The sequence below is a fragment of the Carcharhinus amblyrhynchos genome, chromosome 15, assembly GCF_965287045.1.
Source record: "Carcharhinus amblyrhynchos chromosome 15, sCarAmb.v2.hapA, whole genome shotgun sequence".
Classification (NCBI taxonomy): Eukaryota; Metazoa; Chordata; class Chondrichthyes; order Carcharhiniformes; family Carcharhinidae; genus Carcharhinus; species Carcharhinus amblyrhynchos.
This window is the reverse complement of record NC_137338.1, coordinates 12,143,808-12,272,204: the sequence shown is the minus strand read 5'-3', so window position 1 is coordinate 12,272,204 and position 128,397 is coordinate 12,143,808. Positions and strand designations below refer to the sequence as shown.

Genomic DNA, 128,397 nt, shown 5'->3' with positions numbered 1-128,397 from the left:
ACTGTAGAACAGTCTGAAAGAAACCCATGCAGACATGGGGATAATGTGCAAACTCCACACAGACAGTCACCCAAGGCCAAAAGTGAACGTGGGCCCCTGGCACTGTGAGTCAGCAGTGTTAACCATTGTACCACCGTACTGCCCTAGTGCCACAATGCTGCTGCTTTTTCTGTATAACGCACAAGAGACAATATATTTCTCTGTATCCCAATACAAATCAACCTTAAATCAAAGATGTCACGGACATAAGGCAGAGGGGGTGTTAATGGTGCCATTAAGGGCTGAAGAGTGTTGATAATAGTGTAAAGGTAAGGTAGCGGGACATGTTAATAGAAATCAGTGCTCAGAGAGAGCAAAGCTGAACATGGGACAGGTGCCTGATTGAGGGAAGGGGAGCTGTACTGGGGCAAATCAAGGAAACCAAGAAACAAAAAGGGGGTCAAGATGCAGGAGAACGCTCACAATAAGTTGTTGAACTCAATGTTGAGTTCAGAACGCTGTAACCTGCCTCATTGACAGATGAGATGTTGTTCTTCCAATTTGCATTGGGCATCACTAGAGCATTGCAGCAGGCCAAGGACAGACACACCACTTGCCTGGCTGAGTGCAGATCCAAGAACACTCAAGAAATTCTACACCATCCAGGTCCGTTATCGAATGACATAAAAACCCATCTGGTTCACACTGGTTAGGACTGCTGCCTCACAATGCCAGGGACCTGGGTTCGATTCCAGGCTTGTATGGAGTTTGCACATTCCCTGCATGTCTATGTGCGTTTCCTCTGGGTGCTCCAGTTTCCTCCCACATGGACATGCTGGTTAGGTGGATTGGCCGTGCTAAATTGCCCCTTGGTATCAGGGGGACTAACTAGGATATATGCATGGGGTTATGGGAATTGGGCCTGGGTGGGATTGTGGTTGGTGCAGACTCAATGGGCCAAATGGCCTCCTTCTGCACTGTAGGATTCTATAAGTGACTTGAAGATGGACCTCCAGGTGGTGACGTTCCCAGGTATCAGCTGTTCTTGTCCTTCTAGATGGTAGTGGTTGTGAGTTTGTAAGGTCCTGCCTAAGGAACTTTAGTGAGTTCCTGCAGTGGCATCTTGTAGATGGCTGCCACAGTTCTTTGGTGGTGGAGGGATTGAATGTGTGTGGAAAGGGTAGCAATCAAGCAGGTTGCTTTCTCCTGGCTGGTGCTGAGCTTCTTGAGTGTTCCTGGAGTGTTGCACTTATTTGGACAAGTGGACAGTATTCCAATACACTCATGATTTGTGCCTTGTAAATGGTGGACAGGCTTTGGAGAGTCAGGAGGTGAGTTACTCACTGTAGGATTCCTAGCCTTTGACCTACTCTGGTAGCTATGCTATTTAGATGGCTAATCCAATTTTGTTTCTGATCAGTGGTAACCCCCAGAATATTGATAATTCAACGACGGCAAATCATTGAATGTCAAAGGACAATGGTTAGATTCCCTCTTGCTGAAGATGGTTACTGCCTGGCCTCTGTGTAGTGCAAATGTTTCTTGGCTACTTGTTAGTCAAAGCCTGAATGTTGCCTAGTCTTGTTGCATTTGGACATGAATTGCTTAAGTATCTGAGGAATCGCGAATGTTGCTGAACATTGTGCTACCAGCTTGAAAATCCCCAGTTCTGACTTTATGATGGAAGGGAGGTAACTGATGAAGCAACTGAAGATGGTTGGACCTAGGACACTCCCCTGAGGAACTCCTGCAGGGATGTCATGGAGCTGACCTCCAAACGTCACACCCACCTTCCTTTATGCCAGGTATGGCTGCTACCAACGGGGAGTTTTCTACCTGAATCCCATTGACTCCAGTTTTGCCAGGGCTTCTCAATGCCACACTTGGTCACATGATGCCTTGTTGTCAAGGGTTGTCACTCTCACCTCATCTCTGGTATTTAGCTCTTTTGTCCATCTTTGAACGAATGCTGGAATGAGGTTAGGAGCTGAACGGCCCTGGCCGAACCCAAATTGAGCATCCATGAGCAAGTGCTGCTTGATAGCACAGTCAATGACCCCTTCCATCACTTTACCGATGATCGAGAATAGGCTGATTGGGTGATAATTAGTTAGGCTGGGTTTGTCTTGCTTTTTTTTTCAGGACACACCTGAACAATTTTCCACATTGTTGGGTAGATGCCAATGTTGGAGCTGCACTGGAACAATTGGGCTAGGGGCACGGCAAGCTCTAGAGCACAAATCCTCAACGCTATTGCTGAAATATTGTCAGGGCCCAAAGCCTTTGCAGTCTCCATGCCTTCAGCCATTTCTTCATATCGGGTGGCGAGAGGACAAGATAGATCATCCACTCGGCAATTCTGGCTGAAGATTTTTGATCTGATTTGATTTATTATTGTCACATGTATTAACATTCAGTGAAAAGTATTGTTACTTGCGCACTACAAAGACAAAACATACCGTTCATAGAGAAGGAAACGAGAGAGTACAGAATGTACTATTACAGTCATAGCTAGGGTGTAGAGAAAGATCAACTTAATGTGAGGTAGGTCCATTCAAAGGTCTGACAGCAGCAGGGAAGAAGCTGTTCTTGAGTCGGTTGATATGTCACCTCAGATTTTTTTTGGACTTTTTAGAGACCTCAAGCAACTACAATGGGTCATGAAAATAGCCCAGTCCATCACACAAACCATCCGTTGACTCCCATCCGTTGCCTACGTCAACACTTTTTGCTGCCTCGGCAATGCAGCCAGCATCATTAAGGATCCTAGACACGCCGGACATTCTCTTCTCCATCTTCTTCCATCGGGAAAAAGGTACGAAAGTCTGAGGTCACATACCAACCGGCTCAAGAACAGCTCCTTCCCTGCTGCTGTCAGTCCTTTGAATGGACCTACCTCGCATCAAGTTGATCTTTCTCTACATCCCTGGCTATGACTGTGACACTACATTCTGCACTGCCTCCTCTCCTTCTCTATGAACGGTATGCTTTGTCTATCTAGCGTGGAAGAAACAATACATTTCACTGTACGCCGATACATGTGACAATAATAAATCAAAATCAAATCAAATCAATATCAAAGCATGTCAATGGAAAGTAGCAAGAGATTTCAGATCAGCCATGTGATGGGAAGATTGTTGAAGCCACTACTATCTCAATCCACAGTCTGCAGCATGAACTGCAGAAGTGAGTTGTGTCAAAGTAACTGGTGAAATGTAAAACACTGCCATCGCATATTACCACGTTTGCCGAGAAAGGTTTCGGATAACCGGGGGTTAACCAGCAGGGAGCCAGTTACTATTCAGATTCTGCAGACACATGCCATGCAGTGGAAAAGTGTGACCAAATCCTCTGCAGGGAAACAAAACTACCGAAGTGTTTTTGTTTCAGACTGTGGAATAAGGGAGAAGTCACGTGACTTGCAGTAAATCACAAACATGCCTGGTGGAGAGAAAGGAGGAAACTGTCTCTTCATTCAGTTTCCCTGGTTACCCACAGCAAAATGTTTCTTTTCTATTTCTTTTCCCTGCAGACATATTTCCCAAGCTGTAATAACCCGAGGCAACTCGATGGGGTAAATAATTAACTAAACGGTTTATTGATAAGAAAATCTATATGCACTAATTGTCCAACACAGCAAATTTTTTTAACTATTCATAGGACATGGGCATCACTGGCTGGCCAGCATTTATTGCCCATCCCTAGTTGCCCAAGGGCAGTTGAGAGTCAACCACATTGCTGTGGCTCTGGAGTCACATGTAGGCCAGACCAGGTAAGAACGGCAGATTTCCTTCCCTAAAAGGCATTACCGAACCAGGTGGATTCTTCCAACAATCGACAATGGTTTCATGGTTATCTTCACTCCAAATTTTTTTTATTGAACTCAAATTCCACCATCTGCCATGGAGGGTATTTGAACCCGGGTCCCCAAGACATTAGCTGAGTTTCTAGATTAATGGCCCAGCGATAATATCACTAGGCCATCACCTCCCCAACTAGTACAGGTCTAAGTAACTACACCCTGACTTTAACTGAAGGCCCGCTGATCTCAGGTGGGATTTTCCAGTTGCGAGGCAGGCATGGCTGGAAAATCCCACCCGCTGAGTGAAAATGAAAAATGTCAAAGCTAAAATATGGAAGGAGTGAGTTTATTTTTCTTTTAAGTTCTAAAAGCTAAAGTAAAGAACCAAAGTAATATATTCTGGGAGGGGTCACTTCTAAAGACACTGGCTGAGACAATAGAGAGATCATAGGGAAACAACGTATTTAAGGAGATACTGATCTCAGCCGTCAGTAGGAATACCTGGACAACTCAGAGCGGGCAATGCGAATGCAATCAGGCTTGAAAAGGCAACTCAGTTAACAGCAAAGGGAGAAATTAAAATAAAAACTACTGGATCTTTATACACTTTAAAATCATTTATTGGGACAGTTAACTCTGAACGTTGTTAATTAAGATTGTGTGTACCAGGTGAAGCCACTGTTGTATTTAAGGGGAATTTGATTTTATTTTTTCAAAATCTTAATAAATTTTTACATGACTATAAATTCACCACAAGTAATCAGGGATGTCATTTTTAATTTCAAAATATTTCCTCACATTATACAGAAGGCAAAAAAAAATCAAACGTGAGACATTTTTCTTTCAGGGATTTGAGAAATCTGCGTCCCACCATCCGTTGTGCCTGAACAAGGTGGTTGATTTAAAACCAAACCGCTGTCCCAAATTTTACGCCTTCTAAGTTCTACAATGTCTACATGAAATCATACCCTCCCACACAAAACAAAATAAATAACACAACTTATCAAATGAAGTTCTGAAATGACCCACTCTCTAATATAATGATCTGTTAAAAATAAAAGTTAAAGCGGGACTGAGTACAGTCACCACCGAGGTAGTGATCTAAGAAAGCATTGCCTGGGTGGAGAGGGAAAGAACATCACACCTATAGTCAGAGTGGTGTTGAACAGAGACACTTTGAGATCTAGGCATGGAGATAGCTCCTCCCCTGTATTCTTATCTGTGTTAACATATATGGAATCATAGAATTATACAATAGTGTAGGGGCCCATCGAGTCTGTACCGGCGCATGAGAAACACCTGACCTCCCACCGAGTCCCATTTATGAGTAGTTGGTCCATGGCCTTGAATGTTATGATGTGCCAAGTGCTCATCCAAGTATTTTTTAAAGGTTGTGAGGCAACCCTCCCAGGCAGTGCATTTCAGACCGTCCCCACCTTTTAGGTGCGTGTAAACCTTCTGCCCCTTACTTTTAACTTCCCACCCCCCCGTAACTGACCCTTCAACTACGGTGAACAGCTGCTCCCTATCTACCCTGTCCATGCTCCTTATAGCTTTGTAACAAGAACAAACCAAGCTACCCAACCGCTCTTCAGAAATTAAATATTCCATCCTGGGCAGCATCCTGGTGAATCTTCTCTGCAACCCCTCCAGTACAGTCACACCTTTCCTATAACATGGTGACCAGAACTGCACACAGTACTCCAGCTGTGGCCTCAACAAGTCTATACAACTCCCACATGACTTCCCTGCTTTTGTAACCTATGCTTTGAGTGATAAAGGCAAGTGTACCATGTGCCTTTTTCATCATCCTACTAACATGCCCTTCAGGAATCTATGGACAAACATGTCAAGATCCCTTTGTTTCTCAGAATTTCCTAGTGTCCTGTCATTCATTGAATACTTCCTTATCAAATTATTCCTTCCCAAGTGTATCGCCTCACATTTTTCAGGGTTAAGTTCCATCTGCCACTCATCTGTACATGGTTACAAGTGGCTAATAAAGACTTGCTGTTAACAAGACATTCACCATCCAAATCCACAACCCCTACCCTCTAATATAGAAGCTTAGAAACTAGAAGCAGGAGTTGGTCTTCTGACCCTTCGAACCTGCTCTGACATTCATTTTGATCACGGCTCATCATCAAATCCAATATCCTGATCTCGCCTTCCCCCCATATCCTTTGATCCCTTTAGCCCCAGAAACTATATCTAATTTGTTCTCGAAATCACGCAATGTTTTGGCCTCAACTACTTTCTGTGACAGTGAATTTCACATCTTCACCACTCTCTGGGTGAAGAAATTTCTCCTTCCCTCAGTCTTAAAAAGTTTACCCTTTATCCTCAAACTATGACCCCTAGTTCTGGACTCCCCCACTTTCGGGGACATTCTTTCTAATCTACTCTGACTAATCCTGTTAGAATTTTATAAGTTTGTATAAGATCCACTCTCACTCTTGGTTCCCATGCATCTGTTGTCCTTATCCTTCCAGATGGTAACGGTCAGGGGTTTTGAAGGTGCAGCTTTCTGCAGTGCATCTTGTAAAGATGTTCTGCTACTGCTGTGCATCAGAGATAGAACTTATTGGAGTTCTATGAGGATGTGTCGAGGGCGGTGGATAGAGGAGAGCCGGTGGATGTGGTCTTTCTGGATTTTCAGAAGGCGTTTGACAAGGTGCCTCACAAGAGGTTACTGCAGAAGGTCAGGGGGCATGGAGTTGGAGGTAGGGTGTTAGCGTGGATAGAGGATTGGTTGTCAAATAGGAGGCAGAGAGTGGGGGTCAAAGGGTGCTATTTGGATTGACGGTTGGTGACTAGTGGAGTGCCCCAGGGGTCGGTGCTGGGGCCTCAGCTATTCACCATTTATATAGATGATCTGGAGGAGGGAACCGAGTGTATGGTGTCGAAATTTGCTGATGACACCAAGATTGGTGGAATGGCAAATTGTGCGGAGGGTGTGGGGAGTCTGCAGAAGGATCTAGATAGGCTGGGCGAATGGGCCAGGAAATGGCAAATGGAATTTAATGTTGGCAAATGTGAGGTGGTCCACTTTGGTAGGAATAATGGTAGGAAGGACTATTACTTACATGGTGAAAAACTGCAGCAGGCGACGGTGCAGAGGGACCTCGGGGTCCTTGTGCATGAGTCGCAAAAACCCAGCCTGCAGGTGCAGCAGGTGGTCAGGAAGGCGAATGGGATGCTGGCCTTCATAGCGAGGGGGATTGAATATAAAAGTAGGGAGGTCTTGCTGCAGCTGTATAGGGCACTGGTGAGGTCGCAGCTGGAGTACTGTGTGCAGTTTTGGTCGCCGCACTTACGCAAGGATATTTTGGCCTTGGAGGGAGTGCAGAGGAGGTTTACTAGGCTGATTCCGGAGTTGAGGGGGTTGAACTATGAGGAGAGGCTGATTAAACTAGGCTTGTACTCATTAGAGTTTAGAAGAATGAGGGGAGATCTCATTGAGACATATAAGATGTTGAATGGGATGGATAGGATAGAGGTGGAGAGGCTCTTCCTGCTCAGAAAGGACAGTAGGACTAGGGGGCACAGCCTCAGGATAAAGGGGGGGCAGTTTAGAACGGAGTTGAGGAGGAACTTCTTCACTCAAAGGGTGGTGAATCTCTGGAATTCTCTGCCTGTTGAAGTGGTGGAGGCTGCCTCACTCAATATTTTTAAGACGCGGGTTGATAGGTTTTTGATAAGCAAGGGGATTAAGGGTTATGGGGAGAGGGCGGGAATGTGGAACTGAGCCACGACAGATCAGCCACGATCTTATTGAATGGCGGGGCAGGCTCGAGGGGCTAGATGGCCTACTCCTGCTCCTATTTCTTATGTTCTTATGTTCTTATGTAGAGGGAGTGAATGTTTAATGTGGTGGATGGGGTGCCAATTAAGCAGGCTGCTTTGTCCTTGATGGTGTTGAAGCTGTAATAGAGAGTATTCTATCATACTCTTGACTTGTTTCTTGTGGATGGCGCACAGGTTTTGGGGAGCTAGGAGGTGAGTTACTCTCCGCAGGATTCCTGCCTCTAACGTGTTCTTGTAGCCACAATATTTATATAGCTTGTTCAGTTTCTATTTAATGCTAATCCCCAAAGATGTGGATAGTGAAAGGTTTGGGGATGGTTACACTATTGAATGTCAAGGGGAGATGTCTAGACAATAAGACGTAGGAGCAAAAGTAGACCATTTAGCCCACTGATTCTGCTCTGCAATTCAACAAGATTATGACTATTAGATTCTCTCTTGTTGGGAATTGTCATTATCTAACACTTCCCTCATGTGAATATTATTTGTCATTTATCAATCTAAATTGAATATCACCCAGTCTTTTTTGCATAAGGGCATGAACTGCTTCAATATCAGATGAGTCATGAATGGTGCTGAATCTTGTACAACCATCTGCAAACATCCCCACTTCCAAGTAATGATACAAGGAAGGGCATTGACAAAGCAATTGAAGACGGTGAGGCCAAGTACTCTACCCTGAAGAACTCCTGTAGCAATGTCTCAAGGACTGAAATGTTTAACAACCAAAACCACCTTCCTTTGGATCAAATATGACTCCACTCAATAAAGAATTCTTTGCCCTGATCCCCATTGACTTCATTTTGCTGGGATTCCTTTTTATCACATTCAGTCAAAGCTGCCCAATATCACGGAAAGTCACTTTCAACTCATATCAGCACCCTTTTCTCATGCAGTATAAACGGTTGATCCCTTTGAAATTTGGTACTCTTGCATCTGTCGTGATGAGTGCAGGATGAAAAGCTTTGATAGCATGTCACTTTTTTCAGAAATATTGAAGATCTGGACTACTGACCAACTACTTTTTATTTTCTTATGATCATGGGGTAAGGGAATGAACAAAAACAAAGAACAGCACAGCACAGGAAACAGGCCCTTTGGCCCGACAAGCCCGCTCTGTCCATTTTAACATTCAGTGAGTGCCTTATTCACGTCTTTCATCAATCGTTGACATTTTTGTCTACTTCTAGCGGACTCCACAATAAAGGGGGTACAAACTTAGGGAATTATATGTGCGCCAGAATAAGGGAGATCCAATTCAGGGACAATTTATTGACACCAATCAGCCTGAAACGTACGTTTTTGGGATGTGGGAGGAAACCGGAGTACCCAGAGAAAACCCACGCAAGCACAGGGAGAATGTGCAAACTCCCACAGACATTGACCCAAGCCGGAGATCTGACCCAGGTCCCTGTAACTGCACAGCAGACAGTGATTGTCACTGAGCTGTTGTGTTGCCCATCAAATGGTCCAGTTTAAGCGTACACTAATGGACGTGAGGCACTAGGCAACACTCAAAGCAACATCCAACAGCAACCCGCGCACGACCCACCGCGTGTATGCCCCTTGTCCAATAAGGAGAGATTGATGAGACAAGGCCGTTATTCCCTGGAGTTTAGAAGAATGAGAGATGATCTAATTGAATCACATAATGGCCGAATTATCCAATCCTGTTTGCCCCACCAGTGGGAACAGAGAATTCGGCACTCAGCCAAAGCTCCACTCAACTCAGCGGGACTGGAGAACCACAGCCGCCAGTGAGGTCAGAGAATACTGACCGAAATCTTAAGAAGCTTGACAGGGTAAACACTGAGAAAGTGTTTCCCCGCTGGCTGGGAAAACTGGAACGTTTTGTTGGGGGGGGGAGTGGTGGCGTGGTGGGGCACAGTTGCAGAATAAGGGATTGGTCATTTAGGGCTGAGAGCATGAGAAATGATTGTGAATCTTGGGCATTCTCTATGACAGGGGATTGTGAATGCTCAGTCATTGATCAGGATAGATCGATAAATTTCCGGGCACCAAGGGTATTGAAGAATATGACAATAGTCTTGGAAGTGCACACTGAGAAGACCAACCATGAATGATGGAGGAGGATTAAGTGACCAAATGGCCTGCTCCAACCAATGCTTCTTACACCTAAATGCTTGACCTAAATGCTGTGCAGAGAGACCTGGGTGTCCTTGTGTTAGAATCACAAGGAGTTGGTTTACAGGTACAGCAGGTAATTAAGAAGGCAAATGGATTTTTGTCCTTCATTGCTAGAGGGATAAAATTTAACAGTGAGGTTATGTTGCAGTTGTATAAGGTGCTGGTGAGGCCACACCTGGAATACTGTGTACAGTTTTGGTCTCCTCACTTGAGAGAGGATATACTGGCACTGGAGGGGGTGCAGAGGAGATTCACTAGGTTGATTCCGGAGTTGAGAGAGTTGGCTTATGAGGAGAGACGAGTAGACTGGGGCTATACTCATTGGAATTCAGAAGAATGAGGGGAGATCTTATAGAAACATATAAGATTATGAAGGGAATAGATAAGATAGAAGCAGGGAAGTTGTTTCCATTGGCGGGTGAAACTAGAACTAGGAGGGCATGGTCTTAAAATAAGGGGAAGCAGATTTCAGACTGAGTTGAGCAGGAACTTCTTCACACAAAGGGTTGTGAATCTGTGGAATTCCCTGCCCAGTGGAGTGGTTGAGGCTACCTCATTGAATGTTTTTAAGGCAAGGATGGATAAATTTTTGAGCAATAAAGTAATTAAAGGTTACGGTGAATGGGCAGGTAAGTGGAGCTGAGTCCACAAAAATGTCAGCCATGATCTTATTGAATGGCGAGGGACCAGGTGGCCTACTCCTGTTCCTCGTTCTTATGTGCTTATTACATAATGTTAAAGTTTATTTATTAGTCACAAGTAAGGCTTATATTAACACTGCAGTGAAGTTACTGTGAAATTCCCCTAGTTGCTACAGTTCAGCGCCTGTTTGAGTCAATGCAGCTAACCAGCGTGTCTTTCAGAATGTGAGAGGAAACCGGAGCACCCGGAGGAAACCCACGCAGACACAAGGAGAATGTGCAAATTCCACATTCTCATCTTCTTAAGTTTTCAGACTTCAGAGAAAATACACCATGCTCATCAACATTTGGAATAATCTGGCAATGGCGACTTTTGAGATTTTGGTTGGAATTTTACCATCCCACCCACCACGGGAATTGGAGCGGGCGAGGGGCCGAAAATGGGAAGGTCCATTGACCTCAGGATTTTACAGTTTCCGGATGAGTGAGGCCCTAAAATTCCACCCTTTTGTTTTTTTAATGCTCTTCCTGAAACTTTGACTAGGATCTCAGAGCCAAACCCCCTTGCTTCCTATATCATTGCCTCCCACAGGGATCCACATTTTGAATCATACAATCATAGAATCGAATCATTGAATCTCTACAGTGCAGAAGGAGGCCATTCAGCCCTTCGAGGCTGAACCAACAACAATCCTGCCCAGAGCCTATCCCCGTAACCTCAAGTATTTATCCAGCTAATTCCCCAAAGCACTAAAGGGCAATTTAACATGGCCAATTCATCAAACCTGCACATTTTTGGAGTATGGGAAGAAACCGGAGCACCCGGAGGAAGCCCAGGCAGATGCAAGGAGAACGTGCAAACTCCACACGGACAGTGACCCGAAGCTGGAATTGAACCCAGGTCATTGGCAATGTGAGGCACAGTGCTAACCACTGTGCCACTGTGTCCCCGTCCATCCCATTTCTGGCTGTCCACCAGCACTCTCTCAATCTTTACCACCATGAATATGACACACCCTGTAAGACTCACCTAAGTAGGAATGCCTATTAATTCCCTTGACCATCGAAAGGTCTATGACCACTGCACTTTTATATTTGGCTATGTTCACCAGTGCAGTCATTTGTCTCGTGATGCTGTGGATCTGTCCTAAACACCAGTGGTCAGCGCATTCACCAATACCCAACACTGAGAAGCAGTTTGAAATCCAAGACTTCCTGCCTTCCACCCCACTGATAAAATTAGTATAATGCGGTTGAAGACTAGGCAGTCAGTGTGAAACCAGCGGTAAATCAAATCCTGTCCAGACAAGAAGGAGGAAAATTAGAAAGCTGGTTTAACATGATCTCAGGAAATTGAGTAACGCACAGAATGATCTATGCCTTGGCAACATCAATGGATTCATAAAGTACGAAACGCCCTGAAGCTTTACTCCCCCGTCAACATCAGCAACAATATAAAAGGAAGAGAAAGGAAGGCAACTTGCAGGACGGACTGGAAAGAACCTTTCCCAAAGAATCGACATTGAAGAGGGACAAAACAAGTGCTCCAGAAACCGTTCACTCCATCACCTAGGAATTCAAAACCCTGATTTAAGGTTGTATGTATTGCTTTTTATTCAAAGAACATTGGCATCAGTAGAAACGCGAGAATTTATTGCCCTTCCATAATTGCCCTTGAAGGTGGTTGTGAACCACCTTCTTGGATTGCTGCAGTCCATGTTGTTCATTGTTCGGGGCCTTGTGTCCCTCATTATTATAGGGGTGGATTGGCAAAAAAGTTCAGCTGTCAGGTTATTTTAATGAGAACAAGCTTATTAAATTCTCAAGAAGCTGCGGCAATAACTCCAGGCAATAATTTATATTCTAACGTGGATTATATGCTTCTTACACTCTGGTTGTTTTTTTCTCTATTCATTTATAGACTGTAGGGAACAAGCGGGGGAGTCTTTCGCTTCAGGAGTGGTGGTCTCAACTACCACTTGTGGATGCACGTGCCTCTGCCGCAGGTGGTTGTTTTATTTATTTATCAGTCACAAATAAGGCTGACAGTAATAACTGCAATGAAGCTACAGTGAAATTCTCCTAGTCGCTACAGTCTGGTGCCTGTTCCAGTCAATGCACCTTACCAGCATGCCTTTCAGAATGTGGGAGGAAACCGGGGCACCCGGAGGAAGCCCACGGAGAGAACATGCAAGTGCCACACGGACGGTGATCCAAGCCGGGAGTTGAACACGGGTCCCTGGCACTGTGAGGCAGCAAGACTAACCACTGTGCTGGTGTAAAGGGGGGGGGGAAGTGTCACAGTGGAGTGACTTCGCAGGAGAGAGAGAGCAAGTGAGCCACAGTTTATGCCTGACCAATGAACCTGCTTGAGAGAGCATTTGGGAGGCACCCAAACCTCTGTGTGCTAGACTCCAGTATTATGTTCTAGCTTTGTGACGAGAAGAGAGGGGGAGATGATTGGGTGACACAAAAGGCCAAATGTTATTTAGGAAGATATTGAATTAACCAGAGCTGTCAACATGCACGCATAACCAGTTACTGTGCTACGGAATGATATTGAGATGCCAGCGTTGTACTGGGGTGGGCACAGTAAGCGCTAGGTTAAAGTCCAACAGGTTTATTTGGGATCACGAGCTTTCAGAGCACTACTCCTTCAGCTGATGAAGGAGCAGTGCTCCAGAAGCTCGTGGTATTGTGAGACTTCTAACTTGGAGTTTATAATGTGTACTATCCCTAGTTGTTGTAATGGATACCATTGTTCTTTGTTACCGAGCCAGGTCCAGCAGGGTCATTTTTGGAAAACTAGCTGGCTAGTTTTGCCCATGGCTCATTGTGCTTTGTCTGTGCAAGCAACTCCTGGATGGATTTGATAAGGCTGTGTATCTCTTTGTCAGTCAATATCTCCTCTGCAGCCAATTTAAGTCCATGTGTTTTGAAACACAGAACTTTAAATTTGTCCATATTTCGGCCAGTTTTGTCCATATTCTACATATTCTATTAATGTCCATTAAAAGGTGGATTTACCTCATCTTACCAGACTAGTTTAAAGTTCATTTATTCTCATCATAAGTTGGTTTACATTAACACTGCAATGAAGTTACTATGATAATCCCCTTGTCGCCAACTTCCGGAGCTTGCTCGGGTACACTGAGGGAGAATTTAGCACGGCCAATGCATCTAACCAGCACGTCTTTCAGACTGTGGGTGAAAACCAGAGCACACAGAGGAAACCCATGTAGACACGGGAAGAATGTGCAGATTCTGCACAGACAGTGACCCAAGCCGGGAATTGAACCCAGGTCCCTGGTGCTGTGAGGCAGTAGTGGTAACCAAAACAAACAAAGACTGAAGGTTCAATTGGCATATGGAGCAAGCAATCACCAGTGGCACATCTCAAGTGGAGCTTAGCCAATGTTAAAATATTATATTGAGGAAATGCTTGAATAATAGAGTCCCTACAGTGCAAAAGAAGGCCATTCAGCCCATCAAGACTGCACTGATTCTTTGGAAGAGCTTCTTACCAAGGCTCACCCCCTCCACTCTGTCTTACTCCATGCATTTATCACAGTTAATCCCCCTAACCTACATTTATTTGGTCACTAAGGGGCAATTTAGCATGACCGATTAACCTAAAACTCACATCTTTGGAGTGTGGGGAGAAACCAGAGCACCCAGAGGAGACCCACGCAGGCACGAGGAGAATGTGCAGATTCCATACAGACATTAACCCAAGGCAGGAATCAAAACCAGGTCAAAGGCGCTGTGAGGCAGCAGTGCTAACCACTGTGCCACCGTGCCGCCCAAGCTAAACAAAAAGTAGGTCAAGATGACCCTTCACCCAAACAAGAGAGATGGTTGCTAGGAGATGTGTGTGCCTAAGAGCTGCAAACCACATAGGCAGAGGGTTACTGACGCTAGCTTTAACGAGATTGTACTCAGATAATGGGACTTCATACATTCCTGAGAGCAACAAACTGTTAGAAAATTTAAATAAAAGACATTAGTTTTGCACAGAGTTAGCATGTGTGTGGGAATAATGCCTGGAAGCAAAGTTATCTACCTGCAGGCAAGGCAACCAAGTAGTATAAAGATTGTGCATTCCCTTCCCAAACAGTAAAGCCTGCGACTCAGTTGGAGACCAATTACCCTGAACATAGCCTTTGAGGATCAAATTGAATGGTTTAAATATCCCACTGGAAACGAGGTATCGTAGTGGCTTGTCATTTAACTAAGGTATTAAAGTTTATTTACTTATTAGTCGCAAGGAAGTTTTACGTTAACACTGCAATGAAGCTACTGTGAAAGTTGCCACACTCCGGCGCCTGTTCGGGTCAATGCACCCTAACCAGCACGTCGTTCGGACGGTGGGAAGAAACCGCAGCACCCGGCGGAAACCCACACAGACACAGGAGAACGTGCAGACTCCACTCAGAGTGTGACCCCTGCCAGGAATCGAAGCCAGGTCCCTGGCGCTGTGAGGCAGCAGTGCTAACCACTGTGCCACAATGAGCAAGACAAATTATTGTTAGTCACCAAAAGCGAAAGCTTGGTTTTGAAATCTGCTAGTACGAGAATCAGGCAGTTGTTTTGATGCAGGATTATCAACTTTATAAATATTATTGCCATAGAAACTGTGTGAAAACCACTTTTTCACTTTCAGATGCCCCCTAATGACCCTATAAACTACAACAGGACTGAAGGAGCACCAATGGGATTAATTGCTGATATATTTTATACATGATCTAAAACACAATTGCTTGCACACAGAAATCTACAACAAAGTATAGTGTGTGTGTGTGTGTGTGTGTGTGTGTGTGTCAGTTTGTGTGTGTGTCTGTGTCTGTGCATGTGTGTGTGCGCGCGTGTGTGTACATGTGTCTGTGCATGCACATCGGTGTGTGTCTGTGCATGTGTGTTTGTGTGTGTGTCAGTTTGCGTGTGTGTCTGTGCGTGTGTGTGTACATGTGTCTGTGCACGCGCATCGGTGCGTGCGTGTGCGTGCGTGTGCGTGCGTGCGTGTGCGTGCGTGTGCGTGCGTGCTTCACAATCTGAGGGAAGAGCTCTGTACTGGAGAAGCTCTTTGACGTGGACACCTCTGGGGACATTGCAGTGAGAAGAATTCTGTGCTTAGAACAAAAAACAAAAAAAATTACAGCATAAGATCAGGCCCTTCCGCCCCTCCAAGCCTGCACTGACCATGCTGCCCGACTGAACTAAAACCCCCTATCCATCAAAGAACAAAGAAAATTAAATTATTTACACTCTTTCTATTCTAATCCAGTGGAATTAGTGAAGTGGTGAGCCAGAAAAAAATTAGCAGTCAATAAAAAATGTTGGGTGGAAGAGAACCCTAAAACTATAGACATAGTCTGGGATTTTTCAGACCCCTAACCTCCACCGCATGGGCAACAGCAGTGGGATCATCTGGTGCAACCAACATCAATGGCATCTTCTGCGACTTGCCTACCCTGCTGACAGGGAACCCACCACCTTGGCGAGACCAGAAGATTCCTTTGGTGAAAAGAGTTGGAAAACCCCACCCGAGAAACCAGAGGTTCTTTCAATGGGAAATATCTGACATCCATACTATAGGGCCAATTCATTCCTCAGGATAGACGTCAGCAGCACTTGGTATGAATTTAAGATGATTTCCTTTATTGAATAAAACTTAAAATTAATACTACAGAAGTAAAGAGAGAGAAAGATTGGGGACTTGCCCCACAGCGAGACCCTGTACTAATCTTGAATACTCACTAAACTCAAAAACAAAACTGAACACTGAACGCAAAAACACACACTGAAATTCAAAATATATGTTATTGGTAATCGGTGTTATTAAAATTGCCGGTACAAACTGTGCCCCTAACTTTCATAAACAATTGGCTGCTGTGTGACCATGAAAAACTTTGGGAAAAAGTCATTGCCGCTAACATTGTATTTTCAAAGAATGCAGTCAATTTCTAAGCTCATCCCAGGATTCTCAGTTGAGTTTAAAATGTGGCTAAGTGAGCTTTAGAACTCAACATGGTTAGTTACACAGGCAGAAATATCTTAAAATTAAGCCTTTTAACAGAAGCACACCACTCATACAATGGAAAGAGAGAGGCTTTCACAAGCCAACAGGCAAGTCAAACCTAGGCTGATATGATGATTGGTTCTGGGGAATCAACATTGCGTACAATAATTGGAAATTATGCTTTTTTTTCAGAGTGTTTGCTCTCCTGAAAATGGCCACCTTTGGTGATAAGTATGAGGAAAAGGTTCGTGTTTATATTAACACCATTGATGAGATGAGATCAATGGGGATAGATAAGGAGTTTTCTCTACCCACCATCGCAGTGATTGGGGACCAGAGCTCAGGGAAAAGCTCGGTGCTGGAGATGCTCTCTGATGTGACCCTCCCCAGAGGCAATGGTAAGAAGAATATTGGGATTATTTATCCATCTTATTTTATCTTCTGAAATTCTGAGGCTTTTAGAGATAGTGGGAGAAGGAGTCTTAATGTCACTGATACACGGACCATAATAGAATCCCTCCAGTGCAGAAGGAGGCCATTTGGCCCATTGAGCCTTCACCAACAACAATCCCACCCCAGCCCCATCCCCATAGCCCCATGTATTTACCCTGCTAATCCCCTTGACACTAAGGGGCAATTCAACATGGCCAATCAACCTAATCAGCAACCAAAAGAGAAAATACTGGAAAATCTCAGCAGGTCTGATAGCATCCATGAGGAGAGAAAAGCACTGACGTTTTGAGCCCAGATGACCCTTTGTCAAAGCTCACTCGCACATCTTCGGACTGTGGGAGGAAACCGGGGCACCCGGAGGAAACCCATGCAGACATGGGAAGAATGTGCAAACTCCACACAGGTAGTCATCCAAGGCTAGAATTGAAACCACATCCCTGGTACTGTGAGGCAGCAGTGCTAACCACTGTGCCAGTGGGTCATCCATGACAGTAATAGGGATCTTCAGCCAACATAGTAATATAAAGACAAAGAGAGAGTTTCACTTGGGAACTATGTATGGCACTGCTGCTTAAAAAGGCCATGATGTGGAAATGTCAGCGTTGGACTGAGGTAAACACAGTAAGAAGTCTCAAAATAGCAGGTTAAAGTCCAACATTTGATTTATTTGGTAGCACAAGCCACGAGCTTTTGGAGCGCTGCCCCTTTATCAAGTGAGTAGGAGTTCTGTTCGCAAACAGGACATATAAAGACACAAACTCAATTCACAAAATAATGGCTGGAATGCAAGTCTTTACAAGTAATCAAGTCTTAAAGGTACAGACAATGTAAGTGGAGAGAGGGTTAAGCACAGGTTAAAGAGATGTGTATTGTCCTGGCTGGAAACAATACACATCTTAAAGGTACATTGTCTGTACCTTTAAGACTTGATTACCTGTAAAGACTCACATTCCAACCATTATTTTGTAAATCGAGTTTGTGTTTTTATATGCCCTGTTTGTGAACAGAACTCCCACTCACCTGATGAAGGGGCAGCGCTCCAAAAGCTAGTAGCTTGTGCTACCATATAAACCTGCTGGACTTTAAACTGGTGTTTTGAGACTTCTTACTGTGCTTAAAAAAGCAGCAGGGACCTGGTTTCAATTCCAGCCTCGGGTGACTGCCTGTGTGGAGTTTGCACATTCTCCCCATGTCTGCGTGGGTTTCCTCTGGGTGCATTGGTTTCCCCCCACATTCCAAAGATGTACAGGTTAGGTGCATTGACCATCATAAACTTCCCCTCGGCATCCAAAGATGTGTGGATAAGGGAGATTAGCTGGGTTACAGGGACGGGGTCAGTCTGGGTAAAATACTCTGTCGGAGAGTTGGTGTGCACACAATGGGCCACATGGCTTCCATCTGCACTGTCGGGATTCCATGAACTTTCACGAAGTGTATGTTTCCAACTGTAATGTCCCAAATGTGATAGGGTTTGTGGGTTTTAAACAAAAAGATGTGGTTTGCACATGTAGATTCAAAATAACAACAATCGATTGATTGCAAGGGATGTTTTCTGCACTGTACAGATACCGCAATTATCAAAGTAAAGGAGGAGGTAGTAGAATGATTGGTTGCAATAAAAATAGATTAAAAGGAGGTACTTAAATGGGTGGGCTGGACTCAAAAGTAAAGAAGGTGCCCGGATAGAACACATCCTAGTCTGCTGAGAAAAAAAGTGTGGGAGGTGGAGGTTCAGGGAGAGGGGGGGGGGTGGTGATTACAAAAGCTCTGGTCGAATTTGTTCTCAGGTTTCACTCCTTTCTCAGAGTTACAAACACAATGTGCAGAGTGAACGAGGCAAACCCTTAATTTACCTCCCTGCTATCTCCATAAAACCGGGAGGCACAGTGGTACAATGGTTATCACTGCTGCCTCACAGCACCAGGGACCCAGGTTCAATTCTGGCCTCGGGTCACTGTCTGTGTGGAGTTTGCACATTCTCCCTGTGTCTGCGTGGGTTTCCTCCCAGTGCTCCGGTTTCCTCCCACAGTCCAGAGATGTGCAGGTTAGGTTGATTGGCCATGCTATATTGACCCTGGTGTCAGGGGGATTGGCAGGGGATTATGGGAATAGGGCCTAGATGGGATTGTGGTTGGTGCAGATTCAATGGGCTGAATGGCCTCCTTCTGCACTGTAGGGATTCTATAACCAATTGAAATTCAAATTGAATCCAATTCATGGTCTTCAGAAGAGAGCCATTCTAGATCCAAACTGACAAGGACAGGCGTTACACCTGATCTCAGTCCTCATCCAACACTTGATCTCACCCTTCAGAAACCTTTTCTTACATGGAAATGAGTGCCAGCCTCTATTATCAAAAGAGAAAATGCTGGAAAATCTCCGCAGGCATCTGTAAGGAGAGAAAAGAGCTGACGTTTCGAGTCCAGGTGACACTTTGTCAAAGCATCTATTATCCTTCATGAGAAATAATCTCACAGTTCACCATTTAACAGCCAGACATTTATCACCTTTTATTTTCTGTATCACTTCTGCTAACTCATTTCTCATGATGCTACTTGGCGAAAATCCTTTTTGATTTGATTTGATTTATTATTGTTGCTTCTATTAGTGTACAGTGAAAAGTATTGTTTCTTGTGTGCTGTACAGAGCATACCATACATAGAGAAGGAAAGGAGAGGGTGCGGAATATAGTGTTACAGTCATAGCTAGGGTGCAGAGAAAGATCAACTTAATGCAAGGTAAGTCCATTCAAAAGTCTGATAGCAACAGAGGAGAAGCTGTTCTTGAGTCGGTTGGTACATGACCTCAGACTTTTGTATTTTTTTCCGACAGAAGGAGATGGAAGAGAGAATGTCCGGGGTGCGCGGGGTCATTAATTATGCTGGCTGCTTTGCCAAGGCAGCGGGAAGTTTAGACTTTGATTTGATTTGATCTGATTTATCACTGTCACATGTATAGCATACAGTGAAAAGTATTGTTTCTTGCATGCTATAGAAAGCATACCATTCATGGAGCAGGAAACAAGAGAGGGCAGAATGCAGTCTTACAGTCATAGCTAGGGTGTAGAGAAAGATCAACTTAATGCAAGGTAGGTCCATTCAAAAGTTTGATGGGCAGCAGGGAAGAAGCTGTCCTGGTACAGGTTGGTATGTGTCAATGGGTTGCTACTTCTAAATTTTGAAGACTCCAGGCATGACTGACCTGTACTTGCCCTCTTATACATGCGAGACATGTGTCTGGTTGCTCTCCAATCACAGTGCATAGCAAACCAATGAACAATTTCCACTAATTTGTTTAATCTACATTTTCAGGCATTGTGACAAGATGCCCCCTTGAGTTGAAGCTGAAGAAGATTGGAGACAATAGACCTTGGAAAGGACAAATAAGTTATAGAGACTATGTCAAAACACTGGATGGTCTTTATGAAGTGGAAGACGAAATTCTGAAAGGTACAAGGGTATAGAAATAAATATTTGTTTGAATTAATTAGGGTCTTTTTGGATGGGCAAAGAAGTGTATCCTTATCCACGTTCCTCCTGTCCGTGGCATAAGGAAGCCAGGAGTTGCAGACATTTCCCATTAGGAGTCCTAGTCTTCCAAGGACTGGGTCAAGTTGGCAGCAATGGTTCAATGGTGCCACTCTTAGCTTTGAGTCAGAACGTTTTGTCTTCAAGTCACGATCCAGAGGGTTGGATACAAACATTTAGGGGTTGATGTTGAGGGAGAGCTGGGCTGCTGGTGGTGCTGTATTTTGGACGAGATGTTAAACAAAGTCCCCGCTTCCCCTCCCAGCTGGTCATAAAAGATCCCGTGGCATTATTTCAAAAAAGGGTCAGTGTCCTGGTCAATGTCTATCCTTCTGCCAACTCCACGACAGAAAGATTGACTGATTGTTATCACATTGCTCTTGTGGGACTTTGCTGTACTGCAAATTGACTGCCATATTTCCTATATTACAGTAGTGACGCCAATTCAGAAATACTTTACTGGTTTTCAAATATTTCTGACTGACCTAAGATCACAAAAGACAGAAATACTCGGCAGGATTCTCCCTGCCAACAGGATCTTCCAGTCTCACTGATGGCAACCCTCTGCCCTGGCAGCAGAGGGGCACAGGTAACCCAATGGATAACAGTACGACCTGAATATCCCACTACTGGCCAATGGCAAGCTGCCTTTGCCACCGCAATACACGCTATGGTGAAAGAGGGGAATCCCATCCACTGGTTCATTATTTTTTAAGGGAGAGAAATAAGAGATAAAGGTTGGTTTTAGAAATGAAGAGGTAGTTTCAGTTGTCAGAACGTGATGTTACCTGGTCAGTTTTACGAATTGAAGGGCATGAACTGATTAACAAAGCTGATACTGGCATGCCTTTTGTTACCTACAGCCCAGGATATCCTCACTGAAGACAGGAATATGAGTTCAGAAGTCATCAGCTTACAAGTTGAATCAAAAAATGCCCCTGACCTAACACTAATCGACTTGCCTGGAATTGTCAGGGTTCCTGTCGGGAACCAACCCCAAGATGTCAGAAGAATGGTAAAAATAAACCTATCGTGGGGCTCAGTTTTGAACTTCTTACATTGATTTGGAGAGTGGGGGGGCGGGGGTGGTGAGGAAATAGCCAGGAGCTCCCCTTTAAAGTGTAGAGTTTGCATGTTCTCCTCTGGGTTTCCTCCGGGTGCTCTAGTTTCCTCCCACAGTCCAAAGATGCACGGGTTAGGTTGATTGGCCATGCTAAATCGCCCCTTGGTGTTCAGGGGATTAGCAAGGTAAATATGTGGGGTTAAGGGAATAGGGCCTAGATGGGATTGTGGTTGGTGCAGACTCGATGGGCTGAATGGCCTCCTTCTGCACTGTAGGGATTTTATGATTCTATAACCAATTCAAATTCAAATTGAATTCAATTCATGGTCTTCAGAAAGGAGTCATTCTAGATCCAGGTTGATTGGCTTTGCTAAATTTCCCCTTAGTGTCAGGGTGATTAGAACTGTAAGTATGTGGGGTTACAGGGATGGGACCTGGGTATTGTCAGTGCAGGCTCAATGGACCAAATGGCCTTCTCCTGCACTGTAGGGATTCTATGATTCTAACCATAAGGGATCGGGCGTGTATGAGCAGGTATATACCTACCTTGCATCTGAGTGCCCAGTTTTGTAAGGAAAAGATTGATATTTGATACTAACTTTTGCTTTTTAACCTGTTTCAGTCTGAAGACTGGAAATGTTGGTTTCGGTTTCATTTCCTATGAAAGACAGAGAACAGACCAGGAACTGTAGCTGAGTTCAGCAGAGACAAAAATAGGTGTTGTTTGTCCGATGATTGCATCGACCTAGATAAGTCATCAGTCTGCGGGATCAGTGGCAGATAACCACAAGAAGTCTTAGCTGAAGTGATCAAGACGGTTGAGGGATAATTAAAATGTTAAACCCCTGCAACCACTCTCAGTCGAGTGATTTGATTAACAGCTCTGTCAAGTCAAAGCCCCGGAGAGATGTTATCAGCGATTCTGGGCAAAACAGCAGTTATGATGGTTGTGCATGGAGACATGTGGGTTCTTGTTCAGCCAGAGTTGGGAAAGATTTAAAAGGTGAACAATGACAAACAGGAATTAGGAAACATCCATTCTTACAAAGAATGATGCAATTCTGTCATCATTTTTAAAAAAATATCCATGAGACTAACTATGAAAGACCCATTATTATATGCATATATTTTATATATATGTTATAGGACACTTCTGTGAGTTGCTGCTCCCATGATGGGATCTTGCTAGTTGAGGCTGTGGGCCACATAATCTGTTAGAAGTCTCACAACACCAGGTTAAAGTCCAGCAGGTTAAAGGCCAGCAGGTTTATATGGTAGCACGAGCTTTCAGAGCGCTTGATGAATGACTCACCTGATGAAGGAGCAGTGCTCCGAAAGCTCATGCTACCAAATAAACCTGTTGGACTTCAACCTGGTGTTGTGAGACTTCTTACTGTGCCCACCCCAGTCCAACACTGGCATCTTCACGTCATTATCTAATCACAGCATTCGCTTTTTAATCCTGCCACTGCTCTCTGGCCCTGCTCTGTGCCACTCCATGCCAGTTGCCTCAACTTTACAAATTTCACCTGTGTCAGTTAACAATGTTTCTCTTGCAGACCAATGAACTTATCGAAAGTTATATTCGAAGAAAGGAGACTATTATTTTGGTTGTTTGCCCCTGCACCGCGGACATTGCGACCACTGAAGCATTGGCGATGGCGCAGGAGTTTGATCCTGCAGGAGAAAGAACATTGGGTAAATCACAACAATGTTCAGAGACACTGGGCGAAAGGAGAGTGTGAAATGTCTTAGACGTCAGAAATGTTTTGAGTATTATTGCAAGCCAAGACTAAGAAAAGGCCATTAAAGCCAATGTGCTTAATTGAATGCCCCCATTGCTTTTGTACTCGTTAGAGTTTAGAAGAATGAGGGGAGATCTCATTGAGACGTATAAGATGATGAATGGGATGGATAGGATAGAGGTGGAGAGACTCTTCCCGCTCAAAAAAGACAGTAGGACTAGGGGGCACAGCCTCAAGATAAAGGGGAGGCGGTTTAGAACGGAGTTGAGGAGGAACTTCTTCACTCAAAGGGTGGTGAATCTCTGGAATTCTCTGCCCGTTGAAGTGGTGGAGGCTGCCTCGCTAAATATTTTTAAGAAGCGGGTTGATGGGTTCTTGATAAGAGAGGGGATTAAGGGTTATGGGGAGAGGGCGGGAAAGTGGAACTGAGCCACAACAGATCAGCCATGATCTTATTGAATGGCGGGGCAGGCTCGAAGAGCTAGATGGCCTACTCCTGCTCCTATTTCTTATGTTCTTATGTTCTTATGACTCCACTGATTTAACTGGGAGTGACAAGTCTGAATCGACAATACAAGTGACAGGATACTAAGGGGTTGGATTTTGTCTGGGCCTGACTTTGGGTCGATTCGAGACCCATGCACGGTGCCTGTCCCAGCACACAAATCCAGCCTCAGGTCCTGTCAACACACAGGCAGTTCACACATTGAAGATGCCAAATGTCAGCCCATTGAGCTCACCCACAGCGAGCTGAATGTGGGTAATTCCTGAGTGGGAGGGTTGGTACAGGTAATGCCCATTGTCCCTTACCATATGCTGGCAACCACAGTGGCTGCAGAGAAACCCGGGTGGAGCAGGTATCAGCACTCATCAGCAAAAATGTGACAGCTACGTTCATCAGCATTGCAACCGCTTTATGCTGGAAAAATTGGGGCAGTGCGGTTTCTACCCTGGATGTGGCAAGTTCATGCCCTTCTGCATTCTCATTCTGACTAATTGCTTCCATACATCATTGGTTGGTCTTTAATACAATGCGGCAATAAAAAATAAATCCGCTGTGGAAAGCGATCCCCTCAATTGGTGAGAAATAAACCTGAAAACCTGAGCACGAATTCAGAAAAGTGAAATGTTAAGGATGATTCCACAAACTAGTTCCCTTGGTGGGGTGCATGGGATCCGAGTTTGGGTTGTCTTCTTTTTAGAATCTGCTTTGGGTTATTTGGAGTGATTTGTGGGATTTCCAGGTCAGCGTGTTTTAGAAGTTTATTTATTAGTGTCACAAGTAGGCTTACATGAACACAGCAATGAAGTTACTGTGAAAATCCCCTAGTCAACATGTGCCGGCGCCTGTTTGGTATACTGAGGGAAAATTTATCATGGCCAATGCCCCTAATGTCTAAAAATGGTTATTTTGGTGACACAATTCTATCTCTCCAATACAATTTCAGAAAGCACTTGTTTATTTGATGTCTGACGTATGGCACTTTTGTTTCATGGCTTGCTGGGGGTAGGGTAGATTCTGTAATATCCAAGCCATTAACCTCAACTGAGTCATTATTCATCTTAATGAGGTAGGAAGACATATGTCTTTGTAACCAGAGTTCCAGCAGAATTTCTGGCTGGGATTTTCTGGCTGCGCTTGCCCCAAGTTTGGAAAATCCTGCCTGGGGTCAATGGACATTTGTATGATCCATGTCTTGCCCACTACAATTCCCATGGTGGGCGGGACAGTAAAATTCTACCCTCTTCACTGGTGGCAGGGTAGTCTTATAGAAATGAAAATGTTCTGTCCAGTAGATCCCTTTGACATCTTCAGGTGTGCAATTCCAGAAAAGCATGCATGTCTGAACTATATATTCCACATTGAATCTTTCCAGAAACTAGTTACGGGCAATATCAGACATCAGGTGACTTGTGGCAGCCAACTTTAGTCTTTGAAAAGTCCTTTTTGAACAGTTCAGTATATATTTGGACAGCAAACATATATTTACACTCTTGCAAAAGTCACCTCACCCTGATAATATCATACACTTAAATCAAAGGGCCACATGCAATAAAAATGATTAGATATTGGAGAGGAAAGTGATCAGATCAAAAATCCATACCCATTCCTTAGGGTACTAAACTCTCCTTTTTATTCATTCATTCATTTATGGGATGGGGGCTTTGCTGACTAGGTCAATATTTATTGCCCGTGGCTAATTGCCCTTAATGTTTAATCTTCCAGGTGTTCTAACAAAACCAGACTTGATTGACAAAGGTACAGAAGAAGATATCATCAAAATCCTTGACAATAAAGTTGTTCCCCTGAAGAAAGGTTACATACTTGTCAAGTGCCGTGGGCAGAAGGAGCTGAATGCAAATACATCGATGACAGTTGCACTGGAGGAGGAAATCACATTTTTGAACAGCAATCCGCTTTATCGGTATCATTTTCCAATTAGGACAAATACAGCTTTTACTTCCTAATCAAGATGTATCTTGTTTTCACCACTATTCTACTGATGCTCTCAAAGATGCTGACCTTGCTGAGATGTGACTCTTCCATTACTACAGCCATGGAGTTCTTCACCCCATCAATTATTCCTCATAACTTAAGCTCAGGCAGGGATAGATGTTGGCCTGGAGCATCTCAGGGTTTCCTGAGTAGAATCAATTGGTGAATCTCATAGCCCTAAGACTACCTGTAGAATATTCCATTGATTTGAATGGGAGGACAGTGGGGTGGGTTCTGTTGTTGACTTGCAGTCTTGGTCATAACATAAAATTATTCATAAATGGCTACACGACAGGAGGAGGCCATTCAGCCTGGCAAGTCATGCTATATGTCTAATTTAGCAGTTCCACATACCTGCCCTGCCCCAGTAGTCCTGCAATTTCTTTGCTCTGTGGTAGTTACATCCAATTCCCATTTAAAAGCCAAGATTCAATCGCCATCAATAAAAGCAAATTACTGCGGATGCTGGAATCTGAAACCAAACGAGAAAATGCTGGAAAATCTCGGCAGGTCTGGCAGTATCTGTAAGGAGAGAAAAAAGCTGATGTTTTGAGTCCAAATGATCCTTTGTCAAAGTGCTTTCCCTTCCTGTTGGGGATCACTTAACATCTGTCATATCCACCCTTTTTCTGTTAAGAACATAAGAAATAGGAGCAGGAGTAGGCCATCTAGCCCTTCGAGCCTGCCCCGCCATTCAATAAGAATTAAGTTAAATCTCCCTCTATCTCTTTCTCAGAGGTATGAGGGTGCTGTTCTGCTTCTTATAAAATTCAAAAGATGTGTTTGCCAGGTTTCAATTGAATAAATGCAAAAAGAAGGTGCCACAAATGGGTGGAAATCTACTTGGTAACATCGCCAGTCATGTGTGAGCTCTGTGAGAAGGCACTCTCAAAAAATTGTCTGTCTTTTAACTCCCTAATTGAGCAATTAGAGGATTTTCCTTTGTTATAAGCAGAGTGTTTGCGAATTCTGAACACAAAAGTGTGGAACTTCATTCCCTGGAGGTTGGGAGAGGGGATTAGGAAGGGATGAGAGGAAGAAAGACTTCACACCCAATAATCGCCACAGGAGATCATGATTGATACTAATAGTGTTAGCTAACTACAGCTGTCTTCCTTTGGGTGACTAAAGATGTGCAGGTTAGATGAATTAGCCATGCTAAATTGCCCCTTAGTGCCAGCGGCTGGGGGGCTAACCAGGGTAAATGCATGATGCTATGGGGATAGGGTCTGGGTGGGATTGTGGTCAGTGCAGACTCGATGAGCCAAGTGGCCTCCTTCTGCACTGTAGGATTCTATGATTCTATGACTGGTGTTAATAGTTGACTTCAGTTAGTCAGTTAGCTGCAGCTGGTTTCCTTTGGGTGGATAAAAATTGCATGGTTCAGAGTTTTCCCACTGACACCAAGATAAATTGAGGAGGTATGGGTCAGGGGGCGTGGGGGTGGGTGGTGGGGCTGGTGGATTAGGGGTGCGATGTGAAATTGGGGTCAGTTGACAGGTGGGAAAGAGAAGATGAGGGAAGCCAAGACCCCCCTTGCAGGGCTGAGAGGATTCCTCCTGCTCCTTAACCCCGCTCCTTTGACTGAACATCCTGTAGGCCATTAAAAAGCCTTACAGCCCCAATAGCATCATAAGATGCCCCCCTGACACTGCTGGCAACTCAGCCATTTAATAATAGTGCCAGGGTGAAATGGTGGCCTGTGAGATTGAGCAAGGCAGGCACAGTAAATACCTTGGTAATTTTGTCTCCGTTCATGTTTTATTTTTACCTGAGTTGGGTAAAATGCCTCTAAAGTCTTAACTTATTGAACAATAACCACCTTTTTCCTGAATTTCTGCAAATTTAAACCATCTTGATGATGTAACATAAAACAATTTCACAAAATTTCTTGGTATGTAGTTTTGACCCCCGACCACAGTATAATAAACACTCTCTTCCATCTTCTTCCGCTGCGAAAAAGGTACAAAAGACTGAGGACATGTACCAATTGACTCAGAACAGTTTCTTCCCTTTGAATGGACCCACTTTGCATTAAGTTGACCTTTCTCTTACTATGAATATAACACTGCATTCTGCACTCTCTCCTTTCCTTCTCCCCTATGTACTCTACGAACAGCATGCTTTGTCTGTATTGCGCACAACAAATAATAATTTTCACTTTATCCCAACACGTGACAATAATAAATCAAATCAAAAATATGTGATTTCAAAACAACCCTAACCCTGAGTTCTCATTTCCATTACTGTCAGAGGAGATGTGTTAAGAACTACTAAACACTTACGTTCATTCTCCATTATGGCCCATGATACAATATCACTCACTGATTCCTGCCAGTTATCTACTATGGTCCAAAATGCAAACTGTCCGTCATGAATCTTGCCTCTGCTCCAGAACTAACTGCAGGATAAAAAGCAATATAAAACCTTGGTTAAGTGGCATTTGGAGTATTGCTTGCAGTTCTGGGCACCATATTACCAGAAGGACGTGGAAGATTTGGAGACAGTGCAAAGAAGGTTCACAAGGATGTTGCCTGATCTCAAGACCATTGGCTGAATAAGCTAGGATTGTTTTCACCGGATAGACAGAGGCTGAAAGGAGACCTAATAGAGGTCTACAAAATTATGAGAGGCATGGACAGGGTGGATAGTCAGAGGCTTTTTCCCAGGATGGAGATGTCAATCACAAGGCAGCACAGGTTCAAGGTGAGAGGAGAAAGGTTTAATAGAGATGTGCGGAGTGTGGGTGCCTGGAACGCACTGCCAGAGAACGTGGCAGAAGCAGACACATTAGCAACATTTCAGAGGCATTTGGATGGGTACATGATGGGGAGGAAATAGAGGGATATACTGAGAAAGGACAGAAAGTTTTTGAGTTTAGTCAGGGGATAATGATCAGCAGAGGCTTGGAGGTCTGAAGGGCCTGTTCCTCAAGACTTTTCTTCATTCTTTGTTCTGTTTATAATCTACAGCAAGTAAGGAACAAAGACAAGATAGGTAAGGAAATATATTCTGCAGGTTAGTGCAATGGGAAGGTTGATAGTTTGTTCTATTTTCTTCTTACATAACACTCATCTCTATCACTGTTTTAGGAGTAACAGAGAGCACTGTTTGGGGAGGAAAGGTCACCTGCTCGCCCTTTTAGTTCTGATTATTACCACTACAACAGCTTGCATTTTTATAGCGCCTTTGGGTGTGGTGAAAGGAGAGTTATTGGATCAAACTTGGTGGGGCCAGATAAGGAAGAAAAAGGAAAATCAGAGAGCAAAAGAAATGTTTTCAGAATGATATTGTTATATGCCTCCCTGTGTCTGTAGGTCCCTGCTGGAGAAAGGCATGGCATCCTTCAACCATCTGTCTGAAAAACTCACCAATGAGCTTATTCATCAGATCACGGTAAGTCACAATTACTTTGCGTGGTGAAAAAACATTCCATTGATAAAATAGGGTGGGTCCCCACAGGATACAGATTGTTTTTTGAGGGTTGAGAAATGTGGATCACATAATCATGAGCAGTGCTTGCTTTCATATTACAACTGTGTTGGAAATGGTAAATGCGATGGCATAAATAACGAAGAAGCTTTTATCTCGGGTGGGGGAATCCAGACGCAGGAGATTATTGCTGGAATTTTACTGCCTCGCCCACCCGGGGATCGTAAGCTCCCACCTGAGGGCAATGGGGAATTCTGTAAAACTGGTAAAACTTTTGCCATATGTCTTAAAATTAAAGCTAAGTGGCTAGTGGCTCCAAAAAAGCTGGTGGATAACTAGAACCTACTCCCTCATGAGACTGTTGAGGCAGGAACATTTAAAATGTTCATGGCTGAAGACAGGAGATTTAAGTTTATTTATTAGTGTCACAAGTTGGCTCACATTATCACTATAATGAAGATACTGTGAAAATTTTCTAGTCACCGCGCTCACTACCTATTCGGGTACGCTGAGGGAGAATTTAATGTGGCCAAGGCTGTGGGAAGAAACCGGAGCATCCGGAGGAAACCCACACAAACACGGGGACAACATGCAAACTCCACACAGACAGTGACCTAAGCCAGAAATTGGATCTGGGTCCCTGGCACAGCGAGGCAGCAGTGCTGACCACTGTGATGCCGCGTCAGATTTATGTTCTGTGTGGGTGCCAAGGGATATGGAGCAAATAAAAGCAGGTGAACTCTTTGAAGCATACCCCAGGAAGGGAATGTGCCCTTCAGGCATGGGGCCGAAGAGAAGCACAATCATCTCTCAGTAGATCAATGTGATCGACTGCACAAAAGATTTTGACCGGGCAGAGGCAGAAGGTTTTTAGTTTCGAGAGATGTCATGTGTCGGTGTAGACATGGTAGGCTGAAGGGCCTGCTCCTGTGCTGTATCGTTCTTTGATCTCTTTGTTCTTTGTGTAATTATCACCAGGCTCTATTACAAGCATTTCTGTGTACAACGTTATTCTAATTTGTTCTGCTTTGTACAGAACTGGCTGCCGGTCATGGAGGAAGCTCTTCGGGAGAAAATTATTGAAACCCAAGATAAGTTGGATGACCTAGGTGATGATGTTCCAAAGGATGGTCAGGCAAGGAAACTCTTCCTGAACGACGTAAGTTAAGACTTGTAGGTCTTTGGCTGGCCGAGGGGAACAAGGTCCCGGTGTTAATGCACTGTGCCTGGTGGAAACCTGATGGGGAGGCGGGAAGGGGGCAGACTGCAACAAATATAAGAAGTGGCTTACCCCCCTCTGCTATCTTTCTTTGTGTCCCAGTGTTAATTGGACAGCCTCCCCAAGTTGGCAGAGTGTTATTTAACCATGCCAACAATGACAACAAAGGCATCCAGACTCTCCCTTACCTTAATGGTTGATTCTTAATTGTCAGACCCACCACCTTTTCTCTCCTCTCGCCCGCATTTTGATAACGAGTAAAATTGTGTTGAAAGACGTTTTACTTTGACACAGCTATGATTTATTTTGCCAGTGCCTGTGAGATTAATCTTTAAGTTCTAGATACTCCTGGACTCTCCTGGGCAATCCTGGGAAGTGGGCGAACAGTGACTAACAAAGGCACGTGGTTTTTACATGGGTTCAGGAGGAGCGACTTAAGTACCAGTAATTTAGGTCCCATATGGACTTGATAATCTTAATTAGCAGGCCAATTTCCAATTTGGGCCAGGTATTGTAAAAAAAAATATATTATTAGCATGTCCTGGCACCTATTTCAAAAGCATGGTCTGCCAATGTGCTAGAAGTTAGGTCTTATTAGTTTGTTAAAGGGAAAATACTGTGCTGGAATCTGAAACAAAAACAGAAAACGCTGGAAAATCTCAATGCATCTGACCGCATCTGTGGAAAGAGAACAGAGCCAACGTTTTGAGTCTGGGTGACCCTTTGTCAAGCTGTAAGCCTGATGAATTCTGATTCCTGTCTATGTCTGGCCAGCATGAGTGAATAAAGACACCCATTGGTTAAGTATTAGTCGTTAAAACCTATGTTTGTATACTTGTTATAGTAGATCTATAGCGAACTAGAAGCATTTGATTTGTGATACAGTATAAGGGAGTCAGTCTCTGACAAAGAGTCATCCAGACTCAAAACGTTGGCTCTGTTCTCTCTCCACAGATGCCGTCAGATCTGCTGAGTTTCTTCAGCAATTTTCTATTTTTCTTTACCAGTTTGTATTGCCCAACTTAATCTGATACAGAGCCTATTGCATTTGATAATTTCAGAAAATTCTAAATTATTGTGAAGAGGTCACTAATTTGGTCATGGGAGATTATAGAAAGGACTATGACAATGATAAGAAGATCTGTGACTTTTCTCGGAAGGTGTTTTCAGAGTGGCACAACAAGCTGGAGTTAGAGAATGTAAGGCGTAAGTATTACTTGTATTTTTTATTTGCTTATTTCATTGTTATTTTTTCATTCTGTTCTTTCAAGAGAAGTGCTCAGCTTCTTTACTTGCAACCTATTCCGAGCCCTGTACTCTGGAGCAAGAACGTACTTTGGGAATGGTTGGTAAACTTGTAATGCAGGTGTCCCAGGTTCAATTCCCAAGTTAGCTGATCTCAGCATGGCAACTGGCCACTGCTTCTCCAGGGAAATGTTGGCATTTTACCTGGCTAACTTTTCATTCTTTAAACTAAGCAGAGGTAAGATCGGGCAACGCTTTCCATGTTCTTTACTGTTGATTTTGTTGACCTTAAAGTTCAACAAGTTTTACAGATCGGAATCCATTCAACTTTAGTGAGAAGGACAGTCACCAAATTCAAAGACCAATTCTTCTGCCCCAGTGCACTGAAAGATTAATAGTGTGTTGATACACTGCATACAGCACTGGTTTTATGCATCGGAGTGGCATTCTAGACTACTTCAGAGGGGACTTAAGAGTCAACCACTTTGCTGTAGCTCTAGAGTCACAAATAGGCTTGAGCAAATCAAGATGACAGATTTGAGGTTGATACGGTGTCACAGAGGTCATCACTGCTGCCTTGCAGCACCAGGGACCTGGGTTCGATTCCAGGTCTGGGTCAATGTCTGTGTGGAATTTGCACGTTCTCCCCATGTCTGCATTGTTTTCCTCTGGGTGCTCTGGTTTCTCCCCACTGCCCAAAGATGTGTGGGTTAGGTGGGTTGGCCATACTAAATTCACCCTCAGTGTACCCGAACAGGCGCCAGAACGAAGTGACTAGGGGATTTTCACGGTCACTTCACCGCAGTGTTAATGTAAGCCTATTTGTGATTAATGAATCAATAAATATATAAAACTGTGTGGAGTTTGCACATCCTCCCTGTGACTGTGTGAATTTCCTCCAGTTTTCTCCCACAGTCCAAAAGACATGCTGCTTCAGTACATTGGCCTTGCTAAATTGCCCCTTAGTGACTGGGCGGTTAGCAGGGTAAATACATGGGGGTTACCCGATAGTGCCGGGTATTGTTGTTGGTGCAGGCTCAATGGGCCGAAAGGCCTTCTTCTGCACTGTAGGGATTCTATGACTCTATGTTTCCATATGAAAGTTGCCCGTGAAGCAGATGGGTCTTTACAATAATCCAGTAGTTTCAGGATCTCCACTGCTGAGGCTAATGTTTCACTCCAGATTTGTTAATTTAGTTAATTGTGTTACTTATTATTTGTGCTTGTTTTCAGTTAACGAAGAAGCTCTCTCAAAGGTCAGGTTCCATGAAAAATACTCCCAAGGCAGAGAGTTGCCCGGATTCACAAAGTACCGAGTATTTGAGTCCGTCATTCGAGAACAGATTAAAAAGTTACTGTTGCCCTCTCTCCAAATGATGAAAGAACTTGCAGGTAAAGAAAGACACATGGCACACTCAATTTGCAGATTAAACAATAACCTTTTCATTGATTCATAGAATTCCTGCAATGCAGAACGAGGCCCATCGAGTCTGAACCAATTCTTTGACAGAATATCTTACCTAGGCTCACCTCTGCCCTATCCCCATAGCCCTACATATTTACCCCACTAATCCCCCCAAACTTACACATCTTGGGACACCAAGGGGCAATGTAGCATGGCCAATCTGCCTAACCTGCATATCTTTGGAGTGTGAGAGGAAAACGGAGCACCGGGCGGAAGCCCACACAGACATGGGGAGAATGTGCAAACTCCACAAACCTGAGGTTGGAATTGAACCCGGGTCCCTAGCACTGTGAGGCAGCTGTGCTAACCACTGTGCCACCCACAGCAAACATCAGTGACAGTTTTCATGAGAAAGTGAACTAATATTGACGCCCTGTAAATCCTGGGAATCTTATTTGAATCTCCACAATGATTTGTATTCATCAGATGCTTTTGATCTGATTTAAGTTCTGCCCATATTCCTTGTACAAATTTATTAAAAAGCTATGTTCCATTCCACTCTTGAGTTCTACCGTGTAATTTAACCTTTTACTGTCTATTTTGTTCCTTTCAGTTCCATCCATGAGGTTTTTTGTATTGATTTGAATTGGGAACTCAATGCCCTTCTTGCATGTTGCAAGGTTTCAGACAAAGAAAAAGAGAGAAGCAAACGTTTGCTGGAGGTCCCAGTAGTTCCAAGTAGTCTCTGCCTGTTCTGATATCGGAATAACTAAAAGAGAAAGACCAAAGCTCATCTAGTTCACTGTCTACCATCCTAGTATACACATGATAGAACAATAATGGAGTTGATAATTACCTATAGATATCAGACCCTGGAATGACTCAAGGAAGGTCACAGTCGTTGAGGAATTTTGAAACCGTACCCATCAGTTCATCCCTATTGAACCTAAGCCTCTTGACCCCAATTCCCAAATCCACAGTTGCCATACCGATCTCCCCAGCTCTTCCCCCGACTTCCAACCCCTGAGATCCTCCCCCGATTCCCAACCTCTGAGACCCTCCCCCGACATCCAACTGCTGAACTCCTCCCTCGATTCCCAACTCCCGAATTCCTGCCCCGATCCCTGACTCCCACCTCCTGAGTCCCGAGCCCAATCAATTCCCCAAGCCCTCCCAATTCCTGAGAGTCACCCAATTATTCAGAGCCTCCCATTCCTGAGCCCCACAACACTCAAGCCCCCCCTCCCCTCCCCCGCCTCACTAACCTGTCCTCTGCCACAATTCCTCCTCTTCAAACTCTGCAGTACTTACCTGACTCACGAGCATGTTATTTTTGCTGCATTGGTTAATTAGAAGCACAAAGTTAGCAACAACACCAAGAGGACCCAGACCCCAAGCCTTGACAATCACTCTAGCCAATGTTTCTCTCTCAACCTACACCACTAAAAGGAAAACAGATAATCTAGTCATTTATTTCTGCAGTTTGTGGGATCTTGCTGTGCAATAGTTGTCGACACACTCACAGTGTCCAAAAAGTGGCTGCTCATTAATTTGGGGCCTATGAGAAACGTGGTATATCCCCAAGTCCTATTTTACTTTTGATAAAATTTCTCACTTCCACTAATCATGCCAAGCCTGTCATGGTGGCACAGTGGTTAACGTTGCTGCCTCACAACGCCAGGGACACCGGTTCGATTCCTGGCTTGGGTCACTGTCTGTGTGGAGTTTGCACGTTCTCCCTGTGTCTGCGTGGGTTTCTTCCGGTTTTCTCCCACAGTCCGAAAGATGTGTTGGTTGGATGTATCGGCCGTGCTAAATTAGTGTCAGGGGGACTAACTAGGGTAAATGCATGGGGTTATGGGGATGGGGCCTGTGAGTAGGATTGTGGTTGCTGCAGACTCAGTGGGCTAAATCGTCTCCTTTTGCACTGTAGGATTCTATGAATATCTATTGAAAATTGTAAAAGTCTAACACAGTTTTCATTCATAATGCTTCTTTGATGTTTAATTCCAGTTGGAGTGCTGTTATAAATTTATTAATGTTCCCACAATGTGGTGTTCCTGACTCTCCAGAAAAGAGTTTATGTATAACCATGTTTTATAACAATAAGAATAATCGAGACATTTCTTGTGTTCTTTCCACAGATAAAGTCCAGAAAGTGTTTAACACGGTTGCACGCGAACATTTTAATACTTACCCCAATTTAGTGCGAGCAAGCAAGGTATGAATTTCAGGAAACGTTTTATTAAGGCCGAGCTTCTGGAACATAATTACGTGGAATATACAACACAGGGCGAGACACAGGGGTGGAACGGTGGCACAGTGGTTAACATTGCTGCCTCACACCTCCGGGGACTGGGATTCGATTCCCACCTTGGATCGCTGTCTGTGCGGAGTTTGCACGTTCTCCCCGTGTCTGTGTGGGTTTCCTCCCACAAAAAAAGGAAGGAAAGGTGCAATGGTTAGGGTGCATTGGCCATGCTTAAGTTCTCCCTCAGTGTACCTGAACAGGCACCAGAGCGTGGCGACTAGGGAGTTTTCATCGTAACTTCATTGCAGTGTTAATTTAAGCCTACATGTGACATTAATGAATGAACTTCTGTTTTACTTCACTTTTTTCAACCCAGACAACCCCGCCTGGCAATTCCACTCCACTAAAACCTGAATCCACCCTTTCTCACCTCACCCTATCAGCACAACCTTCCCTATCTGGCCTCAAATTGGATTGATCTGTACTATCAGCCTCAACGCTGTCTGTGTAATAGGTTCTACACTCTCACCACCCTCTAATTAAAAAGTTTTCTATTGAACTCCCTGTTTGATTTTTTGGTGACTATCTGATATTGATCACCTCTATTTTTTCTCTTCCCCACAATCACAATCTCTGCATTTACTCCATTAAAACCTTGCGTATATTTCTGCCCGGTGCGGTGGCACAGTGGTTAGCACTGTTGCCTCACAGTGGCAGGGACCCAGGTTCGATTCCCGGCTTAAGTCTCTGTCTGTGTGGAGTCTGCACGTTGTCCGTGTGGGTTTCCTCCCACTCTCCAAACACGTGCTGGTTGGGTAGATTGGCCATGCTAAATCGCCCCTTAATGTCAGGGGGATGAGCAGGGTAAACACATGGGGTTAAGGGGATAGGATCTGGATGGGATGGTTGTCAGTGAAGGGTTGAATGGCCTCATTCTGCACTGTAGGGGTTCAATGATTCTAAAATCTCTGCTAGGCCATCCTTTGACTTTTCTATTTTCTAAAGAAAAGAGACCCAACCTGTTCATCATTGCTTTAATCTCTGTATTTAACATAAAACTTTACAATCTGCCCTAATAATGTAGCTCCTTTAGTCTTTTTTCTGGGTTCCTCTTTGCAGTATCCCCTAGAAGAACACAATGTCCTTCCCGAGGTGCACCTGAGCACCATACTCCAGCTGCCAAAGACGGAAGTTGGCAGGGAACGAGGCCGAGAATTATTTTACATTCTCAGAAGTTTCTCAGACTCCTTTGTCCTTTGTTCACAGGAGTTGGTTGCTGATGTCCGCCAAAAACAAGAACAGGGCGCAGAACAAAATCTGAAGCTACATTTTAACATGGAGGATATGGTTTATGCGCCCGATGCGATGTACAGCTTCAAAGTGGGAGCGTTACAAGCAAGGTTTCAGAATGACCAGCAGAAGGACCTCAGTCCGTCACGGGATCTTTCTAACCATGCAATGGCTGCTCACTTACAAGCCTATTATCAGGTGGGCCTTTGAAAGCAGAATCACGTTTATTCATTATTACACGCTCCTGTTTTGTTGAGAGAGAACACTACACCGAGGGAGATGCCTTCTTTCCGAAATGGCTTTAAACTGGGGCCACGTGTCCTCTCAGGTCGCACTATTTTGCAGTGGAGTGGAGGAGAACTCCCTGCTGTCTTGGTCAACATTTATCCTTCAACTCACTTCACTGGTACAGATTGTTGTCCAGTATAAGCTGGGTCCTTGCTGTGAGCAAATTGGTTTCTTCTTTCAGTGACTGACAGGATATGACCCACACCCACATTGTGCCTCTGGGTGTCTCCCTCGGGCATTTCAGAGGGCAGGGAAGAGCCAGCCACAACACTGTGGCTCTGCAGTCTCATGTAGACCAGACCAAGTGCCTTTGGGCAGATTTTGTTTCCTCAAGCCCATTTGTGAACCAGCTGGGTCATTGCAACAATCCAGTAATGTAATTGTCACTTTTACTGACGCTAGTTTTTATTCCAAATGTATTTAATTGATTGAATTTAAATTCCCCAGTTTCCATGGTGGGATTTGAACTCACATCACTGGATCATTAGCCCAGCCCTGGGCCCGTAATAGAATCACTGTGCTGTGTTTCCAGTACAACAGTGACAAATTCATTGGCTATGGGAAGTCCTTTATATTCATTCGTGGGACATGGGCATCGCTGGTTGGGCCAGCATTTACTGCCCATCCTTAGTTGCCTGAGTGCAGTTGAGAGTCAACCACATTGCTGCGGCTCTGGAGTCACATGTAGGCCAGACCAAGTAAGGACTACAGATTTCTTTCCTTAAAGGGCGTCAATGAACCGGATGGGTTTTCTGACAATCGGCAATGGTTGCGTGGCCATTAGTAAGATTCTTAATTGAATCCAAATTCCACCATCTGCCGTGGCAGGATTCGAACCCAGGTCCCCAGGACATTATCCGAATTTCTGGATTAACAGTCCAGCGATAATACCACTAGGCCATCACCTCTGTGGGGGTCACGAAAGGCTCCAGGCTTCTTCTTGTTTCTTTTTGTCATTCCCCGTAATCGGAAAGCACTGTCGTTTAAACCGTGAGGCCCATCCGAGTGACATTAATTACTTATTTCCTTAGATTGCTATCGATCGATTGGTTCAAATGGTTCCCATGGTGACAAGGTATCATCTTCTGCAAGAGTTTGCCAACCAGGTGAAGCTGGAGATGGCTCAAACTTTCATGAATGAAGCAGGCACTAATGATCTGCTGGATGAGCATTCGGAAATAGCCAAGGAGCGTAAAAGACTCACTGATTTCCTGGTACAACTGAACAACGCGAGGGCTCTTCTGATGTCCAACGAAATCAATGGAGTGCAGTGATACAGTCTGCTTTGACATTTCCTTTCTCTTCACGGCTTTCCCCAATCCTCTTTCTTTCATGGTCTCACTGTTTCTGCACTGCGTTTCATTTCTACCTGCCCCTTCCAAACACTGCAGAGTGGTGCTGAATGGAAAGAAGTTTTTCTCTGAAGGTAGCGTGCGGAGACGTGTCTCCGGTGCTGCTTGTGATGCTCAGGGCAATAGTTTCTCCTGCAACACTCTGATTTCCTTTTTCAGCTCAATTCACCCGAAGTCAATCAAACCATGCCATGGAATTTCTTCGAGCACAAATTATAATCATCATAAATCCAGGTTCCATAAATGATAGAATCCCGACAGTGCAGAAGGAGGCCACTGAGCCCGCAACGACCACATCCCAACCAGGCCCTGTCCCCATAACCCCACGTATTTATCCCCCTGACATTGAGGAGAAATTTACCAGGGCCAATCAGTCTAGCCCACACATCTTTGGAGTGTGGGAGGAAACCAGAGCAGCCGGAGGAAACCCACGCAGACACGGGAAGAATGTGCAAACTCCACACACATGCAGTGGTCGGAATCGAACACGGGTCCCGGGCACTGGTGAGGCAGCATTGCCACCGTGCAGCACCAATTCTTTGCGCTTGTTTGAAAAGCAGTGCATTTAGAATCAGCCCTGCCCACAAGACTGGTCACATCCTTAGACCTAAGTAATCACATTTGTGTCTTTCCCACATCTGCATTCATTTTCAGGCCTTTGTGGAAACTTTTACAATTAAGCTGCTATTCTAGGCACCTGGAGGCTAATAGCATGTTTTCAAAGCTTTTCAATGTAACATCCTCTGACATTGTTTGAGAAACTAACCAAGAGTATGTTTTCCCAAGTCATTTCAATTATTTAATATCAGGATACTCAATAGTTGCTGCATATTTTTATATTAAATTGCAACAGGCTACCACTATGAACCATATCAGGGATTTTTTTAAAAGCCACTAAAATAGGTAATGATAATATGTTCTCAAATGTTGGTGATTGTGATGATTCATGAGAAGTTTTACATTCAGTGATACACCATACATCAGCCTTTTCTAAATGAGCACATTTTGGCCATAATCTCGACCTCAATTGATGTTACACTTAGGGTCAAAACTCCAGCCTCAAGCTCTCCGCATAGATTAGTGTCCTTAGTGGGATTCTCCAGTCCCGCCGGCAGCGCACCTCCACCCATGGATTTCCCATTGGCATGGAGTGACATCAATGGGACAGCGGCGGGACAGGATAACTCCGCCGCTAGTAAACAACGCGTTGCCTCCCACTGGTAGGAAACACACAACTGGGTAGGCTGGAGAATCTCGCTCTCCACTTCCAATTGCTGTCACGGAATTAATGCAGAAACCACTTGCATTATTTTACTGTGGTGACACGAGTAATTACATTGCCGTAGCTTTGCTACACACAAACTCAACTCCTGCGTATTAACACATTGAATTATTTTCTATCATATATCTACAGCTCAACAATGATGACACTTTGCTGATTGGAAAGTGCCTTGGAACATTCTAAGCTTATGAAAGATGCTATTCATCGATTGGGTTCGGGTTGCAGTTAAGGGTGCCAATATCTCACAAGTCTGGAAACAGTCAGGGTGGCTACAAGGCTTGGGGTCTTGCAGCAAGCATTTCTTGCTTCTTTTCTGCTTTGTAATTGGATGTAAATGTGAGAAGTGGATTTTACGATGGAGGAACTCGATAGATATGTTAAATGAGCATTAGTTGGATTTAACAAAACTGGATAAACTTACATTAGACGAACAATGTTGAATACATATAATTACAGTGAAATAAATGGTAAGCGCATCTTGCTTTCACGTTGTGTGTTTTATGAATTATTTTGAGTCATTGCATTCCGGATCATTGCAGAGCAGCATCGCACACTAGGACCAATATTCCTGCAGGAGCTGACTATCCCTCAATTGAGTTTGGCTCATCTTGTCACTTCCTCACGAGTCCAGAAATAGACGTGGTGGAAGGACAGGGGGTATCTACAGAGCTTGGGAGTCTCAAATTTGTTTTGGTGACACTCAAAAAAAAATTGCACATTTTACTGGCTAATGGAAACTGAAGAAGGAATAATCAAGTTTCTGATTTGGCCATCAGACTCCAGTTCTGGAGAAAAACCAGGAAAATGGGGGTAACAACTGATACTGGTCTCCAGTTCTAACCCAGTCCAGGCATTTTTAGGTTTTACTCTTTATTTCTTGCTCCTGAGATGCAAAGCTTGTGTTTTGGGAATTTCCAGTTCCACAACAGAAGAGCCACTGTCCTGTGTAAATCCAGAAATATTCTCACCCTGGCTACGCACCTTAAGAAGTCTCATAACACCAGGTTAAGGTCCAACAGGTTAACTTGAAATCACGAGCTTTCGGAGCACTGCTCCTTCATTCAGTGATGAAGGAACCTGATGAAAGAGCAGTGCTCCAAAAGCTCATGATTCGTAATAAACCTTTTGGGCTTTAACCTGGTGATGTGAGATTTCTTACTGTGCCCACCCCCAGTCCAATGCCGGCATCTCCACCTCATGACTGCGCACAGGAAATGAAAGGCTGTACACGATTCCACAAATCAAAAGGACTTAGATAACCGAGGACTGATAAAAAGCTTTCGCTTGAGATACTTTTAAAAAATCGATCTTGTGGGACATGGCCAGGAGGTCCCGAAGTACAATCCTGGAAATGTGCTGTAAGGAGAGGTGGCGGTGTAGTGTTATTGTCACTGGATTACTAATGCGGAGACCCCAAGTAAGATCTGGGGACACGGGTTCAAATCCACCAAGGCAGGTAGTGAAATTTAAATTCAGTTAAAGAAGCTGGAATTAAAAGTCTAATGATGACCATGAAACCATTGTCGATTGCAGTAAAAGACCATCTGGTTCACTGATGTCCTTTAGCGAAGGAAATCTGCTGTCCTTACCTGCTGTGGCCTACATTTGACACCAGATACACAGCAACGTGGTTGACTCTCAAATGCCCTCTGAAATGGGAGGGCAGTTAGAGATGGTCAATAAATGCTGGGGCGTGCCAGAGATGCCCATATCCCATAAATGTATTTAAAAAAAAATTGTCAGCTGGGATGCAAGAATTGGCCCAAAGTTAACAAGAGGGGAAGGATGAGGGGAGAAAGGAAGTCAATCCCATTCCTATGAGATACCTCACAACACCAGGTTAAAGTCCAACAGGTTTATTTGGAATCACGAGCTTTTGGAGCGCTGCCCCTTCATCGGATGAGTCGCTCTGAAAGCTCATGATTCCACATAAACCTGTTGGACTTTAACCTGGTTTTGTGAGACTTCCTACTGTGCCCACCTCAGTCCAATGCCAGCATCGTCACCTCATAGAAGCTATCTAGTCACCCCCTCAGCAGGGAATACATGGGAATTGGATTGAGGAGGAGATTAGTTGTGATTCTGATGGTTCCTCGTTCGACATTTCAAATGTACTTTGTTGGTTTTAAAACCATGTCACGCTGGCACAAAGGAAGCTATTCAATTGTTCAGCCTTTATCGTCCGATAATTCAGAGAGGGGAAAGCTGCTGGTGCTCAGGCACTTAAAGGAAACAGGGAAAATCCTGTTGATTTGACAGATCAAAAAAAAAGGCAGGCGCACCTTGAGAACTGATTATTTTATTGAACTATTATCAGAGGCTCACAACAGCAGAAAACATACAGTTAAAATAGGACCTCACTACCACAAGCGTGAAGCCCCATTAGTGCATCTGTCGGGTGTGATTGTAGTCTCGCTGAATAGACCAGCCAGATCTCTTAATAAAGCAGTGCACTTTGCAAGTAAAATTATTGTTCCAACAAACAGTAAGCAATTGCACAACTGACACATGATAAATAAAGAGTTTGTGCTCCAGTGCATCAGACCCAAATAACAAAACACTCACTCTACATAGTGATTTTTGTCTGGCTATTTATTTTGTAACTGATACCAGACAAAGAAAAACTATCAAATCTAAAACCAGTCTTAAATCCCTTCTTGCCGTCCACCTTGTACCAAGAACCAACACTGACGATATTGTGATACATATGAGTTATATTGTGATACATATGAGTTATGTGAAGAAATTACCAGGTTTCTCTTTAAAAGACAGTGGCCGGAATTCTCCGTCCATTCGCGTGGGCAGGATTTTCCCCTCCCGCTCCAGTGAACAGACATTTGGCTTGGTACCAAATTCTCCGACTTCTCTGCAGTGGGAGTGTGGCGTGAATGGCTGCTAAGTTCGAACCCCGTGTGTTTGAGTGTGGGGCAGTGGATAAAGGGTAAAGAATTATGGAAAGTAAACAGGTTAAGTACTTTACAGAGAGGAGGTAATTTTAGATGTCCATGCTGCTGAGGAATAGCCTTGTATCTATTAGAAATTTGGCCTCAATTTTTCAAGTATTGTGGGTGGTTGTGGTTCTTGCCTATCTGACTTTATAAATCTAACTTGCAGTACAACAAATTAAGGGGTAATCTAATTGAGGTGTTTAAGATGATCAAAGTGTATTGCTGAAAAAAGACCTTCTTGTTGAATCTTTTCATCTTGAACTCATCAGGAATACCAAACGTAAAGGGAACAACAATTGCTAGTATATGAGCAGAGGGTAATGATTTGTTGTAAGGTGGACTCTGATTGGTGGAGACGCTACAGTACAATGAACAAAGAACAAAAACAGCTCGGGAAACAGGCCCTTCGGCCCAACGAGCCCACGCCGCCATTTTAATATTACCAGTCCCCCCCCTCCAACCATGACCCTTATCTATTGTTTTTATGGCAATCCACATTGAGGGAAACTAATTTAGGGACAATTTATTACTTCCAATCAGCCTAATAGCACATCTTTGGAGTGTGGGAGAAAACCGGAGCACCTGGAGAAAACCCATGCAAGCACGGGGAGAATGCGCTAACTCCCACAGACACTGGCCCAAATCCATGTGTCTGCACCAGTTGACAGTGACAGAATTGTTCTGATGAGTGCAAAGCAAAAAGTTTTCACAAAAGATGACTGCCTTTTCTCAGCAATGCTCAAGTTCTGTACTCCCAAACGAATATGCTCAAAGGTAGAGAGAGAGAGAGAGACAATTTGCTCTGCTGGGCAAGCCCAAAACAAGGGAGGCCTGCAACTGCATTAATGCCAAATCATGTTAGGACACGCTTCTTCATTCAGAGTAGAGGAAATCTGAAACTTTACAGGCTGAGGTACAATTGATCATTTCAAATTGGAGATTGATAAGACTTCTTTTTTGCAGGGCAAGGATGCAGAACCAAGTGGTTAGATGAAGTTAAGAAAATGTTACGGTTGAATGGTCTTAGCATGTTTATATATTCAATTCACACTTACTTAACAGATGATTGAATACAAAGAAAGATGACAGGAATATTGGTTTCTCTGAGACATTTTTATCTCCATTGACTTCTGGATGGAGGTCAGCATCAGTAACTCCCCAAAATGTGTCAGTTTGCTGAATATGTACGAACGCTATCGAGAGACGTTTCGCTTCAACACATGGTCAGGATTTGCCGGGCTTTTCTCAACCTTTTCAGGCGACAGTTGAGAAACTTGCGCTTCTCAAAGACATCTTCCTCTTCCACCAGCAGTTCGTCCGTCTGCTCTTTGCCCTGCAACAGTTGCAGCATGTTGCGTTCCAGTTTGCTCGCGTACTCCTGCAAGAGGTAGAATCGCAGCACCATGGGAACCAGGTCGGCCAGTCGGTTCGAAGCAATCTGCAACAGAAAGATTCACCCACGGTCAGGCAGTCTTCTCTTTGGGATCCCGCAGGCCAGAGACTGAAAGTTTACACTGGATCAAACAGGCCATTTGGCCCGACCAATTTATGCTCTACTCAAACCTCCTCCCATCTTTTTTCATCTAATGGTGTTGGGGGTGTGATAAAATGACAAAGAACAAAGAAAAGTACAGCACAGGAACAGGCCCTTCAGCTTCTAAGCCCGTGTCAATCATGTTGCCCTAACTAAACCAAAGAAAAAACCTTCTGCCTTAACTTGGTCCGTATCCCTCTCTTCCCTCCTTATTCATGCATCCACTCAGATGCCTCTTAAATGTTGCTAATGTGCCAGCTTCCACCACCCCCTCTGGCAACACATTCCAGGCACTCAACACTCTCTGCGTGGAAAACTTCCCCTGCACATGTCCTTTAAGCTTTCTCCCCTCTCACCTTGAACCTGTGCCCCCCTTGTAACTGACACTTGGAAAAAGCACCTGACTCTCCACCCTGTCTATGTATCTTATAATCTTGTAGACCTCTATCGGGTCTCCCCTCAGCCTCCGTCTTTCCAGTGAAAACAATCCTAGTTTATTCACACTCTCCTCATAGCCAACACCCTCGAGGCCAGGCAACATCCCGGTGAACCTTCTTTGTACTCCCTCCAAAGCTTCCACATCCTTCTGGTAATATATTCGCATTGATAGAGAATTGACTAAATAAGAGGAAACAGAGAGGGGATAAATGAGTTATTTACAGGTTGGCTAAATGTAACCAGTGGAGTGCTGCAGAGATCAGTGCTGGGGCCTCAATTACTTGTGAACTGACTTGGATGAAGGGACCAACTGCTTTAGAGCCAGATTTGCTGACAATGCAAAGATAGATAGGAAAGTAAGGACTACTCTGTGCAGCGGAAGGCATTTGATACACAAAGTGCAGCCAAGAGCCCTTTGTAGGTGCCACACGAGACAAGGTAAACAGAATGATCAACTCTCCACACTGATCAGAATAAGATGAAAGATGGACAGGTCCAGCCCCATGGCAGCTCACCATGTAGTAGGTCTCCAAATGAATGGACATTGCGGTGATGTCGGTGTCCATGGAGATCAGCTGCTGGCTTTGATGCTCCTCTGGTACCTCGTACTCGCTCTGGATTTGATTCAGCTTGTTGCAGTAAATGATGTCCTGGCTGTAGACCATTTTCTCCATCTGAAAGAGAGTCTTCAGCATCTGTTCAGCTTCCACTTCCTGCTTCTGACGGATTTCATCAATCTTACTCTGCGGGCAGGGTGGGAGGGAGAGTTTTGATATTTTACAAGGACTGGAAACATAGAAGATAGGAGCAGAAGGAGGCCATTCTGCCCTTCGTGCCTGCTCCGCCATTTATGACAATCATGCTGATTGTCCAATCCAATAGCCTAACCCTGTTTTCTCCCCATAACCTTTGATTCCATTCGCCCCAAGTGCTACATCCAGCTGTCTCTTGAATACATTCAATGTTTTGGCATCGACTATTTCCTGTGGTAATGAATTCCATACGCTCACCACTCTTTGGGTGAAGAAATGTCTCCTCACCTCTGTCCTAAATGGTCTACCCTGATCCTCAGACTGTGACCCCTGGTTCTGGATTCTCCCATCATCGGGAACATCCTTCCTGCATCTACCCTGTCTAGTCCTGTTTGAATTTTATAAGTCTCTAAGAGATCCCCCCCACTGAACTCCAGCAAAAACAATCCTAGTCAGTCAATCTCTCCTCATCCATCTGTCCCGCCATCCCCCAGAATCAAGCTGATAAACCTGGTAAACTGGCCCGGTGGTTTGTGGTGGCTTCTCTCTTTCCCGGACGCTGCTCTCTGTCCCATCTCTTTAAATGTAATGTGTGCTTCCCTTTGCAAGCAACTCCACTCTCACACATCCTTCCCCCTCTCCTTGCCCCTGCAGTGCACAGAAACACGGGGTGGGGAATTCTAACCTTTTTCTCAGGTTCCAATTTTCCGATACCATGGCTGGAACTTCACCGTCCTGCCCGCCATCAGAGCGGGCGAGGGGCGGATTGTGGAAAAGTCCATTGGCCTCGGATGGGATCTTATGGTTCAGAAACAAGCCAGGCCATAAGATCCTGCCCCCATGTCCCAAACCAGAGCCCACCATTTTAGTTTGAGTATATTAACTGTCACTAATGGTCGCCTGAGACAAATGTAACCCTCATCCAGTTCCTGATCCGACTGAAAGTCCAATCCAAATCACTGGCCACGGCATAAACAGGAAGAAGGAAAGTGGTCTTGTCACGTACCTTGATGCTTTTTTGTAGGTTTGGCAACCCTGCAAAGTGCTGCAATGCCAAACCATTAAAGACTGCTTGGACTTGATCTGTAAGCAAAATAGGAAAGGGTTTATTAGAGGAGGGAGATTTGAACAACTTTCAGTTGTGAATGTTCCTTACTGATGCAGTTCTAACAAGCTGATTAAAGGGTGGGGAGGTAGCAATGGAAAGGAATCACTCAGCACAAAATCAAATACAACTGCTCCAACATGAACCCATCCAACACTTTGCTAAGATCATTGTTCTATAAGAATATTAAAGCGGGATGCCCATTTAAGATTAGGGCACAGATCAGTTAAATAGTCAACATCTTTTCCCAAAGGTAGGGGAGTCTAAAACTAGAGGGTATAGGTTTAAGTGAGAGGGGAGAGATACCAAAGGGTCCAGAGGGACATTTGTTTCACACAGAGGGTGGTGAGCGTCTGGAACAAGCTGTAGTAGTAGAGGCGGGTACAATTTTGTCTTTTAAAAATAATTTGGACAATTACATGGGTAAAATGGGTATAGAGGAGTATGGGCCAAACATGGACAATTGTGATTAGTTTAGTGGTTAAAAAAAAAGGTGGCATGGACAGGTTTGGCCAAAGGGCCTGTTTCCATGCTGTAAACCTTGATGACTCAAGGTAGATGGTGGTGGTGGTGGTGGGTGGGGGGGGAAGAAGCAGGGGAGAGGCTGGGGGGGTTCAGGTTCGAGGGTGTTACAGGGTAGGTGCTGAGAGGTTACTTCCCCGTGTGGGAGAGTCTAGGACCAGAGGATATAATCAAAGAGTCAGGGGTTGCCCAATTAAGACAGAGATGAGGAGGAACTTCTTCTTTCAGAGGGCAGTGAATCTGTGGAATTCTTTACAACAGAGAGCTGTAGAGGCTGGGTCATTAGGTTTTTCAAAAGATTATTAGTGTCACAAGAAGAATTACATCAACGCAGCAATGAATTTACTGTGAAAATCCCCTAGTTGCCACACTCCAGCGCCTGTTCGGGTACACTGAGGATGAACTTAGCATGGCCAATGCTCCTAACCAGCACATCTTGCAGACGGTCTCGGGTCACTGTCTGTACAGAGGCTGCACATTCTCCCCGTGTCTGCGTGGGTTTCCTCCGGGTGCTCTGGTTTCCTCCCTCAATTTGAAAAATGTGCTGGTTGGGTGGATTGGCCATGCTCAATTGTCCCTTAGTGTCAGGGGGGATTAGCAGGGCAAATGCATGGGACTATGGGGATAGAGCCTGGTCAGTGCAGGCTCAATGGGCTGAATGGCCTCCTTCTGCACTGTAGGGATTCTATGATGTTCTATTACACCAACACTGTTTATGGGGACCTTGCCCTGTGCAACTGGGTGTCATGTTCCCCACGGTTATGAGCAAGTCGTCGCTTAAAAGTTGTGGTTGCATGTCTGATAATTTTGACTTTAAGTGAAACAGCTTTAAGTGAATCTTGGTCTCCCATAGGAATCAATGTTAAAGTTGGAGTTAGGTCCCTACGGACATTTCTCACCCAGGGCAAAAATGGGCAGGTTAAAATACTGTGCCACACACATGCAACACTGTGCATTCCTAGCATTTAATAACTTGTAAGTTAAAATATTTCACCAAATATAACACGAAACGAAAATCAAATTATTTTTACACAGGGCACAGGACTTTCCGACTGATCTGGCTGCACTCTAGTGGCAGAGGTTGGTCAGTGCAGTTACTAGCTCCCGGCACTGACCACTGTCTGCCATCAGATGGAGGCCAGGACTTAGTGTGGAGTCTAGTGCCAGAATTTTACCACCTCGCCCACCGTGGAAATCACAGTGGAGTGGGCAATGGCGAGGCCCGTTGACATCAGGCTGGACTTTACGGTTTTGGGATGAGCGAGGTCACAAAATCCTGTCTTAGGAGCGAAGAGGACTCGGGTAAGGACACAGGGAAGGTGGGGAGGGTAAGGGTTGGCAAGGCCGGGGATCGGCAAGGCCGGAAGAGGGGCTGAGGGCAAGGGTGAAAGCATTGCGGGAAAATTCGTGTGAGCTGACAGGCCACAGAAAAGGAGGTTTGCAGCAAATGGGGTGAAAGCGAAACTATCATTAAACGGATATATTGATGTTATGTGAACAAAGTTAAAGAGAAGGAATGTAAAGGGAGCTGACGTTACATGAGGACTTTCTGTACTTTATAACAATGGCTGCAAGGCACGATGGCACAGTGATTAGCACTGCTGCCTCACAGCACCAAGGACCCGGATTCAATTCCCGGCTGTGTGTACGGAGTTTGCACGTTCTCCCTGTGTCTGCATGGGTTTCCTCCAGGTGGTCTGGTTTCCTCCCACCGACTGAATGACGTGCTGGTTAGGGTGCATTGATCCAAACAGGTACCAGAATTTCACAGTAGCTTCATTGTAGCATTAATGTAAGCCTTACCTGTGACTAATAAATAAACTTTATTGAAAAGATGTACTGCATGCATTGCGAAATGCTCTGGGATGTCCTGAGGTAACTGCACCATATAAATGCAAATCCCTTCCTTCACAGTGTAGTATCTGTCGTGTTATAGATGGAAGCTTGGATCGTACACATTACCGTACCGTACCTGCTACCACTTTCAGCATACACAGAGAGGGAGCCTCCATTTTCATGATCTGATTCTTGGCGAGCGACTCAAAAATTCTGTAATTGGTGAATCCTGGTAACTCTCTCCCACGGGACTTCTCTGTATACTCTGACACTTTGTCACTCATTATGTCCTTAACTGCAACAACGCCAAACAAAAAAAAAACACACTCATTGCCAGGCCCACATTTCAAAGTCCCGAGATTTATTTAAAGACCTTCTTTATTTAACCAGCTCATCGAATCAGCTACCAGTTTCTATTTACTGATCTTTGCCCCGATGGAAATGCGTGCCTCCCAGCCTCCTCTTGGGAAAGGTAACTCTGGATTCCAGGATTTTACAGCCCCTTCCACCTTGTGCGATATTGGCATCCCACCCAGTTGAATGGAGATTTAAATGGCTTGGCGCATCCACCTCCCCCCACCAGGGGGAAACACACAGCAGGGTGTTGGGGGACGGGGGGGGGGGTAAAATATCCCAGCCAAACAAATAGAGGCCTAATATTTTCAGATTCATCAACAGCCTAGCTGGTTCTAAACTCACGTCCTTGAACATAAAGATAATTCCAAAATCCTTCATGAATGGAAACAGAGGGGGGTTGAGTCTAGAAGGTTTAGAAATGTTAATTGAAACCTTGGTTGAAGAGATGGATTCAGACAGGTTTTAAAATCTGTAGAGATAACTGGAAGTTCGAGGGTGGGGGTGGGGGGGTGTGGAGTTCCAGAAACAATGGGTGGAACGTTCCCGTCCCACCCGCCAGGGGAATCATAGCGGGCGGGTCAGAAAATGTAGCTGGACCGTGCAAAAGTCCACTGACCTCAGGTGGGAACTTCTGGCCTTTGTGGGCCAAAAAAATCCCACCCAATGTTTCTCATTGAGGGGGTGGAGGGTGTTGGGGGGTGGCAAGGAAGCACTATGCATAAAATGTCAGAGTATTTCTGGCTTTGTCTAGTGCCGGCGCTCTGGTGTATGACTCAGGGAGTGGTGGGTTCAAACTCAACTGCTCTGGGAGGAGAATATCACCTTTGCTGACTCGCCAGTGCAGTGCTGAGGGAGTGCCGCACTGTCAGATATAACTCTATGCCAAGGCGCTGATTGCTGACTCAAGTGGAAGTCAAAGATCCCACATGAAGAAGAAGGTTCTTCAGATGTCCTGGTCCATAGTGGTCAGGTCAGGCCAACATCAAATTTGGTCAATCACTGCTAACTATAGGAACTTCCTGCGCATAAATTGGCTGCTGTGCTTTCCTACATAATAACAGTGACTGCACCTAGACTGTAACTCACTGGTGTGTTACACTTGTAACAGACCAGTTAGGAGTCTGTTACTGAGTTATACTGAGGGAGAACTCAGGGTTGGGAAGGTTGGCTAATGGGGAGAGACTGAGTAGACCGGGGCTATACTCAATGGAATTCAGAAGAATGAGGGGAGATGTTATAGGAACGTATAAGATTATGAAGAGAATAGATAAGACAGAAGCAGGGAAGTTATTTCCACTGGTGGGTGAAACTAGAACTAGGGGGTATGGCCTCAAAATAAGGGGGAGCAGATTTAGGACTGAGTTGATGAGGAACTTCTTCACACAAAGGGTTGTGAATCTGTGGAATTCCCTGCCTAGTGAAGCAGTTGAGGCTACCTCTTTGAATGTTTTTAAAGCGAGGATAGATAAATTTTTGATCAGTAAAGGGATTGAGGGTTATGGTGAGCGGGTGGTAAGTGGAGCTGAGTCCACGGAAATATCAGCCATGATCTTATTGAATGGCAGAGCAGGCTCGAGGGGCCAGATGGCCTACTCCTGCTCCTAGTTCTTATGAGAGTTTCTGAAGAAATCAAAAGATGCAGTATCAGTGCAAGTTCGCTGGTAAAGACATTCATGCACGTGGTGTAGCTTAATGCCCAATCGCAATGTTAACGGAGGCCTCTATCAGTGACAAGGTAGAATACTTACACTCTGTTTGATCTGCATCAAGAAGGTCATGCCACTTGCCAAAACTCTTTCGCACCACTGTGTATAATTTCATCTCATCCTCATAATCCCGTGAATATTCTCCAATTGTCAAGCTGAAGATGTCGTCAGTGTAAGCCCGAATTTTCTGCAATTCATTGGAAAGTTTCAGTTAGTCTTTTAACTGCAATTTGACCAACAAATCCATACCAGCATCTTTCCCTTCTTCACCACCTCCTTCACACAGTGGCACAGTGGTTAGCACTGCTGCCTCACAGCGCCAGGGACCCGGGTTCAATTCTCGCCTTGGGTCACGGTCTGGAGTTTGTACGTTCTCCCCATTCTGTGTGGGTTTCCTCCGAGTGCTCTGGTTTCCTCCCATAGTCCGAAAGACATGTAGGTGCATTGGCCGTGCTAAATTCTCTCTCAGTGTAATCGAACAGGAGCCAGAGTGTGGCGACTAGAGGATTTTCACAATAACTTCATTGCAGTGTTAATGTAAAACATTCTTGTGACACCAATAAATAAACTTAATGAAAAACAGGTTGATGTTAGATGTGTCTCTACTTAGTAAAATGCAGATTCCTAGCTCTGAAGATAGCATTTCAATGCATGCACCAAGCGTTAAGGTGTGTATTTCAAAGGGGAGATGGTGGCATTGTGGTAATATCATTGAACTAGTGATCCAGAGGTTCAGACTAATGTCCTCAGGTCAAGGATTCAAATCCTATCAAGGCATCCAGTGAAATCTGAAATAAAGTAACAAATCTTGAGTATATCACTAAACTCAGTGATAAAGCTACCAATTGTTGTAAAAGCCCATCTGGTATACTGATGCCCTTTATGGTAGGAAATCTGCCACCCTTACCTGGTCTCTCTTACATGTGACTCCAGACCAGCAACAATGTGGTTGACTCTCAAGTGCCCTCAGAAATTGCCCTCAGTTCAATTCAAGGGATGACAGAATACCTACAGTGCAGAAGGAGGTCATTTGGCCCAGTGAGTCTGCACCGATTCTCCAACAAGCATCTTACCCAGCCTTTATCCCTGTAACCTGATGTATTTACCCCACTAATCCCTCTAACCTACACATCTTGGGACACTAAAAGCCAATGTACCATGGCCAAACAATCCAACCTGCACATCTTTATGGGAGGAAACCAGAGCACCTGGAGGAAACCCACACAGACACGGGGAGAATGACACAGACAGTGACCCAAGCCAGGAATCGAGCTCGGGTCCTTGGCGCAGTGAAGCAACGGTGCTTATCACTGTGCCACTCAGGGATGTGCAACAAATGCTGGCCTTGCCAACAACATCTCATAGAAGAACAAAGAAAAAGAATTGTACACCTACATGGCAGTGCAATGGTTACGTTACTGGAAAAATAATCCAGACACTGCAAGTTCAACTCAACATACGGCAGCTCTGAGAATCGAATTCACTTCAGATGAAGCCATTTTGTATCACATTAAGCATTTTCCCTCTATAACTCTAAAAACTTACCTTTGTGCCATAATAAGAAATCTCACAACAGGTTTATTTGGTATCATGAGCTTTTGGAGCGCTGCTCTTTCATCCAGTGAGTGATCACATCCGTTTGCCGTTAGTGGGGACTATCTATGATCTTCTCTGGTGAGGACTTCACTGGCCTGGCCTGGACGACCTGGGCTCACCAATAAGATTTAAATTATCTTATAAATATTTAAATCAGCCATGTGCCCCTCCCGAGGCTGCTAACACTAACAAAAATAGCCTTCATCATCAGATGAAGGAACAGCGCTCCGAAAGCTCATGATTCCAAATAAACCTGTTGGACTTTAACCTTGTGTTGTCAGACGTCTTACTGTGCCCACTCCAGTCTAACACTGGCATCTCCACATCATTTGTGCCATACATGTGTGACATATGTGGGCGTCACGGTAGCACAGTGGTTAGCACTGCTGCTTCACAGCGCCAGGGTCCTGGGTTCGATTCCCGGCTCGGGTCACTGTCTGTGTGAAGTTTGCACGTTCTCCTCGTGTCTGTGTGGGTTTCCTCCAGTTTCCTCCCACAGTCCAAAAGATGTGCGGGTTAGGTTGATTGGCCATGCTAAGAAATTGCCCCTTAGTGTCCAGGGATGCGTAGGTTAGAGGGATTAGTGGGTATAGTAAGTTGGGATATGGGGGTAGGGCTTGGGTGGGATTGTGTTCGGTGCAGACTCGATGGGCCGAAGGGCCTCTTTCTGCACTGTCGGGTTCTATGATTGTTCTTAAAATTACCAGCATCTCCGACCCAACGCTAAAGAGATTTATTCCACTGACTGCTAGCGGCAAATTCCCTGAACAACGCTTAATAATTGCTCACTCAAGATGACATCCATCGATCCAAGATTTTCCCAATCCTTTTGTCGCAATGTGAAACCTTTTCTCAGAGAGAGACAGAGAGAGCCCTGAATGAATTCTCTCTTGCACTTACATCGATGAGGAAAGGAACTCTGTCATCATCATCCTCCGGCACACCTGATCCCAACATTTCCAGTTCTTTACTGGTTTCAGCAATCTTGCACCGAACCTCTTTTTCGATTGTTGGCAGGGTTTTCTTTAAAAAGGACAAAATATGCAGAATTCAAACTTTGTCAGCAAACCGCCACACCCCCACCCTACTCACCACCCGCCCCAACTGAATGTGAAATCGCTTTTACCGCTGATTTTAATTTTAAAAATTCATTTTGGTCTCTTCCCAACCTTTGCACTTCCCTTTGTTTTGGGAAAGAAATGGAGTGGGAATATTTTCCACCCCTGGTCGATTCGCATGGCGGGGTGGGAAATTTAAGCAGGAAGCTAAAAACGCGAATTGCGTCCCGCTTTGGGCCACTCGCAATCCTCCCAGCTCATTTTTGTTGGTGTTCGCAGCCTTGGGAGGGGCACGTGGCTGAATTAAATATTTATAAGAGAATTTAAGCATTACTAGTGAGCCCGGGTCATCCAGGCCAGTGGAAGTCCTCACCGGAGAAGATCTTAGATAGTCCCCACCAACGGTGACCAGATGTGATGGCCTCACCGGGGGGAACTGAATGCCATTGAAGGTGATCAGGGGGCAGGGGTGGGCAGCGCCAAGGAGACGGGGTGGCCGGTAGGAGTGGAGCTGGTGGTGGGGCCAGCAATCAGGGCTGGGAGTATTGGTCTGGGGTGGCAATCAGGAGTCAGCAATGTTTGGGGTGGAGAGAGTAGGAAGGCAGCCACTTCCATAGGGAGGAAAGCTACGTCTATGATGGTGGTGGTGGTTCGGGGTGGGGCGGGGCGAGGCGGGGTGGGGACAGGATCTCCCAATATACTGGGAGATCGGTGCGCATGCGCACTGGCACCCTGAGCTGTCCTCTGCCAGCCTCTCTGGCAGGATTAAGCTCCGCCTCTCCCCTCCTCTTCCCACACTCCTCCCCTCCACTGATATGACATTCCCAGCTGCCAAAAAAAATTGACAAGAGTGGTAAAATTGTGAGGGGTAGCTCTCTGAAAAAACATGGAATGAAACAGTTTTCATTCGCTATTGATACTTGGAATTTTTTTGGGAGGATCTGCAGCAGGTGGGGGGGGGGGGGAGGAGGGAATGGGGGGGCAGCTGGTGGTGTCGTCTCCCCGAGCTATAGAACTCTGTCATATTCCTGACATGGGAGCGGGCAAATACAAAGAGCAAAGAAAATTACAGCACAGGAACAGACCCTTCGGCCCTTGAAGCCTGCACAGAAACTCAGTTTGAAATGAGGGAAATATTGCACTGGCTTCTCCCTCAGTGCTACTTTGAAAACATATTTGATCTTCTCCCTCCTTCTTGACCTCCCTCGACCAAACGGACAAGTGCTTACACTTTTAGCCCTGGGGGATGATGGAACCCCTTTGCGATTCCAATTTGATTTCGCTCTGCACTTAGACTTCCTCCAACTCGATTTTAGAATCATAGCATCCTACAGTGCAGAAGGAGGCCATTCAGCCCATCGAGTCTGCACTGACCACAATCCCACCCAGGCCCTATCCCCGCAACCCCATGCATTACCTTAGCTACACCCCCTGACACCAAGGGATAATTTGGCATGGCCAATCCACCTAAGTCGCACATCTTTGGACTGTGGGATGAAACCCTGGTGCTGTGAGGCAGCAGTGCTAACCACTGTGCCATCATGCTGCCCACTTCCGTGGGCTATATATTTCAATGATCTAAGGTGAAAGCAAATGACATTCCTCATTATGCAGGAAACTCGTGTAACTTCCTTCTGCGAATAGTGTCATGGAATCTTATATAGCCAATTGTGTCAATCCTCAGTTGAACATCATATGGTGAGGTGATGGCCTAGTGGTATTATCTCTAGGCTACTAATCCAGAAACTGTATTAATGTTCTGGGAACCTGAGTTCAAATCCCGTCCCAGCATCTGATTAAATTTAAATTTTTTAAGAAGCGGGTTGATGGGTTCTTGATAAGAGAGGGGATTAAGGGTTATGGGGAGAGGGCGGGAAAGTGGAACTGAGCCACGACAGATCAGCCATGATCTTATTGAATGGCGGGGCAGGCTCGAAGGGCTAGATGGCCTACTCCTGCTCCTATTTCTTATGTTCTTATGTTCTTATGTTATCAATAAAAAATGTCTGGAATTAAGAATCTACTGATGACCATGAAACCATTGTTGGAAAAACCCATCTGGTTTATTAATATTCTTTAGAGAAGAAAATCTGCCATCTTTACCTGGTCTGGCCTACATGTGACAGCTATGGGGGTTTGACACTCAACTGCCCCCGGGCAACTAGGGATGGGCAAAAAACGCTGGCCAGCCAGCGATGCCCCAGGTCCCATGAATGAATAAAGAAAATTGTGATCATAGGGTGCTTCAGATAACGTGGCACTCTCTCATTAATCAATTAGTGTGATCACAATCTAAAGAGGGGCTTTAGCTCGGAGGAGAGACTACTAGCAACAGAGACAAGCTAACAAACAGAGGATTGGTGAGAGAGAGAGCAAAAAAACCGAAGAAGCTTTTTATCACATAAAATGAGAGAGAATAGGTTGAGGTTTTTTCTTCCTGAAGAAATGACTCAATAAATGTCTTTAAAATTATGAAAGGTTTAGATAGGGTAAGGTTTCTATGAATCCAGATCAGTACCAACCTGTCTGGTCCCCCTATACTGATGCTGTAGTTAAGAAAGCTCATCAATACCTCTACTTTTTCAGGATGCAAAGGAAATTTGGCCTGTCCACTACAACTTTCACCCAACTTCGACAGATACACCACAGAAAGCATTCTTTCCTGTTATATCACAGCTTGGTTTGACTCCTGCTCTGCCCAAGACCGCAAGACACTACAAAAGGTCATGAATGTAGCCCAGTCCATCACTCAAACCAGCCTCCCATCCATCGACTCTGTCTACACTTCCCGCTGCCTTGAAAAAGCAGTCAGCATAATTAAGGACCCCACGCACCCCGGACATTCTCTCCTCCACCTTCTTTCATCGGGAAAAAGTCTGAGAATATGTACCAAGCGACGCAAGAGAAGCTGTTCCCTGCTGCCATCAGACTTTTGAATGGACCTACATCATATTAAGTTGATCTTTCTCTACGCCTTAGCTATGACAGTAACACTACATTCTCCACTCTCTCCTTTCCTTTCCTATGTATAGCTTTGTCTGTATAGCACACAAAAAACAATATTTTTGATTGCATATTAATACAGGTGACAATAATAAACCAAATTAGTTCAATAGAGAAGATGCTTCCACTTATCCGGGTAATTCAAAGCTAGCATTATCAACACAAGCTTGTCATCCAACACTGTATCTGCCGCTAAACCAAGCTGGCCACCCATACCAGTCTCTACACATGAACTGGTCCCCGCATGCACAAAAATACAATGTTGGGATTCCGCCTGGTCCTGATATGTTCCTGTCATCCATGGTATAAATTCATCCAATCACCTCATTCCTCACATTATACTGTAATGGTAATTGTTTGCTCTCTATTTACAGTCCCACAAATGACAGGGTAACACAGTTAAAGCTTTTTTTTTGCTGATGTACTCTCTGCTTAACAGAACTCAACATCTGCACAACTGTTCCATTCTTTTTTTTCGAAACCCAGGGTGAAAATGTTGGAAAATCCAACATTTCCAGCATTTTTGTCTTGGTTGCCAGACCTGTTGAGATTTCCTAGTATTTTCTCTTTTGGTTGGCAGAGCTACTGAGATTTTCCAGCAATTTCTCTTCTGGGTTGCCAGATCTGCTGAGATTATCCAACATTTTTTCTGTTAGGTTGTCAGACCTGCTGAGATTTTCCAGCAATTTCTCTTTTGGGTTGCCAGATCTGCTGAGATTTTCCAGCATTTTTTTCTTTTGGGTTGCCAGACCTGCTGAGATTTTTCCAGCATTTTTTCTTTTGGGTTGCCAGATCTGCTGAGGTTTTCCAGCATTTTCCCTTTTGGTTGCCAGACCTGCTGAGATTTTCCAGCATTTTTTTCTTTTGGTTGCCAGACCTGCTGAGATTTTCCAGCATCTTCTCTTTTGGTTTCAGATTCCAGCATCCATAGTAATCTGCTTTTAATTTTTTCAAAGTCATTTCTCCAGAGGGAAAAAAAGATGGCAATCAATATTGTTATTTTCCCCTTTTTGAGAATTTTCTTCCACAAACAAAAATACTTGTAAATATGGGCATGTTTAGGCCATTACTTTCTCACTCAGAATGACATATTGGAGTGAAACACGAGAGTTATGCTTGCATAGCGCTAGCAACAACTGCAGTCCAAATCCAATAGGGAAATCAGGAGAGCCTTCTTTACTCATGGGAGTGATCAGAGAGTGGAACGCGCTATCACCTGGAGCTGCTGAGGTGAATAGCTTGGATACGTTTAAGGGGAAGTTGGATAAGCAGCATGGGTGGCACAGCGGTTAGCACTGCTGCCTCACAGGGACCTGGGTTCGATTCCCGGCTTGGGTCACTGCCTGTGCGGAGTTAGCACATTCTTCCTGTGTCTGTGCGGGTTTCCCCCGGGTGCTCCGGTTTCCTCCCACACTCCAAAGATGTGCGGCATAGGTGGATTGGCCATGCCCTTAGTGTCAGGAGATAGCAAGGTAAATATGTGGGGTTATGGGGAAGAGGGCCTGGTTGGGATTATGGTTGGTGCAGACTCGATAGACCAAATGTAGGGATTCTATTCTATAAAGCACGAGGGACAAAGGAATAAAAATGGTATTTTGATACGTTGGTGAAGAAATGTGGGACTAGGCGCCCATGGTGTATAAACACCAGTTAGGCCCAGTGATCCATTTCCGTGCAGTAAAGTTCTATGTATTTTGGACACAGACTGCTTCATCAGCGGTGGTGACTGAGGTGTAGTTAATAACACACGGTAAAGCGAAGAGAGTTACTGACCCGGATCTGATTGACAAGTTCCGTTGTCAGTCTGGCAGCCACGCACTGAACTGTTGCCACTTTTTCTTCCAAGAGGGTTCTGCATTACAGAATGAACAAAGCACAATGAACAAAGACATCACATTGAGGTTCTCACCGTGATGAGGAAGATCACCTGAGCTCGGACAGCATCAGGAAAAATAATCAGGCTGCTGGGAGCTCGAGCCCCAATGGAAATAGGGTTTACGAGGAGCAGCAGTTAAACTGGGTCCTGCCTCAGGGTCAGTGAGTTTGAAACTCCGTCCTGTCAACTCCACACTCACTCCAGAGTTAGAATCGTGGCTCTGAAATTCCTAGGTTGTATAAAGCACACGGCTTAAGATTTGTACCTTTTAAGTAGTCTGGTTTTAGAATCTTAGAATCCTAACAGAGCAGGATGAGGCCATTCAGCCCATCGGGTCCCAGCTCTCCCTCAGAGAATCCCACCCAGGCCCTATCACGCCCAATTCCCCCAAATCCAAACATCCCGCAACACTGGATCAAAATGATGAAGTAAACTGGGAGTAGGCTCCTGTGGTGTATAAACACCAGTTAGGCCAAATGGTTCATTTCTGTGCTGTAATCCAGCGTTGCTGGGTCAAAATCCTGGCATTCCCTCCCTAACAGCATGTGGGATAACCCATAGAATATGGGTGGCTGCGGTTCAAGAATCATAGAATTCCTACAGTGCAGCAGGAGACCACTCAGCCCATCAAAGACTGCACCAACAACAATCCCACCCAAGCCCAATCTCCTTAACCCCATGTATTTACTCTGCTAATCCCCCTGACACTATGGGCAATTTAATATGGCCAATCAACCTAACCCACACATCTTTGGACACTGGGAGAAAACTGGAGCACACAGGGGGAAACCCATGCATTCACGGGGAGTGTGTGTAAACTCCACACAGATAGTGATCCAAGGCCAGAATTGAACCTAAGTCCCTGGCGCTGGGAGACAGCAGTATTAACCACCACGCTGCCTGGAACAGAATTCCCAATTGGCTACAGGGCAGTTCTTTACGGTGTCAGCAACATGCAAATGTCAAAACTTAGGACAGACTGAAGTCATGTCAATGTTATGTGACTTCCATCTGCTCAATTATCCCCCAGAATAAACAGGCAAAGTGCATTTCACCAGGGCTATTCATTGTGGTTTATGGAGATTGATTATGGAGCGTTTTGGCTACATTCACCACAAACACTGCACTAAAGCTCTCTCACTGTTATGTTCAAAACCTTGCCCTCAATGTTTACATTCGGTCTTCATCAGGAGAATTACCGAGAATGAGTATTGCATGATGGAAATCCCACCAAGATAACCTGGAGGAAGGGGCCATGAGGGGGGCCAGATTGACAAGGCAGCACAAGAGCAGAGATGGACCATCTCAGAACCACCCATGCTGTGGAACTGGCTCGCTTAACATTCATCTCCTCAGCCCTTGGATGTGAAGAGTGACCATTGAGGTGAGGTCCCTGATAAAAATGACCAGCTTTATTTTGTTATCGATTGAAATTAACTGGCTTTGTGTAGCCTGACGCTGTCCAACAGTGGCTATTAGGCATCAAAAGTCTTTACAAAGTATTTGTGAGGGAAATTGGTGAACTTTGAACAAATATGTCAAGAGATATTTGTGCATTTTGTCAACTACGCAGCAGGAATCTAAATTTCCATGTCACAAGTATCTTACTGTAAATTTTAAACAAGGCCAAGGTTGAATGTAAGAAACAAAATGGCTGACTGGCATACAGCTTCTGGAATCTCCCGGGACTACAAAATGGCTGCCCCAGGTTATCATCAGGACTCACCAGATCAGGGGGACAGGGATTACTTTCCTATTTAATTATCCACCTCACCGGGTTTCTATCAGGCCTGGAGAAATAAAATTGGGCCCAACTGGGTTAATCAGGTTAAAACTGCCTTAAAACCTGACTTTCACACCCTACCATTTTCATTCACACACAAAATTCTAAGGCACAGAAACACAAAGTCAACAAAATAACAAATGTTATATTTAACCTTACCGGAAAAACTCATTCTGTTTGAAGAAAGCTTTCTCCCTTTCCAATGCCTCAGCCAAGGTCAGTTGTTCATTAATGTCTTGCTGTCCACGGCATTTCACAACCATGTAGCCTTTATTCAATGCAACAACCTCGTTCCTGATGATTTTAAGGATGCTTTCTTCTGTCCCCTTGTCAACCAGGTCTGGCTTTGTCAATATACCTGGTAAACAAAACGTCAATGATAAGGCTTCGGTGATGGACGAAAGAGTCACAGAATCATTGGGCCCATCTCCTCTGTCCAAATGTATTCACTGCACAGCTGCCATCTGGGATAATCTCACTCCCTGGAGCTCTCCCCACACTCATGTCACTCTTTTAGAGCTGGGAAATGGAATGCTCCTCACACTGGAGATCCAGCTTCCAACAAAACATTACTAGGCCAGGTACAATGTGAGTCACACTCAGAAGGACATGGGCAATAGGTAAATGGGAACACCATTACCCCTAGTCACACATCTTCTGGAAAAATATTGACTGTTGAGGTTTGGGGAAGGAACATGAGTGACTGAATTGCTCTTTAAAAAGAACCCACACTAACATGATGGACTTTCAGAGTTGAGATCCAAGCCACAACTCTGGTCGAATCTTCGATTTGGTTAAAAAAATCACTGATACATATAGGCTTCCCGACGAAGGGGAGTTACCACTGGAAGGTGAGGAAGTTGTTTCCAAGGAGGGAGTCAAACCTTCCCACCCCCTCTCCCTCTGGAAGCCCAGTCTGCCACCAAACATTGCAATGTCCTCAGCTGCACCCCTGGTGTATGTGTGCGCCTTCCGTTGCCATTGCAAAGCAGGTAACCCCCACGAACACTAGACCCAAATTGGTACATCCCAGAATGGTGCCTGCAACACGCACTCTGGCCCACTCCCCTTCAGGAGAGGCAGTGGCACAGTGGAAATTTCACTGGGTTAGTCATCCAGAGACCCAGGTGTAATGCTACAAGGACGTGGGTCCCAATCCCACCACGGCAGTTGCTGGAATTCAAATTCAATTAATAAAAAAAATTCTGGAACACAAGGGTAATACCCACAAACTAATAACCTTCCCCTTACCTGGTTTGGCCTCCACACAACTCATGACTCACAGCAACCGTGGTTGGCTCTTAACTGCCCTCTGCAATGGCCACCGAGCAAGCTACTCAGTTCAAGGGCAATTAGGAGTGGGCAACAATTGCAGGACTTGTCAGTGACACCCACATCCCATGAAAGAAAAAAGACTCTGGATTTTCATCATTGTATTCTTTATAAGCGAAGTAAAATCTGAAGTAATATTAATCGCAATATTCCGAGGAATGTAATATGACTGAATGTATGGGCAATGTACGAGCAGTTAGGGTTCTGGAAGCATGTTCCTTGCTGCCATTTTCTCAGCCATGAAGCAGAGTCGTCAGCCATCTTGTAAAGTCTGGAGCTGGGAGGGGAAGGTGTGGCGGGCAGTGGATGTTGTTGGACTGAGCTCAGTTGTTTGTCAAAGAAAATTAACATTAAAATCTTCATCAACTTTAATGTCTCCACATCAAAATAAATGATTTTCTTATTAAAAAAAACTGAACTTCTGGGGCCAGATTTTCAGCCTCTTCCCCCCAGTGGGACATTCCACTATCCCCAACTCCCCTCCCCCGCCACCCAGCCTCCAGAATTCCCTTCCTAAATTTCCCTGTTCCTCCTCCCTCAATTCAACTTTATTATCATTGTACAGTGCACAAGAACAACTACAATATAAAGTGAGCTTACAGCCTCCCAAGATACAAAGATTAGTCACTATCGATTAGTGCCAGTAGTCTTTCAGTGTATACATGCATACTGCACAATGCCTGCTGCCTGGGTTTATGTCAAAGGTCAGAATTCAGCTGGGTAACATCTATGGGGGAAGAAGGTCTTCCTGAACCTGGTCATACAGGCTCAGATATGTCTGTAGCGCCTCCCTCTTGGCAGGGGAGGCAAACAGTGTGTGGCTGGGATGGGTGGGATCTCCTGTAATGCTGAGAGACCTCCGCAGACAGCATTTCCGAGTGCCCCTCAAGACGCTCCTTAAAGCCTAACTCTCACCTCGCACTTGGTGACCTGTCCTGGCATCGCCTCACGTGGGCTCAATGTCAAAGTTCGCTCAATGACATGTTTTAGGCACTAGGCAAAGGTGGGCTGTTTTTGTATAATCAGAGCCAATCACGCTTGCGCATTTTTACAAGCGCCAAAAAGAAACGAGAAGCTTTCTTCCTACCTAATGTTCTCCCTCCTGACGGATCTGCTTCCTGAGCCATTTTCAAGGCCTCTGTGGTGGCGATGTCAACATTACATGGGATGACGACAAGGTTAATGGTTTTATCTTCCCTAATGTACATACTGATCAACTCCTTGATCTGAAGAAATGGGGAAGAAAATTGATTCATTAGTGAAAAATTCAGGTTTTCAAAAATGCCTTTCGTGCCCTCAGGATATTCCAAAATGGTTTCCAACAAATGAAGTAACTTTAAAATGTTGCAATGCAACAGCCAATCTATGCACAGAAAATGATTAAAAATGCTAAAGGAATGCTGGCCTTTATACCCCGTAGACCATAGTACCGTGGGTGGCACGGTGGCACAGTGGTTAGCACTGCTGTCTCACAGTATCAGGGGCCCGGGTTCAATTCCAGCTCGGGTCACCGTCTGCGAGGAGTTTGCACACTCTCCCCATGTCTGCTTGGGTTTCCTCAGGATGCTCCGGTTTCCTCCCACACTCCAAAGATGTGTGGATCAGGTGGATTGGACACGCTAAATTTACCCTAGTGTCGGGGGATTAGCAGGGTAAATATGTGGGGTTGTGGGAATAGAGCCTGGGTAGCATTGTGGTTGGTGCAGACACAATAGGCCAAATGGCCTCTTTCTGCACTGTACGGATGTCAATTGTATATTGATTGGTGATTGTTGGTTTGGGAAGGTGGAGAGCATTAACTTGCCCCAAAAAACCCTGTTGAGGCCACAGCTAGAGTACTGAGTGCCGTTTTGGTCACCGCATTATAGAATGGATGGGAATGCACTGGAGAGGGCGCAGAGGAGATTTACCAGGATGCTGCCTGGGATGGAAGGTCTGAGGAGAAATTGAATAGGCTGGGGCTGTTTTCCTTGGAGCAGTGAGGCTTGAGATGGAACTGATAGAGGTTTAGAGGATTATGAGGGGTATAGATAGGATGAATCATTTCCATTAACAGAGGGGTCAATAACCAGGGGGCAGAGATTTAAGGTAAGAGGTAAGCGGCTAAGAGGAGAGTTGAGGAGAAACTACTTCACTCAGGAGGGTGGTGGGAGTCTGGAAGAAACTCTCGTAACAATTAAGAAGTATTTAGATATTCAATTGAGCTGCGGTAGTCTCCAGGGATATGGGCCGTGCACTGGAAAATGAGATTAGTACAGTCAGATCTTTCTTCACCAGCATGGACATGATGGGCCAAATGGTCTCCTCTGCTGTAAACATCTCTCAATCTGTGAAAACACACCTAGACTGAAACAGTGGTGCTTGGCTCAGGAGCTGCTTGCTTGTACTCTGTGTCAGTAAGTATTTATAAAATGTATAAAGATTGGCTTCGGTTATATAGTTTTTATTCATTCGTGGGACATGGGCGTCGCTGACTGGACCCGCATTTCGTAGCGAGGGGGATTGAATATAAAAGTAGGGAGGTCTTGCTGCAGCTGTATAGGGCATTGGTGAGGCCGCAGCTGGAGTACTGTGTGCAGTTTTGGGCGCCGCACCTGCGCAAGGATATTTTGGCCCTGGAGGGAGTGCAGAGGAGGTTTACTAGGCTGATACCGGAGTTGAGGGGATTGAGCTATGAGGAGAGGCTGAATAAACTAGGCTTGTACTCGTTAGAGTTTAGAAGAATGAGGGGAGATCTCATTGAGACGTATAAGATGATGAATGGGATGGATAGGATAGAGGTGGAGAGACTCTTCCCGCTCAAAAAAGACAGTAGGACTAGGGGGCACAGCCTCAAGATAAAGGGGAGGCGGTTTAGAACGGAGTTGAGGAGGAACTTCTTCACTCAAAGGGTGGTGAATCTCTGGAATTCTCTGCCCGTTGAAGTGGTGGAGGCTGCCTCGCTAAATATTTTTAAGAAGCGGGTTGATGGGTTCTTGATAAGAGAGGGGATTAAGGGTTATGGGGAGAGGGCGGGAAAGTGGAACTGAGCCACGACAGATCAGCCATGATCTTATTGAATGGCGGGGCAGGCTCGAAGGGCTAGATGGCCTACTCCTGCTCCTATTTCTTATGTTCTTATGCATTTGTTGCCCATCCCTGAGGGCGTTTAAGAATCAACTACACTGCTGCGGCTCTGGAGTCATATGTAGGCCAGACCAGGAAACGACGGCAGATTTCCTTCCCTAAAGGACATTAGTGGACCTGGTGGGTGCTTCCAACAATTAGCAATTCCTTCATGGTTATCAGTAGATTCTTAATTCCAGATATTTTCTACTGAATTCAAATTTCACCATCTGCCGCGACAGGATTCGAATACGCAACAATAGCTGAGTTTCTGGATTATCAGTCCAGCGGTATTACACCACCAACTGGGTTGTAAAATAAGGGGTGGAAGTTGTTGGATTATTGACTCCTTTGAAAGGTGGCGTACGCTTGAGGAAGTAAAGGGCCAGTTCCTTGTATTATCTTCCTCAGCAATAGAGATCAAATAATTTGATTTTATTGAAAAGATGTTCATCAGGACGCTGGCGGATCATTCCTGCTTGTCTTCTAAATAATGGGATCTACTGTGTCTCCCTCAGACATCAGCTGGAGCCTAGGTTTAAAGACTTATCTGGAAGAGTGGGCCTCCAACAGTGCTGAAGGTGTGGCTGCTACCACTGTGAGGAGAGAGTAGAATTCAAATATTAACTTGATCTTCAGTTAAGAACCAGGAGTGTGCGAGCAAGGGCTGGATATCATAGAATCCCTACAGTCCAGAAGCAGGCCACTCAGCCCATCAGGTCTGCACTAACTCTCCGACAGAGTATTCTACCCAGGCCCATCCCCCTGCGCTGTCACCATAACCCTATGCATTTGCCTCACTAATCCGTCTAACCAACAGATCTTGAGACACGAAGGGGCAACTTAGCTCTGCCAGTCCACCTAAACTGCACCTTTGGAGTGTGGGAAGAAGCAGGAGGAAACCCACGCAGACACGGGGTGAATGTGCAACTCCACACAGACAGTCACCCGCTGCCAGATGCCTGGGTCCCTGGCGCTGTGAGGCAGCAGGGCTAACCACTGCACCACTCTGACCAAGCAGTGAGCAAGGGTTGGGTTTAAGGGAGCGGGTGAACAAGACAAACCAGTGAAAATAAATGCGTAAGGGAAAGAAATGGGAATGAGACAGCCAAGTGGAATAATGAGGTTGATGGACAGGTAAACCTAAAGCAAGAGGGAAAAGTTAGAGATGAGAGAGGAGGATCTAGAAGGTGGAACATTAAATGTGAAAAGCACACACACACATATACAGATGTGTATACACATAGACGCGTGCACACACACAGGCATACAACATGTGCACACATACACGCATGCATACATACACATACACACACAGGCGCATACACACAGGCGCATACACACATGCGCACATACACACACAGGCGCATACACACATGCGCACCTACACACACAGGCGCATACACACATGCGCACCTACACACACAGGCACATACACACATGCGCACCTACACACACAGGCGCATACACACATGCGCACCTACACACACAGGCGCATACACACATGCGCACCTACACACACAGGCGCATACACACATGCGCACCTACACACACAGGCGCATACACACACGCACACCTACACACACAGGCGCATACACACACGCGCACCTACACACACAGGCGCATACACACACGTACACACACACACAGGCGCAAACACACACGTACACACACACAGGCGCAAACACACACGTACACACACAGGCGCAAACACACACGTACACACACAGGCGCAAACACACACGTACACACACACAGGCGCAAACACACACGTACACACACACAGGCGCAAACACACACGTACACACACACAGGCGCAAACACACACGTACACACACACACAGGCGCAAACACACACATACACACACACAGGCGCACACACGTACACACACACATGTGTACGCCCACACATTATTTACTACTGTTTCCTAATTAAAATGTTCAGGTATTCAGCTGGATAAGGTGTTTGCTGTGATTGTTTTGCCACTCTGCTGCTGCTGGCATCTACGTTACCTGCTCGCCAATGTCCTGCGGCTGATTACCGACTGCCACTCTCGCTATTCCCGGTAGATCGATTAACGTTAGGTCGGGAGAAATGTCCGACTCCACTTCCAGACTGATCAGCTCTGAGCTGATTCCCAGGTCCTTCCCAGCCATGGTGTTCTGAGCTGGAAACCAGAGCAAACTCGGCATTAATCACATGGTGCAACATAGAACATAGAACATAGAACATAGAACATTACAGCGCAGAACAGGCCCTTCGGCCCACGATGTTGCGCCGACCAGTTACAAAAACAATGACCCACTAGCCTATACCAATCCCTTTTCGTCCATAAACCTATCCAGAGATCTCTTAAACGCCCCCAAACTAGACGCATCTACAACTGCAGCAGGCAGGGCATTCCAATCCCTCACCACCCGCTGGGTAAAGAACCTACCCCTGACATCCGTCCTGTAGCTACCCCCCCTTAATTTAAAGTCATGCCCCCTCGTGCTAGCTTTCTCCATCCGAGGAAAAAGGCTATCACTATCCACCCTATCTAAACCTCTAATCATCTTATATGTTTCAATAAGATCCCCTCTTAGCCGCCTTCTTCCCAACGAAAACAACCCTAGATCCCTCAGTCTCTCCTCATAGGACCTCCCCACCATACCAGGCAACATCCTAGTAAACCTCCTCTGCACCCTCTCCAACGCCTCCACATCCTTCTTGTAATGCGGGGACCAGAACTGCACACAGTACTCCAAGTGCGGCCGCACTAGAGTAGTGTACAGTTGCAACATTACACTGCGACTCCTAAATTCAATCCCCCTACCAATAAACGCCAAGACACCGTACGCCTTCTTGACAACCTTATCTACTTGATTCCCAACTTTCAGGGATCTATGTACACACACACCTAGATCCCTCTGTTCATCCACACTATTCAAAGTCCTCCCGTTAGCCCTATACTCGACACATCTGTTGCTCCTACCAAAGTGAATTACCTCACACTTCTCCGCATTAAATTCCATCCGCCACCTCTCGGCCCAGCTCTGCAACCTATCTAAGTCTCCCTGCAGACTATGACACCCTTCCTCACAATCTACCACACCTCCAACTTTGGTGTCATCAGCAAATTTACTAATCCACCCAACTATACCCTCATCCAGATCATTAATAAAAATTACAAACAACAGTGGCCCCAAAACAGATCCCTGAGGCACACCACTCGTAACTGCACTCCATGATGAATATTTACCATCCACCACCACCCTCTGTCTCCTATCTGATAGCCAATTCCTGATCCAACTTCCTAGATTACCCACAATCCCATACATCTGCATTTTCTGCAGAAGCCTACCATGGTGAACCTTATCGAACGCCTTACTAAAATCCATGTATACCACGTCAACTGCCTTACCCCCATCCACCTCTTTGGTCACCTTCTCAAAAAACTCAATAAGGTTAGTAAGGCACGACCTACCTGCTACAAAACCATGCTGACTATTTCTAATCAATTCATTACACTCCAAATAACTATAAATCCTATCCCTAATAATTTTTTCTAAAACCTTGCCCACAACAGAAGTAAGACTCACCGGTCTATAATTCCCGGCAAAGTCTCTGTTCCCCTTCTTAAACAATGGGACAACATTCGCTATCCTCCAATCCTCCGGGACTACACCAGAGACCAATGACGACCTGAAGATCTGAGCCAGAGGCTCTGCAATCACCTCTCTAGCCTCCCAGAGAATCCTAGGGTAGATCCCATCCGGACCAGGGGACTTATCTATTTTCAGCCCCTCAAGAATTTCCAGCACATCCTCTTTATCAACCGTAATACTGTCTATTTTACACCCCTGCAACCCAATGTCCTCCTCAGCTATATTCATGTCCCCCTGCGTGAACACCGAAGAGAAATATTGGTTCAATACTTCTCCAATCTCCTCCGGTTCCACACACAACTTCCCCCTGCTGTCTGTAACTGGCCCTAATCTTGCCCTGACCAACCTTCTGTTCTTGACATACTTATAGAACGCCTTAGGATTCTCCTTAATCCTATCAGCCAAAGTCTTCTCATGTCCTCTTTTAGCCCTTCTCAACTCACTCTTCAACTCCCTCCTAGCCAATCTAAAGCTTTCTAGTGCACTATCTGAGCCCTCCAATCTCATCCGAACATAAGCCTCCTTTTTCTTTTTAACCATCGACTCAACTCTTTTAGTGCACCACGGTTCCCTAGATCTACCAAATCCACCATGCCTGACAGGGACATACCTATCAAGGACTCGCAGTAGCTGCTCCTTGAAAAAATTCCACATTTCAGATGTTCCCAGTCCCTGTAATCCCCTAATCCAATCCATGCTTCCTAATTCACTCCTGATAGCCTCATAATCGCCCTTACCCCAGCTAAAATTGCTGACCCGAGGTTCACGCCTATCTCTTCCCATCACTAAGGTGAACGTAACCGAATTGTGGTCAAACTTCCGGATAGAAATCCACGGGGCATACAGGGATGAAATGATTCCTTCCCCCACCCCCATATCATCAATCCAGTCACCATCGGTTACCCTTCGCTGCCTGACACTGATCCAGACTCCTGTGCTGACCTCAATGTGGCAACTCAGTTCCATTCTCCTAGTCTTTACCTGTCTCTGCCTTTCCTGCAAACCTCAAAGTGTTTCATGGGGTTGAGGAGGAAGCAGAAGGGGGTGGTGGTGTGCGAGTTTGGGGCAGTCAGGTGGTTTGAATAGAGCTGACTCTTGAGAGAAGTGTCCTCCTGATTCAAAGTGTCAGCTCTATTCAAACCACCTGACTGCCCCAAACTCGCACACCACCACCCCCTTCTGCTTCCTCCTCAACCTCATGAAACACTTTGAGGTTTGCAGGAAAGGCAGAGGCAGGTAAAGACTAGGAGAATGGAACTGAGTTGCCACATTGAGGTCAGCGCAGGAGTCTGGATCAGCGTCAGGCGGCGGAGGGTAATCGATAGTCCATTGTGTCTGCACCAACTCTCCGGCAGAGTATCTTGCCGAGTCTCCCTACCCTATCCCCATAAGACAGCACATTTAGCGTGGCCAATCCACCTAACCTGCACATCTTCGGACTATGGGAGGAAACCAGAGCACCTAGAGGAAGCCCACAGGGAGAACTTGCAGACTCCACATAGACAGTGACCCAAGCAGGGAATCAAACCCAGGTCGCTGTACTGTGAGGCAGCAGTGCCAACCACTGTGCCATTGGAAGATGAAGAGAAAACCCAGGCACATTAATGAAAAGATCTGAAGTGCTTCAGACACTCAGGCTTGAAGGGCTGAATGGCCTCCTCCAACTTCTATTTTCTGTGTATTTCGATCAAAACCAAAAAGCGGTAAGCAGATAACACCATGTTTTGCGCAGAGGGAGCAAACCTTTGACAATTTCTTTCTCCACCTCAGATGGGTCTGACAGTTCTTTCAAGTAATTCTTGTAACTGATTTGTCCTTTCCATTTTGCTGCCGTTTTGTTTTTCTTCAGCTTCAGTTCGAGAGGACATCTTGTCACAATGCCTGTCAAAGAGAGAGAAGTGGTGACCTTCAAGCTTGCAATAAATCAGAAAGAGGACCACACATGGGGGTTGTTTCAAACCTGTGACTAAGTTAGGCGGCTCCTCCATTCTGCACTGAGACAGGATTGATACAAACCCAACTTTAAAGCTCCCACTGAAATGCCGACCATTTAATTTTACATTTACCTCCAGGAAAATAGAAACAAGAGTAGGCCATTCAGCCCCTCACAACTGTTCTATAGTTCAATTTAGATTAACGTGATCCATATCTTATGTCTACCTAGGATTGGCACATAGAACAGTACAGCACAGGAGCAGGCCCTTCGGCCTACAATATTGGGCCGAACATGATGCCAAATTAATCATAGACCTTACCTGACCAAACTCTCCCGATTGCAGTCTAGAATTTTCCAATGGACCTCAAGCCTCAACAGTTCTTAAATGGGGTGAGTTCCAAATTCCCATTGACTTTGTGTGAGGAGTTACTACCTGACATCACCCTAAGGCCAAGTGTTCATTTTAAGGATATGACCCATTGTACTGGACTCCCTCACTGGGAAATAACTTCTATCAACAACTTGTTTAATCATTTTTAAAATGTATTTGTGGGGGCATCGCTGGCTAATCCAGTATTTATTGTCCATCCCAAACTGCCCCTCAGGAACTGATGGTGGGCTGTTTGAACGACACACAGTACTGTTAGGATGTTCCAGGATTTTGACCCAACGACAGGGCAGGATCGACTGATTTCATTCCAAGTCAGTATGGTGTGTGACTTGGAGGGGAACCTGCATGAGATGCTGGTGTTCCCATGAATCTGCTACACTTCTCCTTCTAGGTGCTAAAGGTCACAGATTTGGAAGGTGCTGTCAAAGGAGCTTTTGTGAATTGCTGCGGTGCATCTTGTAGAGGGTGCACGCTGCTACCACTGTGTGTCAGTGGTGAATTGGTGAGTGTTTAACCTGGTGGAAGGAGATGGCCATCAAGTGGGCTTCTTTATCCTATGTGATGTGGACCTTCTTGAGTTGCACTCATCCAGGCAAGTTCCATCACACTCCTGACTTGTACCCTATGAAAGGTGGATAGACCTTGGGAGAGACATCTGGGTATAAATTGTTCCATTGCTAAGATGCAGCATGGGTTCATGAAGGAAAGGTCATGTTTGAATAATTTGGTGGAATTCTTTGAGAACATTACTTGTGCAGTGGACAGTGGGGAACCTGAGGATGTGGTGTATCTGGATTTCCAGAAGGCGTTTGACAAGGTGCCAAAGACTGCTACATAAAATAAAGATGCACAGTATTACGGATAATGTATGAGCATGGATAGAGGATTGGTCAACTAACAGAAAGCAAACAGCGGGGGGTAAATGGATATTTTCTGGTTGGCAGTGACCAGTGGTGTATCTCAAGCATCAGTGTTGGAACCACAATTATTTACAATTTACCTAGATGATTTGGAGTTGGGGACTAAATGTAGTGTGCCAAAATTCACAGATGACACTAAGATGAGTGGCAGAGCAAAGTGTACAGATGAGGCTGAAAGTCTGCAAAGGGATATAGATAGTTTAAGTGAGTGGGCAAGAGTCTGGCAGAGTCTGGTACAATATTGGTAAATGTGAGGTCATCCATTTTGGGAGAAATCACAGCAAAATGGACTATTATTTAAATGGAAAAAGTTGCAGCATGCTGCTGTGCAGAGGGACCTGGGTGACCTTGTGCAGGAATTTCAAGGAGTTGGTTTGCAGGTGCAGCAGGTAATTAAGAAGGCAAATGGAATTTTGTCCTTCACTGCTAGAGGGATGGAGTTTAAAAACAACAAGATTATGTTGCAGCTGTATAAGGTGCTGGTGAGGCCACACCTGGAGTACTGTGTACAGTTTTGGTCTCCTTACTTGAGAAAGGATATACTGGCACTGGAGGGGGTGCAGAGGAGATTCACTAGGTTGATTCCGGAGTTGAGAGGGTTGGATTATGAGGAGAGGCTGAGTAGACTGGGGCTATACTCAGTGGAATTCAGAAGAATGAGGCGAGATCTTATAGAAACAAAGGATTATAAAGGGAATAGATAAGATAGAAGCAGGGAAGTTGCTTCCACTGGCGGGTGAAACTAGAACTAGGGGGCATGGCCTCAAAATAAGGGGGACGAGATTTAGGACTGAGTTGAGGAGGAACTTCTTCACACAAAGGGTTGTGAATCTGTGGAATTCCCTGCCCAGTGAAACAGTTGAGGCTACCTCATTGAATGTTTTTAAGGCAAAGATAGATAAATTTTTGAACAGTAAAGGAATTAAGGATTATGATGAGTGGGTGGGTAAGTGGAGCTGAGCCCATGAAAAGATCAGCGATGATCTTATTGAGTGGCGGAGCAGGCTCGAGGGGCCAGATGGCCCACTCCTGCTTCTAGTTCTTACGTTCTTATGACTCAGGTGAATTACTCATTGCAGGATTCCCAGCCTCTGACCTGCTCTTGTAGTCACAGTATTTATATCCAGTTCAGTTTCTGGTCAACGGTAACCCTCAGGATGTTGTTCTTTTCACATTTCAATCATTTCACTTTTTAATGGTCTGTATTCAAGGGAAAACCAGCCTAGTTTATGAAGACTACCCTCATAATTGACCTCTTCTAAATTTAGATCCTGGTAAATCTGCACTGCACCTCCAGCTAATGCCAGTGCATTGCCCCCTGGAACTCAACAGGAAGCTGTCAATGGAATCTAACCAAAGCTGAAATTTCCGCCTATTGTGGTCCAGCCCTTCTGGTAGAGGGCTCCATCCCATTAACCATTTCAATTATTTTTGTACTTTTATATTGTGGTGTTTGAGAGCATTCCTTGGTGAACTTTTGAGGTCCTTTGAGGCAAGGCATTCAGAGATAGATAGATTATTGATAAGCAAGGGAGTGAAAGGTAAACAGGGAGGTTTGTGTGGGGCTGAAATTACAATCAAGTTCAGCCATAATCTTATTGAATAGCAAAGCAGGCTTGTTTGTGTGATGTGGGCATCACTAGCATTTATTGCCCAACTCTGTGGGCCTTTTCCTTGAGAAACAGGATTAAATCATGTAAGTTTCCAATATTTTAATAAATTCACCCTGCCCTCGACTTGAAGCCAGGCCCCAGAAGATATCCCTCCATCCCCATCCACTCCTTTTCAAAGGAACATCAGTTTCCTCCAATGCCTCATTCCTGATGCAAAGGATCAAATTCTGTACGCATTCATGGGGTTTAACAAATCTGGTGATTGCTGCATGAGACTGGACTTGTAATGATGGAAGCTAACTGACCGAGGTAACTCCAGTAAGGAAATAAGGGGACGGGGGTAGGAGAGTGGAGATAGAAAGAGACTTGGGTAGTTAATATTGGGAACTTTCTTACCGCTACCCCGAGGAAGAGCTACTCCAGACAATGCCTCAAGGACAGAGCTCTTCCCAGAGCTCTGGTCTCCAATTACAGCGATGGCCGGCAGAGATAGGTCCTGATCCACACCCAAGGCTCTCAGCGAGTCTATCAGATCAATACAGGGACGAACCTTCTCTTCATAGTGATTGTACAGTACTGCATCCATGGCCTGAAAAATCAAAAGCAAAGTTTACACTACAGTGATAGGTTTTGCATAATTGCCACATTACTTACTGGGCATTGCTGCAGTGTGATTATATTAAAATATAATCTCGAGGCCTGGATAAATGGTCTATAAGATCCTCAGTGGGAGTTTAAATATTTTAATAAGACCCTAATAAGAAATAGGAACAAGGAAAGGCCATTTGGCCCCTCAAGTCTGTTCCGCCATTCAACAGGATCATGGTGATCAGACATTCATCATGTCCACTTTCCTGTCCTTTCCCCACAACCCTTGATTCCTTTACTGATCAAAAATCTATCTACTTCAGCCTTAAATATATACAAGGATTCTGCCCTCACAGCTCTCTGTGGCAAGGACCTATAAGACAAAATACTAACATCATTAATGGAACTATGAAAACTCCTGCTTGTCATTAAAAACCCATCAGGCTCACTAACATCCTTTAGGGATTGGAATCTGCCAGTCTGAACCACTTAGAACTCCAGACCTAAGTGTGATGGACTCTTAATTGTCCTCTGAAATGGCCTAGCAAGACACTCAGTTGCCAAGAAGGGAGCTCACTGCCAGCTTCTCATGGACAGCGCTGTATTTGGCTTTTCCAATGATGCCCACATCTCATTAATACATTTTAAAAAATATTCTCTGGCAACATTGTTCCAAGCTGAATCTGGACATAGTCCAATCACCAAGCTAGGGATGGACAGGTTCTGATGGTAGAGTCATAGAGGTTTACAACATGGAAACAGGCCCTTTGACCCAACTTGTCCATGCTGCCCTTTTTTTTTAAAATCCCTAAACTCATCCCAATTGCCCTCATTTGGTCCATATCCCTCTATTCCCGTTTTACCTATGTAATTGTCTAAATGTTTTTTAAAAGTCAAAATTGTATCCGCCTCTACTACTACCTCTGGCAGCTTGTTCCAAGCACTGACCACCCTGGACATTTTGTACTTCTCCTCTCTCACCTTAAACTATGCCCTCTAGTTTTAGACTCCCCAACCTGACTATCTAGATGCTCTACGTCCCTCATTATTTTATAGACCTCCATAAGATCACCCCTCATCCTTCTACGCTCCAGAGAAAAAGGTCCCAGTCTATCCAACCTTTCCTTATAACTCAAGCCATCAATTAGTCAAGTCCCAAAGTTGCCAAACTAGGGATGGACATGTCCCAGTAGTACAGTTGCCAAGTTGGGAATGGGCATGGCCTGATGGTAGTGTTGCCAAGCTTCTGGGATGAATGTAGAGGCTCTACAAATTGAAAAATTAACATCCTGGATATTTTTGTGAGCAGTATCATCAGAAAGTTAAAATAGGTGTTTGTGTTATTTGTTGTAAAAATGCTAGAAATGGAAGGAAAAAAAAAGAACGAAGCTTTGGATTGGGTGAAGCTGTAATGTGATGAAAACTTTAGGATTATGTTTTGCAATATTGCTCCGTCAGCAGATTGGAGAAGAGGTGTCTTTAGGGAGTTGGATCAGGAACAAATGAAACACTAAAAAGATGAGCTCTGATCTAATGATGCTGCTTGTCAAGAACACTATAGGAAGACACTTCCGATAGTGATTTGGGGGTGTGAGGGGGAGGGGGGGATGTGGGTGGTGGGGGGGTTGTTGTGGTGGTGGTGGAAGGATGATTTTACCAGTTAAGAATAGATGGGTTGGAGGTCATGGAAGTTACTAAAAATGAAGCATGACTGGAACCTGGTATCAGCATGCCATCATCAGATCTAGCAAGGTGCAAGTCAGCAACTGGCTCACTAGGCAGGTGGATGGGGAATTAGCAGAGAATTTAACCTCAGTTACAGGAAAACGAGGGAGTTTGTAACTTTCCTTTGCATTTAATGCCACTGGCATCAGCTCCCCAGGACAACTACCCAGCGATAATCCTAAGCTTTGCCATCTCTAGCTCAGAGAGAACAGCATCTCCACCCCACCGTCTTCCACCTGCTGGCAGTGGTGTAGTGGTATTGTCACTGGACTAATAATCCAGAGACACAGGGTAACGCTCTGGGGACCTGTGTTCAAATCCCACCATAGCAGATGGTGACTTCTGAATTCAATGAAAACGTGGAATTGAAAGTCTAATGGTGGCCAGAAAACCATTGTGGATTGTTGAAAAAATCCATCTGGTTCACTAATGTCCTTTTGGGAAGGAAATCTGTGGTCCTATACATGATTCATTGTTTGCTGGAGCAAACGAGTGAAGGAGCAGAGAGAGAGCTAAGATTTTACCTGTTAAAAACCTGTTTAAAATAAGTTTAAAGCACTTTGTTCTTTGTAGAACTGTTTAAAGCATTTATTTATTGTATTTACTGCTTTAAGAATTCTGAGGGAGTGGTTAGCAGGCAGTTGTGGGACATCAGCTTTAAATCAGCGCCAGGTTTAAAAGGAGGCCTGGTGTAGACAGCGGGCAGCGTCTGAGCGGGAAGCAGAGTGAGCTACTAGGGCTTAATATCAAAAAGGGCTGGAAGGAAAAAAGGACAGGTGAGTTCGTTTGAAAAACAAAAAATAAAACAAAAAAAACAAAAAAACAAAAAAAATTTTTTCAAAACTACTACAGTGAATAATGGAGGGGCATGTGATGTGTGGTTTCTGTATGATGTGGGAACTGGTAGACCCCAGGGTTCATCCCAGTGACCATGTCTGCAGTAAGTGCAGGTTGCTGGAGGAGCTCCAGCTCAGGGTAAATGAGCTGGCCTCTGAGCTACAGACACTGAGGCTCATCAGGGGGAGAGAGGGTGCCATTGTCAATGGGGTGCAAGTGACATCCACCCCCCTTAGACTGGCTAACTCTAAGGGTCAGGGACAAGAGGGGGCTGCTGGGAGGAGGAAGGGGGGTGAGGAGCGGAGGCCTCAGCCTCTTAATCTGCATAACAGGTTTGAGGTTCTTGCTTCCAGGCTGGACGAGAACGAAGCAGGTGAGGTTGGTGAGCAAGCTGCACACGGTACAGTGATGCAGCAGGACATAGGCAAAGAGAAAGGGAAAAGGAACGTAGTAGTGATTGGGGATAGTGGGGTGAAGGGTATTGACACTGTCCTTTGTCACAATGACAAAGTGCACAGAAGGGTGTGTTGTCTGCCTGGTGCTCGCGTACGGGATGTCGCAGCTGGGCTGCAGAGGAACCTGGAGTGGGAGGGTGAGAATCCGGTCGTTGTGGTTCATGTGGGTGCCGGCGACGTAAGCAAAATGCAGACTGAGGATCTGGGGAGGGAGTATGAAAAGCTGGGAATGGAATTAAAAAGTAGAACCGACAAGGTGGTTATCTCTGGGCTACTGCCTGAACCGTGTGCAGATGGGCGTAGGGTTGATAAGATTAAGGAAGTGAATGGGTGGCTCAGGGATTGGTGTGGGAGGAATGGGTTTGAATTTATGGGGCATTGGCACCAGTATTGGGGTAGGTGGGACCTGTTCGGGCGGGATGGGGTTGGTCTGAACCGTGCTGGGACCAGAGTGCTGGCGAATCGAGTAAAGAGGACTGTAGACAGGGCTTTAAACTAATTAGGGCGGGGGGGAGGGTGCGAGGGTAGGTGACCTTACGAGGACTAAAGTTAAGGAGAGTGTACATGTAAGGGAAGAGGCCGAGGATGTCCCAATAATAGAGGGAGTAGGGGGTGTGGGTATAGTTGGTGGCGTTGCGGCAAATAGGGTCCAGGTGAAGGCTGGGGTGAAAGCACTTTATCTGAATGCACGAAGCATTCGGAATAAAGTGGATGAGCTGGTGGCGCAGATCGACACAAATGGATACGATCTGGTGGCCATTACAGAGACGTGGCTTCAGGGTGACAGGGACTGGGAACTGAATGTACAGGGCTATCAAGTGTTTAGGAAGGATAGGCAGGAGGGAAAAGCGGGGGGCGTAGCTCTGCTGATTAAGGATAGCATCACGGTGGTAGCAAGGGATGATATTGGAGCCAAGGAGCAGAGGGTGGAATCGTTGTGGGTGGAGATTAGGAACAGCAAAGGGAGGAAGACGCTGGTGGGTGTCGTCTATAGGCCCCCGAATAATGATCTGGAGATGGGGCGGGCTGTTAACGCGCAAATAAGTGCGGCGTGCAGGAATGGGACGGCCGTAGTTATGGGGGATTTCAATCTGCATATTGATTGGTCGACCCATGTTGGACGTGGGGGGCTCGAGGAAGAGTTCTTGGAATGCTGCCGGGATAGTTTCCTCGAACAGTGTGTGTTGGAGCCGACGAGGGAGCGAGCTATCTTGGATCTGGTGCTATGTAATGAAGCGGGTAGAATTAGGGACCTTGTGGTGAAGGATCCTCTTGGGGAGAGTGATCATTGTATGGTGGAGTTTCTGGTGCAGATGGAGGAGGAGAAAGTGGGTTCCCGGACACGCGTCCTTTGTTTGAACAGAGGGGAGTACGGTAGGATGAGAGAAGAATTGGCGAATGTGGACTGGGAGAGCACGTTGGAGGGAGGGTCTGTTGAGGAGCAGTGGAGGATTTTTAAGGAGATCTTTCTTGGTGCTCAACGGAAATTTATTCCGATGGTCAAAAAGGATAGTAGGAGGAGAGGTAATAAGCCGTGGATAACGAAGGAGGTGAAGGAAAGTGTTAAACTAAAAGCGGAGGAATTTAGAGTAGCTAAGAGTAGTGGGCGAGAAGAGGATTGGGAGAGGTTTAAATGTCAACAAAGATTGACAAAGAAGTTGATAAGGAAGGGTAGGAGAAACTATGAAGCTGGGCTAGCGCTTAATATAAAAAAGGATAGCAAGAGTTTTTATAAATGTATAAAAAGGAAGAGGCTGGCTAGGGTGAATGTTGGTCCTTTAAAGGATGAGAAAGGGGACCTAGTGGTAGGGGATGGGGATATGGCTAAGGTATTGAATAACTTTTTTGTTTCTGTCTTCACGGAGGAGGACGTGAATAATTTGCCAGGTGTTAGCGATGGAAAGGTGGTAGGACTGGAGGGTCTTAATTACATTACTGTTACTAGAAAGGCGGTGCTCGACAGACTGGAGGGGCTGATTGTGGACAAGTCCCCAGGACCGGATGGAATGCATCCAAGGGTTCTGAAAGAAATGGCGGAGGTGATAGTGGATGCCTTGGTGGTTATTTTCCAAACGTCGCTGGATTCCGGGGAAGTGCCGGATGATTGGAAAACGGCTAATGTTACGCCGTTGTTTAAGAAGGGTGCCAGGCAAAAGGCGGGGAATTATAGGCCGGTTAGTTTAACGTCTGTGGTAGGTAAAATGTTAGAATCTGTCATTAAGGAGGAAATTGCGAGGCATCTTGAAGGGAATTGCTTGATAGAGCAGACGCAGCACGGTTTCATTAAAGGGAAGTCGTGTCTGACAAATTTATTGGAGTTCTATGAGGATGTGTCTAGGGCGGTGGATAGAGGAGAGCCGGTAGATGTGGTCTTTCTAGATTTTCAGAAGGCGTTTGACAAAGTGCCTCACAAGAGGTTATTGCAGAAGGTCGAGGGACATGGAGTTGCGGGTAGGGTGTTAGCGTGGATAGAGGATTGGTTGTCAAATAGGAGGCAGAGAGTGGGGGTCAACGGGTGCTATTCGGATTGGCGGATGGTGACTAGTGGAGTGCCCCAGGGGTCGGTGCTGGGGCCTCAGCTTTTTACCATTTATATAGATGATCTGGAGGAGGGAACCGAGTGTATGGTGTCGAAATTTGCTGATGACACCAAGATTGGGGGAACGGCAAATTGTGCGGAGGGTGTGAGAGTCTGCAGAAGGATCTAGATAGGCTGGGCGAATGGGCCAGGAAATGGCAAATGGAATTTAATGTTGGCAAATGTGAGGTGGTCCACTTTGGTAGGAATAATGGTAGGAAGGACTATTACTTACGGGGCGAAAAACTGCAGCAGGCGACGGTGCAGAGGGACCTCGGGGTCCTTGTGCATGAGTCGCAAAAACCCAGCTTGCAGGTGCAGCAGGTGGTCAGGAAGGCAAATGGGATGCTGGCCTTCATAGCGAGGGGGATTGAATATAAAAGTAGGGAGGTCTTGCTGCAGCTGTATAGGGCATTGGTGAGGCCGCAACTGGAGTACTGTGTGCATTTTTGGGCGCCACACCTGCGCAAAGATATTTTGGCCTTGGAGGGAGTGCAGAGGAGGTTTACTAGGCTGATACCGGAGTTGAGGGGGTTGAGCTATGAGGAGAGGCTGAATAAACTGGGCTTGTACTCGTTAGAGTTTAGAAGAATGAGAGGAGATCTCACTGAGACGTATAAGATGATGAATGGGATGGATAGGATAGAGGTGGAAAGACTCTTCCCGCTCAAAAAAGACAACAGGATTAGGGGGCACAGCCTCAAGATAAAAGGGGAGCGGTTTAGAACGGAGTTGAGGAGGAACTTTTTCACTCAAAGGGTGGTGAATCTCTGGAATTCTCTGCCCGTTGAAGTGGTGGAGGCTGCCTCGCTAAATATTTTTAAGACGCGGGTTGATGGGTTTTTGATAGGAGAGGGGATTAAGGGTTATGGGGAGAGGGCGGGAAAGTGGAACTGAGCAGCGACAGATCAGCCATGATCTTATTGAATGGCGGGGCAGGCTCGAAGGGCTGGATGGCCTACTCCTGCTCCTATTTCTTATGTTCTTATGTTCTATTCCAAATCTATACACAGATAGCAATATAGTTGACTCTTAAATGCCCTGGGGAAGGGCAATAAATGCTGGCCCATCCAGCAATACCCACATCCCACCAATGAATAAAAATAAACATAATGTAGAAGTTCATATAGCTGTCCCTGTTCCCAGTGTCTGCTCACAGAATCCCTACAGTGCAGAAAGAAGCCATTCAGTTCCTTGAGTCTGCACTGACCACAATCCCACCCACAGCCTATTCCTGCAACCCCAAAGATCTACCCCGTTAATCCCCTGATGCTAGGACCAGTTTAGCTTGGCCAATCAACCTAACCCACACATCTTTGGGCTGGGAGAGGAAACTGGAGCACCTGGAGGAAACCCACGCAGACACGGGGAGAATGTACAAACGCCACACAAGCAGTGGCCCCAGCCGGGAATCGAACCCAGGTCCCTGGCGATGTGAGACAGCAGTGCTAACCACTGTGCCACCATGCCGCCCATGGGCAATAAATGCAGGCCCAACCAGCAACGCCCACATCCCACAATTAATGAAACCCAATGTAGTTGTTCCTACAGCTCATGCTCAGTGTGATTAGCCAGATGTGGACTTACTGCAGTGTGAGTCTCCATGTTGGTGTGTGGCTGAGAACGTGCACCCGTGGACGCAATAAAGTCCCCTCGGAAATCAGCCATTTCCTCTAACATCATTCAAGGCTCTTCGTCTACATACAAAGGGTCTGGTAAACAAATTGGCTATGAGTTATTTGTGGTGAGGTATCAATCTTGACAAGTACAATCTTACCAATAATTGGTGAAACACAATCAGCTTGCTTACGCCAGAAATATCTGTCATTGTGTCACCAGCTATCTGTGAGTTCCCTATCTCTCCACCTCCAAGCGAGGGGGACTCTGGTGGGCCACCCAACTTCAGGTACTCCTCTGCGCCTGTCAGCTGGACTGTTAGTGGCAGCCTGTCCTCTCCCTCGCCTGTGCTCTCTTCTACTACAAGGCACAAAATATAGCGATTGGGCATTGGCCAATCATGCTTGCTGTGATTTTGCACCCGAGTTTGCCAGGAGCGCAAATGGTGAGCCGGACACAAAATAGAGAAGTACTCAAAAAAAAAGCGAATCTTGTTTTCCAATTCTTCCCACCCCAAGCCGTTGACATAGCCAAAAAGGTCGAGTGCCTAATTTCCATGATTTGGCAAATAATGTCAGCCAGGTTTACAAGTGCTTTTTAAAAGGTGGGAATGATGGAAAGGGAACCTGCTGGGGGTAAAAGGAGGGGGGGGGGAGGTAGTGGAGAGAACGTGGCCAAGCAGTACCCTGGCACTGCCTCCTGGAACTGCTCCCTGGCACTGCCCGAAGGCACTACTGCAGCACAATGCCAGAGATAGCGCGGGGAAGGAGGGGGTGGTGGTGGTGGTGGAATCCACTGGGGAGCTTCTTTTGTGGGGTGGGTGCAGTTCACTTATCCAGGGTGGGGGGAGGATTCCTGTTTTAAAAAATTGAATGCTGCTCCTTCATCAGGTGAGTAGAGAGTTGGGTTCACAAACGGCATATATAGACACAGACTCAATTGCAAGGTGTGTCTATATAGGTCACGTTTGTGAACCCAACTCTCCACTCACCTGATGAAGAAGCAGTGCTCCGAAAGCTCGAGCTACCAAATAAATCTATTGAACTTTAACCTGGTGTTGCGAGACTTCTTAGTGTGCCCACCCCAGTCCAACACTGGCATCTCCACACCTCAAAAAATTGATGGATGGGACACCCCACCCCTTTAGAAACAACTCCATGATCTCGTCATCTCCTGTGTTGCTGTTTTTTTTTTCCAGCCTCGCCCCACCAGCGCGATGGCGTGGGCCACCCCACCCGCGTTCGTTTGGGTGTGTTTGAAAATGTGGCAGGAAAAGCCAGCAGTGCAGCCGAACGAGCCATCATAGAAATTTTCTTTTCTCACCCGAGTCAATGCTTTTGGGGGAAAAAGACAAAGAGAAAACTCCCAGGCTGCAGTGTACTGCACGAGGATCAGGGTGAGAGGCAGTGGTGGGTGAAAAAAGAGAGGGGTTAGGAAGTGTACTAGTTGTGAAGGAAGGGTGCAGCTGCAGAAACTTAATGGGCAAAAGAAGTGATGGAGTCACTTGAGAGAGAGTTATTGGGGGAGGGCTTGGGGTGTGAATGGAGGAAGGGGGCAGCACCACGATGGGCGAGAGAGGTGATACAGATAGGGAGATAACTGCACCACAAGCATAGATGACTCTGTAACTGTACTCATTTATTCCTGACCTGATTGCTCCTGAATTTGATCAAGATTGGGGAACAGCATCCACCATCAAGCATAGCATGGTTCTCCTCTTCTTTTTGACTGGAGGGAGGGGGGTGGGGGATTGGTGGTAGAGGGGCGGGGAGCATCCTGACTACACTTAGCAGTAAATCCAGGGAAACATCATTGATTCTGGATACTTCTGTCCTTGAACTTCACACAGCTATTTTGAACTCACTTTCTACAATGGCTTTTTAAGTAGTGAGCTTCAGCCAAGGCTCACTATGCAGCTCAGAAACACAGAGGTCAAAATTGAATGCCTTAGGCTGGAATGGGAGAATCCGACCCACGGACTTTACTTCTAGGTATTGGGGTACAAATTCTCTGTAACCAGCCCATCCCCAACCCACCTTTACATTACCATCAGCATCATAATCACCTAGTCGGAATTCCCACTCTGGCAAAACACGTTGTTAACAGGTTGGGGCAACACGGTGGCACAGTGGTTAGCACTGCTGCCTCACAGCACCAGGAACATGGGTTCGATTCCCGGCTTGGGTGACTGTGTGGAGTTTGCACATTCTCCCTGTTTCCTCCAGATGCTCCAGTCTCCTCCCACAGTCCAAAGACGTGCAGGTTAAATTGCCATGTTAAACTGCCCCTTAGGGTCCAGAAACGTGTGGCTCAGGGGATGAGTGGGTTAAATACATGGGGTTACGGGGCTAAGAGCTGGGTGGGATGCCCTCTGTCAGAGAGTCGGTGCAGACCCAATGGGGCAAAGCGCCCCTCCCTGCTCGGTAGAATTCTATGTTTACAGGAATTACCACTTGTTGTGCTGGACTAACTGGATCAGCAAAGCGATATTTATCACAGCAGGTGACAGCCATGACAACTGGTGCCATGGAGACATTCGCAAACAGCACGACTGGGACATGGGTAAGCTCTGGGCGGGTCCAGGAAGGGGATTTTAGCATTGTTTGCCAGAACAAGGTGGCAACAATTCCAAAGAGTCAGACCTTGCTATAAATAAGGTAAAAGAGAATTGCTGCAGCAATATGATTCAGATTATTTTTCTAATTTCCTGTGAAGTACATTTTACCCTGAGGAACCTGTTCCTTTGGTGCTTCAGCGCATCACAATTATAAGAACATAAGAAATAGAAGCAGGAGTAGGCCATCTGGCCCTTCGAGCCTGTCCCGCCATTCAATAAGATCATGGCTGATCTGTCGTGTCTCAGTTCCACATTCCCGCCCTCTCCCCATAACCCTTAATCCCCTTGCTTATCAAAAACCCATCAACCCACGTCTTAAATATATTTAGCGAGGCAGCCTCCACCACTTCAACAGGCAGAGAATTCCAGAGATTCACCACCCTTTGAGTGAAGAAGTTCCTCCTCAACTCCGTTCTAAACCGCCCCCCCTTTATCTTGAGGCTGTGCCCCCTAGTCCTACTGTCCTTTCTGAGTGGGAAGAGTCTCTCCACCTCTTCACACACACAGATTGCTCCATCCGCTAATTTACTGGAGCTGCGAAACTATTTAAAACCAAGTGTTTTTTTTAAGATGCAGTTCAATCTGTGACATTAGGTGCCAGGGGAACCCTATTTCTAATGGATGGGTTAATCACCGGATGTAGACATGATATGAATGCTTCGTTTGCCAGTTGGAGAGAGGGTGCCATTGCCAATGGGATGCAAGAGACATCCACCCCCCCTAGACTGGCTAACTCTAAGGGTCAGGAACAAGAGGGGGCTGCTGAGAGGAGGAAGGAGGGTGGGGGCCGGAGGAAAGAGGGTGGGGACCGGATGCCTCAGCCTCTCAATCTGCATAACAGGTTTGAGGTTCTTGCTTCCAGTGTGGACAAGAATGAGGGAGGTGAGGTTGGTGAGCAAACTGCACACAGTACAGTGATGCAGACGCAGGATATAGGCGAAGAGAAGGTGAAAAGGAACGTAGTCGTAATTGGGGACAGTGGGGTTAAGGGTATTGACAATGTCCTTTGTCACAATGACAAAGTGCACAGAAGGGTGTGTTGTCTGCCTGGTGCTCGGGTCTGGGATGTCGCATCTGGGCTGCAGAGGAACCTGGAGTGGGAGGGTGAGAATCCGGTCGTTGTGGTACATGTGGGTGCCAACGACGTAGGCAAAGTGCAAACTGAGGATCTGGGGAGGGAGTATGAAAAGCTGGGAATGGAATTAAAAAGTAGAACCGACAAGGTGGTTATCTCTGGACTACTGCCTGAACTGAGTGCAGACGGGCGTAAGGTTGATAAGATTAAGGAAGTGAATGGGTGGCTCAGGGATTGGTGTGGGAGGAATGGGTTTGAATTTATGGGGCATTGGCACCAGTATTGGGGTAGGTGGGACCTGTTCAGGTGGGATGAGGTTAGTCTGAACCGTGCTGGGACCAGAGTCCTGGCGAATCGTGTAAATAGGACTGTAGATAGGGCTTTAAACTAATTGGGGGGGAGGGGAGGGGGGCGAGGGTAGGTGACATTACGGGGTCTAAAGTTAAGGAGAGGGTACAAATAAGGGAAGAGGCCGAGGATGTCCCAATAATAAAGGGAGTAGGGGGCGTGAGTATGGTTGGTGGCGTTCTGGCAAATAGGGTCCAGGTGAAGGCTGGGATGAAGGCACTTTATCTAAATGCACGAAGCATTCGGAATAAAATGGATGAGCTGGTGGCGCAGATCAGCACAAATGGATATGATCTGGTGGCCATTACAGAGACGTGGCTGCAAGGTGATAGGGACTGGGAGCTGAATGTACAGGGGTATCAAGTGTTTAGGAAGGATAGGCGGGAGGAAAAAGGGGGGGGCGTAGCTCTGCTGATTAAGGATAGCATCAGGGTGGTAGCAAGGGATGATATAGGAACCAAAGAGGAGAAAGTGGAATTGTTGTGGGTGGAGATTAGGAACAGCAAAGGGAGGAAGATGCTGGTGGGTATCGTCTATAGGCTCCCGAATAATGATCTGGAGGTGGGGTGGGCTGTTAACGCGCAAATAAGTGTGGTGTGCAGGAATGGAACGGCGATAATTATGGGGGATTTCAATCTACATATTGATTGGCCAACCCATGTTGGACGCGGTGGGCTCGAGGAGGAGTTCTTGGAATGCTGCCGGGATAGTTTCCTTGAACAGTGTGTGTTGGAGCTGACGAGGGAGCGAGCTATCTTGGATCTGGTGTTATGTAACAAGGAGGGTAGAATTAGGGACTCTTGGGGAGAGTGATCATTGTATGGTGGAGTTTCTGGTGCGGATGGAGGAGAAGAAAGTGGGTTCCCGGACATGCGTCCTTTGTTTGAACAGAGGGGAGTACGGAAGGATGAGAGAAGAATTGGCGAATGTTGACTGGGGGAGCACGTTGGAAGGTAGCTCTGCTGAGGAGCAGTGGAGGATCTTTAAGGAGATCTTTCTTGGTGCTCAACAGAAATTTATTCCGATAGTTAAAAAGGACCGTAGGAGGAGAGGTAATAAGCCGTGGATAACGAAGGAGGTGAAGGAAAGTGTTAAATTAAAAGCGGAGGCGTTTAGAGTAGCCAAGAGTAGTGGGCGAGAAGAGGATTGGGAGAGGTTTAAAAGTCAACAAAGATTGACAAAGAAGTTGATAAAGAAGGGTAGGATAAACTATGAAGCTGGGCTAGCGCTTAATATAAAAAAGGATAGCAAGAGTTTTTATAAATATATAAAAAGGAAGAGGCTGGCTAGGGTTAACGTTGGACCCTTAGAGGATGAGAGGGGGGACTTAGTGGTAAGGGATGGGGAAATGGCTGAGGTCTTGAATAACTTTTTTGTTTCGGTCTTCACGGAGGAGGACGTGAATAATTTGCCAGGTGTTAGCGATGGAAAGATGGTAGGACAGGAGGGTCTCAATAACATTATTTTTACTAGAGAGGCGGTGCTCGACAGACTGGAGGGACTGATTGTGGACAAGTCCCCAGAACCGGATGGAATGCATCCAAGGGTTCTGAAAGAAATGACGGAGGTGATAGTGGATGCCTTGGTGGTTATTTTCCAAACGTCGCTGGATTCCGGGGAAGTGCCGGAAGATTGGAAAACGGCTAATGTTACGCCGTTCTTTAAGAAGTGTGCCAGGCAACAGGCAGGGAATTATAGGCCGGTTAGTTTAACGTCTGTTGTAGGTAAAATGTTAGAATCCGTCATCAAGGAGGAATTAGCGAGGCATCTTGAGGGGAATTGCTTGATAGAGCAGACGCAGCACGGTTTCGTTAAGGGGAAGTTGTGTCTGACAAATTTATTGAGTTCTATGAGGATGTGTCTAGGGCGGTGGATAGAGGAGAGCCGGTGGATGTGGTCTTTCTTGATTTTCAGAAGGCGTTTGACAAGATACCTCACAAGAGGTTATTGCAGAAGGTCAGGGGACATGGAGTTGGGGATGGGGTGTTAGCGTGGATAGAGGATTGGCTGTCAAATAGGAGGCAGAGAGTGGGGGTCAATGGGTGCTATTCGGATTGGTGGTTGGTGACTAGTGGAGTGCCCCAGGGGTCGGTGCTGGGGCCTCAGCTATTTACCATTTATATAGATGATCTGGAGGAGGGAACCGAGTGTATGGTGTCAAAATTTGCTGATGACACCAAGATTGGTGGAACGGCAAATTGCGCGGAGGGTGTGGAGAGTCTGCAGAAGGATCTAGATAGGCTGGGCGAATGGGCCAGGAACTGGCAAATGGAATTTAATGTTGGCAAGTGCGAGGTGGTCCACTTTGGTAGGAATAATGGTAGGAAGGACTATTACTTAAGTGGCGAAAAACTGCAGCAGGCGACGGTGCAGAGGGACCTCGGGGTCCTTGTGCATGAGTCGCAAAAACCCAGCCTGCAGGTGCAGCAGGTGGTCAGGAAGGCGAATGGGATGCTGGCCTTCATAGCGAGGGGGATTGAATATAAAAGTAGGGAGGTCTTGCTGCGGCTGTATAGGGCATTGGTGAGGCCGCAGCTGGAGTAGTGTGTGCAGTTTTGGTTGCCGCACTTACGCAAGGATATTTTGGCCTTGGAGGGAGTGCAGGGGAGGTTTACTAGGCTGATGCCGGAGTTGAGGGGGTTGAGCTATGAGGAGAGGCTGAATAAACTAGGCTTGTGCTCGTTAGAGTTTAGAAGAATGAGGGGAGATCTCATTGAGACGTATAAGATGATGAATGGGATGGATAGGATAGAGGTTATTATGGCAATAACAACCGGCAAACGAAGCATTCATATCATGTCTACATCTGGTGATTAACCCATCCATTAGAAATAGGGTTCCCCCGGCACCTCATGTCACAGATTGAACTGCATCTTAAAAAAAACACTTGGTTTTAAATAGTTTCGCAGCTCCAGTAAATTAGTAGACGGAGCAATCTGTGTGTGTGTGAAAACAATTACAGTTTCCGTGCCCGTTGGGCACTGCAGGGGCTGAGATGCCTTATAGACCCCGACAATTACATTTTGATTTGACTCGTCTTACGTTTCCTTTGTACTTTTTGTTTCTGTTCGGGCCGTTCCCCCTCCTTTTGGGGAGCCGCCCCCTTTTTCTTTGTCCGAACGTAATTTAAGTTTGTTTCCTTGGTTCTGCCCACCCAAAAGAACGAAAACAATTACAGTACCTCCCAATTTCCTATCAGAGAGAGAGAGAGAAAATAAAGATGCCCAAATACATTGAACTTCAGCAGAAAAGTGTGGGGGGGATTGCCAACAACATGGGAATATGCCACATGTAACCTGCTAATGGTTAACAATCCTAGTCTCATTGATTGTAATCACAACGCTGCTGATGACAATAATAAATCAAGTCAAATCAAATCAGTTATACTCACGGGTCTAAAGCGGCGAGGAGAGGGGTGGATTGCAGAGGATCTGTAATCTTGCTTTTCCTACCGGAGTCTTGAGATAGCTTCGGGCTTTGATGATTTTCCTTTGGATGCTGAGATTAGCAACAGGGGCGGAAGATCTGGTCTTCCAGGGAAATTTAGCAAGAACTCCGACCGCAGAAATTGACTTGTCGGTATTTGCGTAGCTCTGAAGACTGCACCAGTAATTCTCTCGTACGTTTCGATTTCTTTTCTCAGGAATCACATGACTTGTCGGTACAGTTTCGTTTCCTAGTATGTTCTGATTTTCCGACCCACATTTCTGCATTCAATTCAGCTTGATGGACAAATCATTATCTGGAAACGAATGTGAAACTAGCGTTAAATCAAACAACAATTAATAGAGCAATGAAATAATTATAGAATGTAATTTTTTTTTCAAAAAGCTTCAAAAGATGATGGTTTTTAATTCGACCACTAATAGTGATGGAATAATATATTGATAAGGGCTCGGGGAAGACTGGGACAGGGGTATCTACGGGATTACGCAGGTTAAAATCTAGTCTAGCATGTGGGTCACGATACAACTAACCGCCTCAAAAACGCCCAGCTACTCCCTGGCCCAACTATCAGCAAATCATATGAGTTCCCCCACCAACACAACCCTACTTTAAAGTTTATTTATTAGTGCTACAAGTAGGCTTATATTAACACTGCAATGAAGTTACAATGAAAATTCCTCCAGGGGCACACCTGCCCCCCTTCCCCCTCACCAAACTACCTCTAACCTGATTGCCCCGACCACTTGGCTAACCCCCGAATACCCCACTTTTTGTGATATATACCAACCATAGTAATTTTTTGTTAATATATTAACAATATCGCTGAGCATGAGGCAGTGATAAATTTCTGTTCAATTGTCAAATTCTTGTCTAGATGCAAGAATTACTTCAAGGCGTTTGATAAGGTCCCCCATGCAAGACTTCTTGAGAAGGTGAGAGGGCATGGGATCCAAGGGGCTTTGGCCTGGTGGATTCAGAACTGGCTCACCTGCAGAAGGCAGAGAGTGGTTGTGGATGGGTCTTTTTCTGCATGGAGGTCGGTCACCAGTGGAGTGCCCCAGGGATCTGTTCTAGGACCCTTGCTGTTTGTCATTTTCATAAATGACCTAGGTGAGGAAGTGGAGGGATGGGTTAGTAAGTTTGCCAATGACACAAAGGTCGGTGGTGTTGTGGATGGTCTGGGGGGATGTCAGAAGTTGCAGCAGGACATAAATAGGATGCAAGACTGGGCAGAGAAATGGCAGATGGACTTCAACGCGGATAAATGTGTAGTGGTCCATTTTGGCAGGACCAATGGGATGAATGAGTACACTACCAAGGGCAGGAGTCTTAGCAGTGTTGAAGAACAGAAGGATCTTGGGGTCCGGGTCCACAGGACTCTTAAATCGGCCTTGCAGGTGCAGGATGTGGTCAAGAAGGCGTATGGTGTACTGGCCTTCATTAATCGAGGGATTGAGTTTAGGAGTTGGGAGGTAATGCTGCAACTTTATAAGTCCCCTGTCAGGCCCCACTTGGAGTACTGTGCGCAGTTCTGGTCGCCTCACTATAGGAAGGACGTAGAAGCTATTGAAAGGGTGCAGAGGAGATTTACAAGGATGTTGCCTGGATTGGGAGGCATGCCTTATGAAGATAGGTTGAGGGAGCTGGGACTCTTCTCCCTGGAGAGGCGTAGGTTGAGAGGCGACCTGATAGAGTTTTATAAAATGTGGAGAGGAATAAATAGGGTGGATTCTCAGAGGCTATTTCCCCGGGTTGAAATGGTCGCTATGAGAGGACACAGATTTAAGGTGCAGGGATGCTAGTTTTTCACTCAGAGGGTGGTGAGTGATTGGAATCGGCTGCCGTCAGTGGTGGTGGAGGTGAACTCGCTGGGGTCTTTTAAAAGACTTCTGGATGAGTATATGGGATTTAATGGGATTGGGGGTTATAGATAGGTCTATGGATTGGTAGGTATTGATGTGATCGGCGCAACTTGTGGGCCGAAGGGCCTGTTTGTGCTGAGGTGTTCTATGTTCTATGCACAAAATTTGCATGTCACCATTCTGAAGGAAAACACCCGAATGATCTCCAAGTGCTCTGACCAGTTATCCATCCACCAACATCTACCAAAGTGCTGTTGTGGTGGCAAAGTGGTTAGCACTGCTGCGTCACAGTGCCAGGGACGCAGGTTCGATTCCCAGCTTGGGTCACTGTCTGTGCGGAGTCTGCATGTTACATAAAACCCTACAGTGCAGAAACAGGCCCTTCAGCCCATCGAGTCTGCACTGACCACAATCCTACCCTCCATATCCCTATACATTTTACCTGCTAATTCCTCTAACCTACACATCCCAGGACACTAAGGGGCAATTTTAGCACGGCCAATCAACCTAACCCACACATCTTTGGACTGTGGGAGGAAACCAGAGCACCCAGAGGAAACCCATGCAGACATGAGGAGAATGTGCAAACTCCACACAGACAGTGACCCAAGCCGGGAATCAAACCCAGGTCGATGGAGCGGTGAAACAGCAGTGCTAACCACTGTGCCACCGTACCGTGTTCTCCCTGTGTCTGCGTGGGTTTCCTCCGGGTGCTCTGGTTTCCGCCCCCAGTCCGAAAGATGTGCTGGTTAGGTGCATTGCCCATTCTAAATTCTCCCTCAATGTACCCTAGAGAGATGTAGAAGTAACAGAGTTGTTGTGATGGGAGACTTTAATTTCCCAAACATTGACTGGAATATCCCAAGGGTAAGGGGTTTGGATGGGGAGGAGTTCGTTAGGTGTCTTCAGGAGGGTTTCCTGACACAGTATGTGGATAAGCCTACGAGAGGAGAGGCTGTACTTGACCTGGTACTGGCTAATGAACCAGGACAGGTGTCGGATCTCTCAGTAGGAGAGCATCTTGGGGATGGAGATCATAATTCTATTTTCTTCACGATAGCATTGGAAAGAGATAGGATCAGGCAGGCTAGAAAGGTGTTTGTCTGGAGTAAGGGGAAATATGAAGACATCAGGCAGATAATTGGACAAATAAACTGGAAGGAGGCGTTCTTGGGGAAAAGTACCGAAGGAAGGTGGCGGATATTCAAGGAATGTTTGACTGAAGCTCTGCACGATAACGTTCCGATGAGACAAGGAGGTTTTGGTAGGGCGCGGGGACCATGGTGCACAAAGGTTGTGGTGAACCTGGTCAGGAAGAAAAGAAAGGTGTATAAAAGGTTCAGAGAGCTAGGAGATGTTAAGGATCTAGAGGAGTATAAGGCTTGTAGAAAGGAGCTTAAAAAGGAAATTAGGAGAGCCAGAAGGGGTCATGAGAAGGCTTGGCAGGTAAGATTAAGGAGAATCCCAAGGCGTTCTACAAATATGTGAGGAGTAAAAGGATGAGAAGAGAAGGGAAAGGACCTATAAAAGGTGAAGGGGGAAAAGTCTGTGTGGAACCGGAAGAAATGGCAGAGGTGCTTAATAAGTACTTTGCCTCAGTATTCACGGTGGAAAGTGATCTGGGAGGTTGTACTACAGGTTTGCGGCAGACTGAAAAGATTGAGTATGTGGGCGTTAAGGAAGAGGATGTGTCAGAATTTTTAAACTCTATCAAGATAGACAAGTCGCTGGGACCAGATGGGATGTACCCCAGGTTACTGTGGGAGGTGAGGGAAGTGATTGCAGTGCCCCTGGCAACGATCTTTGCATCGTCGATGGAGACGGAAAAGGTTCCGGAGGATTGGAGGATTGCGGATGTGGTTTCTATTTTCAAGAAAGGGAACAGGGATAGCCTGGGAAATTACCAACCAGTGAGTCTGACCTCAGTGGTTGGTAAGCTGATGGAGAGGCTTCTGAGGGACAAGATTTATGAGCATTTGGAGAAGTTTAGAATGATCAGAAATAGTCAACATGGTTTTGTCAAGGGCAGATCGTGCCTTACGAGCCTAGTTGAGTTCTTTGAGAATGTGACTGAACACATTGACGAAGGAAGAGCAGTAGACGTGGTTTACATGGACTTCAGCCAGGCGTTTGATAAGGTCCCCCATGCAAGACTTCTTGAGAAGGTGAGAGGGCATGGGATCCAGGGGGTTTGGCCTTGTGGATCCTGAACTGGCTTGCCTGCAGAAGGCAGAGAGTGGTTGTGGATGGGTCTTTTTCTGCATGGAGGTCAGTCACCAGTGGAGTGCCCCAGGGATCTGTTCTAGGACCCTTGCTGTTTGTCATTTTCATAAATGACCTGGATGAGGAAGTGGAGGGATGGGTTAGTAAGTTTGCAGATGATACGAAGGTTGGTGGTGTTGTGGATAGTCTGGGGGGATGTCAGAAGTTGCAGCGGAACATAGATAGGTTGCCAGACTGGGCGGAGAAGTGGCAGATGGACTTCAATGCAGGTAAATGTGTAGTGGTCCATTTTGGCAGGACCAATGGGATGAAGGAATACAATATCAAGGGTAGGAGTCTTAGCTGTGTTGAAGAGCAGAAGGATCTTGGGGTCCGGGTCCACAGGACTCTTAAATCGGCCTCGCAGGTGGAGGATGTGGTCAAGAAGGCGTATGGTGTACTGGCCTTCATTAATCGAGGGATTGAGTTTAGGAATCAGGAGGTAATGCTGCAACTTTATAGGACCCTTGTCAGACCCCACTTGGAGTACTGTGCGCAGTTCTGGTCGCCTCACTATAGGAAGGACGTGGAGGCTATTGAAAGGGTGCAGAGGAGATTTACAAGGATGTTGCCTGGATTGGGAGGCATGCCTTATGAAGATAGGTTGAGGGTTGGGTCACTGAGGGAGCTGGGACTCTTCTCCCTGGAGAGACGAAGGTTGAGAGGCGACCTGATAGAGGTTTATAAAATGTTGAGAGGAATAGATAGGGTGGATTCTCAGAAGCTATTTCCCCGGGCTGAAATGGTCGCTACGAGAGGACACAGATTTAAGGTGCAGGGAAGCAAGTACAGAGGAGATGTTAGGGGTAAGTTTTTCACTCAGAGGGTGGTGAGTGAATGGAATCGGCTGCCATCGGTGGTGGTAGAGGTGAACTCGCTGGGGTCTTTTAAAAGACTTCTGGATGAGTATATGGGATCTAATGGGATTGGCGGTTATAGATAGGTCTATGGATTGGTAGGTATAGATGTGATCGGCGCAACTTGTGGGCCGAAGGGCCTGTTTGTGCTGTAGTGTTCTATGTTCTACCCGAACAGGTGCCGGAGAGTGGCACTAGGGGATTTTCACAGTAACTTCACTGGGCGGCACGATGGCACAGTGGTTAGCACTGCTGCCTCACAGCGCTAGGGACCCGGGTTTGATTCCCGGCTTGGGTCGCTGTCTGTGAGGAGTCTGCACGTTCTCCTTGTGTCTGCGTGGGTTTCCTCCGGGCGCTCCAGTTTCCACCCCCAGTCCGAAAGACATGCTGGTTAGGTGCGTTGGCCATCCTAATTTCTCCCTCAGTGTACCCAAGCAAGCGCTGGAGTGTGGCGGCGAGGGGATTTTCACAGTAACTTCATTGCAACGTTAATGTAAGCCTACTTGTGACACTAATAAATAAATTGTCCTGTTTGTGTGAGATTAGTATTCGCCACAATACATTGGTGAACACACAGAAAAAAACTTCTTCACTGGTCCTAAAGGGTGCCCTGATAAGTGGAAAGGGTGACATAAAAGCAAAGGTTTTGGTTTACATCGACAGTAAGTTGCATTTTTTAAACGACAGTGCACCTTGTGCAGAATAGAAACTTATGCAAATCAGATTGGTAACATGTTAATGGGTGGAGACAAGTCCGTGACTTCACATGAGTTCTGTTAGATCGCTATTCTGTGGATCAAGCATCATTGGTACACAGGTATGTAGCTCACACTGAACTAGATTTTGTCAGGGATTTTCAGCTAGAAATGTTTCAGTGAATCTGTCAGATGTGTTGCATTTTTTTTCTTTCCTCTTTATGTGTTTTGCAGGATCAAGGAGACGTATCTTGCCAGTAGTGCCTGGGTTAAAGGGATGGTAGCGATGTAAGGGAGGCAGCAGGGAGAGATGCCAGGCGCTGGTGTTGGAGACTCAGTGAAGTTACTGATCTGGGAGATGTGTGTGTGAAACAGCGGTAGCTTTTCTCCCTGTCCCCGCCGCTCTCTCCTGTCAATCTCTGGCTCTGAAGCTGTTGCTTCTGCTCCCGCTGTGAAAGTCAAACTCACAGCAAACTCCAGTTCATTTCCCAAAGCCTTTTCACTGACACCGCCAGCTCGCTGCGACTGGGGGAGGGGGCTCACTCTCATTGCAAACCAGTCTGTCGCTCCCCTCCCGGGAACTCCCCCTCCCCCGCGTCCCCCGATCTCCCCCCTCCGCCACCCCGGATCTTGCGGCCCCCCGGGAACTCCCCTCTCCCCCCACCCTGTCTCGCTCTCCCCCCCGCCACCCTGTTTCTCTCTTTTCCACCCCCCCCGACCCTGTCTCTCTCTCTCTCTCCCCCACCCTGTCTCTCTCTCTCTCTCCCCCCTACCCTATCACTCTCTCTCTCACCCTGTCTCTCTCTTCCCCCACCCTGTCTCTCTCTCTCTCCCCCCCACCCTGTCTGTCTCTCTCTCTCTCTCTCTTCCCCATCCTCTCTTTCTCCCCCCCCGCCCCCCACCCTGCCTCCCAGAAATTTGGGCACAGGCTTCATGGTCAGTATAGACAGAGACACTTGGCCTCTTGTCCCTGCACCAAGACTTGGACAATCCTGATGTGGAGGCAGCACGGTGGCACAGTGGTTAGCACTGCTGCCTCACAGCGCCGGGGACCCGGGTTCGATTCCAACCTCAGATCACTATTTGTGCAGAGTCTGCACATTCTCCCTGTGTACATGTGGGTTTCCTCTAGGTGCCTTGGTTTCCTGCCACAGTCCAAAGGTGTGCAACTTAGGTGGATCGCCCATGATAAATTGCCCCTAATATCAGGGGAACTCGCTAGGTTCAATGCATGAGGGTATGGCCTGGGTGAAATTGTGGTCAGTCCTGACGTGATGGGCTGAATGGCCTCCTCATGCACTGCAGGATTCTAAAGCTTTGTGTTGAGTCTATGTTGTAAATGCTTTTAATGAAAGAGGACCTCCTGTGTTATCTGTAAGTCTAGACCCATAACCACCATGTCTAAACACAGAGCGAAGGCCTGGGCATCATGTGCCACTATCAGCCTGGAATGGTGCTCAATCCCAAGCAAGAATATTTATCATTGACCCTGGAGGAAGTCTCGCTGAGGGATTTAGTTACTCTCTGGTGAGAACTACAGTTCCATCTTCATGTAGTGGCACTATGACTGATTGCATTGTTCATTACTCGGAATTTCCAATATGACGCTGAAATTCTATCATCCCCAAGGAACTCCACAACCAGCCAACCAAGAAACAAACAGCATAACACGAAAAATACTTTAAAAATGTTAATTTGCGGAAATTGAAGTTTGGAATGTAGCCATCGGGTAAAGGTAGAATCTGAAATATTCTGAAAACACTTCTTGAAACCAAAATTCTAAAATTATTAGCTTAAAATATCTACTAATTGATTATTTAATGGCATTCCACAAATACAGTTTTTTCCCTTTGGCTTTGCAGCCTATCAAATTTTATTTATTTCAAAGTTTATTTATTCATGTTACAAGCAGGCTTACATTAACACTGCAACGAAGTTACAATGAAAATCTCCTAATCACCACACTCCGGTGCCTGGTTGGGTACACTGAGGGCAAATTTAGCATAGCCAATGCACCGAACCAGCATGTCTTTCGGACTGTGGGAAGAAACCTGAGCTCCAGGAGGAAACCCACGCAGACACGGGTGGGGAATGTGCAGACCCCCTCACAGGCAGTGACCCAAGCCGGGAATTGACCCCGGGTCCTCGGCACTGTGAGGTAGCAGTGCTAACTACCGGACCACCGTGTTGCCCTTGTTAAATTGCATCACTATTAAAACTGGTGAAGCTGATTTAACAGGGTGTAACTTGCATGGAGATTTGAACAGTGATGCAGGGGAGGAAAAGTTGGTATTTTCGCTGATTTCAATGATTGCCAGATCTAGTGGGTTCACATTGCAGCAGGTCTGAGGGAGTCCTGAGTGAGAGACTGCAACATCAAGATTCCACACTACTTTGCTGTCATATTTCCATCAATCCCTCACCCACCCTTCATCCACAAAACCAGGGTCATGATCTAAAATTATATAAGCCCAACCCATTAAGCCCTTACCTGTTCCTTGAAAAACATATATATTTGCAAAGGTTGTGAATGTATTCCAGTCCATCATGCAAACCAGCCTCCCAACCATTGATTCTGTCTACACTTCCCATTATCTCAGCAAAGCAGCCAGCATAATCAAGGACCCCACACACCCCGGACATTCTCTCTTCCACCTTCTTCCGTCGGAAAAAGATACAAAAGCCTGAGATCACGTTCCAACTGACTCAAGAACAGCTCCTGCCCTGCTGTCATCAGACTTTTGAATAGTCCTATCTCACATTAAGTTGATCTTTCTCTACACCCCAGCTATGCCTGTAACACTACACTCTGCACTCCCTTCTTTCCTTTTCCCCAATGTACTCTATGAAAGGTATGCTTTGTATATGGTGCAAGAAGGGTAGTACAGTGGCACAGTGGTTAGCACTGCTGCCTTGCAGCACCAGGAACCTGGGTTTGATTCCTGGCTTGGGTCACTTGTGGAATTTGCATGTTCTCCCTGTGTCTGCATGGGTTTCCTCCATGTGCTCCAGTTTACTCCCACAGTCTGTAAGACGTGCTGGTTAGGTGTATTGACCCGAACAGGCGCCAGAGCAACTAGGGGAATTTCAAAGTAATTTCATTGCAGTATTAATGTCAGCCTTACTTACGATTAATAAATAAACTATACTTTAATGTTAAAAGAAACAATACTTTTCACTGTATGCCAATACATGTGACAATAATAAATCAAATCAAATCAAAACTTGTGCCTTCTTCAGGCCTATCAATCCTTCCTTTTCCAATCTCCTTCCCAGGGACATTAGTGAGAAATAGGGTCCTTTTTGGATGGATAAGGGTGGCCTGGTGGCACTGTGGATAGCACTGCTGCCTCACAGTGCCAGGGACCTGGGTTCAATTCCAGCCTTGGTTCACTGTCTGTGCAGAGTTTGCACATTCTCCCCATGCCTGCATGGGTTTCCTCCAGTTTTCTCCCAAAATCCAAAGATGTGTGGTTAGGTGGATTGACCATGCTAAATTGCCCCTTAGTGTCAGGGGAACCAGCTAAAGTAAATGCGAGGGGTTATGGGGATAGGGCCTGTCTGGGATTGTGGTTGGTGCAGACTCAATGGACTGAATGGCCGCCTTCTGCACTGTAGGATTCTATGAATGAAGATGGGCCCAATGATCTTTCTCATTTGGAGGCGTCTATTTGAGACAATGGTTTCTACATTTGAGAGTGACAGAGAGGTGAGGTGCATTAACACTTGTGGGAAAGTCCCTTACAGCATGATAACAATGAGGAACTGAACGTTATTTAGTCTACTACACCCAGTAACATAATAGCCAATTATATCACACCTACTGCCACCCTCACTGCTGTTAGCTAACTCAGTTCAGGTCTTTTTTTCCAACGTGGTGATGTCCATCTCTGACCCTATGTCTTTCTTTAGCCCGTTTAAACAGCTGAATCCTATGTTCTTCTGGAAGATTGTGTGTTCAGGAACTAAACCAGGACCAACAAGGTAGTAGAATATGCATAATACTTGACCACCAGGCAAAAGGAGGTAGAGAGGTAGAAATGCTTAGAGAAGAAATTCCAGAGGCTTTGCAATGACACAAAGCAGTCAGATAGGAAATAGCGATGCTCAAATTATTTAGTTCCAACTCAGAAATGTTCCAGTGCTCATGTGATCTTTGTTGAAGGATTACCCTTGGGTTTATTTACAGACAATGGATGCCAGGTTTCACGATAGTTATGAGGAGAAGATCCGTCCTTGCATTGATCTCGTCGATTCGCTGAGGAAGTTGGGTGTAGACAAGGACCTGGCTCTTCCGGCCATCGCGGTGATTGGAGACCAGAGCTCCGGGAAAAGTTCTGTACTGGAGGCACTGTCTGGGGTGTCACTTCCCAGAGGGAGTGGTAAGATAGCAACTAACAACAACAACAACATGTACAGTGTCTGTAGTGTGGCAAATATGTCGAGGAATATTGTCAAAAGTAATTTGACACAGACTATCATTACAGAATATTAGAAATGAGCAAAATTTTAGTTTTCAAGGAGGCTCGGGTGGGATTTTCCCAGTCCTGACTACCCACCTCAAGTCAACTGAACTTTTGTTGATCCGTTAAATTTCTACGATGATTCCCACAGTGAGCAGGACTGGAAAATCTCACCTGTCATAAAGGGGGAACGAGAAGGAGACAGAGACACTTAGAGAAGGAATTCTGGATTTAGGGAACAACAGCTGAAGAGATGGTTGATGTGGTGAAGCAATAATTGGAAGCTCATCTTGGCATCAAACATGTTAAGTTTGTGAACAGTCAGTTGCCAGGGAGAGGGATAGTGCTGATGTCTCGGGGACACAGGGACCAATTACAGTGACTTCAGTGATCGTGTGGGGAAAGAAATTCTGCTTAATCAGTACTGGATGCTGGATAAACAATCATTGAACATAGAACATTACAGCACAGTACAGGCCCTTCAGCCCTCGACCTGTGAAACCAATCTAAAGCCTATCTAACCTACACTATTCCAATATCATCCATATGTTTATCCGATGACCATTTAAATACCCTTAATGTTGGCGAATCCACTACTGTTGCAGGCAGGGCATTCCACGCTCTTACTACTCTCTGAGTAAAGAACCTTTCTCTGACATCTGTCCTATATCTATCACCCCTCAATTTAAAGCTATGTCCGCTCGTGCTACCCATCTCCATCCAAGGAAAAAGGCTCTCACTGTCCACCCTGTCTAATCCTCTAATCACCTTATATGCCACCTCTTAACCTTCTTCTCTCTAACGAAAACAGCCTCAAGTCCCTCAGCCTTTCCTCACAAGACCTTCAAATCTGACAAGGAAGGAATTTTATTGGTATGTACTCATAATTCCTCCTTCAACCAACACCTCAAGTTGCACATTAACTTGTTTCCTCTTTCACCACAAGCCTTCTGGAATGTTGCAATGCAAGAATGAATTTTAATACAGCACCAGCCACAGGCTTCCAAGTAACTTGATTATATGTGAACCACCATGAGAGACTTCTGAGTGATGTAATAAATTGCTAATGTTCGTGTTCCAGACCAGGACCCCAAGATATATTATGAAGAAAGACTAATATTTTATTTTTGGCATAAGTGTGAGGATAGGACACTTCACTCAGAGCAAATTCACTGGCAAATTAGGGATGTTTTATTTAATAATCCAGCTTTAAATATAACTAATAAAGGAAGCAGCTTAAGCATCAAAGAGGAAAGTAGACAACTTCAATTTCTAGTTTATGACTTTAAATAAGCACCATTCAAGCACAGATGAATCCCACTTTTCAACAAATAGTTAGCAAACCCAGGCACACTTGCCTCTAGAGGGAGATAGAGTTCAAGAAGCCTACAAAATCTTTCTCACTTCAACAAGGCTTCAACTGCAACTTTAAATTCAGTTAGCAACCATCAGCGTACTTGCTATAATGAGTAGACAGGCTAAAAGCTGTCAGAGAGACTTTGTGGAGAGAGAGAGCAATCTGCAGACCTCTGCCTTCAAACCAATCCCAGAGCAGCACGATGGCACAGTGGTTAGCACAGCTGCCTCACAGCGCCAGGGACCTGGGTTAGATTTCTGGCTTAGGTCACTGTCTGTGTGGAATTTGCACGTTCTGCCTGTGTCTGCATGGGTTTCCTCCCACGGTCCAAGGATGTGTTTATTAGGTGATTAGCCATGCTAAATTGCCCTTTAGTCAGGAGGACTAGCTAGGGTAAATGCATGGGGTTATGTGGGATACAGCCTGGGTGAGATGGCCTCCTTCTGCATTGTAGGAATTCTATGATTCTGATTCTAAGCCAGAAATGGAAGCTGTTTTTTCACTAGCTCCTCTAATTTGCCACATCATCACTTGACCCTGCATACATCAACCCACATTCCATTCCTTTAATAGCCCCAGGAAAAATCTTCATCTGTAAATAAAGATCCATTAGCTCTATCCTCAGTATACACTACAGGGCCAAAATGACCAATTATCCTGCTTTTCCAGCATCTGAGCTGCATTCCTTCCAGACATACTTATAGGATAAAGCTGAATTTTAACCATTGTACAGAAACATTGAAAAAATCAATGTCTATAGCATTTGCCTGCTATCCTCCCGTGTCTCTCTCTAGATTTTATTCCTAGCCATTAGTTGGGGTACAATGAACTCTGGGACAGAGACAGTAGCTGGCCAGTTAGTCCCTGGAGCCCTGTTCTGCCATTCTGTTAAATTCCAATTAATCTACATCACAAACCCAGCTCCCTTCCTTGGTTTATTCTCATTTCGAAACCTCAGCTGTCTTTTTGGGGGAGAGAGGTTCAAATTTTCACCACACATTGTTGGACCAAGTACTTCCTGACAATCAAGCTCAAATTTTAAGTTTATGCCTTTTTTCCCAACTTGGGGAAATAGTTTTTTCTCTATCTACCTTATCAACTATCTTGATCATATTGAACAGGCCAGTTAGATCACCCTCAACCTTCTCCACAAAGATATTGGAAGACATTTCCAATCCTTCTCTTATCTCTCTGAGCAATGAGCTCACCTTTGCGTGGCCTTTCTGCACCACATCTACAAACATTCAATCCTTCCACCACCAATGCTCAGTAGCAGCAGTGTGTACTACCTACAAGATGCACTGCAGCAATTCACCAAAGATCCTTAGACAGCACCTTCCAAACCCATGACCCCATCCATCTAGAAGGACAGATCATGGGAACACCACCACCTGCAAGTTCCCCACTATCCTGACTTGGAAATATATCACCGTTCCTTCACAGTTGCTAGATCAAAATCCTGGAATTCCCTCCCTAATGGCATTGTGGGTCAACCCACAGCAGAACATGGACTGCAGCAATGCAAGAAGACAACTCACCTTCTCAAGGGCAACTAGGGACAGGCAATAAATGCTGGCCAGCCAGCAATGCCCATGTCCCACAAATGAATAAAACAAACCCAGAAACCTAGATGGGAGGTCTGCTCTGGGACATCAGAGGACCAGCACATTGACTGACCTCAATACCCTGTTCTATTGTGGATGCCATACCATTCATAGTCTGTAATTACCATCGCACTCAACCAATTGAGACTCAACAAATCTTCTTTCGCTCATTTAAGTGTGGTCTGTAATCTGATGCACTTACTCGGCAGTAATTGTAAATCACTTGAAACAATGTCATCCTTTTTAATATTCCACGGCAGGTATTGTTACCAGGTGTCCCCTTGAATTGAAGCTGAAGAAAGCCAAGGAGGCCAATGTTTGGAAGGGCAAACTCACGTATGGACTTTGGGAATCGGACCTTACCGATCCATCGGAAGTGGAGGGAGAAATTCGGAAAGGTACTGCTAGCTGTACTACACTGATCCCGTATTTGTGTGGCTTTTGCTTTCTTTCACACTTCATGTTGGAGAATAATGATGAAAGCCATTGGGATGGAATCTTTGCTAACATCAAGAAATAAGCATTGAACAGGCTCTCAATGATGAGAGTGAATGTGGTACGAACATACATGCCAGGAATATCTCCAATTTTATCTTCCAGTTATGCTCTGTTAAATAACCTCAACCAAGTGGTGTTTGGATGTCAAAACTGAGATTTGAAATCATCCAGGGTTCCCAGTCCTGATTGCTGGGCACTGCTCTTTAAAGCCCCAAGTAGGGACTATTTTGTGGCCTTGCCAGCATTTTACCCCCAGCAATATGACCCCCGCTATGTGTGGAGACTGCCAGCTGAATGGCAGCAGTCTTTCTGCAAAAGACCAGAGACTCTATGCTCCAATTATTATGCCATAAGCAAGGATGGCTGCAGTCATTGCCCAGACGATTACTTTAGAAGAGGTTTGCTCTCTGCTCCGAGAATCCTACAGGCTTCAGCCCTCACTGTTTTTCATTTACATCTACACCTCAGACAATGGCCGCATCTTCTCCAGAAAGTCTCACCAGTGTCGCCATTCTCAATGGGACTACAGAGGCTCCAAAGATGTCCTCTATCACCTTCCAAACCTGAGACCTCTATCACCTAGAAGATGCAAGTTCCCCTCAAAGTCACACACCGTCCTGACTTGGAACAATATCACCATTCCCTCACTGTCACTGGGTCAAAATCCTGGAAACATCTTTCCTTAAGGGGATGGTGGCACAGTAGTGTTGTCACTAGACTAGTGATCCAGAGACCCAGAGTAATGTTCTGGGAAGCCAGGTTCAAATCCCACCCAGAGATCTGGAGTTAAAAGTCAAATGATGACCAGGAAACCGTTCCTACACACATGAATATTTACCTCATGTCAAAGAACATCATCACATCATCTGGGCTCATTAGTCTTCATTGCAGTGAAAATAGCCCATCATTCTCTCTTTTTCTCCCTCCCTTAAGGGAAGCTCAGATTTGCCCATCATATTTTCATGCCACATGCTACATTGTCGCTGAGCAGACCTCACATGGGCAGAGTGACTTCCTTGTGTGTGGGAAATATCTCTGACTCTCTGCTTACATCTCTCCAGCCCAGAACATGATGGCGGGTGAAGGAGTCGGAATCAGTAATGAACTGATCAGTCTCCAGATTGAATCCAGCACTGTTCCTGACCTGACACTGATCGATCTACCAGGGATTGCCAGAGTTGCTGTTGGTAACCAGCCAGCAGACATTGGTGATCAGGTATGTAAGCATGGCTGTTAAAATAATAAATAACTCTTTTTATACGCAACATGTTTATGTCCTTTCTTTAACAATCACACCCTCATTGCAGTGTCTCTGTGTCAGCTATAGGAAAGGTCAGATGTCCATAGTGGGACAACTCCAGTGCTGCCCTGACTGGTGCCTGTCTTCTAACCTCTAGAAGCTTAAACTCCTCCAACATTCGGCTGCCAGTGTTCTAATTTACACCAAGTCATATTCACCAATCACTCTTTTCTCATTCAGCCACACTGGCTCCCAGCTTACCAATTTACTAAATTCCTACCACGATCCCACCTTTCCCAAGCTACATGACCTCCTGCAGCTCTTACCCTGAGCAGATCTCTGTATTTCTCCAACTCTGGTGTCTATATATCCTCCAGCTTTCATTGCCCCACTATTGGTGACTGTGCCTTCAGCTCCCAGGCTATGAGTTCTGGAATACCCTACCTAAACCTCTCTGCCTACCCACACCTCTCTCCACTTTTAGGATGCATCTTGAAACCTATCTTTTTGGGCAGTCTTTCGCCACCTGATCACATGTGCCTATTGGTGTCAAGAGTGTGATGGAATACCCTTCGCTTGTCTAGATGAGTGAAGCTGCAACTACACTCAAGAAGATTGACGCCATTCAGGATAAAGCAGTCTGTTTGATTGGCACCCCACCCATCACCTTCAGAATTCACTCCCTTCAACACTAATGCACAATGCCAGCCGTATATTTTGACAGCCCCTTCATAACCCGAAACCCCTATCACCCAGGACAAGGGCAGCAGAATGGGAACACCACACATTGTAAGTTCCCCTCCAGATCTCTCAACATTCTGAACTAGAAATATATTGCCATTCATTCACTGCCATTGGGTTAAGAGCCTGGAATTCCTTCCTAACAGCACTGTGGGTGTACCTACAGTGAGAAGTATTGTTTCTTGCAGGCTATACAGACAAAGCATACCATTCATAGAGAAGGAAAGGAGAGAGTGCAGGATGTCGTGTCACAGTGATAGCTAGGGCGTGGAGAAAGATCAATGCAAGGTGGATCCATTCAAAAGGGCAGGAGCTGTTTATAAGAACATAAGAACATAAGAAATAGGAGCAGGAGTAGGCCATCTAGCCCTTCGAGCCTGCCCCGCCATTCAATAAGATCATGGCTGATCTGTTGTGGCCCAGTTCCACTTTCCCGCCCTCTCCCCATAACCCTTAATCCCCTCTCTTATCAAGAACCCATCAACCCACTTCTTAAAAATATTTAGCGAGGCAGCCTCCACGTGTCCTCAGGCTTTTATATTCTTTTCCCAATGGAAGAAGGTGGAAGAGAGTTTGTCCGGAATGCATTGGGTTCTTGATTATGCTGACTGCTTTTCCGAGGCAGTGGGAAGTGAGACAGTGTCAATGGATGGGAGGCTGGTTTGCGTGATGGACTGAGCTTCATTCATCACCTTTTGCAGTTCAATGCGGTCTTGGGCAAAGCAGGAGCCATACAAAGCTGAGATACAACCGGAAAGAATGCTTCCTATGGTGCATCTGTAAAAGTTGGTGAGAGTCGTAGCAGACATACCAAATTTCCTTAGCCTCCTGAGAAAGTAGAGGCATTGGTATAATTTATTCAGTTTGTTGAATGTAAACCTTTTGATGTTCCATTTTTTTGAATGCAGGATAATTTACTGCTAGTCACAAGTTTCATGGAATACATATCCTGAACAACTGCCCTCCTCTTCCTGTGTCGTACATCTTTCACTAGTTTGACAAACAACTTCATGTTGTAGTTAGGTACCCACAATTAGTGACAGTCAAGTCCATCTTATATAAATAGTTGTTCATTTATTCTTCATCCAGTGATTACTCTTTATGAATTCTCTGACTCCTTCCTCTTTTTCCCCCTCACTGTGCCCCCCCCACCCCAAACGCATCCCAATTTTGTTTTGGTTACTTACAAACTGACTTTGCAGCTAATGGTTGGACGTTTTATTTCAGATTAAGCGGCTCATTAAATCATTTATTCAACGCCAAGAGACCATTAACCTCGTGGTTGTGCCGTGCAATGTTGACATCGCGACGACAGAAGCTCTGAAGATGGCCCAGGAAGTGGACCCCACTGGAGAGAGAACTCTGGGTAATTGAACTGAAAAATATCTTTTCTGACTATTTTTAAAAAATGCCATTCCATTTGCTCAACCCTAACAGCTAGAAGTGAATAGACTGTTGAACACAAAGCGAGTGAAAGGATATGGAGATATTGAGGGAAGGTGGAATTCGGATAAAATATCGACTATGATGATGTAGAATTAGCCTAAATGTCCATAGCCTAAATTGACCATATCTTGTGTTCGTGTATAGATGGGTATCACCGAGAATAAAATAGGTTCTTGCCAACAAATGAGACTTGAGAGTTACTCACAGTATGGCATAAAATGTATCCAGATAGGTAAGTCAAATGTTTTCTGTTGCAAACTATTATTTTTTTTTATCTTTATTGTGCATCATTTTGCTAGTAAAAGCTGTACAGCATCCAGTTGGGAACAGTGTGTACATTATATGAATGGAAGATTGCCCTCAATGGGAGGTATGTGGCGAGATTCTCCAGTCTCTCAGCCCCATGTTTGCCACCGGCAGGAGGTGGCGTGTTGTTTGCTGGCGGCAGGATTCTCTGGTGGCGCCACTGTCAATGGGAATTCCCACTGACGTCGCCCCTCACTGGTGAGAGCACCGCGGGGCAGGGATGTGCTGCTGGCGGGGCTGGAGAATCCCGCTGGCATGGACAGCCGGAGAATCCCAGCCGTGATCTTACAGCCTTAAAAACCATGTGCTGTGCCCTGGGAATGTTCATATGAAACTTCTGCAATAGGTAATTTAAGAAAGAAGCTGACCTCTTTGAATAGTGTTCTAAGCAACTTCACCTGTTTGTATGTAAATTTCACATAATACAGGTATGAAAGCATAATGGTGCCTGATATTGGATTAGTAGCACAGAGATTGTGAGTTTAAACCCCAGCCTGGAAAATTCTGGCATCGAAAGCACTAAAAATGAAATCATTTTTATCTACACCTTAGATGAGTAGAGGTTGCATACGTACGTGGGCTTATCTACTGGGATTTCAGGTGTAAAAGTGTAAAAGGTGTAAAAATTAAAAAGCAGGCAGCACAGTTTAGCCCTGCTGCCTCACAACACCAGGGGCCCGGGTTCAATTCCAGCCTCAGGCCACCGTCTGTGTGGAGTTCACACACTCTGCCCGTGTCTGCATGACTTTCCTCCGGCTGCTCCGGATTCCTCCCACAGTCCAAAGAGGTACGGGTTAAGTTAATGGGCCATACTAAATTGCCCCTTAGTGTCAGAGAATTAGCGGGGTAAATATGTGGGGTTATGGGAGTAGGGTCTGGGTGAGATTGTTGTCGGTGCAGACTCAATGGGCCATGGCCTCCTTCCGCACTGCAGGGATTCAATGATTCTATGAAAAGTCTGCGAGATCTGTGGGATTTTATATTTGGTTAGTTCTAACAGCTGGAAAATCCCCTTGGGCCTATTTCAAGGGAAGGCGCAATGAGTGCAGTTAATGGTCATATTAATTTTTTAAAAATTAAATAGATTTTCCTCAAATGAATGCTTGACGAGCATGAAGGTTGGTAACTGTTTGTGGAAAATCAAGATTGACCCAATGAGCTCGATACTGAATTTTTGCACATTTGCTCCTGTGAAACACCTTTGCAGGAAAAATAAAGTTGACACCCTCACTGGTCTGTAGGTGCACACAGCAGGGCAGGACAGAGGAGAACTGCAGATTTGAAAGCAAATAAGAAGATATTTGTCACACAGCGCAGTGGACAGTGGGGCGGCATGGTGCCACGGTGGTTAGCACTGCTGCCTCACAGCTCCAGGGATCCGGGTTCAATTCCTGGCTTGGGTCACTGTCTCCGTGGAGTTTGCACATTCTCCCCGTGCCCGTACAGGTTTCCTCCGGGTGCTCTGCTTTCCTTCCACAGTCTGAAAGACGTGTGAGTCAGGTACAATGGCCATGCTAAATCCGCCCCTTAGTGATTCGGGTTGTGTAGGTTAGTGGGGTGAATATGTGGAGTGACGAGGATAGGGCCTGGGTGTGATTGTAAGACTCAATGGGCCGAATGGCCTCCTTCTGCACTGTAGGTTTTTCTATGATTTTGTGACACTGTTATCTCGCCAACAAGGTGTGTTGAAATTGCAGGCATCTTAACCAAACCAGACCTGGTTGACAAAGGAACAGAAGGCAGTGTGGTAGATATCATTCAGAACCTAGTCGTGGAGCTGAAGAAAGGGTACATGATTGTCAAGTGCCGCGGGCAAAAGGAGATCAATGACAATCTGACGTTGACTGAAGCAATCGAGAACGAGAAAAGGTTTTTCGAAGACCATGAGGACTATAGGTAAAACCAAATACCATTTTTCAACATCTTGAGTTGAAGTTCCTCTCTGGCACAAAGTTGCATTTAAACATCAACACTGTGTTCACTGGTCTACACAGGCTGGCACTGCTGCCTCACAGCGCCAGGTTCAATTCCGGCCTCGGGTCACTGTCTGTGTGGAGTTTGTACATTCTCCCCGTGTCTGCGTGGGTTTCCTCCGGGGGGCTCTGATTTCCTCCCACAGTCCGAAGATGTGCAGGTTAAGTCGGTTGGCTATGATAAATTGACCCTCGTGACAAGGGGATTCACATGGTAAATGTGTGGGGTTACGGGAATAAGGCCTGAGTGGGATTGTGGTCGGTGCAGACTCAATGGGTCGAATGGCCTCCTTCTGTACTGTAGGGATTCTCTGTTCCCAATCTGGCAACGCCTGGATTTTAAAATTCTAATTCTTATTTTCAGATATCCCACCAGCCTTACCTTCCCCTATTTCTGTCACCTCCTCCAGTCCTCCCAAGATCTCTGTGCTTCTCCAAACCCATCCTCCTGATATTTCTTTCCTCTAACGTTGGCAGCTGTGCCTTCAGTCTCCGGCTTCATGAACTCTGGAATTCCCTCTCTAAACTTCTCCCCTTTGCCCCTTCTTAAGGCCTACCACTTTGACTAAATCTTTGGCCATAGGTTCTAATACTTCCCGATATGATCAATGTCAAAATTTATATTAGTTTAAGTTTATTTTTTTGATCAGATGTGGGTGTCACTGGCGAGGTCAACATTTGCTGCCCATCCCTAATTGCCTTTGAACTGAGTGGACTTGCTCGGCCATTTCAGAGAGCAGTTAAAAGTCAACCACATTGCAGTGGGTATGGAGTCACATGTGGGCCAGATTTGGATAAAGATGACAGATTTCCTTCCCTGAAGGACATTAGCAAACCAAATTGGTTTTGATAATCAATGGTCATCATAATGGTCACCATTACAGAGACTAGGGCCGGAATTGTCCATTCTCACATGCCCAGCTACCGCTGCCAGCAAGAACAGAGAGGACAGCACCTCGGCTGTCATAATGCAAGACCATAAGACATAGGCGCTGAAGTAGGCCATTCAGCCCATCAAGTTTGGTCCACCATTCAATGCGATCATGACAGATTTGAAATGATAATCCTCAACTCCACTTCTCTGCCTTAATTCTTAGAATCTTTGATTTTCTTACTGATCAAGAATCTGTCTATCTCAGTCTTGAGCATACTTAACAAAGTTAAAGTTTATTTATAAGTCACAAGTAGGCTTACATTAACAATGCAATGAAGTTACTGTCGTCACACTTTGGTGCCTGTTCGGATACACTGAGCGAGAATTTAGCAACTAACCAGCACATCTTTTGCACTGTGGGAGGAAATCGGAGCACCAGGAGGAAGCCAACACAGACACAGGGAGGATGTGTGGACTCTGCACAGACAGCAACCCAAGTTGGGAATTGAACTCAGGTCTCTGGCGCTGCAAGACAGCAATGCTAACCACTGAGCCATTGTGCTGACAACCAAACCTCCACAGCCCTCTGCAACATAGAATTCCACAGATTCATTACCCTGATTGATATGTAGCAGGGTAGTGGTAGTCATAGTACCAACCTCCAGAACCCTACTGTATACCTTCTTCTAGTCTGACTGTCAGTGGTTCACCCTGTCTCTCTTTTCTGGATAGGAAAGATTTAGAGGGATATGGGCGAAATGCAGGCAAATAGGGCTGGTTCAGTTGGCATGGACGAGTTGGGCCAAAGGAATTGTTTCTGGGCCGTATGTCTCTACGACTCAGTGTCACTCATGACCAGTTACATATCCATGTCCAGGATGTTCATAGAGAATACTTGCCATGTGACTAAGATGGTGTGCAATTTCTTTGCTCCCCAGGTCTCTTTTGGATGATAAGAAGGCCACCATTCCATGCTTGGCTGATAGACTCACAACTGAACTCGTTGAGCACATTCTAGTAAGTTTTTGCCAAATGCTTTATGGTTCAGCATGATTCACATTTCCAGAGGTTAAAATCAATCACTTTTAAAACCAATTTTTTGATTTTTTTTAAATCAATGAGATTTTGCACGTTCGTAGTTTTAGACAAAAATCATCTCCTTTCACTTTTTTTTTAAAAGAAATCCTTGCCTGATTTAGAAAAGGAAATTGGAGACAAAGTCTGTGCAACGTCCAAAGAATTGGAAATATATGGTGAAGGAGTTCCAGAAACAAGTCATGAGAAAGTAACTTTCATGATTCAGGTTGGTATCTCATACTCGACATAAGTAAAAAAAAAGCGTCAAACCTAACAACAAGACAAATATGACTCCGTTGGCTCTGGATCCTAAATTAGGCCAGAATTCTGACTTATTTTTAGTCATTTGTGGAACATGGGTGTCACTGGCTGGCCGGCATTTATTGCCCATCCCAAGTTGCCCTTGGAGGGCAGTTGAGAGTCAACCACATTGCTGTTGCTCTGGAGTCACATCTAGGCCAGACCAGGTAAGGACGGCAGATTTCCTTTCCTAAAGGACATTAGTGAATCAGATGGGTTTTTCTGACAATTGACAATGGTTTCATGGTCATTAGTAACGTAGAAACATAGAAGCTAGAAGCAGGAGGAGGCCATTTGACGCTTCTAGCATGCTTCACCAAATCATCGCGATCATAGATGATTGGCCAACTCAAAAGCCTAATCTGCTTTCTCCCCGTAACCTTTGGTCCCATTTGCCCCAACTGCTATATCCAGCCGCCACTTGAATACATTTCATGTTTTGGCATCAACTACTTCCTGTGGTAATGAATTCCACAGGCTCACCTCTCTTTGGGTGAAGAAATGTCTCCTCATCTCCATCCCAAATGGTCATAGATTCTTAATTCCAGATATTTTTTATTGAATTCAAATTCCACCATCTGCTGTGGTGGGTTTTGAATCTGGGTCCCCATAACATTAGCGATAATACCACTGGGCCATCGCCTCCCCATGACATGCTGTTCCTGGCATGCTATCTGGCACTCTTCACTGAACCAGGTTTACTCCCCTGGATTGGTGTTAATGGTAGAATGGGGGATAAGTCAGGGATATGCCTGACTTCCAATGTCTATCAACGCTACATCTGGGCCTTTTAATGACAGAAATGAAGGAACCCTTTCTCGAAGGAGTTTCTACTCTTGGCTTAACCCTGTCTTACATTGTGGGCTTTATGTGGAATGGATGAAGATTTTGTCTGATGGAATCACTGCTGATTTCAGTGTACTTTGCATCATGGGGAGGCAGTGGCCTACCCCACCCAGGACATTGGAGCTCCAAGACCCTTGCCTGATGGCCTAACCACCAATGCCACAATTGCTTCCCTCCCAAACCAACCGGCAATACCCTACCATCCTACCCCGAACACCTGGGACTTGGCGTTGGACCCCAACTCTCAGGTTGCCATTCTTAAAATTCTACCCTCAAGAGTTTTGGAGAATTCCAGATGCAGGATCTTTGTGTGGGGACTTCCAAGAGATCTCCCAGGCATTTTCCAGGGTAATTCCATGGTACAACCATATAGAGACTGGAAGATCCAACTAGGTCAAAGTTTCTTTACTATGTGTTGACATTACAACATTTAAAAATTAGCACCTTCTCCATCATATGTAGTAACTCAAATTAAAAAAAACTTGCTGGAAAAATGCAGCTGGTCAGGCAGCGTCTGTGGAGAGGGAAACAGTTTTAAGTCCAACGTGATTCTTCTGTGTAAACACGAGGTGCAATTTTGCGTTTGTGTTCATCATCAACGTGAATGGCGACATGGGTACAATATCTCGCCGGTGAGATCTTGCTTCCCAATTTTCCATGCCCCCCCCTCAACTCCCCACCAGTGATGTAATGAGGTTCCTGCCCCTAAAAGGCAAGAACCTCATTGCAATGCAATTTAGGGGAGCCACGGCCTATATCATCTGTGGTATTATGGCTGAACTAATAATCCAGAAACTCAGCAAACATTCTGGGGACCTGGATTCGAATCCCACCACAGCAGATGGTGGAATTTGAATTCAATAAAAAAAGTCTGAAATTACAAATCTACTGATGACCATTGTCGATTGTGGGGAAAACGCATCGAGTTCACTAATGTCCTTGAGGGAAGAAAACCTGCTATCCTTACCCGGTCTGGCCTACACGTGACTCCAGATCCGTGGTAAGGTGGTTGACACAGTAAAAAGTCCCTGACGAAGGGACTAACCCCGAAAGCTAGTGAGTTTACTACCAAATAAATTGGTTGGACTTAAACCTGGCGTTGTCAGAATTCTTACTGTGTTTACCCCAGTCCAACACCGGCATATCCACAAGGTGGTTGACTCTCAACTGCCCTCGGGCAACTCGGGATGGACAATAAATGTTGGCCAGCCAGCGACGCCCATGTCCCACGAATGAAAGTAAATAGATAAATGATAATATAGTGAGCGAGTCCCGAGTCACATGATATCCCTCCCCTTCTCCCAGTGAATATTCACTGGCAAGTTTTATCGCAGGTTTATAAAGGCCCCCCTGTCGAGGGGATTGCCCTGGGGGGTGGGGCGGGGGGGCAGGGGGAGGCGGTGGGGGCGGGGGGGCAGGTGGGGGTGGGGGGGTTGGGGGCGGGAGCGGGGGGTGGTGTGCGGGGGGGTGTGGGTGGAGGCAGCGGGGTGTGGGTGGGGGGCGGGGGGGTGTGGGTGGAGGCAGGGGGGTGTGGGTGGGGGGCGCAGGGGGGGCGGGGGTGGGGGGGGCGGGCAGGAGCGGGGGGGTGGTGGGGGGACGGGGTGGGGGGGGCGGGCAGGAGCAGGGGGGGTGGGTGGCGGGGGGGTGGGGGGTGGGGTGTGGGGGGGGCGGGGTGGGGGGTCGGGTGCGGGGGGGTGGGTGGGCAGGTGCGGGGGGGTGGGTGGGTGGGGTGCGGGGGGGGGGTGGGGGGGTGCGGGGGCGCTGGGGGGGTGGGGGCGGGGAGTGGGGGCGGGGGGGTGGGTGTGGGGGGGGGCAGGGGGGAGGCACAAAGGTAATATAATTCACGGTGGTGGGGGGTGTGGGTGGGGGCTGGGGGGGCATGGCCAGGCAGTGTCCTACGCTGGGGCTTGTGAGAGAGATTTTCGTGTCCTAATATCTGTGGAGCAGTTCTTACTGTCTTTTATCAGCCCCTGCTCTGGCAGAGTGACATTGTAAGCCCCACCCAGTGATTAAGTTTTCACAGTGCCAGAAAATTGGGTCTAAAAACTCAGCTGTACCACTGGAGAGCCAGTTTTCAATCAGGGCCTGATACTCTGAAAGATTACGGCAAAATTCCTGTTTCTCTCCCCACAGGTGCTGCCAGACCTGCTGAGATTTCCCAGAGTTTTCTGTATTTATTTCAGATCTCTAGTATCCGCAGAACCTTGCTTTTATAGAGTAAATCAAAGTGATTCACTAATTTAAGTACTTCATTGAGATTACCTGACTCCGAAAGCCTATCCACCATCCAGAAGGCACAAGTTAGGAGTGTGATGGAATATGCTCCACTGGCCTAGATGGGAGCAGCTCCAACAACACTCAAGAAGCTTGACACCATCCAGGACAAAGCAGCCCGCTTGATTGGCACCACATCGACAAACATCTGTTCCCTCCACCACCGATGCTCAGTAGCAGCAGTGTGAACTATCTACAAGATGCACTGCAGCAATTCACCAAAGATCCTTAGACAGCACCTTCCAAACCCATGACCGCTTCCATCTAGAAGGAGTAGGACAGCAGATAAATGGGGACATCACCACCTGCAAGTTCCCCTCCAAGCCACTCACCATTCTGACTTGGAAATATACCTCCATTCCTTCACGGTCGCCGGGTCAAAATCCTGGAATTCCCTCCCTAATGGCATTGTGGGTGAAACCGCAGCACGTGGACTGCAGCGATTCAAGAAGGCAGCTCACCACCACCTTCTCAAGGGCAACTAGGAGTGGGCAATAAATGCTGGCCAGCCGGCAGAGCCTATGCCCCACAAATGAATAATTACCACTTCCCCAAAGCAATCACTCATTCCAACAGAGCGTTTCCCCAAGCAACCATAGTTCAAGACCATGAGGAGCAACAAGTGATCACCATTTTCACTGTGTCTGGTTTTGTCCACAGAAACTCAGTAGCTTTGGTGAAAACCTCAGGAGTTTATCTACAGGGGAGGAGCCTGAAGATTGCATCAAGGAGGAGAGGTGCTTCACAAAAGTACGCATGGAGTTTGAAAACTGGAAAATTCAGCTGGATAAAGTTAAAAAACTATGTGAGTGCAAAACAAAATAGAGGCAACAGTCAGGTTATTTTGAAAGCTTGTTCTTTTAGTCCCGTCAGAGCCAAGCAAGGATTTCTGATCGAAAATTAGAGAAATTATATTTATATCTAATTAAACCAGGCTGGAGAATCTTTTATCTTTTACTGTATTCCATCAGGATTGTCCAAGTGTCCATCAGTCACAGATATTCTTAAACCTCCCCATGTTCATTCTCCCATTCTTGAGGCAGCTTATTTATTTATCTATTTATATAAATAAATTTATCTATTCGTATAAAAACAAAACAGTATATTTATTTATTAGTCACAAGTAACGCTTACATTAACACTGCAATGAAGTTACTGTGAAATTCCCCTAGTCGCCACACTCCAGCGCCTGTTCAGGTCAATGCATCTGACCAGCACATCTTTCAAACTGTGGGAGGAAACCATAGCACCCAGAGGAAACCCACACAGACGCATGGAGAAGGTTCAAACCCCACGCACACAGTGACCCAAGCCGCAATCTCCGTTAAGACTCATAGAATCCCTACAGTGCAGAAGGAGGCCATTTGGCCCATCTAGTCTGCACCGTCCCACTTTTTTTTTGATCCTACCCAGGCCACGTCCCCGTAACTCCACAGACTATGGCCCAAGTGAGGAATCAAACCTGGCTCCCTGGGGCTGTGAGGCAGCAGTGCTAATCACTGAGCCACCGTGCCACCCTTTGGTACTGTACCCAGTCCCACATTAACTTTGCATTATATCAGACCCTTCTACTACACATAGTATGCCTCTAGACCCTTGGCTTCTGAGTTGAGAGAAGGAAGAGAAGTACAAATGATGTCAGCTCTGGCTCAGGTGCTCTGCATAAGCTGGCTGTGGGATTTGAACACTAAAATCTAGATGGTGCTCTAAAGTGGCACTGATGATGAGTGCTCTTTGATGTCCCATCCTTCATATGAGATGTCTAACCTTTCAGATAGTTTCCACAATCAACATCATTAAAATAGATGGCCCCTTGTTGCTTATGGGATCTTACTGTTCATTTCAGCTTTTCATACATTACAACATGACTACACTGCAATACTTTCCTTCTCCCCTATGTACTCTATTAATGGTATATTTTGACGGTGTAGCACGCAAGAAACAATACTTTTCATTGTATCCCAATATGTAGTTGGTGGCACAGTGGTTAGCACTGCTGCCTCACAGCGCCAGGGACCCGGGTTCAATTCTCGGCTTGGGTCACTCTCTGTGCAGAGTCTGCATATTCTCCTCATGTTTGCGTGGGTTTGCTCCGGTTCCTTCCCACAGTCCAAAAAAACGTGCCAGTTAGGTGCATTGGCCATGCTGAATTCTCCCTCAGTGTACCTGAACAGATGCCGGAGTGTGGTGACTAGGAGATTTTCACAGTAACTTAATTACAATGTTAATGTAAGCGTACTTGCGACACTAATAAATAAACAAATATGACAATAAGAAATCAAATCAAAAATATTTAATTAGCTGTAAAGCACTGTATATACTGTGACTGCCACGATACCGTCCTCCTAGGCCTTTTGCAATGTTCTAGTAAACCCTAATGCAAACTGGAGGAACAGCACCCGATCTTCCGACTTGACCTTCCGGACTGAACATTGAGTTCAACAAGTTCAGAGCATGAGCTGTCTCCTCCGTCTTCACCCCATTTCCATTTATTTTATTTCATTTCTTCTCTTCATCTCATTCATCCATTTTTATCACCCTTTATTCTCATTTCCATTTTTCCACTTCTCCATTCTCGCTCTCCATCATGCCACCATCCCATCACCACCCCCCCCCCCTCCCTGCCCCCACCCCCCCCCTCCTTTCAGGGCAAGTGCCGCATTCCTCAGGCAGTCCCTTTATCAGTCTGTACCTCTGTTCTGCCATTCATACGTTCTGATCACTTAATAGACGCTCTCAGCCTTCTTCATCCTCACTTACATATCCTTTGTCCTCACACACCACACCCCCCCCCATACCCACACCTTAAATCCCCTCTGATTTTCTTTGCTCTTAGCTCTGCTGAAGGACCATCCAGACTCAAAACGTTGGCTCAGCTCTCTCTCCATGAGAGAGATGCTGTCAGACCTGCTGAGATTTTCCAGCATTTTCTGTTTTTGTTTCAGATTCCAGCATCCGCAGTATTTTGATTTTTTTTTAACCACACAATTAATCACCATGTGGACCTGAAAATGCGACAATTTCCCATGTATTTATTTTGACCAATAGTCTATGAAATGATGCATGATAAAGTGCGGGAGTATGAGAAGTCTTACCGTGGGCGTGAGTTACCCGGGTTTGTCAACTACAAGACGTTTGAAACAATAGTAAAGAAACAGATTGTGAAGCTGCAACATCCTGCTACTCTCACACTAAAGAAAGTTACAGGTAAGTCAACTAAAGCTTCATTGTTTCATCAAAGAACCATAGCCATTCTTCACTAAATGTTGAAAGATGGTAAACCTCAAAAGAATTTACTTCACTTCTTTTCTTTGTTGTCCTGTCCTGACCTAGAATATATTTGCATCCTACCTCACTCCTCCTAACAATGCAGATTTGTAAGATGCTCTCTGGCATCAGTTGAAACTTCAACTAGGCTGGCCACAAGAAGAGAGAGTGATGATACTGATGAATCTTCTTCCCAGACCTCTGCAGGGGAGTAATAGCCATGGCCTAAAATTGTTCTTCTCTCGTTCCACACGGAAAGATGATTTCCTCGACCCTTCCGGTGCTGTTCCGGCAGCAGGACAGAAGTATATCTGTAGTAATTTCAGGCCATCATGGGGGCAGCATGGTGGCACAGTGGTTAGCACTGCCGCCTCACAGCGCCAGGGACCTGGGTTCGATTCCCGGCTTGGGTCATTGTCTGTGTGGAGTCTGCACATTCTCCCTGTGTCTGCATGGATTTCCTCCAGGGGTTCCGGTTTCCTCCCACATTCTGAAAGATGTGCTGGTTAGGTGCATTGAACTGAACAGGTGCCGGACTGTGGCGATTAGGGTAATTTCACAGTAACTTCATTGCAGTGTTAATGTAAATAATGTTGGGGGAGTTTTTCCATCTCATCCGCCAGAGGGATTGTAATGGTGTGGGGCGGGGACAGGGGGGAAACCATGCAAAGTTCCATTGGTCTTGGATGGGATTTTATGCTTTTGGGGTGAATGCAGGCAGTAAATCCCGTGCAGAATATCTCCTTGCCCGAGGAGGCAACTTGGTCCAGTTGTCCTTGTAGACACTTCATTTCTGCCAGTCCACCAGCCCACAGCAAACATCAATTAATGCCACTCACAGTCATAAAGTCATAGTACCTGTTACTAATAAATAAACTTTATAAATTGGTAAGTTGAAAGTCACATTTTGCCATTGAAGAGGTGTTGCCAATCTGTGGCAAGAACAGCACTGTGTGAGTATAGTGTCTGAAACATGAGGAACGGGGAAGTGGTCCTCTCAATTTGGCAATGTCAACTGGCACAAACAAGTGCTTTCCTGTTAGTGTTAATCACAAGAACAAGGGGTGGCACAATGGTTAGCACTACTGCCTCGCAGTGCCAGGGTCCCAGGTTCAACTCCGGCCTCAGGTCACTGTCTGTGTGAAGCCTGCACGTTCTCCCCATATCTGCGTGGGTTTCCTCCAGTTGCTCCAGTTTCCTCCCACAGTCCAAAGATGTGTGGGTTAGGTTGATTGGCCATGCTAAATTAACCCTAGTGCAAATATGAAGGGTTATGGGAATAGGGCCTGAATGGAATTGTGGTCAGTGCAGACTCGATGAGCCGAATGGCCTCCTTCTGCGCTGTAAGGATTCTATGATATTATTAAACTAGAAAAAGTGCAGAAAAAGTTTATTAGGATGCTACTGAGATTTGTTGGTTTGAATTATAAGGAGAGGCTGGATAGACTGGGATTTTTTTTCTCTAGATCATAGGAGGCTTCGGGGTGATCTTATAGAGGTCTATAAAATAATGAGGGGCCTAGATCAGTTAGATAGTCAATACCTTTTCCCAAAGGTAGGGGTGTCTAACACTGAAGATGAGAGGGGAGAGATATAAAAGAGTCCAGAGGGGCAATTTTTTAACACAGAGGGTGGTGAGTGGCTGGAACAAGCTGTCAGAGGTAGTAGTAGAGGTGGGTACAATTTTGTCTTTTAAAAAGCAGTTAGACAGTTACATGTGTAAGATGGGTATAGAGGGATATGGGCCAAGTGCGGGCAACTGGCACTAGCTTAGTGATTAAAAAAGGGTGGCATGGACATGTTGGGCCAAAGGGCCTGTTTCCATGCTGTAAACCTCTCTGACTTTATGACTGTGAGTGGCATCGATTGATGTTTGCTGTGGGCTGGTGGACTGGCAGAAATGGTGTGTCTACAAGGACAACTGGACCAAGTTGCCTCCTTGGGCAAGGAGATATTCTGGACAGGGTTTAACACCTGCATTTGCCCCAAAGGCAGAAAATCCTGCCCAAAGATCAATGGACCTTTGCATGGTTCTCCCCGCACCCCCCCCCAACACCCATTATGATTCCCCTGGCGGACGGGATGGAAAAACTTCCCCAATCTTACTATCCAGAGAGTTTCAGTGCAGGAAACTAATGATCATTAATAGAGAGGCAAAAGTGTGGGTCATGCACAGTAGCTGTGATGGTTTGGATCAGTGGTAACTCCCATGCTCTCAAATACAATCAGCTAAACATAATGTAATATGCAGAGGAATTGAGTGCAGTTTATCCAAACCCAGCTGGTTTCTGAAGATAGCGCCTGAGACTTTACATCTGGTTTAGCCTAAATGTAAAATTCGGTCCCAGGATTGGGCACCAAGGAAATTGATTATCCAATCTTTTCACTGGGATGTAGCATTGCTGGCTGGGCCAGTGTTTATTGCCCATCCCTAAAAGCTCTTGAGAAGGTGAGTGCGAGTCACCTTCGTGAACCACTGCAGCCCATCGTGGTGTAGATACACCCACAGTGCTGTTAGGAAGGGAATTCCCACTGTAATATAATTCCACATCAGGATGTGTGCCTCTTGATGGGGAACTTGAAAGTGTTAATGCTCTCTGCCTTTGTTGTCCTTGTCCACTTAGATGGTGGAGTGGGGAGGCACTGTAGACGGAGCCTTGGTATGTTGCCACAGTGCATCTTGAAGATGATGCATACTGTTGCCACTATGCATCAGTGGTGAAGGGGATATTGGGCTTGAACTTGATCAGAGTGGCAATCGGCGTCAGATTGCCATTCAGCCCCTCAGCCGGAACCTTATCATTGTTCATGTTGGCGGAATTGTTCCATCCTGCTGTAGTGAAGGGAGATTTGGCTGGTTGCCAAACTCTCCGTCCTTACTGCAGTGAGAGTGTGGCATGAACAGCAAGTAAGATTGTACCCCTAGCCGTTTATCTTAACTTTTTCCCCTGCTATCTCACCCAACCTTCCAGCTCAGGGTGGGGGAGATCCGAGTAGTGTAGTCCATCCCTGTGCTGTCATTGAAAAATAGATCTGTCGAAGAGGACGTGGCCACTTTTTTACAGCACTAGATTGGAGTGGGAGGGGAACCTTTGTCAAGAAGGGTTAACAGGCCTTCCAATTAAGTCCAAATTTGATGTGAATTATCCAATGGAAGTCACAGATATATGAAGGGGGTTACATATGGCACTGGGTGTTGGGGAGAATTGTATGTGAAGTTGATTCAAAGAAATAAAGGTAGTTTTTGAAGAAGTAGAACTCATGCCTCCTTTACTGAACTGCGACCAAGAGGTTCAAACAATCTTATGGTTCCGTACAGTGATTACCCAGGAGTTAGAAGAGGTTTTAATTCTTTGAGCTTTCTCTGAGTAACTATTGATGTAACCCAGTCGGAACCATCCACGGTTTCTGATTTCAGATGGCTTCCAGTGCAGGGCAATCAGCCAGGAGAAGTTTGCACTTTGGGCCGTTGCCATGCAAACCAGGATTTTGCAGCAGAATATTTCCACTTCCACCCCTCCCGTCCCTGGCTCCACTCCTGACCCTCCCTCTCTTCCGCTCCTCCCCACTCTTCTGCCCCTCCCCCCTCTTCCACCCCTCCTCTTTCTGCCCCTCTCCCCTCTCACTGCCCCCCTCCCTCGCAAATACAACACCTTGGAGGATGCGACCCAATGTTTAAGGTGGTGAACAGCATGGCGATCAGCCAAGCTGCTTTGTTTTTGGCTGGTGATTAGTTTTTTAAGTGTTGTTGGAACAAGAAAGAAAAGAAGTGAATTCTTTTGAGGTTTACAAGTGGAGAGTTTTCCATCACCATCCTGGCTTGTACCCTGTCGGTGATGGACAGGCTTTGGAGAATCAGGCGGTGAGATGTTCTCTGCAGAACTCCGAGCCTGCTCTTGCAGCTACAGTGTTTATAAGGCTGATTTAGTTCAGTTTCTGAGGTGGCACAGTGGTTAACACGGCTGCCTCACAGCTCTGAGGTCTTGGGTTCGATTCCCAGCTTGGGTCACTGGCTGTGTGGAGTTTGCACATTCTCCCCGTGTCTGCGTGGGTTTCCTCCGGATGATCCGGTTTCCCCCCACAGTCCAAAGATGTGCGGGTTGAGTGCATTGGCCATGCTGAAATGTCTCTTAGCGGCTGGGGATGCTTGGGTCAGAGAGATTAGCGGCGTAAATACGCCGGGTTATGGGGGTAAGGCATGGGTGGGATTGTTGTCGCTGCAAACTCGATAGGCCAAATGACCTCCTTCTGCACTGTAGGGATTCTATGAACAGTAACCCCCAAGATGTTGATAGTGGGGGATTCAGTAACGGTCATGTCAATGAGGGCAATGGTTAGTTCTCTCTTGGTTGATGTCATCGGCTAGCATTTGTTGTTGCGAATGTAATTTGTCAGCCTAGGCTCGGGTATTGTCCAGGTCTAGCTCACCAATATGTCATTGTTTGTTCCCACTTTCTACTGTAGAAATTGTGCGAGAGGCTTTTAACGACATTGCTGTCTACAATTTCCAAGGAACCCCAAATCTCTTGAGAGCTGCCAAGGTATCGTGTAGAGACAAACTCACAGATTTAAAATGATCATCACTTTCACCCACAGAACTGATTTACAGGATTATTTGGAATGGAGTCTAGCTGATAGAGTATCAGTGAACACCACGGCCCTGGGTAGGGACAGAGGGAGCTCATTGTTGAACGTATAATTGAAAAGAAATTGCTGAAAAGGCAGACACGTTGCCAAAGGTTTGTGTCCATTCTCAGTGGACCCGACCCACCCCGGCCTGGTTGAGTATTGCCTGTACACAGTCGATTACAAACAGAAGGAATATGTTGTCTGATTTGACAACTAATTTTTGGGACATACAAACCTGGCATTTTACCAGCACTAAATTCACTGTGTTGCCCAAGTGTGAGAGAGACAGAACATTTTGGGTGTAAGTTTACTTAACGCAGAATCAACTGCTCAACAAGTAGCACAGTAGCAGAGTGGTTCGCACTGCTGCTTTGCAGCTCCAGGGACCCAGGTTTGATTCCTGGCTTGGCTCACCGTCTATGTGGAGTTAGCACATTCTCCTTGTGTCTGCGTGTGTTTCCTCCGGGTGCTCCGGTTCCCTCTGACATTCTGAAAGACACGCTGGTTAGGTGCATTGATCCAAACAGGTGCCGGACTAGGGGAATTTCACAGTAACGCCTTTGCAGTGTTAATGAAGCCTTACTTATGACTAGTAAAATGAACTTTTCCTGACTTAAGGGCCTCATGGAAACATTGAGAAACAGAAAGTAGGAGTAGGCCATCTGGCCCTTCGAGCTTTCTGCACCATTCACTATGATCATGGCTGATCTTTTATCTCAGCGCCATTCTCCAGCACTCTCCCCATACCCAGTGACACCTTTACAGTCTAGACATCTATCTATTTCCTTCTTCAATATGCTCAGTTGGAGTGCGGGCTGTTGGGTAACCCCAATAGTCGCTCACCCCCTACTCTCCATAAACTAAGGGCAGATCCATGTCGGACAGGAGGATGGTGGGAAAGCCACCTGGGCAGTTTTCCTTAAGAGCAGGTGTAATTCATCCAGTCCTTTGAACCATGTCCATCATCCAATTAGACAACAGACAATATTTGAACTCCATTTAATCTTACAATTATGCCCTCTTGCTCTGGACTGCCTCGCGAGACCAAATAGTTTTTCTCTATCAAACCTTTTACCAGCTGAAACACTTCAATCAAATTGCTCCTTCAGTCATACTCAAATAAATAAAAATCTAGTCTACACGTTGTAGGCGACACGATGACACAGTGGTTAGCGCTGTTCCCTTACAGTACAAAGGGATCTACGTTCAATTCCAGTCTTGGGTTCATTCTCCCCGTGTCCGCGTGGATTTCCTCACGGTGCTCTGGTTTCTTCCCACAGTGTGGGTTAGGTTGATAGGCCATGCTAAATTGACCCTAGTGTCAGGGAGATTGACAGGGTAAATATGTGAGGTTACAGGAATAGGACCTGGGTGGGATTGTGGTTGGTGCAGGCCCGATGGGCCAAATGGCCTCCTTCTGCACTATAGGGATACTTCAATGATTACAGCCTCGTAATTTAATCCTTGGCACTGTTCTGTTATCCAGATAAATTGTCCATCCCAATCACAAAGACAAAATTGAGAAAACTGCATATCTAAAATCAGAGCAGTCCAGTATTGGCAGTACGGTGGCACAATGGTTAGCACTGCTGCTTCACAGTACCAGGGACCTGGATTTGATTCCCAGCTTGGATCACTGTGTGGGGTTTGCACATTCTCCCCGCGTCCGTGTGGGTTTTCTCTGGTTTCCTCCTGCCGTCTGAAAGACGTGCTGGTTAGGTGCATTGATCCAGAGTGTGGCGACCAGGGCAATTTCACGGCAACTTCATTGCAGTGTTAATTTAAACCTTGCTTGTGACACCTATAATAAATTAACTTTAACCAATTGATGACATCTTTCTGTATTACCAGGTAAGAACTGAAGACCTAAGGAAACAGCTGGAAAGTCAGGCAGAAGCACAGCTGCAAATACAATTCAAGATTGAAAATATGGTGTATTCGCAGGACAGTATCTACAGCCAGAAGTTCACCAAAGCAAAGTCTAAAAACGATGAAGAGTTAGTGGAGAATATAAATGGTTACCCTTCAAAAAAAACCTCTTCAAGAGTTTCACAACAGCCTGCCTCTGGAGCCACCATTGAAGAAATGGCAATGCATCTGAAAACATACTACAAGGTAGGTTCTGAATAGATGGAAACAGACATTCGCATAGATTGTATGGAATTAAAATAGAACAAAAAGATTATGTTAATACAGCTCCGAGCAACATTTCCACGTGGTTAGCGTGCGAGAAATATTGTGTGAAAGTCTTTTTATGCAAAGTAAGATCCTGTAGAAAGCAATATGATGACTGGTCAGTTAATCAAAGAATTTACAATAAAATGTTTCACCAGATAGATAATATTCACCAGCATTTCACTATGTTGTCAGCTCTATGGTAAGAGCTGTTTTATTGTCAAAGTTCATAGTTTTAGTTTATTTACTAGTGTCACAAGTAGGCTTACATTAACACTGCAATGACATTACTGCGAAAGTCCCCTTGTCATCATGCTCCAGTGCCTGTTCGGGTACACTGAGGGAGAACTTAGCATGGCCAATGCACCTAACCAGCTCAGCTTTCGGACTGTAGAAGGAAACTGCAACACCCATAGGAAACCCACGCAGACACGGGGAGAACGTGCAGACCCCGCACAGACAGTGACCCAAGCTGGGAATCAAACCCGGGTCCCTGGCGCTGTGAGGCAGTAGTGCTAACCACCGTGCCACCTACAAACCCTCTTCCGGTTCTTAATCCCAGCATGACATTTCTTGCCAAACACCTTCATAATTGAGAAACCTGGCTGAGATTCTGAAGCCACTGGCAGATTTGGGAGAAGCTAGGAGGGCAGTAGAAGTGGGAAACCTCACAACTTTTTAAAAAGTGTGTAGATGAGACAAGTATTTGAAGCATCAAAACATTCAAGGCTATGGGACAAGTGTTGGAAAGTGATACTAATTTAGACTGTGTAGTTCTGTCAGCACATACTCGATGGGTTGAATGGCCTCTTCTGCACCATATCCCTCTATGACTATAACAAGTTCCACGGCTTTGAAGTCCTGAGAACAATGATGTGGAGATGCCAGTGTTGGACTGGGATGGGCACAGTAATAAATCTCACAACACCAGGTTAAAGTCCAACAGGTTTATTTGGTAGCACGAGCTTTCGGAGTGATGATCTGATAAAGGGGCAGTGATCCAAAAGTTCATGCTACCAAATAAACCTGTAAGTTCTGGGGCGTAATGAGTTAAAATATGAAATGATGAATGAGTCTTTCTAGCAACAAAACGAGGATGCTGTGAAGAATTCCCTATTTTTAATTAATTCATGGGGTCTAGGTGTCACTGGCTGGGTCAACATTTATTGAACATCCCTGAAGGCATTTAAGAGTCAACCACATTGCAGTGGGTCTGGAGTTACATATAGCCCAGACTAGGTAAGGACGACAGATTTCCTTCCCTGATGAGCACCAGTGAACCAGTTGGGTTTTTACAACAATCAGTAGTGGTTTCCCAATCATCGAGGAACAGAGAACAGAGAACAGTACTGCACAGAAACAGACCCTTCGGCCCTCCAAGCTTGCGACGATCATATTGTCCAATCTAGACCAACTTGTATCCCCCTATATCCCATTGATTCATGTATCTATCCTGATAAGTCTTAAATGTCGCTAACAGCATCAATCACCTCACTTGGCAGTGCATTCCAGGCCCCCATCCATCTCTGTGTAAAAGATGCACATCTCCACTGAACCTTTCCCCCCTTAACTTGAACTTGTGCCCCCTTGTAATTGTTATTTCTACCCTGGGATAAGGCTTCCACCTGTTCACCCTATCTATACCCCTCATAATTTTATAAGCTCCTATCAGGTCGCCCCTCAGCCTCCATCTTTCCAGGGAGGACAATCCCAGTTTATTCAATCTCTCCTCATAGCTAATACCCTCCATACCAGGCAACATCCTGGTAAACGTTTTCTCTACTCTCTCCAAAGCCTCAATGTAATTTGGATTTTAATTCCAGATTTTTATTCCATTCAAATTTCACCATCTGCCATGGTGGGATTCGAACCCGGGCCCCCAGAGTCTGTGGATTAATAGCCCAGTAGTAATACCACTAGGCCATTGCCTCCCCATATGATGATGCAGTAAGAACCTGGGAAGCAAAAGGGAGAAAGAAAAATCTTAGTCATTGGTTTCTATCCATTGAAACGCCCGCAAAGCCTAAGATGGTATCTTAGGTTTATCCCCATGGGGGAAATCAATAGGCTCATGGCTTCATCTGCTCCATCACTGTGACCAGCGTAAACCCCATTCATAGATGGGACAGCCAACTTTCTGCCAAGGTAATAGCAGCAGAGGAGGAGAAGCTCTGGGCGGTTTATACCCACTTCTAATTGTTGAAAGTTTATTCCCATAGTCTCACTCTCAATAGGCTTCTGCGAAAGGATAACATGAACTTCCAAATGCACTTTGTAATTGGCTTAAATTGTATTTCACAGACGGTTTTTTTTTGGAAGTGTGAAAAATCAGTGTTCAGAATCCAGCAAGTCCCAGTCGCCCTTTCGTTAACGAGTTGATAAATCCAACCAAAATAACAGTTTGTCCTTCAATGTAATGTTCTCTTACCTCTTCCTCAGAAGATAGTGCCTATCAGAGGTACAGTTCCACGGAGATTATTCATCATCCGCCAAACTCACCTCCCACACAAACAAACTTGAATTTTGTTGACTGCGTTGGTATACCCGATGATAGGGCTGAAACCCCAGGCCCACTGCACCTTGGCCATCCCTGGGAGCCCTGGTCTGATTCGGGGACTGTTGGAGAATTATTGACCTGCGCCAGGGTTCCCATTCCTTTCTGAAGGGTGGAGATCATGTCTCCCAAGAGTTACTGGCCAGTTGGAGAGCTGGAAACTCTTCAGCACTGCTGGGCCTGTGCCTGACCTGGAGCAGTAACATAGTCCTGGCACTCAGGCAAGTGGGTTCAGTGTCAAGGGATTTTGCCGTTGAGGTGAGGATGGGGGGGTCCTCTGAGGGTCATAGGGTGACTCATCAAACTCGCAGGGAGGCCACTGACTCCACCCAGGCTCATCCCTCTACCCTATTTCCGTATACTTGCACGCTTACCAAGACTAATTTGCATGGCTGATTTTACTCAATGTTCCCCAATATAACTTGCCTCAGCTGAAATTAGTTAGAGACACAGTGATTAACACTATTGCCTCAAAGTGCCAGGGACTCTGGTTTGATTCTGGCCTTGGGTGACTGTGTGGAGTTTGCATATTCTCCCCATGTCTGCGTAGATTTCCTCCGATGCTCCGGTTTCCTCCAAAGATGTGCAGGTTAGGTGGATTCACCATGCGAAAATGCCCCTAGTGTCCGAAGGTGGGTAGGTTCGGTGAATTAGCTATGGTAAATGCACGGGTATATGCAGATAGGGCAGAGGGAAGGGATGCTCTTCCAGAAAGTCATGATGAGTTGAATGGCCTCTTTCTACATTGTTGGGGTTTTATTGCTCTCACGGAGCAAGGACCAAAAATATGCAAATATTCTTCATCTGAGTGAGCTGGAGGATTTACTGGAATGAATTTGCAAGGAAGTTTATGGTTTATTTTTCACTTTTGTCCTTTATCCTCAGATTGCAACTGATCGATTGGCTGACCAGATTCCCCTAATAATCGGCTATTACGTTCTGCAAGAGTTTGCCTCCAAATTACAGGTTGAGATGCTTCAGCTTCTGCAGGAGAAGGATCACATTGACGAGTATCTCCACGAAGAGCGAAGCATTGCTGAGAAAAGGAAGAGCCTCAAAAACAAACTGGCCCGACTGACACAAGCTCAGGATCATCTGGCCAAGTTTTATTGAATGTCATCGGAAGTCAAGAAGCTTTCCAAACTACGCCCAGCTCATCTTCAAAGCCTGAAGTTTCCAACTCAGAGTTGGAAAGCTTTGCTGTATCACAGCTTGGTATGGCTCCTGCTCTATCCAAGACCGCAAGAAACTACAAAGGGTCGTGAATGAAGCCCAAACCATCAATCAAACCAGCCTCCCGTCCATTGCCTCTTTCTGCACTTCCTGCTGCCTCAGAATGGCAGCCAGCATAATCAAGGCCCACGGCCCCCCCAGGACATACTCCCTTCCACCTTCTTTCACCCAGAAAAAGATAGAAAAGCCTAAGATCACAGACTAACCAACTCACAAACAGCTTCTTCCCCGCTACTATCAAGAAATGGCCTATCTCACACTAAGTTGATCTTTCTCTACGCCCTAGCTATGACTGTAACATTAGGGCGTAGAGAAAGATCAACTTAGTGTGAGGTAGGTCTGCACTCTCTCCTTTCCTTCTCTATGTACGGTATACCTTGCCTATATAGCGTGCAAAAAAACAATAGTTTTCACTGTATCCTAATACGTGTGACAATAATAAATCAAATTGTTATGAAGAGTAATCCTGCTACTCATACAAATCATAAATAGAAGCCTTCTCAGAGAGGGGAGAACAAGCAAAAACTGACCTTTCTCAACATGTCCCTTGATGTATTTTTCTATATTTGGAGTACAGAACTTGTGTATTGCTGAAGAAAAGCATTTTGACTTGATTTATCAGGACAATTCATAACATAATAAGTGTAAATAGAACAGCAATTTTTTTCACCAACATTCAATATACTTTCCTCTGTGCTATAAGTTGCTCCTTTAACCCTTTGTCATCCAAATTGATGGTATGTTCTTATGTTACATAGGTTGCCTGACTTTCCTTCTGGCTTTGCATTCTCACCACCTTGGTAACTGAGCCTTATTCCTTTAAGATTGTCATTGTCAATATCTTATTGCATCCTGACAACTTTGAAGCATTGGAAATTAAAGAACCAGCTTCAAGTTTTAATATTCTTTTATAGTAGTTCACTTCAAAATGTACCGACCGACAGAGGCTGTTCCGCTTCCTTTGCCAATACTGTGCATTAAAAGATTAAAATTTCCAATGATGCCTTGAGTCTCATTCATAAGTGGAGGGTGAACTCACATTTTTCATACCAACCATCCATGCAAATCCAGGAGAAATACACAACCAACATCCTTGGGAGCCAAAATGAATAAAATATTGGCTACACAGAAAACTAGCAAAATTACCAGTGGCTCAAGAGAAAGGCAGGTGTCGGCAGTGACAATCTGAAAAAGTTACTGCACAGTCTGCAATGGAGTTTAACACTGATGGTTATCCCAAAGTTAGTAGTGGGGGGGAGCCCCAACAACAGAAAGTGCTCACCAACACACGCTTTGCAGGGATCATCATTCATACTGAACATGCGTGTGCCTACACAACGATCACAAACTCTTGCTGGATGTGGGCCAAAGGCAGGCACGTGGAGTTAGGCCACAGATCAGCTGTGAGCCGTCTCGTTAAATGGTAGAACAGGTTCGATGGGCCGAATGGCCTACTCCAGTTCCCAAGCTTCTGACAGGCCCTCAGTGACGTTTGAGATCCCCTTTCAACTCAAATTAATTTGGGTAGAGTTCTGTGTTTGCGATCCATCGCCCGGTGTGGGGTGGCTAGGAAAGGAAGTATTCGGAACTGAAGGTCTGGCACGATTCAGGTTTTCGGTGGGATGGAGGTGCCAACCAAAACTCTGGGGTGGAAGTTTCAGACGTACTTTCAG

General features: G+C 45.7%; 3 protein-coding genes across 4 annotated transcripts; 2 read left to right on the top strand and 1 right to left on the bottom strand.

Annotated features, from left to right (window-relative positions):
* Positions 1–11,828: 11,828 nt before the first annotated feature.
* LOC145353072 (interferon-induced GTP-binding protein Mx-like) lies at positions 11,829–39,926 on the top strand. Of its 2 annotated transcripts, XM_080203413.1 has the most exons (13): positions 11,832–11,972; positions 16,589–16,794; positions 20,161–20,298; positions 21,240–21,391; positions 22,999–23,137; positions 25,412–25,610; positions 28,999–29,077; positions 30,150–30,272; positions 31,394–31,538; positions 32,811–32,969; positions 35,127–35,203; positions 36,500–36,721; positions 37,843–39,926. In XM_080203413.1, exons 2-13 carry the CDS (start codon positions 16,608–16,610, stop codon positions 38,083–38,085), a joined length of 1,863 nt encoding a protein of 620 aa, XP_080059539.1. In that variant the 5' UTR covers positions 11,832–11,972; positions 16,589–16,607; the 3' UTR covers positions 38,086–39,926. The 2 variants fall into 2 exon arrangements, with proteins under 2 accessions (XP_080059540.1, XP_080059539.1); XM_080203414.1 differs by lacking the exon at positions 36,500–36,721 and having other exon boundaries at positions 11,829–11,972; positions 39,578–39,926.
* Positions 39,927–41,735: 1,809 nt separating this feature from the next.
* LOC145353070 (interferon-induced GTP-binding protein Mx3-like) lies at positions 41,736–80,793 on the bottom strand. Its single transcript, XM_080203412.1, has 13 exons — positions 80,675–80,793; positions 73,301–73,493; positions 69,788–69,925; positions 66,410–66,564; positions 62,379–62,517; positions 60,119–60,317; positions 58,074–58,152; positions 53,140–53,262; positions 50,686–50,830; positions 48,717–48,875; positions 46,124–46,200; positions 44,881–45,108; positions 41,736–43,831 (listed from the first exon to the last, which is right to left on the bottom strand). The coding sequence occupies exons 1-13, from the start codon at positions 80,768–80,770 to the stop codon at positions 43,607–43,609; spliced, it is 1,956 nt and encodes a 651-aa protein (XP_080059538.1). The 5' UTR covers positions 80,771–80,793; the 3' UTR covers positions 41,736–43,606.
* A 13,150-nt stretch (positions 80,794–93,943) lies between these two features.
* LOC145353069 (interferon-induced GTP-binding protein Mx3-like) lies at positions 93,944–127,722 on the top strand. Its single transcript, XM_080203411.1, has 13 exons — positions 93,944–93,989; positions 98,057–98,249; positions 101,552–101,689; positions 102,851–103,005; positions 104,998–105,136; positions 107,220–107,418; positions 109,308–109,386; positions 109,550–109,672; positions 113,527–113,671; positions 115,915–116,073; positions 120,598–120,674; positions 122,614–122,877; positions 126,377–127,722. Exons 2-13 carry the CDS (start codon positions 98,060–98,062, stop codon positions 126,602–126,604), a joined length of 1,896 nt encoding a protein of 631 aa, XP_080059537.1. The 5' UTR covers positions 93,944–93,989; positions 98,057–98,059; the 3' UTR covers positions 126,605–127,722.
* The last annotated feature ends 675 nt before the right edge of the window (positions 127,723–128,397 follow it).

Coding starts and splice junctions, on each gene's coding strand:
- LOC145353072 (XM_080203413.1), top strand. CDS start 16,608: ATGGCCACCTTTGGTGATAAGTATGAGGAAAAGGTTCGTGTTTATATT. Junction 20,299..21,239: donor GGAAGACGAAATTCTGAAAG/GTACAAGGGTAT, acceptor TGTTACCTACAG/CCCAGGATATCCTCACTGAA. Junction 31,539..32,810: donor GGAGTTAGAGAATGTAAGGC/GTAAGTATTACT, acceptor GCTTGTTTTCAG/TTAACGAAGAAGCTCTCTCA.
- LOC145353070 (XM_080203412.1), bottom strand. CDS start 80,770: ATGATGTTAGAGGAAATGGCTGATTTCCGAGGGGACTTTATTGCGTCC. Junction 60,318..62,378: donor GTCAGGAGGGAGAACATTAG/GTAGGAAGAAAG, acceptor TTTGTTTACCAG/GTATATTGACAAAGCCAGAC. Junction 43,832..44,880: donor ATTTGGAGACCTACTACATG/GTGAGCTGCCAT, acceptor TTTCTGTTGCAG/ATTGCTTCGAACCGACTGGC.
- LOC145353069 (XM_080203411.1), top strand. CDS start 98,060: ATGGATGCCAGGTTTCACGATAGTTATGAGGAGAAGATCCGTCCTTGC. Junction 103,006..104,997: donor CAGCAGACATTGGTGATCAG/GTATGTAAGCAT, acceptor GTTTTATTTCAG/ATTAAGCGGCTCATTAAATC. Junction 109,673..113,526: donor AAGTAACTTTCATGATTCAG/GTTGGTATCTCA, acceptor TTTTGTCCACAG/AAACTCAGTAGCTTTGGTGA.